This window comes from Dromiciops gliroides, chromosome 2 (genome assembly GCF_019393635.1).
Source record: "Dromiciops gliroides isolate mDroGli1 chromosome 2, mDroGli1.pri, whole genome shotgun sequence".
Taxonomy (NCBI): domain Eukaryota; kingdom Metazoa; phylum Chordata; class Mammalia; order Microbiotheria; family Microbiotheriidae; genus Dromiciops; species Dromiciops gliroides.
In genome coordinates this window covers 396,727,108-396,870,944 of record NC_057862.1, presented here as the reverse complement: position 1 = coordinate 396,870,944, position 143,837 = coordinate 396,727,108, and the positions used below count along the sequence as shown (strand labels likewise).

At 41.4% G+C, this 143,837-nt stretch overlaps 6 protein-coding genes across 14 annotated transcripts in view; 3 read left to right on the top strand and 3 right to left on the bottom strand.

Moving 5' to 3' along the window:
- CCL17 (C-C motif chemokine ligand 17) overlaps positions 1-848 on the top strand; it is a 2,009-nt gene extending 1,161 nt beyond the window's left edge. The window contains exons 2-3 of the mRNA XM_043980845.1: positions 1-83; positions 554-848. The exon at positions 1-83 is cut by the window's left edge and continues 35 nt beyond it. Coding sequence (XP_043836780.1) covers positions 1-83; positions 554-848 — 378 coding nt within the window. The remainder of the gene's footprint in view (positions 84-553) is intronic.
- Positions 849-56,454: 55,606 nt separating this feature from the next.
- On the bottom strand, positions 56,455-76,233 carry CIAPIN1 (cytokine induced apoptosis inhibitor 1). Of its 4 annotated transcripts, XR_006354993.1 has the most exons (11): positions 76,105-76,197; positions 67,820-67,878; positions 63,448-63,629; positions 61,904-62,056; positions 61,566-61,642; positions 60,606-60,774; positions 59,621-59,694; positions 58,727-58,842; positions 58,301-58,382; positions 58,086-58,202; positions 56,455-57,702 (listed from the first exon to the last, which is right to left on the bottom strand). XR_006354993.1 is itself a non-coding variant. In XM_043988477.1 (10 exons), exons 3-10 carry the CDS (start codon positions 63,602-63,604, stop codon positions 57,592-57,594), a joined length of 939 nt encoding a protein of 312 aa, XP_043844412.1. In that variant the 5' UTR covers positions 63,605-63,629; positions 67,820-67,878; positions 76,105-76,197; the 3' UTR covers positions 56,455-57,591. The 4 variants fall into 4 exon arrangements, 3 of the variants coding, with proteins under 3 accessions (XP_043844412.1, XP_043844413.1, XP_043844414.1); XM_043988477.1 differs by lacking the exon at positions 58,086-58,202; XM_043988478.1 differs by lacking the exons at positions 58,086-58,202; positions 67,820-67,878 and having other exon boundaries at positions 76,105-76,233.
- A 240-nt stretch (positions 76,234-76,473) lies between these two features.
- Positions 76,474-89,397, top strand: COQ9 (coenzyme Q9). Its single transcript, XM_043986498.1, is given in 10 exon segments — positions 76,474-76,558; positions 83,338-83,406; positions 83,409-83,505; positions 83,862-83,997; positions 84,394-84,536; positions 84,841-84,925; positions 86,010-86,114; positions 87,413-87,568; positions 88,139-88,192; positions 88,602-89,397. Coding segments are annotated over 10 exon segments (951 nt in total). The 5' UTR covers positions 76,474-76,488; the 3' UTR covers positions 88,638-89,397.
- A 6,450-nt stretch (positions 89,398-95,847) lies between these two features.
- On the top strand, positions 95,848-103,630 carry POLR2C (RNA polymerase II subunit C). Its single transcript, XM_043984509.1, has 9 exons — positions 95,848-95,997; positions 96,177-96,226; positions 98,301-98,369; positions 98,496-98,548; positions 100,148-100,276; positions 100,702-100,753; positions 100,961-101,129; positions 101,798-101,872; positions 102,641-103,630. The coding sequence occupies exons 1-9, from the start codon at positions 95,912-95,914 to the stop codon at positions 102,783-102,785; spliced, it is 828 nt and encodes a 275-aa protein (XP_043840444.1). The 5' UTR covers positions 95,848-95,911; the 3' UTR covers positions 102,786-103,630.
- Positions 103,631-104,162: 532 nt separating this feature from the next.
- Positions 104,163-123,225, bottom strand: DOK4 (docking protein 4). Of its 6 annotated transcripts, none has more exons than XM_043984508.1 (9): positions 123,210-123,225; positions 113,266-113,596; positions 107,701-107,808; positions 107,354-107,468; positions 106,620-106,739; positions 106,317-106,506; positions 105,856-105,994; positions 105,297-105,420; positions 104,163-105,130 (listed from the first exon to the last, which is right to left on the bottom strand). In XM_043984508.1, the coding sequence occupies exons 2-9, from the start codon at positions 113,329-113,331 to the stop codon at positions 105,012-105,014; spliced, it is 981 nt and encodes a 326-aa protein (XP_043840443.1). In that variant the 5' UTR covers positions 113,332-113,596; positions 123,210-123,225; the 3' UTR covers positions 104,163-105,011. The 6 variants fall into 6 exon arrangements, with proteins under 6 accessions (XP_043840443.1, XP_043840439.1, XP_043840438.1 ...); XM_043984504.1 differs by lacking the exon at positions 123,210-123,225 and adding an exon at positions 122,981-122,998; XM_043984503.1 differs by lacking the exon at positions 123,210-123,225 and adding an exon at positions 122,554-122,861.
- A 6,485-nt stretch (positions 123,226-129,710) lies between these two features.
- Positions 129,711-130,381, bottom strand: LOC122738361 (thioredoxin, mitochondrial-like). Its single transcript, XM_043980408.1, has 2 exons — positions 129,956-130,381; positions 129,711-129,794 (listed from the first exon to the last, which is right to left on the bottom strand). Exons 1-2 carry the CDS (start codon positions 130,379-130,381, stop codon positions 129,711-129,713), a joined length of 510 nt encoding a protein of 169 aa, XP_043836343.1.
- Positions 130,382-143,837: the final 13,456 nt, after the last annotated feature.

Sequence of the window (143,837 nt, the reverse complement as noted above, 5' to 3'; positions counted from 1 at the left end):
ACCTACACAAAAGGAGCCATTCCCTTCTCTAAGATAGTGACTTGGTCCAAGACCTCAGCAGCTTGTCGCAAGGAGGCCATTGTGTAAGTCTCTACTCTCCCCTGGACTTCAGCTCCAGGGATGGCAGGGTGGGAGGGGGAGGAAAATGGGGAGGGCAAAACTAGGCATGAACCATCACTCAATATCTGGGTTAGGGAGGAAGCAGAAAAGGCCATTTTCTTGGGGTTTTCTTGGACTTGTGTCTCAGAGGTTCACAGCTGCATCTCTAGTATAAGGAAAAAGAGGTCCTGTCCCTTGGCATTAACTATCAAAACTTTCCTTCTTCTGGGACAGTTTCTATCCCAATCCTGTCACATTGGCCCCAATTCAATTGTAGCCCCCAGGTCACACCTATTCTGGGTTTTAGTTTAGGCTCAGCTACATAACCCTGGAAAATTACTTCCACTCTCTGGACCTCAGTTTCCTCCTCAGTAGAATGGAAGGGTTGAAATAAATGTTCTCTAAGGTCTCTTCCAGCTCAAAATTCTATGGTTCTCTGATCCTCTTCACACAGGTTTGTTACTGTTCTAAACAAATCTATCTGCGCAAACCCCCAGGAAAAGTGGGTGAAGAGGGCAATCAAGTTATTAAGCAGAGACAATCAGAAGGCTGCCTTCAATCCTGAAGTTAACTCAGATCCACAGAATTTGACTTCATTAAGCTCAACTCCACTCAACCCCCAAACACCATTCAATAACTCAACTCAACTCACCTCAAGAACCCAACTCAACCTTTCTCAGCAAACCAATTCAACTCAACATCTCAACTCAACGTCTCCACGCAATACCTCTATTCATCTCAAAAACTAAACTCAACACCAAGTGTTGTATTAAATTAAATTGAGTTTGAGTCTAGGGGGGCAGGAGAGATTTATGGGATGGGGCTGGGTGGGGGGAGATGGGAAAAATCACTGGTACATTTTGTTGTTGTTGTTGTTCTGACCATGGGCCCCTCTCTTCCCTCCCTATTAAAGTTTTGTTTCTATCAACATGTTGCCATGTTTTTGTGTTCAAATGCTTGCCAAACAACCAAAGAACAAGTTTGGCAAATCCTGGGTTTGGAAAAAATGGGGACTGAGGGAGCCCATGGGGCAGGATAGGCATGTAGGAAGGAATTCATGTGTAATACCCAGAGATGCTGAACAGTGAGGAATGCCCATTTTCATGAGCAAATCTCCCCTGCTGAACTTCCCTTTAAAGAGCAACAAAGCAGTGAGTGGTTCTGCCAAGGGCTCTCAGGTGTGGATGGATAGATTCTAAAACCTTTCTTTTCCTCTCACATCTAAATATCCTCATTGGGCCCTCTTCAAGACTTCAGAAGATTCCCTCTTCCTTATACTTGCCCTTCCCTGCCACTGACTTACTTGGAGTGCCTCACTGGCCTTTCAGCCTCTGGTCTCATCTCTTCCTCACCTTTAATCTGTCTGGCTTCACTGGTGACAAATTAGCTTTCCCTAAACATTATTCTATGTAACTGCCCTGTTCAAAAACATTCAGTGGTTCTTCACTATCAGGGTAAGTCTGCCTAGCATTCAAGACTCTCCCTGATCCAGACTCTCCTGATCTTTTCAGCCTCTCCTCTTTAGTAAGTGAGGCAGCTGTATTCATTGTCCCCCTAACTGCAGGGTGAACATACCTCTGCACTGGTTACTCTGAATCTTACCTGGTCCAGCACCCCTCCCCCATCTGAATCTTACCTGGACTTACAAAACCCAGTTTAAGGCTCATTTTCCCATGAATAGTCCTTCATCCACCCCTCCAAATCACAATAATCTCTCCCTTCTCTGATCGTGACCATACACTGTTTTGTATCACTCTCTAATAGTTTAGAGTACATGTGCCCTGAATTGCCAGCTAGATTGCAACTTTCTTTAATTTTTAGGAACCACTTCTCCTCTTCTTCCTCCTCCTCCATCATCTCATGCATCATTATCATCATCATCATCATCAATGATTTCTAAGGAGGGAGAGTCAACTGAAGGAGATTCTGATCAATTTGCTGAGTTCCCAAATCAATTCAATGATACTCCAGAGTGCAACAGTTTTTTTGGGAGGCATTTAAGGGACACTTTCCTGTGGAGGTTAGGCGTGCCCATTAGTGTCTGGCTGTTAGACCACAGGGAACTTGAGATGACTGAAACTCACAAGGTCATATTCTTGTCTGAAGAGCTATCCGTCCCTGGGGTCTATAAAAACAAGCCAAGAGATCATCTCCCTGTGTCTTTCTTAGACTTTGAGAAGACAGACCAGAATTTTCTGGAACAGGGGTAAAAGTTTTCCCATTTGAAATGTCTTTCCTCTAGGAGCTATCGATGGCAATTTGTGACAGAAGTCCATGGTGGAGGTAGACATGGACTTGCATAGAACCTAAGAAGGTAGTTAGTGGATAATATTCCTGAACTCCAACCACCAATGAAGGGGAGGGGACACTTTTTTTAAAGAGCTATTTTCTGCCTGTATTTGTTTCGGTTTTAAAAAATAATTTTTATTTAAAGTTTTGAGTTCCAAATTCTATGCTTCTCTCCCTTTCCCCCCCAGGTGGTAAGCCGTCATAGATTATACATGTGCAATTATGTAAAACATTTCTATAATAATCATTTTGTATGAGAATACTTTCACACAAAAAAGAAAGAAAAGAAAGAAAGTGAAAAGCAGCATGCTTCAGTCTGCATTCAATCAATATCAGTTCTTTCTCTGGAGGTGGGCAGTATGCTTCATCACTAGTCCTTTGGGATTGTCTTGGATCATCATATTGCTGAGAATAGCTGTCATTCATAGTTCTTCATCAAACAATATGGCTGTTACTGCATGCAGCATTCTCCTGGTTCTGTTCACTTCACTATGAAACAGTTCATGTAAGTCTTTCCAGGTTTTTCTGAAATCATCTTGCATGTCATTTCTTATAGCACAATAATATTCCACTACAATCATATACCACAGCTTGTTTAGCCATTCCCCAATTAATGAGCATCCTTTTGATTTCCAATTCTTTGACACCACAAAAAGAGCTGCTATAAATATTTTTGTACAAATAGGTTCTTTTCTCTTTTTTTATGTCTTTGGGATATAAACCTAGCAGTGGTATTGCTGGATCAAAGAGTATGCACAGTTTTATTGTCCTTCGAGCATAGTTCCAAATTGCCCTCCAGAATGGTTGGATGAGTTCACAACTCCACCAACAGTGGATTAGTGTCCTAGTTTTCCCATGGGGAGGGGACATTTTAAATCCTTTGGGTAACATGATCCTGGAAATGAGCCTTCAAAGGAGATTTCCTGGGGAACTAAAGTTTGAGGTTTTAGGGATCAGATATGCAATAGATAGGAAGGGATTTTCTGTTGTATAGTGAGCTCCTTGGGAAAAGTAGAGGATTGTCTCTTCCCTAGGTCTCAGTTTCCTCCTCTGTAAAATGAGGAAAGATGAATTCTGTGCTCCCTTCAAGCTCTAAATTGATGCTATTGCCTGCCTTTTTGATGCCTCATTCTTCTCAAATATAAGAAATAAAATGTGAGTTTCAGACCAACCCCTTCATTTTATAAAAGAGGAAAAGGAGGCCCTGGGAACTTAAGTTGGTTTGTCCAAGGTAGCACAGGCAATGAGTGTCAACGGTGGAATTTGAATCCAAGTCCCTTAATTCTAAGACTGAAGATCTTCCTGTACTGCTTCCTGATGTTGCTGTACCATCTGTGAAATCTTATCCAGTTCTATAATTTTGTAGTACTTTCCAATTGATTGAGGAAGCAATTAGCTTAGGTATTAAGTGGTGACACAGTAATGCAGCAATGGACAGAGCACTAGGTTTACTTTCAGGAAAACCCAAGTTCAAGTCCTGCCTTAGACACTTCCTAGCTGTATCACCCTAAACAAGTCACTTCACCTCTGTCTGCAAAATGAGGATAATAACAGCACCTATCTCACAGGGTTATTGTGAGGATCAAATGAAATAATATTTGTACAGCACCTAGTATATAATAGGCAGTTGAAAAAAGTTTGTTCTCTTCCCTTTCCTATGCTGCATTGTCCTTTGTTTCAAAGGGGACCAATGACCACATGGGATGATGTCGTGAATTGTGTATGAATTGTATTTAATCAAGGCAGAGTTGCACAAAGTCAGCCCCCTCACTCTCTTTCTAAAGTCATCAAAGTCCAGCAGCAGCAGCCTTGGCATCTTCAGTGCCTGACCAAGCTCTAAGGGCTCCACAGTGCCTGCTTCAGCTGCCTTTATGGCCATTAGAACAAACTGTTATCCATCCATTTGGCCAGAGGAAGTCTTCACATGCCTGGGGTAGACAACCCACTAACTCACCAATGGGTTTGAGGCCACTCAGTTACTTTCAACCTAGGTTAACCCATCTGCTAAAGACCACCAGGGTGCGAACACTGTGCATGCTTCACTTTCTTGGAGCCACAGGTGAGAGTTGGGTGACAGGTGGACACCAAAGGTGAAGTAGCCCTGAGAAGGACTCATTAAGCCCTCACATCAGAAGTTCTAGAACTCCCTGAATACCCCATACACCCCTCTGCAGTATACTAAAAATACTTTGCCTTGTGCTGCCACCTGGTGACCAGAATTCTCATCCCATCTACAGCAGGGAAAAGAGCATGATACTCTTTGACCTTTAGGTCCACTTACAGACAATCATTTCCACACTTTTCCATTTCTAAGGACAATGCCATGAAGAGTTTCCAAAAATCCAGAGGAATCTTAATCCTAGCTGATTTTTTCTGGATCTGGGGCACTTATAGTGGTCATATATAATTTAGGCTGATAGAAAGTAAAGAAGCCTAAGTCTACCTCTTTTGCTTTGATCCATTTTGTTCCTAGTTCATTGCTCTGGGGTCAAACAGAACAACTCTAGTTCTTCTTTTTCTTTTTCTTTTTTTTTTTTGCGGGGCAGTGGGGGTTAAGTGGTACCATCTTATCATTTTCTTTCTTTAAAAAAAAGAAACAATTTTCATTGATGACTCCTGTTTTTTTATGTACCCCCAGTTATCCCTCCTTTTCCCCACTCCAGAGAGCCATTCAGATTAACAAATGACATTTTAAACAACAACAAAAAAGAAAAATAAGAAGAGAGAAAAGTCATCAAAAATGATCAATACATCAAAAAAGTCTGGAAAATATATGTCGTATGGACTTCTTATCTTTGCAAATGGGTGAAGTGGTGGTGTCTTCTCACATCTCTCTTTGTAATATTGCAACATTCATTTTAATTGTTTCATGATTGTTCTTTCTATTTACAAAGTACAGTTACTGTATGTATTGTTTTCTTGGCTCTGCTTACTTCACTCTGCATCAATTCATGTAAATATGTCCATGCTTCTCTGTATTAACCATATTCATCATTTGTGGCACAGTAATATCCTTCCAAAACGTAGACAAAGAAGATGAACTTTTCTGATAGAATTAAACCATTCTTTTGTCAAGGGTATATGAGTAACTGCATTTCCTTGCTGGAACAAGTTCTAAGGGTCCATTTTCTTTCTTAATAGAAAGGAGTCAGTCAATAAGTCAATGAACATTTATTAAGCACCTACTATGTGCAAGGCACTGTGCTAAGTGCTGGGAATACAAATACCAAAAAGAAAGACTAGTCCTGTCCCCAAGAAGTTTATAATGTGCAGGAAGGCAAAGTTCAATCAGCCTCTTCAGTGGATTACCAGGAATTCCAAATCAGAGGACTTTGAATCAAAGATGGTACCACCTAACTAGATGTGTTAATGTAGCGTGGTATTTAAGATTAATTTCTATTGGCAGAAGAGTCCCCAGATCCTGTTTTCATGAACCACTGGGAACATCAAGAGTGACCACCCTGAGAAAAGATAAGATCCTCTTCCTTCATTCTAGAAGAGAAGGAAAACCAAAATCTCTAGAGGAGTAAGAAACAAGTGAGGGTGATAGAGAATGGGAAGTGGTGGAGAAAATGAATGGAGATGGGACTAGAGGAGAAGGAAGTAATGAGGCTGGCACACAGTTTGCATGAAGCACCCACTAGGTCTCCATGAGGGCTCCATCACCTCCTTGAAGAGCAGCTGAGCTATTTCTTTGAGGGAACTCATAGATGGTGATTTGTGTCCTTTTCCTCCTTCCCTCCCGCACTCTGTCCTAAAAAGCTTATGTGGGGCAGCTAGGTGGCACAGTGGATAGAGCACTGGCCCTGGATTCAGGAGGACCTGAGTTCAAATCCAACTTCAGACACTTAACACTTACTAGCTATGTGACCCTGGGCAAGTCACTTAACCCCAATTGCCTCACCAAAAATAAATAAATGAATAAAGCTTATGTTAAGTCTAAAGCTTACCTGTTCTTTCAAGTTTGTTTACATTTTTGCTTAAGTAGTATCAACAGCCTTCTTAAATGAAGTTGGGTTAACCATAGTAGCTTTTGGTCTATGTGCTTCATTGGTGTGGATGAGTGCTTCCAAAAGAGAGAGGGACACAAAAACTAGGCATAGACCAACATCTTACAACATATACTAAAATAAGGTCAAAATGGGTACATGCTTTAGACATAAAGGGTGATAAGATAGGTAAATTAGGGAAGGAAAGAATAGTTTGCCTCTCAGATCTATGGAGAGGAGAAGAATTTATGACTAAACAAGAGATAGAGAATATTATGAAATACAAAATGGATGATTTTGATTACATTAAGTTGAAAAGGTTTTGTACAAATAGAAGCAATGCATCTAAAATTAGAAGGGAAGCAGAAACAATTTTTATAGCCAGTATTTCTGATAAAGGCCTCATTTCTTTTTTTTTTTTTTTTTTTGGTTTGTCTCTTTTGTGGGGCAATGGGGGTTAAGTGACTTGCCCAGGGTCACACAGCTAGTAAGTGTCAAGTGTCTGAGGACAGATTTGAACTCAGGTACTCCTGAGTCCAAGGACGGTGCTTTACCATTGTGCCACCTAGCTGCCCCCCTCATTTCTAAAATATATAGGGAACTAAATCAAATTTATAAGAATGTAAGTCATGGGGCAGCTAGGTGGCGCAGTGGATAGAGCACTGGCCCTGGAGTCAGGAGGACCTGAGTTCAAATCCGACCTCAGACACTTAACACTTATTAGCTGTGTGACCCTGGACAAGTCACTTAACCCCAATTGCCTCACTTTAAAAAAAAAAAAAGAATGTAAGTCATTCTCCAATTGAGAAAAGGTCAAAGGATATGAACAGGCAGTTTTTAGATGAAGAAATCAAAGCTACCCATTGCCATATGAAAAAAAAATGCTCTAAATCACTACTGATTAGATAAATGCGAATTAAAACAATTCTGATATACCACCTCACACCTATCAAATTGGCTAATATGACAAAAAAGGAAAATAATAAATGTTGGAGAAGCTGTGGAAAAATTGGAACACTAATGCATTGTTGGTGGAGTTGTGAACTAATCCAACCATTCTGGAGAGCAATTTGGAACTATGCCCAAAGGGCATACCCTTTGACCCAGCAATACCACTATTAGGTCTTTATCCCAAAAAGATCATAAAAAAGGGAAAAGGACGCACATGTACGAAAATATTTATAGCTGCTCTTTTTGTGGTGGCAAAGAATTGGAAATTGAGGGGATGCCCATCAATTGGGGAATGGCTAAACAAGTTATGGTATATGAATGTAATGGAATACTATTGTGCTGTAAGGAACGATAAGCAGGCAGATTTCAGAAAAAAAAAAACCTGGAAAGACTTACATGAATTGATGCTGAGTGAAATGAGCAGAACCAAGAGAACATTGTACACAGTATTAACAACATTTTGTGATGATCCACTCTATGAGACTCTTCTCAGCAATACAATGGTCCAAGATAATTCCAAAGGACTCATGATGGAAAAAGCAGAAGGAGTAGGGTTCAATCTGCATCCAGATTCCACAGTTTTGTTTTTTTCTGGATGTAGATTGAACCATACTCTTTCTACTTTTGGGGTTTTTTTTAAAACTTTTTTCTCTTTTGTTTTGATTCTTCTTTCACAACATGACTAATGCAGAAATATGTTTAATGTGATTGCACATAAATAACCTATATCAGATTACTTGCTGTCTTGGCAGGGGGGAAGGGAAGGAGGGAGAAAAATTTGGAACTAGAAATCTTATAAAAACAAATGTTTATATTTAGAGAGGGGAGTGCCTCACCAGGAGTTCCCATACCACTGTAATTATTAGTCTGGTCAAATTCACACACATGTATATATAACAGCTGCTATATCTATTTAAGCACTGCAACTATTTAAGCCATCAATAAAGGCTATCAAAAATTGAAGTTCCAATGATCACTGTGGATGTTTCTTTACAATTTGCTTAGGTTAGTTAAGAAACATGAACATTTTGCTACATAACCCACAACATTTTTTTTTAATTCTAAATGAATACTCTGTCTATACAGGCTTATATTGACTGGTTTCCTTAAGGTTCTCTGGTTTCTTTGAGCTGAGCTAGACTCAAATCAATCATTTATGAACTTAGACTCTCTAGGGCCATGTAAATAAATATTCTTCCCTATTGCTCCCTCTTAGTAAATGCATTGCTTTTCTAAGTATTTTGAATTCCATGAAATTGACTGATGGAAACTTGAATTCCTTTAGCTTTTGCTTCCAAATCTGTTTTCTAAGTATTTAATGCTTCTTGCTCTCTTTGTTAGCTATCAGAAAAATAGATGATACAATCTAATTCAGCAATATTTATATTGTTGTTGCTGCTACTGTTGCAGCTGTCAATTTATTTTCTCATTATCTAGTCTGTTTCCAACACCTGTGCCAAAAAACAAGTCTTCCAACCTTGACTTGCAACATGTAAAGTAGTTCTTCCTGCCATAGTGGTTTCCCCATAGATCTAAATTAAATCATGGAATTCACCAAAAAAAAAATGTTGAAAAAGAGAGAGAGACAGAGAGAGAGACAGAGATGAAAGGAGATGAAAGGAGATGGAAGACAATAGACTCCTTTTCCCATCAGCAAAGCAGGTTCAATAACAGTTGCTGTCTGGTGGAGGAGGAGAAAGCAGCTGCTTTGATCCCTCTGCCCTTTTCCCAATTGTTCTCTATGAGACCCCAGAAAGGCTTCTTCAGTTAACTCATGGAGCATAACTGAGGATAGTGACTAGAGAAGAGGCTATGCCCATGGGAGGAGAAAGGGAGTGACTAGAAAAGACTGGTGATGTCAACATTCCAAGGGTAGGGGGTCAAAAAGAGGGTTTGGAAGGGTTCCTCTCTCTTTCGGAAGTAAGCTTTTTCTATCAGGTGAGCTTTTGGCTCATACAAATAAACTGTCATACCCATACTATTACATTAGCCACCTAGAGACAAAATGATTAGGATGTGATTGGGAATAATTTAATGAACAAGTCAATAAATAGACTCCAAATCACTCTGGTAGCCCCTGAATATAGCTTATTTGTTTGGGGTTTTTTTTTTTGTTTTTTTTTAGTGAGGCAATTGGGGTTAAGTGACTTGCCTAGGGTCACACAGCTAGTAAGTCTCAAGTGTCTGAGGCTGGATTTGAACTCAGGTCCTCCTGAATCCAGGGCCAGTGCTCTATCCACTATGCCACCTAGCTGCCCCCGAATATAGTTTATAGAGGCTCTGAGTATAGATGTATGTGGTTGCATGTCTCCTTAATGTGCTATGGCTTAATTGGGGTGGAAATCATCTCTGTTTTTTATAGATGAGGAACCTGAGGTTTAGAAAGAGGAAATTACATCACATAGAGAGTTAATGGTGCAGTTATGACCAGAATACAGGTCTCCTGAGTGATAGAGCAATCCATTTTATCTCTACATCAGACTTTAACATCTAACCCTATTCTAGGCTGCAGTGAGTTGTGGTCAGGGTCAGGGAAGTGAGAAAAATAGAAAAGATTCTAGATTGAACACTTGAGAGAAGTCTAGGGAAGATTTAGTCTAATACCCTCATTTTATGTCTAGATAGAGAATGGTTACAGTCCCTAGCCAGAGCAAGATTCAGAAGGGGGAAAACATTTAAAGATCCTACCTCAGATTGGACTTAAATTGGAGGAACTCATTTGTGGGCCATCTGTGCTGCAGTTCACAAACACCCTGAAGAAGAGTTTGGGAGAAGAAAAGGAGAGATGTGACCACATTATGTATTCTTCTCTAGACTTAGCTCTCCAAGGGCCCGTTGCTGTTTGTGACCCCAGGGACCATAGCGTGCCAGGGCCTTCTGTCCTCCACTATCTCCCAAAGTCTGTCTGAGCTCATGTTCCTTGCTTCTATGACACTATCCATCTCATCTTCTGCTGTCCCCTTTTCCTTTTGCCATCAATTCTTCCTGTTCTGTTTTTTTCTTCTATTTCATTGCATTGCATATTTAGGAAAACCTTATCTCTCCTTGCTATTCTCAGGAATTCTGCATTCAGTAGAGTGTTATCTTTTCCTTTTTCCTTTCCCTTTCATTTTCCTTCTTTCTCCAGTTATTTGTAAAGCTTCATCAGAAAGCCATTTTTGCTTTAGTGCTATTCTTTTTCTTTGGAATGTTTTTTTGTTGATGCCTCCTATATAGTTGTGAGCTTCTGTCCATAGGTCTTCATCACTCTATCTACCAGATCTGATCCCTTAAATCTATTTATTGCCTCTACTTCATATTTATAAAGGATGTTATTTAGGCCATATCTATGTGGTCTGGTGGTTTTCCCTACTTTCTTCAATTTAAGTCTGATTTTTGCAAAAAGAAACTCAGGATCTGATCCATAGTCAGTTCCAGGTATTATTATTTGTTTGTTTGTTTATTTACTTATTTTGTAGAGCAATGAGAGTTAAGTGACTTGCCCTGGGTCACACAGCTAGTAAGTGTCAACTGTCTGAGGCAGCATTTGAACTCAGGTCCTCCTGAATCTAGGGCCAGTGCTTTACCCACTACACCACTTAGCTGCTCCCCTCCCCCAATACTATTTTAATTGACTGTATAGAGCTTCTCCACCTTTGACTGCAAAGTATATAGTCCAAGGGTCCATAGCAATGGAAAAGTTCCCTTCAACAGCTTACTGAATTTAGGCCTGTAGATCCTGATATAAGTGGCCTAGAGAGGAGCAAGTCAAGTCATTATAGCTCCCAAAACTTTAGTGGTCAGCTCAGATCCAGAGGCTGCCAAACTTTTGCAGGGAGATCCTAGACCTCGCATGATGATGACTTGTGGGTAGGAGGGAGTGGGGGAGGGGAGAGGGAGGGGGAGAGAGAGAGAGAGAGAGAGAGAGAGAGAGAGAGAGAGAGAGAGAGAGAGAGAGAGAGAGAGAGAGAAGGGGGGGGGTGGAGAAAGAGAGAGAGAGAGGTTTTTGATCATCTGGCTCTCCCCTCCTCACCAGTACTCTTGGTGAGTTCACTCATAGGCTAGAGGAAGCTATGACATAGATGTGCAGGAGAGTGGGGCTTGCCTACTCTCTTACTCCCTTTCACCTTGAGTTTCAGACTTCTTAGTGTCAAGGGGGAAAAGAGCCTCATTGCAATCAGCACCAGATTGATTAACATCCCATATTTATTCTCATACTTAATATCTTGATGCTGTAAGACAAACATCCTCCCAGACTAATATAGTGACACTATGAAGTCAGAGGGAGGGAGCTCTGAGTAATGAATATGTTCTAGTAGCTTTTATACATTCTCAAGAGTAATCTACATGTTCAATTAATTGATCACTCAATAAGGATTTATCAAATACTTCCTTCGTGCCATGTAAAAACACATAATCAATACCAGTCCTTAAGGAGCTTACATCCTAAAAGGGGAAACAACACGTCAATAAAATAGAGACATACAAGATACATATAGAGTAGAAGGAAGGTAGCATTAACAGAAGAGACTGAAGTATCTGGTAGAGACCAGGAAGGCCCCCCTGAAAAAGGTGCCTTTGAAATGCATCTTGAAGGAAGTCAATATTATTTCTGGCTTGGCACCTATAAGTAAAGTATTGCATATCAAGATAGAATTGTCTTGAGGAAATTGTCTTTGAGGAAACTCAAAGATTCAGATGTGTGAACATTTCTGGAATGGGAACAACAACTGAGACCAAGCCCAAGTTATTCAGAATGTTAGCAGAATACATCAGGCAAAACAAAATATAATATATGAATGTAATGGAATATTATTGTGAAATGGACAGTTTCAGAGAAACTTGGGAAGATTGTATGAACAGATGTAGAATGAAGTGAGCAGAATCAGGGGAATAATTTGTGTATTAACAACAACATCATAAAGCAAAATAACTTTGAAAGACTTGAGCACTCTGGTCAATGCAATGTCCAGCTAGATAGCAGAGGACCGATGATGAAGCATGCTACCCATCTCTTGACAGAGAGGTGATAGACTTAAGATCAAGAATAAGACATACATTTTTTAATATGACCAGTGTTGATATTTGTTTTTGCTGGACTTTGCATAATTTGTTACAAGTATTTTATTTTTCTTAATGGGAAAAGGTAGACAGGAGGAAAGGCCATTAGATTTGACAATTAAGAGATCATTAGTAACTTTGGGGAAGCCAGGGGTAGGGTAATGTCAGTAATTAAGTCAATTACATTTTATTAATCACCTACTAGGTGCTGGGCTCCAAACTGAGCTCTAGGGATTGCTATTGCTGTTGTTGTTTGTCCTTCATTTTTGAAGAGGACCAATGACATCCATGGAATGATGTCTTGACATGTATGGGCGGAGCCAAGATGGCAGAGGAAAGACATTAAACGCATAGAGCTCCCAACACAATTACCCCCCAAAACAGCCGTAAGACTTATGTGTGAATTGGATTTAAGTGATGCAGAATTGCACAAAGTCATCAGCCTTAAGGGTAGCCTGGGATGGGGCAGCTAGGTGGCGCAGTGGATAGAGCACCGGCCCTGGAGTCAGGAGGACCTGAGTTCAAATCTGACCTCAGATACTTAACATTTACTAGCTGTATGACTCTGGGCAAGTCACTTAACCCCAATTGCCTCACTAAAAAAGTAGCCTGGGATGCAGTGGATGACCTTGGCTTCTTTGATGTCTGACCAAGCTGTAAGTGGTCCACAGCACCTGCTTCAGCTACTTTCATGGCCGTTGGAACAAATTGTTCTTATCTGCCCATCCCACCAAGGGAAGTTTGAAATTACAGATCTAGGCAAAGAGTGGGTGGTTATATAACGGATACTTCTAAGATTCTAATGCCTTTGTTCTCCCTTCTTCCAGCATAATAACCCTTCTCATTCTTTGTACTACCCTTCTATTCTTCCCATCATTACACATGCCCTTCCCTCAGATGAGACATGTGCAAAGTGCTTAGCACAGAGCTGGCATAGAAAGTGCTTAAAAATACTTGTTTCTTTTTTCTCTTTCCCTTCCCCTTATCTCTGGGATAAAACCCTTCACTGACCTCCCTGCCTCCAATCTCTTCTCTTAAAGTTAACTCCAAATTAGATGATTTTTTAGAAGTCACAAAATTATGAAAATAACAAATTATATTCTCTATATAGTTACCTTACAAACATTTTTTTAAATTCATATCTAAAATATGAAATATATATACAATATGAAACTGATTTAGGGCGTGTTATTGTTATAATACATATAATAAAAGTTTTGATTGAAAATATAATAGTGCTTCTGGCTTTACACTTGATCATCATAAGTCTCTAATGGAAAATGGCATAACTAAAAAATTATTTAAAACTAGTTCTACTTAGAATCCTTTATGTAGTAGTTAATAGTGCAGTAACAAATTTTCCCTGAATTGAAAAGTACTCTTATGCATCACTGCCAGATTAATACTCTCTATACAAGATGTCCTATAACTGCTCTGCTCTAAAGCCTTCAGTGGCTCCTCCCTTCTCTCTGTTGTTTGTTATCATTATCCCATCCACCCTGAATAATGGTTCCATTTCTCCTTTGATTGTCCTCTTTCCCCCATTATAGCCAAAAGAAAAAGCCCACCCCACCCTTTTTGTATTGCCTTGGCTTGTTTCATCATGTTGAGTGCATTCTGAACTAGAGCATATTCATATGACATAGCTTATGTACAACACCCTGCAATTCTTAAAGTTCTAGATGACTGCTGGTTCTTCTCATTATTATCATTATTAATAAGCACTCCTGATGCTGTTTTTAATGATTCTGATATGCTTTTCTATTCTTCTCCACTCCCTTTACTTCCATTTTCTCTACAGCACTAATTCTTTTGGGACGAACTGGATAGGGAAATAAAGGTAAAGAGCTATAGGAATACTGATCAAAAGGAAGGGGGTCTCATTTAGAAGCTCTCTTTTCAGAGATCTTTATGGTCTTTTCTAGAAACCACAAAAATCTTAGCATGTAACCTGAGCCAGATCTTTCCCAAACTTTAATACTAATCTATTCCTGTTCATTCCTCAATTTCTCTTCCCAACCTCAATTTTTTCTACTCTTAGATAAGGGAGGGAGGAGCAGAGCAAAGCAGCATAGTGTGGGGAGTAAGTTGAATGACAGATACAATCTGTGTGGTCCTGACTTTAAATAGGGGACCCCATAGACACATTGCTATCACAATTCATATTGCACACCAAGGAGAAAAATTGTCTTGAATAGAGGGAAGAAGAATAGTTGTATTTATAGTGAGCAAAAGTAGGTTATTTCCTCATTATCTTAATCTTCTCCTTGTGGGAGGTTCATGGAAGGTCTTATCCTAATTTGGACTTTCTGGGGTCCTAAGGCAACCCACGAGGCAGGTACCTTTTTCCTTGGAGGTGTGTTTTTGGGGCTTACATGTCATAAGGTGAACCTAAGGACACATTTGGTCTTTTCTGCGCATGTTCATAAAGACATGCTTAGACTTGTCAGAGCCAGAGAGTCTCTGTTTTTGGTGTCTCTACTTTAAGGTCTGGTTTCTAGGTGTCCTGTCATCTAGGAATATTAATGGCTATTAATGGTCAATGGTCCCTAGTTACTGTTTCTGTTGATGGTGTTGGTTGATAGAGACTTGAACCCTCTTGGTTATAGTACTGTTGATAAGAACACAAACCTTAGTTTCTCTGTTAACCCTTTTGGGTATTATTGATAGGTTATCCATTAACCCTTTTAGCCTCCTCCACCAGTCTAGAAGTGTTTCATTTCATTCCAATCTTAAACTTGAACCATCCTACTTACCTAAGTCAGGCCTGGCCTAAAATATTTGGCGTTAGTAGAATTGGACTAGAATAGAATGACTTCAGGGGCGGCTAGGTGGCGCAGTGGATAAAGCACCGGTCATGGAGTCAGGAGTACCTGAGTTCAAATCCGGCCTCAGACACTTGACACTTACTAGCTGTGTGACCCTGGGCAAGTCACTTAACCCCCATTGCCCTGAAAAAAAAGAAAAACAAACAAACAAAAAAAAAAGAATAGAATGACTTCATGGTTCGCTTCATTGTTGAAGTGGAAAAATGAAAATATAGAGAAAGGAACATTTCAAATGGCCAGATATATCATCCTGCAGCCAGTGTCTACTTATGTGGGGAGTTCTTTCTTTTCTTTTCTTTTTCTTTTTTTAAAATTTTAAAATATTTAAATTTATGTATTTATTTTGGTTTGGGGGGTTTGTTGTTTTGGGGGGTTTTTTTGAGTTTTCAATGGGACAGAAAAGAGGCTCTCACTGATCTGATGGAATTATCCCAGGGTTGAATAAGGATGGTGACAGGGTAAGCATTCCTTGGTTATTATCAACAGGCCTAGAAAAGCTAGATTACCAGCACAAGGAAAAGGAAAGAAACTATTTATGTACATTCAGCAACTAGAGACAGAGACCTTATTTTTGAAGGATGAGGTATGTCCTTAAGGCAGGGCCACACCATATAGACAGTAACAGAACAAATGAAAGAAGGTTTGCAAAAGGGGTGGGGATTGATGAGCTACTGGTGAGAAATATCTCTGACCCAGAGGTCAGACTGGAGAATGTGTTATGTCTCTCTGAAATCAGGGCTATAAGGAAATAAAATTAGAGAGAAAGAGAGAGACAGATGTAAGAAAATATAAACCCTAGCTAGTTTTCCCTATACTTGGGACAGGAATAAGGTGACCACACATTAGATTTTTTTTCCATAAAAGTATTTTATTATTTTCCAGCTACATATAGAGACAGCTTTCAATATTTGTTTTCATAAGATTTCTAGTTTCAAACTGTTCTCCTTCCCTCCCCTCCTTCCCCCTTCCCCGGACAGCAAGCAATCTGATATTGGTTATATATGTACAATCACATTAAACATATTTCCACATTAGTCATGCTATGAAATAAAAATCAGAGCAAAAAGGAAAAACCTCAAAAAAGAAAAAAGTAGAAATAGTATGGTTCAATCTGCATCTAGATTACATAGGTGTTTTTTTTCTGGATTTGGAGAGCATTTTCCATTTATGAGTCCCTTGGAACTATCTTGGACCACTGTATTGCTGAGAAGAGTCAATTATATCACAGTTGATCAACACACAATGTTGTTGATGCTGTGTACAATGTTCTCCTGGTTCTGCTAATCTCACTCAGCATCAGTTCATGTAAGTCCTTCCAGGTTTCTCTGAAATCTGCTTGCTCATTGTTTATTACAGCACAATAGTATTCCATCACATTTATATACCACAACTTGTCCAGCCATTCCCCAATTAATAGGCATCCCCCTCAATCTCCAATTCCTTGCCACCACAAAAAGATCAGCTATAAATATTTTTGTACATGTGTGTCCCTTTCCCTTTTCTATGATCTCCCTAGGAAAAAGACCTAATAGTGGTATTTCTGGGTCAAAGGGTATGCCACATTAGATTTTAAACATCACACAGAAACAGAGACAGACAAAGAGAATTAGGAATGGTCATCAGTGGTAAGAAACATTTTGACTTATCCTATTAGCAAGTCCTAGACTATGAGTTCCTTCACCTAGGGGTCAAACACTTCTGGAGGTACAAGTTCTACTAAGTGGGTACTCATTATGCCACTTTTGAAAAGCAGTTCATCACATGTTACTGGGCCCTGGTTCCTTTTTTTGTTCATGTCAACTCCTCATGATCCTATGGACCATACTGTCTATGAGATTTTTTTGGCAAAGAGATACAAGATTTGCCATTTCCTTTTCCAGTGGATTTAGGCAAACAAAGGTTAAGTGACTTGCCCAGGGTCACAGAGCCAGTGAGTGTCTGAGGCCAAATTTGAAACAAAGTCTTCCTAACTCCAGGCCCAGTGCTTTATCCACCAAGTCATCTAGCTTCCTCTACCCTAGTTTTCTACTAAATGGAAAATACAGGATCATGTCATTGTCCTTCATTCAAAGTTGTCAATTATAATTGGGTGCTGAAAAGGGAAGAGAAAGGAATAAATGTTTATATACTGTCTACTATGTGCCAGGCACTATGTTAAATGCTTTACAAATACTTAATTTGATACTCACAACCTGCAAGATAAAGGCTGGTATTATCTCCATCTTAACAGTTGAAAAAACATGAGGCAGACAGAACTTAAATGACTTGCCTAGGCTCAAAGTTAGTAAGTGTCTGAGGGTAGACTTGACCTCAGGACTTCCTGACTCCAGGCTCAGACCCCTATCCACTGAGTCACCTAGAAACCTTGTAAATAAATAGTTCTTCTAACAAGATGGGTAGCACACAAGAGGCCTCAATTATTAAATGGAAATGGTGCATTCAAGATCATTCTCTCTTGCATCCATCCAGTGTTAGTGTCTCATTAATGTGTTTCAATTATGGCAAAGGATTAAGTCTGCAGTCTTGTCTAGTCCCTAGCCCTATACACCCCTATTTATGAGGACCCTACTTATGTTCCTGAAGTATCTCTTTTAAACAGCTTTATCTTCCGTAAGGAAGGTGATTTGTTTGGGGACTACCACCACTATAGCTGCCCCACTGGGGACCCAACTAGCCAGTTCCAATTGAGCAATGCTCTTCCTTCCTTCCTTCCTCCCTACATTCCTCCCTCCCTCCCACATTGGGAATTATACCTTACCTGTGGGTGTTCTGACCAAAGGAATATAAATTTTGATCACTGAAACCTTGCAAGATATCTTGGGGTTTACAGTCTAGATTTCTTTCTTAAGGACCATGCCTTAAACCCAAATCACCCTGGCCAACAATAGGTCCCAGCCCAAGCCTCACTGCTCATTGTTTGAGCTCTGTTGCCTCAGATAGAGTGAGAGTAAATAGCAATTGTTTATGTTTTGGTCAGAAACCCTGAGGGTCTTCCTCTCCCAGACAGATTTTTTTTTGGGGGGGGGGTCAGGCAATGAGGGTTAAGTGACTTGCCCAGGGTCACACAGCTAGTAAGTGTCAAGTGTCTGAGGCCGGATTTGAACTCAGGTACTCCTGAATCCAAGGCCGGTGCTTTAACCACTGAGCCATCTAGCTGCCCCGACTGATTTTTTTTTTTAACTACATAAAAGAGGCTGTTCTTTACCTAATTTCTTACATAGCCTTAATCACTGAATGGGTTGCCTCAGTCAAACTGAGACCTGGGAAACACCCTAGCTTAGAAAGATCTCCCACTGCTTGCTTTCAGGACCATCTCCATTTGTCCTTATCTATATCTTGTTACTGGACCCAGATGGCTCCAGAGGAGAGAGTGAGGCTGATGACTTTGTACAGCCCTGCCTCAATTAAATCCAGTTTACTTGAAAGTCATGACATCACCCTTCCTGATGTCACTGTCCTCTTTGAGAAGGAAGGACAGAACCACAAATAATGAGAAAGAACCACTACTATAGGCCAAGGAAAACCACCAGATGATGCTGGAGATTAGCCAGCTGACAAATTAGCCTGGCTTGCCAGTAAAAAGGGAGTATAAAGAAAGTACAAAGTAGCGTTTATGTTTCTTTGCTCTTTTAAGAGGTGTGAGGTTCCTTGATCAAATCTTATGGAATTAAAGAGTGAGTAGCTATTGGCCAGCTTGTGCTTCAATTTATATGACCTGATGTAAAGTGAAGTGAGCAGAACCAGGAGAACACTGTACACAGAAACAGCAGCATTGTAACAATGATCAACTGAGAAAGGCTTAACTATTCTGATCAACACTATGATTCAAGATAATCTCCATGATGAAAAATGCTATCTACCTCCAGAGAGAGAACTGATGGGCTCTTCTAAGTAGATTGAAATTATAATTTTTTATTTTCTTCATTTTTCTTGCTTTTCTCGCAACATGGTTAATATGGAAATGTTTTGTATGATTTTATAGTTGATATCAATCATAGCTTGCTTTTTCTATTTTACCCTCTGTTTCTGGAATATCAGGGCAACTTTCCCTGACAATCTCTTGGAAGATGATGTCCAAGCTCTTTCCTTGATCATGGTTTTCAGGTAGTCCAATAATTTTCAAATTATCTCTCCTGGATCTATTTTCCAGGTCAGCTGTTTATCCAAGAAGATATTTCACATTGCCCTCTATTTTTTATTAATTTGGATTTGCTTTATTGTGTTTTGGTTTCTCATAAAGTCACTAGCTTCCATTTATTCAAACCTAATTCTTAGGCAATTATTTTCTTTAGAGAGCTTTTCCATTTGGCTTTTCAACCTGTTGGCTTTTTTTCTCATGACTTTCCTGGATCACTCTCATTTTTCCCTCTACTTCTCTTACTTTATCTTCAAAGTCCTTTTTGAGCACTTCTATGGCCTAAGACCAATTCATATTTTTCTTGGAAGCTTTGGATGTAGGACCCCTGACATTTCTATCCTCTTCTGAGGGTGTGCCTCAATTTTCTTTGTCAATAAAGAAACTTTCTATGGTCCACATCTTTCTCTGCTCATCTTGCCCACCTATTACTTGACTTTTAACTCCTTCTTAAAGTGGGGCACTGTTTCCAGGCTGCACTGTCCCAAGCTTCAAGGGGTCCAAGGTGGTATGATTTAAGGAGGGGCAGGTTCTTCACTCACCTGACCTGTGCTCTGGTGTGTAAATAACCCCAAGCCTTCTTGCTATTCAACCAGGAAACAGAATTTTGTTTTGCTGGGTTAATAGTGAGCCCACACACCTCCCCCACCTGGACCACTGCCACTCAAGATTTCTTCCTGGTTCCCTGCTGGGTTAGAACAACTGAATTCTGCCTCAGCTCTAGCAGAGACCCCTGTATTCTTCCCCTGGCCAGCCACTCAGCTTCTCTCCAGACTGTGAGGTTACTTCCAGAAGACCCTGGCACTGTAGCTGATTCAGAGGCTCCAGGGGTAAATTTCTCTGGCAAGGCCTGACTGGGGCTGGATCTGTATTGGCACAACCATGGGGTTTGGCTCCACTCCCACCCTTCCTCCCGAACTTCTAAGCCATCTTTGGAAAATTATCTCAGCCCATCCTGATCCATTGCTTGCTTTTTCAATGGCTGGGGGAGGGACTAGAGAAAAGGAGAGATTTGGAACTCAATTAAAAAAATAATGTTAAAAGCATATAAATAGTAAATTCATTTTTAAAAATTAAAGATAAAAAGCAAGTTTCTTTTTTTAAATTTGCATTTATTTTATTTTCCATTTACATGTAAGGGTAGTTTTCAACATTCATTTTCATACAATTTAGAGTTCCAAATTTTTCTCCCTCCCTCCCTCCCTTTCTTCCCCCCTCCACAAGATCACAATCAGGTTGTATATGTACAATCCACAAGTGTTCTTTTTATCAGTTCTTTCTATAGAGGTGCATAGTAAGCTTCCTCATTAGTTCCTTGGGATTGTCTTGGATCATTGCACTGCTGAGAGTAGTTAAGTCATTCACAATTACTCACTGAAAAATACTGCTGTCACTACGCACAATGTCCTCTCAGCTCTGCTCACTTCACTATACATTGATGTTCATTAGTCTTTCAAGGTTTTTCAGGGATCATCCTGTTTGTCATTTCCTGTAGCACAAGTCCATTCCACTACAATCATATAACACAGCTTTTTCCATCGTTCCTCAATTGATGGACATTCCCTTGATTCTCAATTCTTAGCCTCCACCAAGAGTTGCTATAAATATTTTTTGTACAATTTTCCCCCTTTTCTCTTTTTCATGATTACTATTGTTAACTGTTTCCCTTCCATCCTATTCCCTTCCCTATGATATTTATTCTATTATCCATCTTCTTTCATCCTATCACTCTTCAAAAGGGATTTGCTTCTGTCTGTCCCCTCCCCCACTCTGCCCTTCCTTCTTTTGCCTCTCTCTTTATCCTCTTCCCCTCCTATTTTCCTGCAGGGTTAGAGAGATTACCCCCACCCAATTGAGTGTGTACATTATTCCCTCCTTGAGCCAATTCTTTTTTTTTTTTTTAGTGAGGCAATTGGGGTTAAGTGACTTGCCCAGGGTCACACAGCTAGTAAGTGTTAAGTGTCTGAGGCCGGATTTGAACTCAGGTACTCCTGACTCCAGGGCTGGTGCTCTATTCACTGTACCACCTAGCTGCCCCTCCTTGAGCCAATTCTAATGAGATTGAGGTCTTTGAGCCAATTCTGATGAGTGTTAGACTCATTTACTGCCCAGATTAAATAGATTACTCCATCCTGTTGGGTGTGTCTGTTAGTCCCTCCTTGAGGCAGCTCTGATGAGTTTAAGATCTTTGAGCCTTTTCTGAAGAGTGTAAAATTCATTTACTGCCCTGCTCCTCTCCGATCTCTTCCCCCACTCCATAAGCCTTTTCCTGTTACTTTCATGTAGGATTTTGCTTCTGCCCTTCCCCCTCCCCCAATGAATTCCCTTCACCCCTCAATTTAACCCTAAATATGTTATCATCTAGCTAAGTGACACAGTGGACAAATCATCACCCCTGGATCCAGGGTGATCCCAGCCAAAACCCAGCCTCAGACACAAGACAGTCGCCCACTGTATGACCCCAGATATGTCCCCCAGCTCCAATTTTTTTATGGTTCTCTAGGGTCTTGTATTTGAAAGTCAAATTTGCCATTCAGTTCAGGTCTTTTCATCACAAACATCTGAAAGTCTTCTTTTTCATTAAAGTCCCATTTTTCCGCTGAAAGATAATGCTGAGTTTTGCTGGGTAGGTGATTCTTGGTTGTAATCCCATTTCCTTTGCCCTTTGGTATATCATATTCCATGCCCTCCAGTCCTTTAATGTAGAAGCTGCTAGATCTTGTGCTATCTTAACTGGGGCTCCACAGTACTTGAATTCTTTCTTTTGGGCAGCTTGCAATATTTCCTCCTTGACCTGAGAGCTCTGGAATTTGGCTATAATATTCCTAGGAGTTTTCCTTTTGGGATCTCTTTCTGGAGGTTATCGGTGAATTCTTTCAATTTCTATTTTAGCTTCTGCTTCTAGAATTTCAGGGCAATTTTCCCTGAGTATATCTTGGAAGATGGTGTCTAAGCTCCTTCCTTGATCATGGTTTTCAGGTAGACCAATAATTTTCAAATTATCTCTCCTGGACCTATTTTCCAGGTCAGCAGTTTTTCCCAGAAGATATTTCACATTGCCCTCTATTTTCTTATTCATTTGGATTTGCTTTATTGTGTCTTGGTTTCTCATAAAGTCACTAGCTTCCATTTGTTCAATCCTAATTCTTAGGCAATTATTTTCATCAGAGAGCTTTTGTACCTCCTTTTCCATTTGACTTTTCAAGCTGTTGACTTTTTTCTCATGTCTTTCCTACATCACCCTCATTTCTCTTTCCATTTTTTCCTCTACCTCTCTAACTTTATCTTCAAAGTTCTTTTTGAGCACCGCTATGGCCTGAGACCAATTCACATTTTTCTTGGAAGCTTTAGATATAGGGGCCCTGATGTTGACATCTTCCTCTGAGGGTGCCCCTTGGTCTTCCTTGTTACTGAAGAAACTTTCTATGGTCCTCACCTTTCTCTGTTGGCTCATCTTACCTTTCTTTTACTAGACTTTTAGCGCCTTAAAGTGGGGCACTGTTTCCAGGCTGCAGTATCGAAAGCTTAAGGTGTCCCAGGTGGTATGATTTAAGGAGAATCAGGTTCTTCCCTTGCCTGGCCTGTTTCCTGGTCCTAGATGACCCCAGACCAACTTGCCAATCAACCAGCTTTGTGTGTTGTGATTGTTAGCTCCAATGAGCCTGTGCCCCTCCCCGACCTGGGCCACTTCTACTCGAGCCTACCACCTGGTTCTCAGTAGGGGTGTAAAATCCAAGTTCTGCCTTAGCACCAGCATAGATCCCTGTAGTCTCTCCCCTGCCCAGGGCTCAGCCCACTCACCAGACTGTGAGCTTAGTTCCAGACAACACTGGTGCTTCAGCTGATTCAGAGGCTCTGGGGGTCTCCTTCTCTAGTGAGGACTTCCTGAGACTGGATCTCTGTCAGGGTGACTGTGGGGTTGGGCCGACTCCTGTATCAGCACAGCAGCTGACCTTCCAAGCCATTCTTGGTTAGAAGATGATTTCAGCACATTCTTCTGTGAGTTTTTCTGCTCTGGGCATTTTCCTATGACCTTATTTGGATGTTTTTTGGAGTGATCGTGTCATGAGTTCTGGAGCTCACTGCCTTTCCTCTGCCATCTTGGCTCCACCAAAAAGCAAGTTTCTTAATTCTGGAACCAGTTGAGGGAGGAGGTCCTTCAGTTCACAGTTATTCCTAGAGGAGACAGCTAGGTGGTGCAGTGGATAAAGCACCTGTCCTGGATTCAGGAGGACCTGAGTTCAAATCCAGCCTCAGACACTTGACACTTGCTAGCTGTGTGACCCTGGGCAAGTCACTTAATCCCCACTGCCCTGCCAAAACAACAAAAACATAAACAAAGTTATTCCTGGGAGTAGAGGATTTGCTATAGTCGATCAAAGATAAAGAAAGGACCACGAAGAAAGAAAGAAAGAAAGAAAGAAAGGACCACGCAGAAACAAACAAAGAAGAAACGAACGAACCAGGTCCAGGGATCCCAGTGGAGTGGCATGTTCAACAGACACTGTACTCAGAGGGAACAGAGTGAGGACACCACTAGAAGGGAAAAGATATCAGGGGCTCTTCAAGATAAATTGCTGTTACCGCCAAATTGGTTCTGAAAATATTCCTCTGTCAAAGAATACATGATCCAATTCAAATTTAAGTAAAACTTTTCATTATTCAGCTCTCAGAGGTATGGCTGGGAGAACTCTAAACTTTAACTCCCCAAACAAAGGAGGTGATAATTTTATAGAGGATAGAAGGGGGTGGGGGGCAGGGTGAGATTTAGGACTGAAAAGTTACAAGTGTTTGGGAAATGAGGATGCTAGTTATTGGGGAGTGGGATACATGAAACAATAAATATGTCATATTCCTAACTTAAGATTATTGTCAGTACCTGGTCCTAATTATGTAGCAAGCACATCTCACCCAATTAGGCTCCCACTATAAATTTCAAGGCGCCCAACTTTCTGGGTGTCCATCATAGTCCACTTCGTTGTCTGTTTGACTAACCACTATCTGGTTAATTTGGTTTTCCCAGGAAAGAGTACCTTCTAACTGACCTCAGCAAGCTGATCAACTGTATTATTTCTCATGGTCAGAGTGAACATTTTAGCCTACTAGGCTGCTACTACAATTGCCTCACATCAACTGGGTGATGCAGTGGATAGAGCGCTGGGCCTGGAGTCAAGAAGACCATAGTTCAAATGCAGCCTAAGGGTCTTATTGGCTGTATGACCCTGGGCAAGTCATTTAACCTCTCTTTGCCTCAATTTCTTTAACTGTAAAATGAGGAAAATAAAAGCATCTCCCTCACAGAATTGTTGAGTGGATCAAATGAGATAATATTTATAAAGTACACAGCCCAGTGCCTGGCATATAGGAGGCACTCTACATTTAAATACTTATCCCATTTTTCCCTTCCCCTTGGCCATGTGTGTTTCTCACAAACTTGCCTCTCCCTAAAAAGTCATTTGGGTTGCCACCTATAAAACTCAAGACCAGAAGGTAGGATGGAGAGAGTCAAGAATACAGAGCTTTCTAGGAGTAGCAAGACTCAGCCACTTAAGAGTTTTCATCTTACACTTTAGATTTCATCCAGTAAATGTTCACTAATGCACATAGGAATGAGCAATCCTTTCTGAGATGGGTATGAACATGAACCAAATAAGTTATAACTCATCGTCAGGAATGCAGTCATATTTTTAGGCCAGATTGCACCTGGGCTACGGAATACAGAGAGAAAAGGCTGATCCTAAAACAGAGCTCTCAAAGGAACTGGAAGGGTTTTGGTTCTTGGGTCTATGAGATCCCGATCTCCCCAATGCAAAGGGAACTGTCTGTAATGGTGTGATCTAGCAGTGCCCTCTGCTGGAGCACAGAGAGATTGCATCCACGCCTTTCAGTACCACCTCAAAGCATATATTCCCCTTTAGGTCACAGACTACTCCTTGTTTTGATTGTTTTTTGTTGGTTTCTTTCTTTCTGTCATTAATTTAGCAGCATCAATATTTAATTTATTTAATTTAAATTAATTAATTTAATTAAAATTAATTTAATTTAATTAATTTAGCAGCATGCTGCTTCTAGTATACAATCAAATCTGGGCTGCTTCTTGAAAAATTTAAGAAAGTTTTCTCCTGTCATAACAGCCAGCAAAGTTTTACAAGACAGCATGCTTTCATTCACAGTGTTTCCAAAGCTTATCCTCTAAATGCCAACAGCTGAGCACAACCTGAAACATCTGTGGATTTGTCCATTTATAGGGCAAAGCAATCACTTTGCTTAATCTTTAAAAGCAACTCATCACAGACATTAATTGCCATACCACTCAGGCACTTCAAACCAGGGGCACTCCACAATGGTCCATAGTTTAATTTCTTTGCTGCATCTAGTTCTTTTACACTGGGTACCATCTCCATTTCTGGAACGCACTTTGCTACTACTATGGGATATAGAAGAAAGTCAATCATATGATAAAATCCTCTTTTTAGTTTAAATCCATCCTGGAACAAAAATCAATCATTAGAAATTAGGGAAATAATCACATTCTGATTACACATAATGAATATGATAGTTCACTCAAAACCCAGAAGAAAACTAGCCACTGTAAGCTTTGAGATTGATAAATATTCATATTTGAGGTCACTCCGAGGCAAAAATCTTTAAATCTGGGACCTGTCTATAATAAAGAAGATATAACTACAAAAAAGAAAAAAAAGAAAGAAGAAAATAGTATGCTTCTACCGATTGACCTAGTAATGTCACTACTAGGTCTATATTCCAAAGAGATCATAAAAAAGGGAAAAGGACCCATGTGTACAAAAATATATTTACAGCAACTCTCTTTATGGTGGTAAGGAATTGGAGATTGAGGAGATGCCCATAAATTGGGGAATGGCTGGGTAGGTGATTCTTGGTTGTAATCCCAATTCCTTTGACCTCTGGAATATCATATTCCACGCCCTCCAGTCCTTTAATGTAGAAGCTGCTAGATCTTGTGCTATCTTAACTGGGGCTCCACAGTACTTGAATTCTTTCTTTTGGGCAGCTTGCAATATTTCCTCCTTGACCTGAGAGCTCTGGAATTTGGTTATAATATTCCTAGGAGTTTTCCTTTTGGGATCTCTTTCTGGAGGTGATCGGTGAATTCTTTCAATTTCTATTTTAGCTTCTGCTTCTAGAATTTCAGGGCAATTTTCCCTGAGTATATCTTGGAAGATGGTGTCTAAGCTCCTTCCTTGATCATGGTTTTCAGGTAGACCAATAATTTTCAAATTATCTCTCCTGGACCTATTTTCCAGGTCAGCAGTTTTTCCCAGAAGATATTTCACATTGCCCTCTATTTTCTTATTCATTTGGATTTGCTTTATTGTGTCTTGGTTTCTCATAAAGTCACTAGCTTCCATTTGTTCAATCCTAATTCTTAGGCAATTATTTTCATCAGAGAGCTTTTGTACCTCCTTTTCCATTTGACTTTTCAAGCTGTTGACTTTTTTCTCATGTCTTTCCTACATCACCCTCATTTCTCTTTCCATTTTTTCCTCTACCTCTCTAACTTTATCTTCAAAGTTCTTTTTGAGCACCGCTATGGCCTGAGACCAATTCACATTTTTCTTGGAAGCTTTAGATATAGGGGCCCTGATGTTGACATCTTCCTCTGAGGGTGCCCCTTGGTCTTCCTTGTTACTGAAGAAACTTTCTATGGTCCTCACCTTTCTCTGTTGGCTCATCTTACCTTTCTTTTACTAGACTTTTAGCTCCTTAAAGTGGGGCACTGTTTCCAGGCTGCAGTATCGAAAGCTTAAGGTGTCCCAGGTGGTATGATTTAAGGAGAACCAGTTTCTTCACTTGCCTGGCCTGTTCCCTGGTCTGTAGATGACCCTAGACCAACTTGCTAATCAACCAGCTTTGTGTGTTGTGATTGTTAGCTCCAATGAGCCTGTGCCCCTCCCCCACCTAGGCCACTGCTACTCAAGCCTACCTCCTGGTTCCCAACAGGGGTGAAAAACCCAAGTTCTGCCTCAGCACCAGCATAGATCCCTGTAGTCTCTCCCCTGCCAAGGGCTCAGCCCATTCACCAGACTGTGAGCTTAGTTCCAGACAACACTGGTGCTTCAGCTGATTCAGAGGCTCTGGGGGTCTCCTTCTCTGGTGAGGCCTTCCTGGGACTGGATCTGTGTCAGGGCTCCACTCCTGTATCAGCAGCTCCCTCTTCTGACCTTCCAAGCCATTCTTGGTTAGAAGATGATTTCAGCACATTCTTCTGTGGGTTTTGCTGCTCCAGGCATTGCCCTATGGCATTATTTAGATTTTTTTTGGAGCATTTGAGAGCTCACTGCCTTTCCTCTGCCACCTTGGCTCCTAACTGTTCTCCTTTCCATAAATCTGAGAGGTAAACTATTTCTTCCTCTACTAATTTATTTACCAAAAAAATTTAAATGAAAAAAAAAAGATTTTAAGGTTTAAAAAAGAAAGAAAGAAGGGCAGCTAGGTGGCACAGTGGAAAGCAATGGCCTTGGATTCAGGAGGACCCGAGTTCAAATCCAGCCTCAGACACTTGACACTTAACTAGCTGTGTGACCCTGGGCAAGTCACTTAACCCTCATTGCCCTACCAAAAAAAAAAAAAAAGAAGAAAGAAAAGAAAAAAGAATGAAAATTGTATGCTCCAGACTCCATAGTTCTTTTTCTGGATGTGGAGAGCATTTTCCATCATGAGTCTTTTGGAATTACCTTGGATCATTGCTGAGAAGAGTTAAGTCCATCGAAGTTCTTATCTCAGAGGCTATAGTTTTTAGGTTTATCAAACAGGAGATTGCTATAATCATTTACCACTGATCCACCACTCTGTTTCCTAGCTAGTACCAAATAGTTTTGATGATTACTGCTTTATAATATAGTTTGAGATCTGATATGGTTAGGCCACCTTCCTCAGCAGTTTTTTTCCATTAATTCCCTTGATATTCTTGACCTTTTGTTCTTCCAGATGAATTGTTATTTTTCCTAATTCTATAAAATAATTTTAGGTAGTCTGATTGGTATAGCACTGAATAAGTAAATTAATTTAGGTGGAATTGTTATTTTTATACTAGCTTATCCTACCCATGATCAATTGGTATTTTTCCTATTGTTTCAATCTGACATTATTTGTGTGAAAAGTGTTTTGTAATTATGCTCATATAGTTCCAGGGTTTGTCTTGGCAGGTAAACTCCCAAATATTTTATATTCTCTACAGTGATTTTAAATGGAATTTCTCTCTTTCTCTTGTTGCTGGGCTTTGTTGAAAATATAAAGAAATATTGATTATTTATAGGGGTTTATTTTATATCCTCCAACTTTGCTAAAGTTAATTATCTCAAGTAGTTTTTTACTTGATTCTCTAAGTATAACATCATATCATCTGTGAAGAGTGATAGCTTTGTTTCTTCTTTGCTTATTCTAATTCCTTCTATTTCTTTTTCTTCTCTTATTCCTAAAGCTAGCACTTCTAGTACAATATTGAATAATGTGGTGATGATGAACATCCTTGTTTCACCCCTGATTTTATTAGGAAGGCTTCTAAATTATCCCCATTACATATAATGCTTGTTAATGATTTTAGATAGATGCTACTTATCATTTTAAGGAAAATTCCATCAATTCTTATGCTCTCTGGTGTTTGTTTTTTAATAGGAATGGGTGTTGTATTTTTTCAAAAGCTTTCTTTGCATCTATTGAGTTAATCATATGATTTTGGTTAGTTTTGTTATTCATGTGGTTATGTCAATAGTTTTCCTAATATTGAACTAGCCCTGCATTCCTGGTGAAAATCCCACCTAGTCATAGTGTCTAATTCTTGTGATGAATTGCTTTAATCTCTTTGCTAATATTTTATTTAAAATTTTGTACCAATATTCATTAAGAAAATTGGTCTATAATTTTCTCTCTCTGTTTTGGCTCTTCCTAGTTTAAGTATCAGCACCATAATTGTCTCACAAAAGGAATTTGGTAGGAATCCTTCACCTCTTTATCCACAGAGTTCATATAGTATTGGAATTAATTTTTCTTTAAATGTTTGGTAGAATTCACTTGTGAATCCATCTGGCCCTGGAGATTTTTTTTTCTTAGGGAGTTCATTGATGGCTTGTTAAATTTCTTTTCCTCAAAGGGACTTAAGGACTTTATTTCTTCTTCTGTTAACCTAGGCAATTTATGTTTTCATACATATTCATCTGTGTGTAATAGATTTTTTTTGTATGTGAGGCAATTGGGGTTAAGTGACTTGCCCAGGGTCACACAGCTAGTAAGTGTTAAGTGTCTGAGGCTGGATTTGAACTCAGGTACTCCTGACTCTGGGGCCGGTGCTCTATCCACTGAGCCACCTAGCTGCCCCTGTGTAATAGATTTTGAAGAAAAAACCTTTAAGAGTAGGGAAATCAGTATGGAAACTGTTGTGATTGGACAAGAAGGAGAAACTAAGGTCCAGAATTAGGAAGGTGGAAGTGGAAGGGAAAGATGCAAGGGGCAAGATGCATTACAAAGGTACAATTAACAATTGATGTACATCTCACATGAAGAGTGAGATGTGGAAGTCAAAGATCCTGTCTCAATCACTTACTAACCTTGTGATACAGGAAAAATCTTGACCTGGTTTCTCATCTGAAAATGATGTTGTTTGGACAAGATGACCTCAAAGTTCTCTCTAACTCAAAACCTATGATCTCTGACTACTTTAACATTTCCATTTTGAATAATTATGAGAATAATTTGGGGGGGGCAGTGAGGGTTAAGTGACTTGCCCAGGGTCACACAGCTAGTAAGTGTCAAGTGTCTGAGGCTGGATTTGAAGTCAGGTACTCCTGAATCCAGGGCCAGTGCTTTGTCCACTGTGCCATTTAGTTGCCCCCTAATTGCAAGAATATTTTTGCCCAGGGACAGACAAGAGGAAAAATACAAATACATCCTCAGATACTTATTAGTTGAGTCTATGTCTGCTTCAGTTACTTCAACCATAAAGTGAGGATAATAATAGCACCTACATCTCAGGGTTGTTCTAAGGATTTAAAAGAAAAATATTTGTAGGGCTTAGCACAGTATATAGTAGGTATATAGTATAATATGGTATACAGTAGATGCTTAATAAGTGCTCATTCCCTTCCTTCTCAAAACTGCCATTTCATCATCTATAAAATAAGGGATGGACTAGATTATGTGTAAGACCACTTTCTGTGATTTCATGAAGGGAACTTAATGTCTTAAATTTTTATCACACAGAGATGTAAGTGGGATATACAAATATAATAATTTATAGTAAATAGCTAAAATATATCAAAACCTCAAGAATGATATCAGGGCTGCAGATTCTTAGATGGAAATGACGGTCGGAATCTTCAAAGTGAATTTAATTGAAGAGTTAAAATAGGCATATGGGGGAAAGAAAAGAGACTTGAGTGCAGACAATTAAGGGACACCAAAATATGAGGAAAAAGAAAAATGAGCCAATAAAAGAACAGAGAGGGAACTATGACATATAAAAAGTTTGAGATATATTTGAGAAATATATATATTCGAGATAATTTCTGGGTAATTATTTTATTAATCATGCTAGGAAATAATTAGTAAAAGGGGTCAGTGGCACTCTCAAATGCCAATGACACATCATGGAACCCACCCAATTCATATATGACTTTTTTTAGAATGGGTGTTCTTGAGTATGACAATCAACTCTGATTGGTTAACAATGAAAAGAATTAATATCATAATGAGAGGTGGACCTATTCTAATGAGGAGATTGGGAACATGGGTCTAATCACTCAGTCCTGGACAAAGAGACATCTCTTGTTACAAAAAGGGGAAGGGGAGGAAAAAAATCAACTTTTTTCCTATTGATTGCATTGAGGAATTGTTTACATAGTATCTTTCATCCATAGCTCTTTATAATGCCTAGGATTGTTGGACTCTGATTCTACCTTAATTTACATCTGGGGAAACTAGCTGGCACAGTCACCAGGTAGAGACTTTTATAGTGTTTTCCCCACTATTCTATAGTAACTTTTTATCTTATGGATTATTTATGACTTCTTTCCATTTCAGTGCCTAGATGTAATTTTTTTTTGGCAGGGAAATTTTGAATAATTATGAGAATAATTTGGGGGGGGGCAATGAGGGTTAAGTGACTTGCCCAGGGTCACACAGCTAGTAAGTGTCAAGTGTCTGAGGCTGGATTTGAACTCAGGTCCTCCAACCGAACTCCAAACTGAACCCAGATAGCTATAAAAGTCTCTACCTGGTGACTTCTTTCCTCAGGATAGTAAGTCCCTATCTTATAGGGAAATCTGGGCGTCCTCATCCTTGCCAAATCCTTTTTTGGAATCCTATAATCTTATCATGATGTTTCTATATTTCCTCCATACTTGTTATAACTGAAATTGTTAAACTGCTCTTGCTTCTGGGTTGATTTTGTATCATACTATTGAAACTGATAACAGTGGACAAAAAAACCTTATATACCCAAAGAGAGAGGGAGTCCCCGAGCTCCCTTCTTACGAGGGAGTCTCCATATGATCATGTTTCTTTCTTCTTGGGACAAAATAAATTGGTATTATGTTTTTCCTGTCTGTCTCTGATCGGGTTTTTCCTGTAGGAGAAATTATGAAAATAATTTCTCTGATTTGATCTGGTCTCCTGTAGGAGACATGTTCTCTGATCTGGTTTTGTGTTGTTGTTGTTGTTGTTGTTGTTGTTTTTGTAGGAGATATTATAAAATTAATTTCTCTGATCTGTTTATTAATTTATTTTTTGTAGGAGACAGGCAGATAAAAACTATATTTAATTTTCAGCAGTTCAAATCTTGTGTCTGTCACTTACCTTATATAGGTCATTTAACCTTTCAGACTCAGTTTCTTCATCTCTAAAATTAGAAGCTTATCCTAGATGGTTTTTCATGCACCTTACAATTCTAAATCTGAGTTATGAAATGATTATAGTATTTTAAAATCATTTTCATGTTAGAATATTTTTAAAAACACAAGCCCAGAACTATGATTTCATTGTTTTAAGAAATCTCTGATGAGAAAATCCCTTTTCTGAATGATTGGATTTTACCATTTATAGTCTTAGATGACATAGTTAATAAACCCGAGAAACAGTACTTAATCCTGGCATCTGACTCTTAGTTCTACTTTTTATCCATTAAATCAGTGGTCTCCAAAGTGGCAACCTTATGCCCTGAATGCCATGAAATAAAGCCAAAGAGTATATGATTAGCTAACCAACCTCCTGTAGGGTTACCATCCCTTCTAAATCCACTCCTGTCTTCACTCATTTTCACCCTACACTTCCCTACTCCATCCCTCCCACTTTTTCCTACTGTCTTAATTTCTTTTCCATTCTTTCTTTATTATATTATTGAGAGTTAGATTATATTATGCTCAAGTTACTCTGAAAAAGCACAATTTTTCAAGATTTTTTAAAGTATTTATCAACTTTTCTTTTTCTTTCTTTGCACATTTGCAATAGTTTTATTCAATATATAATTGACACATGTTTTGTACTTTGGGGATTCAGGTTGAGGTGGGTTTTTTTCCGCGTTTTTAAAAGCTCTCTTAGGGGAAGTGGATAAAGCACTAACCCTGGATTCAGGAGGACCTGAGTTCAAATTCAATCTCAGACACTTGACACGTACTGGCTGTGTGACCCTGGGAAAGTCACTTAACCCTCATTGCCCCGCAAAAAAATAAAAATAAAAGCTCTCATACCCTAAAAATAAAAGAAATATTAATGACACTTTTGTAATTCAAACAGGTAATATAAATGAACACATTAAAAACAACCTGTAAGCAAAATCAAATAATGATGAGCCTATTATCTGTTTAAAAGTGTGGCAAAACTTTAAAAAAATATTACTTATTTTTATACCAGATTTTTTTTTAATGTTCCAAACTGAAAAGAAAGATCTCTATTACCTGAAATGTCATGGTCCTACTAGGTTCTCTAGAAGGCTTTAATCTGACCTGGATTTGGCAATTAGGTGATTACCACAATTCTTGTTTGAAAAGTGCTAGTGTTGGCAGAGGAGAGAGTGGAAGAAAACACATTGCAGTGTGAATTAGGGGAACATTTCAGAAATTTGAATGGGGTCTATCTGTGCAAGTTCTACAAGTTTTAATAATGTGAAGATTTGATCAGTTTCTCCTGCTTATTTCAATTCCTATATTTGACTACAAAGGCCACTCTCTGCAAAGAAATCATCTGGTGGTAAATCAGTATTTTGCCTCAGAGAGGAGGAAAGGAGAAACCTATGCATGATAATTATTTGTTGAAAGGTATTCAATACAGCCATATAGTGGAAGGTCTCAGAATGGACCAGAGACACTAGTTACAAATCTCTGTCTTTGTCTTGAATTGGAATGGTGGAATGGCAGTTCCTCAATAGATGGATTCTCAGCTTTCCTTTTTTTTTTTTTTTTAGTGAGGCAGTTGGGGTTAAGTGACTTGCCCAGGGTCACACAGCTAGTAAGTGTTAAGTGTCTGAGGCTGGATTTGAACTCAGGTACTCCTGACTCCAGGGCCAGTGCTCTATCCACTGCGCCATCTAGCTGCCCCCCCCCCCTTTTTTAAACAGGAAAAATTCCATCTGAAATGAGTTAGGGATGATCACTTATTTTCCAGGGATTCCAGAGTGCCAATTAGTGGGGAAGTAATCTACTTCAGATGCATTTTTCCTCTACTTTCAGAACTATGCTGAAAGAACTCTGAGCATTGTAATTGGTTGAGGAGGAAAAGGAGGGAGAAAGGAAAGAAAGTCCAACATCTCATGCCTGAAATGGCTTCGTTTTTATGGAGATCGAAACCCACTCTTCACATCCTTGGCTAGGTTTCTGAGAAATTCTCTAATGCATGGATAGTCACTAGTTCATAAAAACAACAAAGGTGTCAAAATTTCCCCTCTTCATTTTCCACCTCATCCTGCAATGGCATGAATTTCTGATTTAACTTTCTTATCTCAGAAGCCTAAGCTCTCCTTAAATTTATATACCACCTACATATAGTAGTACCAGAATACAAAACATAGAATCTCACAACTCAAGTGCACTGATTCCCTGAATGTGGTCACAATGAGCACTGGGCTGAGAGAAGGGGGATGGGGTGGTGGGGAGGGAGAGTGGAAGAGATAAAACTATTTTCCATAAAAATTCTGAGTTAGAAGGGACATTAGAGGTCACCTAGCCCCCCCCCCTCACACACACACACACACTTGAACAAAAATTCACCTCAACAATTTTACATATGAGTGCTATTCCAACTTCTAGAAAACCACTAATAAGTAGAAATCCTTTGCCCCTATGTCAAACTGCTTCCATTTTTGTACTAATTTTATTTTATTTTTTTGTTCCGTTTTTTGTTTTTTGCGGGGCAATGGGGGTTAAGTGACTTGCCCAGGGTTACGCAGCTGGTAAGTGTCAAGTGTCTGAGGCTGGATTTGAACTCAGGTACTCCTGAATCCAGGGCTGGTGCTTTATCCACTGTGCCACCTAGCCGCCCCCTGTACTAATTTTATTAAGGTTTTTTTTTTTTTCTTATCCATTAAACCAGATATGCCTTGTTGCAACTTCCACTCAGCTCCAAAATCTGATGTCTGGAGCCAAGCAGGATAGGTCAAGTTTTTGTTCCATATGACAACTCTTCAAAGTCTTGAAAACAGCTATGATGTTCTCCACAAATTACATATTCTCCAGTCTATACATCCTTAGTTTCTGCACCTGATATGCAGTGATTTCTAGTTCCTTTACCATCCTGGTTACCTTTCTTTAGAAATATTTCTACTTGCCAAAGTATTTTATAAACAGTGACACTGAAAGCTGTACACTGTATTCAAGATTTGGTCTGACAAATACATAGCAGGATTATAAGGTCCCATGGTCCTCTTAAAGCAACCTAGCAGGATTATAAGGTCCCATGGTCCTCTTAAAGCAACCTAGATTCGTATTGCCTTCTGTGACTCGCATAGTGTACTATTTTGTTGTTGTTGTTGTTTTAGTGAGGCAATTGGGGTTAAGTGACTTGCCCAGGGTCACACAGCTAGTAAATGTTAAGTGTCTGAGGTCGGATTTGAACTCAGGTACTCCTGACTCCAGGGCTGGTGCTCTATCCACTGTGCCACCTAGCTGCCCATAGTGCAGCTATTGACACATATGAGCTTGTAATACAATAAAATTCCCATTTTTTTGTTTTGTTTTGTTTTTACTAGTGAAGCAATTAAGAGTTGCAGTGGATAGAGTGCCAGGCCTACAGTCAAAAAGACTCATCTTCCTGAGTTCAAATCTGGCTCCAGACACTAATTAGCTATGTGATCCTGGGCAAGTCACTTAGCCTTGTTTGCCTCAGTTTCCTCATATGTAAAATGAGTTGGAGGAGGAAATGGCAAACTACTTTAGTATCTTTGTAAAGAAAACCCCAAATGGGGTTATGAAGAATTGCACACAACTGAAAGGGCTAAACAAAAACACATTTTCACTACTACTCATGCATTTGAATTTTAGTATCCAAACATAGAATTTTTTTTCTTTATTGCAGATAAATTCTATCTTGGTTTGTTTTCCCCATTTCTCTAACTTAATGAGATTTTGGGATCCTAGTACTAGCATGCCACATATTAGCTATCCTCCTAAATTTAATTCATCCTCTGGTTGATTGCCACCTATGCTTTTATCTTAGTCAATAATAAAATGTTGAACAGAACGGGTCCGAAGAAGAATACTATGACACTGCACTTGGAGCCTCCCTAAGGCTCCATTAAATCATTTTTTTGTGCTGGATGGAGTTGTGGAGAGTAAAATGTAATTTCTCACAGTGAAAAGAGCATTGCCTTAAGAGGTGGTCAGGAATTACACTTCTTCCACTTTTACTATCTTTGTGATTTTGGGCCTTTCTAGACCTCAATTTCCTCTCCTGGAAAATAAAGGTTGGTATTGCTTATATAAACTACAAGGTCCTTTGCAGATTTAGATCTATGCCCCCATGATCTTAGGATCTTAGCTTTATCAAAAAGAACATAATCATAATCAAGAAAAAATACTGATTGAGCTTTAACTAGATATAATCTTTTTTTTTTTTAGTTAGGCAATTGGGGTTAAGTGACTTGCCCAGGGTCACACAGCTAGTAAGTGTTAAGTGTCTGAGGCCAGATTTGAACTCAGGTACTACTGACTCCAGGGCTGGGGCTCTATCCACTGTGCCACATAGCTGCCCCTAGATATAATCTTATTAGTAATTTTATCCATACAGGACAGATCGAAGCAGGTTTATCTGCATTGGGGCTTACTGGAAATGCCAACTATGCCAACTGATAGTTATCTATCTATCTATCTATATATATGTATATAGATAGATAGATAGAAAGATATATGATAGAACTTATAGACTGAAAGAAAAAAAAAAGAGAATCAACAATAAAGTAAACCTTGTCCTCAGTGGATATAGGGAGTGAAGCAGTGAAAGAAATTTTAAGAGGTATTTGAACTTCAGTGGGAAGTTGTGAAGAGAAAAAAATTATAGGAAAAAACCCATTTGCTGGTAATTTAATTCCTAGAAGAACACCTGGTATACTTTTTTTTTTTAATTTTTTAAATTTTTTTTAGGCAATGAGGGTTAAATGATTTGCCCTGGGTCACACAGCTAGTAAGTGTCAAGTGTCTGAGGCCAGATTTGAACTCAGGTCCTCCTGAATCCAGGGCCGGTGCTTTAACCACTGCGCCATCTAGCTGCCCACAAGGTATACTTTTTGTTAGCATAAGGACTTAAGAAGAATGTGTTGATGTGTCACTCAAAGGCAACTGAGAAAGATAGCAATGGCAGAGCAAGAAAAGACAGAGCTGAGAATTAATACAGCAATCTTTGTTCAGGTGCTCTTAGAAACTGAGTTCTCAGCACAGTAAGTAGTTGGGGCAAACAGCAGTTTGGCCTTTTCAATGTGGCAATTGCTTTACATTGTTGGTCCATAATATAGAAACATCTATTTTACACTCAGACACCACCTTTGTAGCTAGGAATCTACTTCATGCATCCTCCTTTCTCTTCTGAAGTCCCTCTACTTAATTGTCAGGAGTAGTGAAAACGTCACCTTTATCCCTACAGTCTTCATTTAGTTTCTCACTCATGATGTCATGAGTGAGGTTGGGGAGGGGTACAGGCTCATTGGAGCTAACAATCACAACACACAAAGCTGATTGATTGGCAAGTTGGTCTGGGGTCATCTAGGTCAGGCAAGTGAAGAAACTGATTCTCCTTAAATCATACCACCTGAGACACCTTAAGCTTTCGATACTGCAGCCTGGAAACAGTGCCCCACTTTAAGGAGCTAAAAGTCTAGTAAAAGAAAGGCAACAGAGAAAGGTGAGGACCATAGAAAGTTTCTTCAGTAACAAGGAAGACCAAGGGGCACCCTCAGAGGAAGATGTCAACATCAGGGCCCCTATATCTAAAGCTTCCAAGAAAAATGTGAATTGGTCTCAGGCCATAGTGGTGCTCAAAAAGGACTTTGAAGATAAAGTTAGAGAGGTAGAGGAAAAAATGGAAAGAGAAATGAGGGTGATGCAGGAAAGACATGAGAAAAGTCAACAGCTTGAAAAGTCAAATGGAAAAAGAGGTACAAAAGCTCTCTGATGAAAATAATTGCCTAAGAATTAGGATTGAGCAAACGGAAGCCAGTGACTTTATGAGAAACCAAGACACAATAAAGCAAATCCAAATGAATAAGAAAATAGAGGGCAATGTGAAATATCTTCTGGGAAAAACTGCTGACCTGGAAAATAGGTCCAAGAGAGATAATTTGAAAATTAAAAAAAAAGAATGGGGGGTGGCTAGGTGGCGCAGTGGATAAAGCACCGGCCCTGGATTCAGGAGTACCTGAGTTCAAATCCAGCCTCAGACACTTGACACTTACCAGCTGTGTGACCCTAGGCAAGTCACTTAACCCCCATTGCCCCGCGCAAAAAAAAAAAAAAAAAAAGAATGAAGACAACCAAATTACCAATATCAAAAGTCAAAAAGGTAAATGTAGACACCAATGAAGATTAAATTAAAGCAATTATTAGGAGATATTTTATGCACTTTTATGCCAGTAAAACTGACAACTTAAGTGAAGTTGACAAAATGTACAAAATTTTGAATTGCACAGAATAACAGAAGAGGAAATAGAATACTTAAATAGTCTTAACTTTAAAAAGAATAATCCATAAATTAGCTCCCTAAGAAAAAAAATCCCTGGGACTAGATGGATTCACAAGTTAATTCTACCAAACATTTAAGAAACAATGTATCCCAAGACTATACAAACTATTCAAAAACTAGATAAAGGAATCCTACCAAATTCATTTTTATTACACAAATATAATTTTGATGCTTAAACCAAGGGGAGCAAAAACAGTGGGGAAAAAAATATAGACCAATTTCCTTAATGAAAATATCATTACTAAAATTTAAAATAAAATTCTAGCTAGGAGATTACAACAATATATCACAGACATCATTCACTATGGTCAGGTGGGATTTATACCAGAAATATAGGACTGCTTAATATTAGGAAAACTATAAGCATAACTGACTATGTCAATAATAATAACAAAAATAACATAATTACGTCAATAGATACAGGAAAAGCCTTTGGCAAAATACATTCATTCCTATTAAAAACACTAGAAAGCATAAGAATCAATGGAACCTTTCTTACAATAAGTACTACTTATCTAAAACCTGAAGCAGATATTATCTGAAATGGGGATGAACTTGAAAGCCTTCCAGTTAGATCAGTAGTGAAGCAAGTATGTTCATTATCACCACCTTTATTGAATATTGTACAAAGAATGTTAGCTATAGAAATAAGAAAAGGAAATTGAAGGAATAAAAATAGGCAATGAGAAAATAAAAGTATCACTCTTTGTAGATGATATGATGGTATTCTTAGAGAACCCTAGGGAATTGAGTAAAAAAAAAAAACTAGTTAAATCAAAAACTTCAGCAAAGTTGCAGGATATAAAACAAACCCACACAAATCACCAACATTTCCATATACTACCAAGAAAACCCAGCAGGAAGAGGTAGAAAGAGAAATTCCATTTAAAATAACTGCAGACAGTATAAAATACTTTGGAGTCTACCTGCCAAGACAAACCCAGGGATTATCTGAACATAATTATAAAATACTTTTCACACAAATAAAGACAGATCTAAGCAATTTGAGAATTATTAATTGCTCATGGGTAGGCTGAGCCAATATAATAAAAATGATAATTTTACCAAATTTACTTATTCACTGCCATTCCAATCAAACTACTAAATAATTATTTTCTACAGATAGAAAAACAACAGTAATAAAATTCATTTAGAAGAATAAAAAATCAAAAATATCAAGTGAATCAATGAAAAACAAATGAAGGAAAATGGCCTAAAAGTTCCAGAATTCAAACTATTTTACAAAGCAGTAATCATCAAAACACAATCTGGTACTGGCTAAGAAATGAGTGGTGGATCACTAAAATAGATTAGGTATATAAAATATAGTAGTAAATGCCCATAATAATCTAGTGTTTGATAAACCCAGGGTTCCAAGTTTGGGGGGTAAGAACTCAACATATGACAAAAATTGCTGCAAAAACTGGGAAAGCAGTTTCACAGAAACTACACCAGTATCTCACACTGTATACTAAGGTAAAGTCAACGATAATAAATGATCTAAAGATCAAAGGTGATATAAGTAAATAAGGTAAGCATGGAAAACTATACCTTTCAGCTTTATGGATAAGGTAAGAGTTTATGACCAAACAATAGACAGAAAAGATTACTGGAAATAAAATAAGTAATTTTGATTATATGAAATTAAGAAAACTTTTGTACAAAAAAAATTGTGTTCAGTCATTTCAGTCATTTTCAACTCTTTGTGATCCCATTTGGGCTTTTCTCAACAAAGATATTGGAGTGGTTTGTCATTTCCTTTTCCAGATCATTTTACAGATGAGGAAACTGAAGAAAACAGGGTTAAGTGTCTTGTCCAAGGTCAAACAACTAGTAAGTGGCTGAAGCCAGAGTTGAACTCATGAAGATGAGTCTTCCTGACTCCAGGCCCAGCACTTTATCTGCTGTCCACACAAACAAAACTAATGTAGTCAAAATTAGAAGGAAAGGGGCTGGGGTGGCTAGGTGGCGCAGTGGATAAAGAACCGGCCTTGGATTCAGGAGTACCTGAGTTCAAATCCGGCCTCAGACACTTGACTTAGTAGCTGTGTGACCCTGGGCAAGTCACTTAACCCCCATTGCCCAGCAAAAAAAAAAAAAAAAAGAAGAAGGAAAGGGGCAGCTAGGTGGCACAGTGGATAGAGCACCGGCCCTGGATTCCAGAGGACCTGAGTTCAAATCTGGCCTCAGACACTTAACACTTACTAGCTGTGTGACCCTGGGCAAGTCACTTAACCCCAATTGCCCCACAAAAAAAAATTAGAAGGAAAATAGGAAGAAGGGAAATTTTTGCAACAAGTTTCTCTGATAAAGGTCTCATTTCTCAAATGGAACTGAGCCAAATTTATAAAAATAAGAGCTATTCCCAAGTTGATAAATGGTCAAAGAATATGAACAGGCAATTTTCAGAAGAAGAAATAAAAATCAATGTTCATATAAAAATGATCTAAATCACTAATGATTAGAGAAATGCACATTAAAACAACTCTAATATTCTACCTCATCCCTATCAGATAGCTTAAATGACAGCAAAAGAAAATGACAAATGCTGGAGGAAATATGAAAAAAACTAGACACTAAAGCACAGTTGGAGGAGTTATAAATTAGTCCAATGATATCAGAGAACAGGTTGGAACTGCTATAAAACCTTGCATACCCTTTGACCCTGGAATACAGACCTTTGGCCTGTATCCTAATGAGATCAGAAGAAAGGTAAAATGACTTATTTCTAATACAAATATTTATAGCAGCTCTTTTTGTGGTGGCAAAGAATTGGAATTGAGGGGATGCCCATCAATTGGAAAATGGCTGAATAAGTTGCGGTATATCATTGTGATGGACTACTATTTTGCTGCAAGAAATGAAGAGCAGGATGTTTCAGGAAAACCTGGAAAGACTTATATGAACTGATGCAAACTAGAGTAGAAAAAGGAGAACATTTTACATTCTAACAGCAATGTTGTAAAGATGATCAACTGTGAAAGTCTTAGGTACTCTGATCAAGACTATGATCCAAGACAATTTCAAAGGTCCCATGATGAAAAATGCTATCCACCTCCAGAGAGATATCTGATGAACTATGAATGAAGGTGGAAGCATACCTTTTAAACTTTATTTTGTTTGTATTTTCTTTTGCAATATGGTATATATGTAACTATGTTTGGCATGACCTCATACATATAATTAAAACCAGAGTGCTTGCCTTCTTAAGGTGGGGAAGAAATCAGGAAGGAGAGAGAAAATTTAGAACTCAAAAGTTTGAAAAAAAATGCTACTTTTTACATGCAATTGGGAAATATTTAATGAAATAAATAAAAATAATTTAAAAGAATTCATTTAGAATGTTGCCTGGGACAACATAACTCTTATTAGCCTAGAGTTTATAGATTCATTTCTCTTCACTTTTTTGAATACTAGACCATCTTCTTCCTCTAATTCTGTGGTACCATACCTCTTGGGTATAATCTTGCATAAATCAATGACTATCTCAACTTTCCTTTTAGTACATCAGGGTGTTGTTCATTTGGGCTTAGTGACTTAATCCCATCAAAGGTACTTACGTGAGATAGATAGATAGATAGATATAATATGTGGTTTTGTATATATTATATATTTATATATATGCTGGTTTTGTTTTGAATTTTTTTGTTTATTTAGAATTTTATTTTTCCAAATTACATGTTAAAACGAATTTTGACATCAGTTTTTTAAAACTGTGTTCCAACTTCTCTTCCTCTCTCCCTCCCCCCTCCCAAGCAAAACATCTCCACATTAGCCAGGTTGTGAAAGAAAACAGACAAAAACAAAACTTCAGATTAAGGAACTATCAAAAAACTATGCTTCAATCTGTTTTCTTCTGAATTTTGTAGCTAACATTTATGTATCACCTTAAGGTCTGAAAAGTGGTGTTATCTTACTTGAATTTTCCATCCAAAGATTATTCTTATAGAGAAAAAAAACTGAAGCAAAAATGAAAGTCAAATATTTTGGTCTACTGTCAGGTTTCCTTTGAGCATCTTCTTTTGCTCAATATGGCTTAAAAACATATACACATAAAACAACCAAAAATCAAACCCTGAGTAGTTCTTAACCTGGGGTCCTCAGACTCCAAAGGGGAGCACAGATTGATTTCAGGGGTTCTATATATTAGGATGGTAAAAATATATTTTATTTTTGATAACCACTAACTGGAATTTGGTACTTCCTTCAATTATCTATAAACATTAATCTGATTAGGGGTACAAAAACTTTTCCAGATTGCCAAAGTGATCCATGACACAAAGGTTAAGAATCCTTGTTCCAGATGGTGACTATGGAATGAGGAGAAAACTTTCTCTAGTTCCTAGGAGCCAGTGATCCACCCACAGATGGAAGACCCCCAATTACATATACTGATCATTTGCATGCTAAACTTAGTCCTCCCTAAAATTTCTGTATAACCTAGGTCAAGACATTTTTCCTTTCCAGGCAGAATTGCTTAATCTTTACTACTTAGATTTAACTCCACCATCATCATGCTCCCAAGAAAAGCTTATCACCAGGAAACTCATGCTGGAGACTGAATCAGCTTTGGTATTCCCCATCAGTATCCTCAATAGTTTCTGCTTCCATGATTGGAGGACTGGTGAATGGCGCTGAAACTCCTCCCAAAGCTTCCACTTTAAGAGGACTAACATTTTCTATCAGCTGCACTCCCTGTATTCAACTTCACCATCATCATACCCCGCTAGTACCTTTCCCTTCCCATCTCTTTTCTAGTTTCCTTTTGCGTGTTGTCTTTTGCCATTAGATTGCAAGCTTGTTGATGGTAGGGACCGTCTTGATTTTTTTCTCATTTGTATACCCATAACTTAGCACAGTGCCTAGCACACAGTAGATGTTTAATAAATATTTGTTGAAATGTAATTTATTTGAATCCATAAAATGAGAGGATTATAATAATCTCCAAAGTCCCTTCTAGCTCTATCATTCTATGACAATCTAAGTACCACCCTTCTTCTCTCATCCTCCGTTCCATACATTCCCTATACCAAATTAACCATGATTAAGCAAAAGTCTTTTTTTAATAAACAGCCTAAAGTCACTAGATGTGCATACCCTGCCTCTGTTTGTACCTGGAACCATCCTTAAAGACAGAGTCCTTATTGGACCATAATCCCTTGTTCATGTCTTCTTTTTTTTTTTTTTCAGTGAGGCAATTGGGGTTAAGTGACTTGCCCAGGGTCACACAGCTAGTAAGTGTTAAGTGTCTGAGGCCGGATTTGAACTCAGGTACTCCTGACTCCAGGGCCGGTGCTCTATCCACTGCGCCAATCTAGCTGCCCCCTGTTCATATCTTCTTAAAGTATTATGTAAAAAGGGCACCTCCATTTATCCTGGAGAGTTCCCACCTCTGGGGAAAGTAAGTCCCTGTCCACTGAGGTAGCTCCAGCCCTAAATCAGTAAAGGATACGAATCTATTAGAAAAGAAACCACAACAACACCCCCAACCCCCTACTACCATGGCCATCTCCCCACTACCACCACCATTACAACCCCAACTCACCAAACCCACATGTCTTATTCTCCAAAATCTCTGGCTCAAAAATAATTGCAGCATACAATAATTGAGGGGAAGCAGGAAAGCAGCTGGTACAAGAGCAGCCTAGTGCAATTTGGGGAGATTTGTTAGGCTTAGCTCACTTCTATCAATTTCAGCAGCTCAGCTGCTGATGACCTGTTGCTCAGGTTATTGTGAAAGCGGCTTTTATTTACTGCACTTCCATTAAAAGATGAAACCCATGCATAGGGGCTCACAGGCCAGAAAATCATAGCTAACGTCCTGACTTATCTCTCGTCAGCGGCCGAGAACCTCAGCTCTGTGTTTCCCGTAACCAACCAGGCTGCCAGCATTCAAGCCATCCCCAGACAGACAGGGAGTGAGCTCTATCCGACCAAATGGTAAGGGCAAATTTCAGGACTGAGCCCTTCCTAAGTGGAAGTTGAAGGACTTCTGCTGCCCTGAAGGAACCCCCAAAGTGTTAGGAACAAAGAATATGAAGTTATATTATTATAGACATTCGACATTTATAGCATCTAATTGAAATCCCCACCCCTCTCTCCTAATACCCATTTTATAAGTGAAGAAGCTGAGGACCAGAGGGTTTAAGCATCTTACTCCAAGAAGGAAACCCAAACCACAAATGCAAATATGGAGGTCTTAATCCACCCATATTTATCTGGTCCTTGGGAATAACTCATAGAAGAAGCTATGATGGAGTCACTGGGACTCAGAGGACCTTCTGAAAAAGCCAAAGGAGGCACTGAGAATGCAAGAGATAACAGATCTAGAGCTGGGACTTTAGAGTTCATGTTGACCAGCCTCCCACATCTTACAGATAAAGAAAATGAGACTCAGGGAGGTCAAATGGCATTCCCAGGGTGACATAGTTATTAAGCAGAGGTTGGACTTGAACTTTTACTTGAGTCAGTGTTCTTTTCATTATAACTTTTTTAGACTTCTCCACACTGAAAATACCATTACATTGTAAGGGCACCATAGTGGAAACAAGTAGAATGGGAAATGTAATCAAATTACAGGGTGATTTATATCCTAAGATCGTGGATTTAGTGCTGGAAAGTACCTTAAATTTAGATTTTAAAGGAATTTAGTTCTTTAGTCTGATCTTCTCATTATATGGATGAGACAACTGAGGTCTAGAGAGGTTAAATATCTTGACCAAGGTTAAAGAGGTCGTAAGTGCTAGAATCAGGTTTTGGTTTTTTGGGGGGCGGGGGGGCAATGAGGGTTAGGTGACTGGCCCAGGGTCACATAGCTAGTATCAAGTGTCTGAGGTCGGATTTGAACTCGGATCCTTCTGAATCCAGGGCCAGTGCTTTATCCACTGCATCACCTAGTTGCCCCTAGAATCAGGATTTTAATCGAGCCCCTAACTACTAATTGTTTTTGTTGTTGTTGAGTCATTTCAGTCATATCCTATTCTTCGTGACCCCATCTCAGCAGAGATAGAGTGGTTTACCATTTCTTTCCTCAGCTCATTTTATAGATGAGGAAATTGAAGCAAATAGGGTTAAATGACTTGCCCAAAGTCACACAGCTAGTAAGTGTCTGAGGCCAGATTTGAACTCACAAGTTTTCCTGACTCTAGGACCACCACTCTATCCACTGCTGCCCAAACTCCATATACAGTGCTCTTTCTACTGCAGAATAGTTTTCTCCTTAAGTATTGGCTTTGCACAGCAAGTCACTGTCAGAGCCTGGATAAGGAATGTGTGAGATCCAGGCAAAATTAGAAAAGTATGCCTAATAAGTAGCCTAAGCAATCTTTGAGACTTCGTTGTGGCATATGTTACTTGACTTATCAAAATGAATACCTCTGGGCAGTGGAGAGCAGGATTTAAAGAGCCTAAAGACATGAATTTATTTCAAAGTTATTCCTCATTTCAGTCCTCCATGCAGCAACCTCTAGGTCACTTCCTAACTTGCTGATCTCTGGCTCTTTTGTAATATGATCTGAGCAAATTAATTCCAATCTCTGGAACTCAGTTTTCTTATTGGTAAAATGGCTGGACTAGAGACAAATAGGTACAAAATTGTCTCTTTAGTGATCAGCTCTGATTGCTATGAAGGAAACGAGGGCTAAATTAACCCTAGATCAAAGTTGGTCCCAAGGAGCAAGGATGGCAGATGGCCAAGGCAAGGAGAGGGGGAAGTGAATAATGAAGGGAGAAAGATGCTCAGTCCAAGGATTGTCCTATGTCCAGAAGAGACAAGAAAATGTCACCTAGGTATATGAGAGCGACTGGAACTTGGTGTCTGTAGAGCTGTTGCCTGCTCTGAGTTGCTACGGTTACCTTTTCAGCTGCCTAATTAGAGAATCTGTCATTCTCCAACATAGATTAGGAGGGGAAGAAACTACAGCAGACGATTTGTATGCTGAGACGAGGGGAAAAAAAATAAAGCTCATCCCCCGTGATGGAGAAGATGCCTGCAATTAGTTGTGATTCTTACTTTTACTGATAGCACTCTCTGTCACAAGCTTATGCCGGGAAATGAGAAAAGTTCAAGGACTGAATTATTATAGAGTTGTAAAAAACCATTGGTCTATGAGAGGAGTGCAGGCCAGGGAAGTTAGAAAGAACAGGATCCAAAGATTCAGAACAGGAAGGGACTTTAAAGGCTTTTGAGTACAATTCTATTCATTTTACAGATAAGGAAACTGAGACATAGAAAAGTTACACATACAATACTACATTGTTGCCAATGTCTGAAAACTGGCATGGGCTGAGAACTTCATCGTTCTTTGCATGGGAGAAGTCATGAAAAGCATTAGTTTATAAAAGGGTCTTCTTAATCCTGTCTTTACTGATCATTAGCCATGTGATCTTGGGGAAAACACAGCCTCCCTCAGCCTCAGTTTCTTGATCTAGAAATTTGGCATGCCTCAACTAATGTCTTACTCTGATATCTCATTGAGGCACAGATGTGATCCTTGATTCTTGAAAGCTATAGTAGTTTATATTAGGAATGCAAGGTCTAGCAGTTCCTACTAAAATGAAAAATATTTAAGCATGGGACCTGTAATGAATGACAGATACCCAGTTTGAGTATCTGCCATACTAAATTCAAAGAGGTTCATCAGTAGACAAGTGGTCACTAGGCAATGATTTCTTGTCTCATATCCCAATATAGGAACTGACAAGGATTGTATATGAAAACATGGAAGGATTAGGATTCATTCCAATGGAAAGAAAGTCTACACTCACAGAATCATTGGAACCTGAAGTGAATCAGGTATAAACTAGGTACAATACTACCTGTCTAGTCCACCTTGAAGGGGTGTCACATGGCTCAAATGCAGTTAAAAAAAATTCACAATCCAAGACAATTCCAAAGGACTCATGATGGTAAATGCTCTCCATGCCCAGAAAAAATACCTGAGATGTGAATGCAGATTGAACCATACCATTTCTATTTTTTTCTTTTTTGAGGTTTTTTTCCCCCTTTTGTTCTGATTTTTCTTTCACAACATGACTAATGTGGAAATATGTTTAATGTGATTGTATATAACCTCTATCAGATTTATTTCTGTCTTGGGGAGGGAGAGAGAAAAATTGGGACTCAAAATGTTATAAAAACAAATGTTGAAAACTATCTTTAGATGTAACTGGAAAAATAAAATACTATTAAGATTGGAAAAAAAAATGAAAGATTTCATATGCTTAAAGTTTTTGAAAATTTATCTCACAAAATTTTGACTTTTTTTTGTCATGACAGGCAGGGGAATGGGCTAAGCTGACTCACAGCTTGCATGAACTTATTTTCTTGCTCATGAAGGCCCATCTCTCTTGCTCCTCCTTTGGTAATGGTTGTTCCCATTCCAGGAATGTATTCTCTTTATCTCTGTCCCTTGGACCCCTTGGCCTCTTTCGACACTCAGCTCAAGTAACTCTTTCTTCATGAAATCTTTCCAGATGCCAGAACATTCCCTCCCCAAACTACCTGGTTCTCATTTTAGAGCTTATGTGTGTGGGTATTGTCTCAGTTCCTTGGGGCTAGAGTATTTTACTTTTGTTTTTTTTGTAACCCCAGAACTTATCACTGAGCATTAATGCTTACATTTAATAAACACTAGATTGTTGATTGGTGAATCAGAAAATCAGCTAGGTAGGCCTGGAATCAGGAAGGCTGAGTTTTAATCTGTTATAGGGTTAGGTAAACTGGCCAGCTGACAGGTGTCTTCTCCTTGAGAAGACACACTTTGAAGCAAGAGAGAGAAACCCATTAAGCGGGGCTGCTGCCTTTGTGGTGCCAGGGGGACAGAGATGGGAGCCGCCTCTTGCCCAACTTTCCCCAGACACTACCAGTGGGGGAAAGTCCTCCCTCGGGTGATCACCCCCAATAAGGGAACTTTCCACAGTCAGATGATCATCCCATCGGTCACCTATAAAAATATTTGCCTTTCTCGTGCTCAAGGAGATAGATATCTCAGAGAACCATATGTCTGGATTTAGCTCCCCTTGAGACTTGTCTCAAGGTTTCCTTTCTCTAGCACCCAAATAAAATATTATTTTATGCTAATTGTATTTGCGTGAGAGAGGGTGTAATTCTTAAAGAGCAATAACTAAGAACCCCAAACCCCACACCAATTTCCCCTGTTAACAGAATCCAACCTCAGACACTTCCTAATTATGTGACCCTGGACAAGTCATTTAAGCTGTTTCAGTCTTTTTGTTTACAAAATGGATGTCAAATAATATAATAATTGTAAAGTGCTGAGCACAGTGCTAGGCAAATAGTAAGCACTATACAAATGTTAGCTATTATTATTATTATTATTATTATTATTATTATTATTCACTACTTAACCTCAGTCTGCCTCACTTTCCTCCATAAAATAGAAATAATAGTAGTACCTATCAGAGTTAAGACTTTTCTTTCCCATAAAGCACACAGAGGTAATAAGGGCTCCAAGAGATCTTAAATATAAATTCGTGCATCAGTCACTCCTCATATTCCATTAAATAAATTAATTTATAGTACTACATAAGAACAAAGACTAGTACCATATCAGTTGAAGAGGTCTACACCAATCTACTACTTCTGCCAATTTACAATAACAACCAACTATGAGTTAGAGTGTCTTTGGGGGTCAGATGGAGAATCATCACCTTGTACCCAACTATTCAATTCAATAAACATTTATCAAGTGCTTACTATATGCTGGGCACCATGCTAAGCCTTGAGGACACAAACAGAGGCAAAGAATGTTCACGCCTCCAAGGAGCTTACAGTCTAATGGGTGAGACAATATGCAAACAGATAAATATGAAGCAAGCTATATAGAGGGTTAAATAGGAAATAATTAAGAGAAGGAAAGCACTAGAATTGAGGTTTTAAAGACAAGTTCCAGGCAGCTAGGTGGCGCAGTGGATAGAGCACCGGCCCTGGATTCAGGAGGACCTGAGTTCAAATTTGACCTCAGACACTTAACACTTACTAGCTGTGTGACCCTGGGCAAGTCACTTAACCCCAATTGCCTCACCAAAAAACAAAAAACAAACAAACAAAAAATAAATAAATAAATAAAGACGAGTTCCAACTGAAGGTGGGATTTTAGCTGGGACTTAAAGCTAGGGAAGTCAATAGTTAGAGAGGAGGAGGGAGAACATTCCAGGCATGGGGGACAGACAGAGAAAATGCCTGGAGCTGAGGGATGGAAAATCTTCTTTATAAAGACCAGCCCAGGAGGCCAGTGTCACTGGATCAAAGAATAAGTGTTGGGAATAAGGAGAAAGAAGGCTGGAAAGGTTATGAATGGCTTTGAATGTCAAACAGCCTTTTGTATTTATTCCTGGAGGCAATAGGAAGCCACTGGTGTTTAGGTGATGAACCTTTCTGAATGCCACTAGGCTAATCTCTCCTCAAAACAGATATACCTCTTCAATTGCTTGTATACAAAACTTTTCTACCTTGGTAGGACCTTCTTGAGCTCATGCTTGCTGCCAAAGTCAACTAGAACCCAGGATCCCCTCCACATCAAAATGAGGCATTACAGCTATTTTAGAGGATATAACCAGGAAGCAATACAAAAAGTGGAAGTGATTGTTTTTTATTAATAATTGTAATTATAAATGGGTGTGGATTTTACCTCACATGACAGGGCAGGTGGAGGCTCAAGTTCACCGTCATGCCGTTTTTTTAAATAGGAGCAGAAATTGTTCCTAATGCTTTTAGAAAATGGAAACACCTAAGGACAATTGTTTTATTCTGCCTTTTGAGCAATCATGGTGAATGTTATTGTAGAGAAAGGGGAAAAAAACAAGTGACAGACAAGTGTAACAACTGCTCTAATTACTTTTTTTGATGCTCAGATCTACATCACCTTTTCTCTTCTCAACCTCCACACAATTTAGCTGAAGAAAGGGGAAGAGAGTTAGGAATAATGCAGAACTGACCCCATCAGGGATGCTGAAGGAAATGGTATGTAACACAATTTTATCTGAATTCAAGGTCAGGGAATTGGTACAAATCAACCTTCTACAAAGCGCAGTTGTCCTGCTCTCTTATTGGGAAAACTAGGTATTGGACTTAAGGGTCTAGTTCAACACAAGAGACTGAATTTAGCTCCAGATGAAACACACACGTACCCTTATGTATAGAGACAAAAATCACCATACCGCTAGACTAGTCTAACAGCCTACCTTTTATCTGAGGGAACGGCACTACCTGTAAGGCCTCCTGCAAGGTTACCTGATTATGATGTTTATCATAGCTCCATAGGCATACATCTCTAGGGCCTAATTTAACACATTTCTATCATTGATATAGAGGGGGCAAAACTGGGAGGGGGAAAGAAGAGTAGAGAAATTTGTATCATCTCAAATTTGTAGCTCTGTTTATTTATAACTGAATTTTATTCTTTTGCTAGTGACCTTTCCTTAGAGATGTTGAAAAATTTTCTTCAGAAATTTACTACCAGATGTTGTCAAATACTCTGGGGAAGATTCCTATTTGACAATTATTTGATAATATTATTTTAGATAAATAGGGAGGGAGCAACAAGGGAATTAGTGAAAGAATTTAATCAGAATTGTGTGGCAGGTCCTTTGGCAAAAGGAGGAAAAGGCGTAGTAAGGGGTTTTGCTTCTTTTTCTCCCTATAATTTCATTTCACATCTATCAAACACAGAAGTTTCACCAAGGTCTTAAGTATTCAGCTTTGTGCTTAATAGGATGAAATTTATAGAAAACATTAACAGAGCCCTAGATTAAATGTCAGCGGCTAAGAAACAGGCCAAATTCCAATTCTGCTATTTATTATTGGTATGACCTTGAACAAGTCATTTAACTTCCTTAAAACTCAGTTTCCTCATCTGCAAAATAAATTAATTGGACTAAATTATCTAAGATCTCTTATAGTTCTAAGTCCTACGTTTTTAATGTTCTTTTCTGACCAGAAGCTTATGTTCTAATTGGGAAAGGAGAAAAAGATGGGAGGGAGGAAAGGAGGAAGGAAGGAAGGGACATAGGATGGGAATATTAAGCACAAACTATGTGCCAAGCATTGTATTAAATGTTTCATAAATTTATCATTTGATCCTCATAAAAACCCTAGGAAGTAGGTGCTATTAGTATCCCCATTTTACTGTTGAGGAAACTGAGGAAGATAGAAGGAAAATGCCTTATCCAGAATTACACAACCACTAAACATTTGAGGCAGTGTTAGAAGTTAGTTTTTCCTGACTGCAAACGTAACACTAGTCATTAAGCCGCCTAGCTACATATGGAAATTATTAGAGAAGTTAGTTTCTACCCTGACCATGTTTAAATGATGGAGTTGCAAGTCAGAGCAAATCACGGTGGCCGGTATAGGGATTGAACCCTTTATGGAGGAGATAGGATTTGAGTTGGATCATAAAAGGCAGAGGAGATCACCCAAACTCAAGTGAGAAGTCATTCTCCATAGGAGGTATGGAAAGAAGAGAAATAGACCAAGTAAAACAGACCAGAGAGGGAAGAAGCAAATCTGTCACCTGAAATGAGGATTATCTATTTCCCCAGAGACAGCCTCAAAGAGGTAATGAGCAAGAAGTCCCTTGCCCAGTTTAGCCCCCAACACTCACCTCAATTTCTTCTCTTCCCTTCACCAAAACACCCAGTGACCACTGGGATGGGAATCCCCTAGGGGCTGTGTTCCATAAGGCTATGGGGACTACCTTGCCAGCCCCTAAAAGACATGTCACTGGCTTATTTATGCTTAGTTCACCCAGAGGGCCAAACAGGGAAGTAACCGTTAGAGCCCATGGCCATGACTCCAGGAGGGGAATAGTAGAGAAACCCAGCCGGTCTCATAAATTCTATACAAATTTCATCACTCACAGCGGAGAGGTTTCAGGAGTTTTCTCTCAAAGAAACACTAATAAATCTTCCATGAAACAAGCAGGGAAGCCCGGGCCCCATGCATTCCTGTCAGGTGTATTCCTATCAGACAGCTCCATCTGCACCTGTCTCCCAGAACGAAAGCCAGCAGCCACATGCTCTCTGCTCTGTGCTGTCCTAGGCAGAGCCAGCCCTTAGAGAAGGGGGCTTAATAGGCACCTGCAGAAGACTCAGTGACTCCAAGTATCTGCAATCCTTATCATTCCTTACAAATCTTTTCACTAAGGCACCTTAAGATGGGTCTACCATCTCCCAAAGGGTCCATGGACAGATTTCAAGGGGTCCATGAACTTGAATGGGAGAAAAAAATCACATCATTATTCTCGCTTTATTTTAAATGAAACTTAGCATTTCCTTCTATGAATGTAAGTTACAATATGTAGGGATCCCATAGGCTTCCCAAGACTGCCAAAGGTGTCTGACCCAAAAAAGGTTAAGAATCTATGAACTGGGGGGCGGCTAGGTGGCGCAGTGGATAAAGCACTGGCCCTGGATTCAGGAGTACCTGAGTTCAAATCCGGCCTCAGACACTTGACACTTACTAGCTGTGTGACCCTGGGCAAGTCACTTAACCCCCAATACCCTGCAAAAAAAAAAAAAAAAAAGAATCTATGAACTGAGGCAGCTAGGTGGTGCAGTAGATAGAGCACTGGCCCCGGAGTCGGGAGTACCTGAGTTCAAATCCAGCCTCAGACACTTAACACTTACTAGCTGTGTGACCTTGGGCAAGTCACTTAACCTCAATTGCCTCACTTAAAAAAAAAAAAAGAATCTATGGACTAAAGATACATGCATTTTAACTGAGTATTGTGTAGCCCAGATAGATAACACTTGAGCTAACAGTCAAGGTCCTGATTTATCTAAATTATCCCAGTAACATCTTTTGTGGCCTAGTAATTAGACCAGCCTAAGCAAGAGCCAGCAGAGAATCATCAGATGTTGCCATTGCCCTTCCAATATAATTATCGAGGTCAAAACTTTCTTTAACCCCTGGGGGTGGCTAGGTGGCGCAGTGGATAAAGCACCAGCCCTGTATTCAGGAGTACCCGAGTTCAAATTCGACCCTTTACCCACTGATAGACTCATGGACTTAGCAATCAGTAGTGTCCCTGAGTACTACGAAAAGGAAAGGAGGGAGGGAGGGACCAATGAGATATTTTTAAAATAGCACCCATTTAGTCAAAACAAATTTCCAATTGTTCCCACTGATGGAAACTTTATAAGGCGAGACGTCCTTAAAAAAGGAGTTTTGAATTATACTCTGCACCTCATAAACCACTAGGACACTTGGCAAATTGCTTAGATATACTCCCTACTCTCCAACTCCCACCAATAGGTATGGAAGCTAGAGAATTGAAGGTAGACAAAGTAGTGCAGGGAGGGACTCTGACTACAGAAGGGACCCAGCTGATTGGTCTCGGTAAAAGTTCTGATTTGCCTAAAAGATGAGTGATTCAAAATCTCTTTCTGGAAAACAGGTCATCTCTTACTGATTTCTCCCCCTCTCTGATATAAAATAGTTTTAGTTTTAAAGCATGGACTAGGGATAAGAGCCTAGGGCTCTAGTCAAGACTGTGTTACAGGAATTGCTCAGTTACCTTGAGGGAAAAATTCACCTTTCTGAGCCTCAGACTTCCCACCTATAAAAAGGGAAAATAGCTGCCCTGTATGCCCACAGGCTTATTTGTGAAATAAGTGGTGAAAAAGATGTTATCACTAAAGTATGTAAATAAAAGATTTGGAGTAATCTGGCAGGATCATTAATTTACAACCCAAATCATCTAGTCCAGAGATGTCAATCACTGGAGCCAGATTAAAAAGAATTGGGTAGGGGCAGCTAGGTGGCGCAGTGGATAGAGGGCCCTGGAATCAGGAGTACCTGAGTTCAAATCCGGCCTCAGAGACTTATACTTACTAGCTGTATGACCCTGGGCAAGTCACTTAACCCCAATTGCCTCACTAAAAAAAAAAAAATTGGGGTAATATTTAACAAAATAAAGTAAAATAAATAAAGTGGAAATAAATGAAAATATAATAAAACAAATATAATGCTATTATATGGTTTTCTAAGTCAATTATGCCTCCTGCATAGATTCTAATGTAAGGTTCAATTACCCCCTCTGCTTTATATTTGAGTTTGACACCACTAGTCTACCCCCATCCTCTAATTTTACAGAGAAGGAAACTGAGTTCTTGCCCAAGATCACATAGGCAGAAGTAAAATTCCAAAGCAAATTTTTTTTACTCCAAATCCATTGCCCTTTCCCTGGGAATAAGCTGAGGAACCTTAGGCCCTAAGAAATTAAAATCCCAGAACAAGTTAGTGACAGAAGTGATACCAGAATCCAGTTCTTTTGATTATTGGTCTGGTGTCCTAACTCAAAGAACCTCCTGGCAGCAGGAGGCCTGGGTGACTTTTCTCAGACTCAGTAGTCCTTTCATGTGCAAAGTAAGAGAGGAAGACTAGGTGTTCTTTAAGCTCCTTCCTAGCTATACCTTTTTATGCTCCAAATTTTCACATTCTCAATTTTCTTTAAACTCTTAACAAATAGGGATTCCTATTTGGGGAGGGGCCAGGATAAGGAAGGGGATGAGATTGTCTGGGTCCTTCCTCCCAGTGAAGAGCTCCTTTTTCCCAATAGAGACTTGCACCAGAGAGCTGCCAAAGACCCCTGAGTAGCTAAATGACAAGCCCAGGGTCATGTAGTCTATGTCTGGTGGCAGAACTTGAACCTGGCTCTTCCTGTCTCAGAGGCTAGCTCTCTTTCCACTATTCCATGCTACAAAGGCTCTTAAACACAATAAAACCTGCAAAATACAAATCCAACCTAGATTTCAGGAGATTCTTCCCAGCACAATGACATTCTGCCTCATTTGCTGAAAGATATCTTTGGGGAGAATTGCTTTATCAATCATGTCAAATCATATGAGAACAAAAGAAACAACCGCCCCCAATTCATTTTTATAATTGACCTACCCCCTTCCCACCTTTCTTACCATTGTCAAAGGGTTGTTTCTTCTTTTAGTTCCTTTATCAAATACACATATGTGTGTATGCACATTTTTAGAGACAGAGCCAGACAGAGACAGAGAACAATTCCAATTGTTCTCTTTTGAAGGCCTCCAAGCAAAGGTAGCCATTTATCAATTATGCGGCAGAAGTTATTTTTCAGGTATGGAATTAGATTGCCATGAAGGTTATTTCCAACAGTGAAATTCTGTTTCCTATTATATTGATTAGATCAGAGTTCCATCTAGCATCTGTCTACCACCCTAAAGGCCATCCATTGCAACTCTAAGGTTTCTTCCTTTACTGACAAGATTCTATTCAACGAAACCATTTTAAGTTCCATAAGAGAGTTGGGAGGTAGGGAGGGGAGGAAGCAACAATAGGGGAAGTACTAGGAGATGAAGATAAAAAATGTACCTTCTTTCCAGCATCACATGGTTGGGGAGATTAAGGATTCAGAATGGGGAAGCATTCAATTGAAGTTGCTTCCTAGGTTTTGAAGTTTAATGAACATCCTACTTTTTTTCCAGATGCTTACCGTCTGCTAGAGATGTAGCAAACTCCCAGGCCACAATAGCACTCCCAAATTTGGCTGGCTTTCTCCTGAACCCTACAGTGTGACAGGGTAGTTCTTCTTGAGATACCCATAAGGATTCCAACTGCAGAAGAAAGCAACCTGTTTGGTTCCTAACTGGCAAGAAGCAAAGTAAAGAGCAGGTCAGCAAGTAGTGGTCCAAAGACCTGTTGAATATAATGGGCTCCTCAGCACAAGTGGAATGACAAACATTCTGCTCTCAACCTTATCAAAAGGAATTCAATCACTGGAAGACAATGAATATACAGCATTACATAACTATCTGCTGATGCTAAGGCACTGATTTGGACTATACATTAATTTCTTTAGAGCTTAACAAAGCACCATTTTCAGGGACCAGAATATTGGAATGCAAGCAAGAGAATCAGTACACATTTCAAAGATTTAAGATCATTTAAAACACTTTATTTATCAGTCACAGTGCTGAAATTCCAGTTCCCCTAAATCCACAATTTGTCAACATTTGGCAAAATCGGATCCTAGTCCTTACAGCAAGAAAGACAGAAGTAAATACAGCTGGTTTGAGCCCTGATCTTCAGGTCCCCAGAGAGAACAGTTCTGGGCAGATGAAGAAAGGTCACTCCATTCCATAACTGAAGGATTATTTGCTTATGACACTGACTCCCTGATGTGCCACCAGATATGATAATAAATATGAATGTGTTATCTAAAGTCAGATGTGAGCTCAGGTCCCTCACTTAGGTGAAAGCGTTTTTATGGTTACTGCAGAGTCAGTTCTTTCTCTTCACACACACACGCACACACGCACATGCACACACATGTGCCCCTGGAGCTGGTATACAGGAGTGCATTTTTCTAACACTGACAAATTCAGATATGGAAAAAGGACACAGCTCCAATTCTAATTCACCAATGTCCAGATGACAATAATAATGGTTTGAGACAGTGAGGAGGAGTTTGATTCAAAATATGAATGGTTCAAAAGGTTTCAGAAATCCATCTGGACAGGAAGTTAGTTACTCTAAGGAGTCTGTACAACACTTGGCTATCTTTTCCAATAACTACAGACTGAAAAATATGCTTGCTCATGTAACAAGTAATTGGTTATTGATAAATTTAGGAGACAGATTTGTGATCTGGAGATTCATCACATAAGTTTAACACTAAAGGATAACTATGTTCAAGGGCGGTATGATCCAAGATGACAGGTTGGGCTCTGGTCCCAAATAGAGTGTGATCAGGTTACCAAATTCTAACATGGAAAGGGTGACTTTTCCCATGTATTAATTAGATGGAAATTCCCTATACCTTCAATTCAAGTTCCAGTGAAGAATCAGATAGCCCAAAGCAAATTAATCTGGCTGATTACAGCTCAGTCCTTAGGTTCATAGCAGCATATATACCCAAATTTCTGCATGTCTACCAAGCCAACCCCATCTAGAATTCCAACACAGAGGGAGGCATGAGACAAACAGGTGGGGCATGAAGGGTTGCTGAAATGAGTTCTGGAGTCAGTTTCTGGAATGGAATAACCCTTATAAGTCCCAGTGATTTTGCTTTTAGGCATCATGAAGATTTTTTTCACTCAAAAGGATTTTCTCCCCAGGCTTAAAAGCTGGCATCCCAAGATAGGGGCAGCTGGCACAGCGGAAGGCATCACCCAAATAACACTGTTGAGAGAAAGAGAAGTAGAAATTAAAGGTGTCTACTAACCAAAGAAATACAAACTCAAAGACCAAGAGGAAATAATCCCTGACCTTGTTGCTTTCTCTCCACCCAGTAGTCCTGAAGTAACACAGGTAGCTGAGATTTCATGCTCAGTAGGGCATATATTTAGTAGCAAATACTAAAGCTTTATAGACTCCTGTGATAAGTCAGACCTATCTAATGCCATGGCAACCAATGAGTTCAGGACCTGATAGTTTTTAGAAAGTCAAGGCAGATTCAAAGAATTCAAATAATGAAATGAAAATAAGCAACAAAATACAAATGTGAAATACTAAATCTATGTAAAAATGAAAAGAAAAAAGGTAGAGGCAGGAGAAATTCCTACCATAAAACAGCTATAGGGTCTCTGAGAATGCTTAATGTCCTCAAGAGGTAGGGGACTTCTCTTCTCCAATAGAGGTCTGCTTCACTTTGTCTTACTTGTAATCTTTTGGCTCATAAGCTATTTAGAGGTAGAAATAGTATATGTGCAATTTTAGGATAAAGCCTAAATATAACCTGGATGTTTTCTGAATTTTGAAAATCTACCAAAATACTTACATTTCCACAAGCTGACTTGGGTTGGGATCTCCTCTGCTCCTTCGCTTTCTCCTGCTCCAGTTCTTCTGCTAGGCCACACGTGCTAAACAGGAGATAAAATACTGTAAGAAACTCACAAATCCTGAAAAATGGCTTCTACCAGTTTATGGTAAGTACAAGGCCCCTTGCTTTTCATCAGCCTTCCAGCCATTCTTCACTTACAACAACAACACTTTCAACTTACAACAGAACTACTTTCTTTGTGACCTTCTAAGTAATAATACCAGAGGAGCGAGATAGAACAAATGGAACCAATAAGGTGGACCAAAGGCCAAGATGTTGTTTCCCTCTGCCCATATCATATGCAGGTACTTCCAAGAATAAAGTTCTTCTCTGCTTTATTAGACATTCCTTGAAAGAAAGTAATGAACCTTCCCTAACACTCACCAATTTTTACATGCCTTCCTTTTTGCCCCTTCTCCACATGAAGCAGTCCGTAGGGAAGATGGATCTGGCTTCTTCAAATCTTCTGGATCCAAGAGTTCATCAGAGTCAATGAGATCCTGGAAAGTGTTCAGATTAGTCCAATGATTAAAGCTACCTGAGTTAAGAAGCTCTCATAAAAGAGGAAAGCAGTAGCATAGATAATACAATGTAAAAATAATTTTTGGGATTTGCCTTCCTAGTTATATAGTTCAGCTTAAGATGAAAATTATTATGTACTTCCTGATACCCACCAGCTGATAAAAGAGGAAGGATGCCCAGAAGGCTCCCACAAGGATGTCACAAAATGGCTAATCATGAACTGCCCGAAAATAACAAGGAACACTTTATAAACCCTAGCTAAAATCATTAGCACATAACACGTACTAGATACATTCATCTCGTGGATGGGGAAAAACAAAAAGCAGGTGGATGAAAAAAACATGAGAAAAATCAAACAGTCAGAGAAGAGTTAAGACAAGAATTTCTCTAGGTGTGGAGCCAGATATAGATAGTGTCAGCTGTTTTGTTTTGTTACAAAGGGGTGTAGAGAGAGAAAAAGTAACTTTTTGCCACAATTCAGACATTTTCCCCTTGAAAAATGAGTCCAAGAGACAAAAAGCCTATTCATATTCATTTTGTCTTAGATCTATTATGCCAAATAACAGGAAGGAATTCTTTAAGTTGAGCAGAAACTAACTGAAAATTTCACTGCTGAAATTCCACCTGAAAGCATGACAAACACAACTAGCAGGCATGGTTCTAATATATGACTGTTCATACCCAGCACGGAAACCCTGAAAAGTTTGCTGGAGGCAAATCAGTCTACCACTTGGCTCAGCATTGGGCCCAACTCACCATGCCATCATCATTCATATCACTGGCTGAAAGTGTCCACAGCTTGGCAGCATTAGGGTCCACAGCAGGTTTTTCTAAAACCAGCCAACAAAAGAAATATCAAGAAAAGCCAGATATAAGCTATGTGACACCAAAAAGTTCTTTCTTTCTAGAGGTACAATGACTTTATAAATATCAACTAGCAGCCTCATACCATCCAGTGTTAGTAAGAGAGGCTTCATTCCCCTTTTACAGATGGAAAAATATGAACCAAAAAATGCAGATCTACCCCCAAGATAAAGGATGCATGGCAAGTAAATGGCAGAGCTGGAAAAAGATCTCAGGGTTTTTGTTTCTGAATCTATCAGAAGATAATGCCTTGGCACAGGCCACAATATATATCAGGAGGAGCTGAGTGAACCAAGTTCATTCTGGGGCAGATTTTCAAATAGGTCAGTTCAGACCTATTTTAAATTAGCCCAAGCACAACTGCATGATCAAATCCTCCAAACAGGACAGCATGTTTGTTTACACTGCTCCTGCTCATTTTGTGACCTTGAACACAAAGGTTTCCAAAACATTGCTAGAGGATCTTGAGGAAGTCAGAATAATAATAAGTGAAGACAGCATCAAGTATCTGAAAACTTAACTGCATACTTCAATTTAGCCAGTTTTCTTTGTTAAGATCACAAGAATACTAATGATGCGAGAGGGCAAAATAAGGAAACATTTTCTGGGTACAATCTTACAAGTGACATAATCTTAAGGGAAATCCCATTCAAGGAAAATTAACTTTCTTAACCTATATAAAGAACACTAAGAAACTGAACGAACCCAGTACACTAGTGCATCATCAGGCCTCTTTTCACTGAAAAATGAAACCCTTCTAAGTATTAGAAAGGTTAATTTACTGGCAGTTTTACCTCTCCATTCAGACTCCTCTTGGCCCAGTAAGGAATTAAAATGTATAATATAAATGGTATAATCATGGGTTGATTACCCTTACCTGACAGAGCAGACTTCCTGGGAAAGGAAAGCTTAAGCTGGGTAGAAGAGCCTACTTCAAAGTTGGGTTTTTTGCCTGTGACCTGAATGGAGACTAAGCTGTCACTCTGATAACCCAGGTGCTCCTGTACTGACTGCACCTCCTCCGGAGTTAAGGACTCTTTCTGTAACTGAAATTCAAGCACAAAAAAAGTTTTGTCTCTGTTGAAAGCAGAATTCATTCATGCTATAATGTTATAGTATCACTTTTTGGCATACCTAAGGCCCAAAGAATAGAATATACAGATAATAATGAGATACCCTCTACAGATAGTACCTCTTTATTTATGCTTCATATTTAATTTCTCTCTGATAAGGGTCATGACTAAGTATTCAACTTTTCTCTCTCTGAATAATGCCTATCTTTACAAAATTTAGAGTGCTTTGCAAACATTACCTCTTTTCTTACTGTTTCTCCTTTCCATGTAGGCAGAAAACAGAATTACATTTTAAAGGGGGGGGAAAAGACAGGCACCAACCACCAAAAACCTCAAGCACTCCTAGCAGAGAGGAAATCAGTGACCTAGTCAGAAATCAAGGTGTTTAAGGTACAGTGCTAGTCATATAATCCCAAAGAGAAATCTAACAAAAAGAAATAAACATCCCTTTTAAAGAATAGACATTCTGGTGACACACTTTGGGGACTTTTTGTTATTCGGGCAGGAACAATATGAAGGCACAAGGGTGAGTTCTAAAACATGGATTCCTTTATACCATGTTTCAGTAAAGTGAGCTGTAGCTCACTTTTTTGGGAGGGGGAGGGTGTTGGGGAGGGGAGGGACAATGAGGGTTAAGTGACTTGCCCAGGGTCAAGTGTGTCAAGTGTCTGAGGCCAAATTTGAATTTGAACCCAGGTCCTCCTGAATCCAGGGCTGATGCGCCACCTAGCTAGCCCCAAGTTGCAGCTCACTTGTAAACATACCTCCTTCACTTCCACAAGGCCAGAAAGTGTCAGGGTTGAGCATAATTTAGCTGCTGTCTTCACCTTGCTTTCGTGAACTATCAAAAAGAAAAAGAATAATCACAATAAAATTAGAGGAGGACCATGAAAAGCCACACCCTCTGTAGACGGGACAAAAATTAAAATAGTACTTTATGTTTGTCTAATGCTTTTAAATTTTCCAAGTGCTTTCAGAACTCATCTCAAGGTCCACAGCTCTATACCATTTTAAGTAGCAGTAAATACCTTAAGCTCATCTCATAAACCCTGGCTTAGTGCTTCCAGTGAAGATTCAAGGGACAGGGACACAGTTTCCTTACCTGAGGTTGTCTCCACTGGCTCTTTCAAAAGGACTTGCCCACCTGGTCGAAGGATCCTGGCAATTTCTGCCAAAATTTCAGTGTTATGCAGTGTTGTACTTCCTGGAACCAGACCCGACAAAACAACATCGAAGCTGGATTCTTTGTGAGCAGCTGAGAAGAGAAAATGAAGACTAAAACAGGCATCGCTCAGAATGCCTGAGCAGCACCCTCCTCAACATGCTAGGAGTGTTAGAAATGCCCCACCCTTTGACCCAGCAATACCACTTTTGGGTCTTTTTCCCAAAAAGGACCCACATGTACAAAAATAGTTATAGCTGCTCTTTTTGTGGTGGCAAGGAATTGGAAGTTGAGGGGCTGCCCATCAATTGGGGAATGGCCGAACAAGTTGTGGTATATGAATGTAAAACGGAAACAATGAGCAGGAGGAGTTCAGAGAAACCTAGGAGGACTTGCATGGGCTGATGATGAGTGAGATGAGCAGAACCAGAAGAACATTGTACACAGTATCATCAACATTATGTGTTGATCAATTGTGATGGACTAGATTCTTCTCACCAATGCAACGGTACAGAAGGGTTCCAGGGAATTCATGATGGAAGGGGATCTCCAAATCCAGAAAAAAAAAAAAAAGAACTGTGGAGTATGGATGCTGATTGAACCACACTATTTCTTTTGTTTTTAGTGCTGTTGTTTTTCTATTTTGAGGTTTTTCCTCATTGTTCTGATTCTTCTCTTATAACATGACTAATACAGAAATATGTTTAATGTTATTTTATATATATATATATATAAACCTTTATCAGATTACCTGCTGTCTAGGGGAGGGGGGAGGGAGGGAGAAAAATCTGAAATTGGAAAGCTTGTATAAACAAATGTTGAGAACTATCTTTACATGTAACTGGAAAAAATAAAATACTTTTACCAGAAAAAAGAAAAAAAGAAATGCCCCAGATGGGAGGAAACATGGATCCTCCCCAGTTTAATGGTGATTCAATGGACCTTACTCTCTATAGCTATTACCCTATTCTCCCTTCCATACATGTTCCCCCTGCCATTATTCTCACCAATGCACCTAGATCCATCTATGTGCTCAGCTACAGTATAGATTAGAAACCATAGTTAAGTGAGTTTTTTTCCTTTTTTTTATTATACTCTTCTATCTCAACAGGAAAGGAACAAAACCACCTGACAGCACACCAGTTTTTTGTCAGTCAAAGCAGAAACCAAGGGATCAAGATAATAGAGATGTACTTCCATCAGATAGCTAGATGGAGCAGATAAAGTGCTGGGCTTGAAGTCTGTAAGACTCATCTTTCTGAGTTCAAATCTAGTCTCAGACACTTACTGGCTGTGTGACCCTGGGCAAGTCACTTAACCCTGTTTACCTCAGTTTCCTCACCTATAAAATGAGCTGGAGAAGGCAATGGCAAACCACTCCAGTATCTTGGCCAAGAAAACCCCAAAGGGGACATGAAGAGTCGGACATGACTGAAATGGCTAAATGACAAACAACAAGCAGTTCATCCAGGACAAGTTCTTACATTGTAACAGCTGGTCGATGTTTTCCACAGACACGTGACTCTCATCACCAGCCAGTTCCTGTAGTTTATCCACGAGACTTTTCAGAGCCTCTACTGGAGATGACCTATCCCATATCACCGCCACACGTTGCCCAGTTGAGATTCCATACTCTGCCATTGCTGCAATGTCACTAGCCTGAAAACTAATAAGCAAAGAATTTGATTAATCTGCTGAGCAGAGGTATGAAGAACCTGAACCCAGTTTAACCCAAGAAATATAATAAACACAATTAGCCTTTTGGCAATCTAGACAAGCCACCCAGAGATGCTGACACCAGAAAAATCATACTGTTGATGAGAGGGCCTAAATAAATAATCCTATTATTTTAAATTTCCATAATCCCAAATTCCTAAACTAAGCATTAATTTCTCTAGGGAGATCCCTAGCCTTCTCAGAAGAGAAAAAGCCAAGAAAATACAACTGGATTGATATGAAGAGGTAAAGACAGAAGATTAATTCCCTTTTGGATCAGACCTAGCCAAAGCACAGAACATAAAACAAGCACAAATGCTATTGTGTACTGAGTAGAAGTCATCAGTGACTCAACAAGGAAGGGAATTTGGCAGACTTCCTTTGACCACGAATAATTTTTTAAGTTGAAATGTTTAATAAAATAATATTTTTCCTTTCACCAAAATAAATACCAAAAAAATCAGTTTTACCTAGTTTTGTAGGGTTTGAAAAGTTCTTTTGCACGAAAGTCAAGTTTCTACTGTCCCTTGAGATTTTGTGTGAGTATAGTAAATACATTAAAAAAGAATGGGGTGGGGGACAGCTAGGTGGCGTAGTAGATAAAGCATTGGCCCTGGATTCAGGAGTACCTGAGTTCAAATCCGGCCTCAGACACTTGACACTTACTAGCTGTGTGACCCTGGGCAAGTCACTTAACCCTCATTGCTTGGGGGGGGGGGGAACGACAACACAGCAAGGCCAGGGTCTGTTTGAGACAGACAAGGTCAGAGGCTACATGTGATTTTCCACATCACTAGGTGATGGGTTTGACCTACAATAGGGCCAAATATTATTATAAACAACTTGCAATTCATTTGTAGTATATTTTTTGAATTAAAAAAATTTCTCACAAAAATTCTCTAAAGAAAATAGTACAAAATTTACCTCAGAAACAATGTTAAATTAAGTCTCTCAACAGATTAGCTCATCAAGCTAGTGGCTCAGCAGGCCAGTTGAGGGGCCTTCCAACCCCAATGCTGCTGAGGCCTCAGAGCAGAAAGCTGGTAACTTGGCCCCCAGCTCCCAAGAAAAGAAGCTCTGGAAAGTGCATGCTGTATCCCAGGAGCAGAACTCAATCTTAAAAGGCATAAAAGAGGCTAAAATAAAAATAAAAGAACCCTCACCACTGACAGTTACTATGGTGACAGGGAGGATCAAAACATAAACTAAGTGGAAGACAACAATGATAACATCCCTACATGTGAAGCCTTAAAGGGGAAGAAGAATTGATCTTAAGACAAAAAAACCCTCTTGGAAGAGCTCAAAAAGGATTATATAAACCAAATAAGAGTGACAGAAGAAAAATTGGGAAAAGAAATGAGAGTTATGCAAGAGAAAGTCAATAGCTTCAAAAAAGAAAATAATGACTTGAAAAAATACAATTGGAAAATTGGAAAAGGAATTGCAAAAGCTGACTGGGAAAAATAATTCCCTAAGAATCAGAATTGAGCAGATGGAAGCTAATGATTCAATGAGATAACAGGAAGAAGTAAAGCAGAATCAAAAGAATATAAAAGTAGTAAACATAAGCTACCTCTTCAGAAAAACAACACACCTGGATAATAGATCCAGGAGGGACAATAAGAATAATCAGACTACCTGAGGACCATGATTAAAAAAAAAAAAGCCTAGACAGCATATTTCAGGACCTTATTAAGGAGAACTGCCCCAATGTCTTACAATCAGAGGGGAAAATTAATCATTGAAAGAATCCACCAATTACCTCCTAAAAGAGACCCCCAAAAGAAAATTCCAAGGAATATCATAGCTAAATTCCAGAATTATCAAGTAAAGGAGAAAATACTGCAAGGAGCCAGAAAGAAACAATTTAAATATCAAGGAACAACAATAAGAATTATAGAGGACTTGGAGGGCTTAGAATATGATATTCCAGAAGGCAAAGCAACTGGGATTACAACCAAGAATGTACTACCCAACAAAATTAAGCATAATCTTTCAGGGGAAAAGATGGACATTCAATGAAATAGAAGACTTTAAAACTTTCCTAATGAAAAGTCCAGAATTGAACAGAAAATTCAATCTACAAATACAAGACTCAAGAGATACATGAAAAGGTAAAAGTGGGGGGGGGGGAGGGCCTTGGGAAGGACATGTTATTCAATAAGGTTAAAATGTTTGTATCCCTACATGGGAAAGAAGATACTTGTAACTCTTAACAACTGTATCTTTATTAAGGCAGAGAGAAGGAGTACACACAGACAGAAAGTGTGGGTATAAGATAAGTGGATTCTTGGGGGCAGCTAGGTGGCACCCTGGATAAAGCACCGACCCTAGATTCAGGAGTAACTGAGTTCAAATCCGGCCTCAGACACTTGACACTTACTAGCTGTGTGACCCTGGGCAAGTCACTTAACCCCCATTGCCCCACCAAAAAAAAAAAAAAAAGATAAGTGGATTCTTTATTTAAAGTTTTGAGTTCCAAATTCTATCCCTCTCTCTTTTCCTCACTCCCTACCCTCCCCCCTCTCTGAGGTGGTGAGCAATCAGATATAGGTTATACATGTGCAATTATGTAAAACATTACCGTATAAGTGGATTCTAATGTGATATTAAAAAAAACTTAAGGGGAAACAAAAAGGAATAGAAAGGGAAGGACAGAATGGGATCACATGAAGAGGCACAAAAGCCCTATCATAATAGAGGGGAAAGAAGGTAGGGGTGAGCATTGCTTTTGATGATACTTTCATCTGATTTGGCTCAAAGAGGGAATAACATACACACTTAATTGGGTATAGAATTCTATCTTACCCTATAGGGAAGTAAAAGGGGAAAGAAAAGGGTAGGGTGCTAATAGAAGGGAGAGTAAAACTAGGAATTGAAAAGGGAAAGGACAAAAGGGAGGTGGGGCTGATAGAAAGGAGGGTAGACTGAGGTGGCCAGAAACAAACACTAGTGAGAAGGAACAGGGAAAAAGGAAAGAGAAAAACATAAACAAGGGAAAAAATAGGATGCAAGGAAATACAAAGTAATCATAACTATGAATGTAAATGGGATGAACTCTCCTATAAAATTGAAAGCATATAGTGTGGATTAAAAACCAGAATCCTACAATATGGTTTTTCAATTTTAAATAGATTTTATTCTCCAGGACAAGAATTGCATTTCCATTTGTTTACAGTATTGATAAAGTGAGATGTTGTTCACTTCTTTCCCTCTGCACACATTCAAGTATTCAGAATGCCCAGATTTATGCAGTAACTTAAATGTTAACTTTTAAACTACTACTCCCCTACAATATGTTTTTACAAGAAACGTATGTGAAGCATATATACACATACATATACACATACACACAGAGTAAAGGTAAAAGGCTGGAGCAGAATATATTATGCTTTAGCTGAAGTAAAAAAAGAAGGGTGGCAATCCTTATCTCAGACAAAGCAAAAGCAAAAACTGAAATAATTAAAAGAGAGAAGGAAGGAAACTACATCTTGCTAAAAGGTAAAATGAAGTGATATTTATTATTATTATTATTATTAATTTTTGCGGGGCAATGAGGCATATCTCAGGGTCACACAGCTAGTGAGTGTCAAGTGTCTGAATCCAGATTTGAACTCAGGTCCTCCTGAATACAGGGCCAGTGCTTTATCCACTGCACCACCTAGCCGACTAAACATGTATGCTGTAAGTGGTACAGCTTCCAAATTCCTAGAGAAGCTAAGTGAGTTACAGGAAGAAATAGATACCAAAACCATATTAGTGGAGGGCCTCAACCTCTCCCCTCTCAGAACTAGATAAATCCAACCACAAAATTAATAAGAATGAGGTTAAGGAGGTGAATAGAATTTTAGAAAAATTAAATATGATAGACCTCTGGAGAAAAATTAATGGAGATAGAAAAGAATATATCTTTTTCTCAGTGGTACATGGCACATACACAAAAATTGACCATGTATTAGGGCATAAAAACCTTACAGTCAAATGCTGAAATGTAAATGCATTTTTTCAGATTATGATGCAATAAAAATTATGTGTAATAAAGGGCCATGGAAAGATAAAAAATTAATTGCAAACTAAATGAGTGGGTCAAACAGACAATTCATAGAAACAATAACTTCATCCAATAATGAGACAACATACCAAAACTTATGGGATGCAGCCAAAGCAGTTCTTAGGGAAATTTTTATATCTCTAAATACCTACATGAATAAAATAGAGAAAGAGGAGATCAATGAATTGTGCATGCAACTAAAAAAGCTAGAAAAAGAACAAATTAAAAACCCCCAATTAAATACCAAACTGGAAATTCTGAAAATTAAAAGAGATTAATAAAATTGAAAGAAAATTATAGAATTAATAAATAAAACTAAGAGCTAGTTCTATGAAAAAACAATAAAATAGATAAACCTTTGGTTAATTTGATTTTTAAAAAAGAAAGAAAAAAATTACCAGCAAAAATAAAAAGGGCAAACTCACCACCGATGAAGAAGAAAGTAAAGCAATAATTAGGAGCTATTTTGCCCAACTATATGCCAATAAATTTAACAATCTAAATGAAATGGATAAATATTTACAAAACTGCCCAGATTAACAGACAAGGAAATAAAATCCTTAAATAAGCCCATTTTTTAAATAAAGTATTTTTTTCCTGTTACATGTAAAGATAGTTCTCAACTTTTGTTTATACAAACTTTCCAATTTCAGATTTTTCTCCCTCCCTCCCCTCCTCCCCCCTCCCCTAGACAGCAAGTAATCTGATATAGGTGTTACATATATATATATATATATATATATATATATATATATATATATATATATATACACACACACACACACACACACATAATAACATTAAACATATTTCTGCATTAGTCATGTTATAAGAGAAAAATCAGAGCAACGATGAAAAACCTCAAAATAGAAAAATAACAGCACCAAAACCAAAAGAAATAGTATGGTTCATTCAGCATCTATACTCCACAGAGATCCTCTTGCATCATGAGTTCCCTGGAACTCTTCCGTACCACTGCATTGGTGAGAAGAATATAGTCCATTGCAGTAGATCGACACACAATGTTGATGATACTGTGTACAATGTTCTTCTGGTCCTGCTCATCTCACTCATCATCAGCCCATGCAAGACCCTCCAGGTTTCTCTGAACTCCTCCTGTTCATTGTTTCTTACAGCACAATAGTATTCCATTACATTCATATACCACAAATTGTCCAGCCATTCCCCAATTGATGGGCATCCCCTCAACTTCCAATTCCTTGCCACCACATAAAGAGCAGTAAATAAGCCCATTTTAGAAAAAGAAATTGAACAAACCATCAATGAACTCCCTAAGAAAAAAATCTCCAGGGCCAGATGGGTTTACAAATGAATTCTACCAAATATTTAAAGAACAGTTAATTTCCAATACTATACAAACTATATGGAAAAATAGGTGAAGAAGGAATCCTACCAAATTCCTTCTATGAAACAAATATGGTGTTGATACCTATACCAGGAAGAACAAAAACAGAGAAAGAAAACTAGAAACCAATCTCCCTAATGAATAGTAATGCAAAAATTCTAAATAGAATATTAGCAAAGAGATTACAGCAACTTATTACCAAGATGATACACTGTGACCAGGTAGGATTTATACCAGTAATGCAGGGCTGGTTCAATATTAGGAAAACTATCAACATAATCGATCGCATCAATAACAAAACTAACCAAAATCATATGATTATCTCAACAGATGCAGAGAAATCTTTTGACAAAATACAGCACCCATTCCTATTAAAAACACTAGATAGCATAAGAATAAATGGAGCTTTCCTTAAGATGATAAACAGTATCTATTTTAAACCATCAGCAAGCATTATATGCAATGGGGATAAGTTAGAGGCATTCCCACTAAGATCAGGGACGAAACAAGGACGTCCATTATCACCACTATTATTCAATATTGTACTAAAAATGTTAGCCTTAGCAATAAGAAATTGAAGGAATTAGAACATACAAGGAAGAAACAAAACTATCACTCTTTGCAGATGATATGATACTATACTTAGAGAATCCTAAAGAACCAACTAAAAAGCTACTTGAAACAATAAACAACTTTAGCAAAGTTTCAGGATATAAAATAGACCCATATAAATCATTAGCATTTCTATATATGACCAACAAAGTCAAGCAGCAAGAGATAGAGAAATTCCATTTAAAATAACTGTAGACAATAAAAAATACTTGGGAGTCTACCTGCCAAAGTAAACCCAGAACTATATGAACACAATTACAAAACACTATTCACATAAATAAAATCAGACCTACAAAAATAGAAAAATATAAATTGCTCATGGGTAGGCCTAATATAATAAAAACGATAATTCTACCTAAATTAATTTACTTATTCAGTGCCATAAGAAACTACCAAAAGAGTATTTCATAGAGCTAGAAAAAACAATAACAAAATTCATATGGAAGAAAAAAAGGTCAAGAATATCAAGGGAATTAATGAAAAAATGCAAAGGAAGGTGGCTTAGCCCTACCAAATCTAAAATTATATTATAAAACAGCAATTATCAAAACTATTTGGTACTGGCTAAAAAATAGAAAGGAGGATCAGTGCAATAGGTTAGGCACACAAAACACAACAGTAAATGAATATAGCAATCTTCTGTTTGATAAACCCAAAGACTCTAGCCTCCAGGATAAGAACTCACTATTTGACAAAAACTGCTGGAAAACTGGAAAATAGTATGGCAGAAACTAGGCATGGCCAACATCTTACAGCACACACCAAAGTAAAGTCAAAATGGGTACAAGATCTAGACATAAAGGGTGATACCATAGGTAAATTAGAAAAGGAATAGTTTACTTGTCAGAACTGTAGAAAGGGAAGAATTTATGACCATACTTGAGATAGAGAACATTATGAAATGCAGAGTGGATCACTTTGACATTAAATTAAAAAGTTTTTATACAAATAAAACCAATGCAAACAAGATTAGAAGGAAAGCAGAAAGCTGGGAAACAATTTTTACAGTGTTTCTGATAAAGGCCTCATATCCAAAATACATAGAGAACTGAATCAAATATATAAGAATACAAGTCATTCCCCAATTGAGAAATGGTCAAAGGATATGAATAGGCAGTTTTCAGATGATGAAATTAAAACTATCTACAGCTATATGAAAAAATGTTCTCAATCACTACTGATTAGAGAAATGCAAATTAAAACTACTCTGAGGTACCACCTCACACCTATCCAATTGACTAATGTGACAAAAAAGGAGAATGATAAATGTTGGAGAAGATGTGGGAAAATTGGAACACTAATGCACTGTTTGTGGAGCTGTGAACTGATCCAACCATTCTGGAGAGCAATTTGGAATCATGCCCAAAATTTATGCTGTAAGAAGTGATAAGCAGATGGATTTCAGAAAAACCTGGAAAGACTTACATGAATTGATGCTAAGTGAAATGAGCAGATCCATTTGTACACAGTATCAACAACACTGAGGGATGATCAACTGTGAAAGACTTAACTCTTTTCAGCAATACAATGATCCAAGACGATGCCAGAAGACTTGGGGGTGGGGGGGCAGCTAGGTGGCACAGTAGATAAAGTAATGGCCGTGGATTCAGGAGGACCTGAGTTCAAATCTGGCCTCAGACACTTGACACTTACTAGCTGTGTGACCCTGGACAAGTCACTTAACCCTCATTGCCCAGAAAAAAAAAAAGGAACAAAAAACAAACAAACAAAAAAGACTTATGGTGGAAAAAAGAACTATGGAGTCTAAATGCAGACTAAGCATACTATTTTCACTTTTGCTGCTTTTTTTGTTATTGTTCTTGCTTATTCTTTCTTGTGTTTATTTTTCCTTTTGTTCTGATTACTGTGGAAATGTTTAACATGATTGTAATGTATAACCTATATCAAATTGCTTACTGGCCTCAGGAGGGGAGAAGGGAGAGTGGGAGAAAAATTTGGAACTCAAAAAATATCTTTACATGTAATTGAGAAAAATTAAAATTTTTAATTAAAATTTTAAAAAGAAAATAGTATAGGTGAGGAGGAAAAAAAACTCAGAGGCTAAGAAGTTTCCCATTATATAACCAATAAGTAGCAAACACAGGGTTTAATCATAGGTCTTCTGATACCAGGTCTATATAGTTCTTTTCCCTGAGCAACATTGCCTCTTAATGAATATACTACTAACCCTAGCTAGTTTCCTTACCTATAGATGTCACTGGTCACAAGGGTCATGGATCCCCCCCTTGGCAGTCTAGTGAAGCCTATGGAGACCTCCTCACAATGTTTTAAATGCATAACACTTAAAGATTATAAAAGAAACCAATTATGTTCAAATACGATTATCAAAATATTAAAAACAAAAAAACAAGTTTACAGACCCCTGGTTAAAAACCTCTGGGTTGGGGGGGAGGGGAAGGGGATAAAATTAGTGTATGGATTAGATCAACACAAAATGACCACTACTGCAAATACACCTCAAATTCACCTGCTCTCCTGATGCTGGGTTGGAAACAGCATGGTTAGAAAACTATCTAGATTCCTACCCCAACACCATTTGCCAGTTCTGTGAATCAGCTTGATGTAATAGGAAGTGCACTGGACTTGGAGTCATATATATCTGTGTTCAAATTCTGCCACTTACTAGCTATGTGATATTGGGCAAGTCACTTCACTTCTCTTGGGGTTGGACATAATGGCCTCTAAGGTCCCTTCCTGTTTTAAATTTATGACTTTATGATCCCAAGTCACTAAACTTCTCCAAACCTATTTCCTCATCTACAAGATGTAGATAATAGTATACTATATCACAGAGTTGTGAGGATTTTGCAAAGCAATAAATGAATGAGAGATATTTTTTTTTGCTGGGCAATGAGGGTTAAGTGACTTGCCCAGGGTCACACAGCTAGTAAGTGTCAAGTTTCTGAGGCCGGATTTGAACTCAGGTCCTCCTGACTCCAGGGCCAGTGCTTTATCCACTGCGCTACCTAGCCGCCCCCAGGAGGTATTAATATAGTAGGTACTACCCCCCCAAAAAAAAACCCCTACGTACCCACATTTTTAAAACAGCAGAATAACTAAATTATATGCAGCAAAAGGATACTCTCAGCCAAACCACCACTATTTTTTTTAATTCCTAAAAGAATATATTCAATAACTGAAATTTTAAGCCACATGTTCCTGACCAAGAATAAATAGAGAGGGGCAGCTAGGTGGCACAGTGGATAGAGCACTGGCCCTGGAGTCAGGAGGACCTGAGTTCAAATCTGGCCTCAGACACTTAACACTTACTAGCTGTGTGACCCTAGGCAAGTCACTTAACCCCAACTGCCTCACTAAAAAAAAAAAAAAACAAAGAATAAATAGAGATCAATCAAGAGCTTAGAAGCACTGAACTGCTACATGGAGATGGGAAAGAATGTTAAGAGTAAAGTACTAAATTGCTAGAAATAAATACCAATTTCTTCAGGGATACCAAAAATGCTTCATTGCCTTGAAGGACAGTGGAAAATGTTGTTCAGTAAAACAGGAAACAGACTTTTCTCCTAGTTAAAAACTGCCCTTAAAAAGAAAAAAATTTAAATTTAAAAATTTTTAATTAAAAAACAACTGCCCTTTACCTGATAACAGAGTATTTTTTACTGACTACACTCCAATGCAATTTTCTCTAAAAAACCAAACAAACAAAATAGGAGATCTAGGTAAGTCTGCTCTGTTCTGTTGTATATACCGTATCTTGATTTTTAGGTAGAGACAAAATGCCATGCCTTTTTCAGCATGGCATCACAGAAGCAGAAAATTCTAAGAGTGTCATTGCTCATCCCCCTTTCTCAGTTCAGTTTATTTGCCTCTACTTCAAACAGGCACACAAAATCTTTGTTCTTAACATCTAGTGTTGCCTAGTGGGAAGCTTCCCTAGAGAGATGAATAGAGCTGGCTTTGAAGCTTCCTTTTCCACTGCGAGGATCTGAGAGTATTAGATCTGCACTTTACAATATCTCAGTGTTCCAATGGGAACAGGTCACTAATTTAGAAGATATTAAAAATGCTTTGTGTTCCTACTTCCCAAATTAATATCTAATAGCAAGAGGATGGCAATAAAATGCCTGTTAAATATCAACCCTAGGAAATAAGGGCACAGGCTCAGCTTTCTTGGTAACAGAGAAGACACTGCAGGAAATGTTTAAAAGTTCAAATATGAAAACAGGATATCTTCAATCAAAAAGTTTTGAGTTTGGTCCAAAAAGCACAAAAAACCCCACTCCCACAATAGAGGCAAAAAATCAAGTAACTAGGTAAGCTTTCTTAGGAACTTTGACTGGAGATAGTTTAGTAATTACAGGAGTTGGAAGTACTGACCTTGGATGTTAAAAAAACAAAACAAAAACCTCTCTTCCAACTCTGATTCTCTACCTAGATCACTCCTACAAGGTTGCTGGTGTCATCCCAAGACATGTGCTCCCTGCTATAAATTTATCTTTTTGTGGACAGCAAATCCTGAACAATTGGAATCCTCTTGTCAGTGAGGATATCAAGAAACAAAAGTAAAAGCTGAAGGCTTTCAATTACAACCTAAGGCCTAATTCTGTAACTGCCGTATTACAGCAGTTACATTTTGGAAAGGAAATTTTTAAAAATGGGACATGACAGAAATAATTTGCTAGAGAAAGGAATCAACAGAGAAAGAGAAAACTCTAAGGAATGAAAATCAAAACCTCTACTTCTAGAGGTAATTAGGTGAATTCAGGACTAGCTTGATGGTGTGAGTAAAAAGTTTCTGTAATAATATCCATGTGGTATAGTTTCCATCTAGTCTTCTCATGTGACAGTGAGGGCAGAATTCGAGCTCTCTCACTTCAAAGATCAGTAGGAGCTGGGATGATGCCTCATCTTGACGAGAAACAAATAATTCAAGAATACTGTTCTCTCAAATTGCTATTTTTTTTTTTGGTCTGACAGTTGGAAGATTTGTTATTGTTTCCAGTCATAAAAATACCATACGACTCTTGGCACTAAATAACTGAAAAGCATAGAACAATTGTTTCACAGAGATTGGGGGGGGGGGCAGAGGGAAAGAGGTTCTAGTTTTCTTAGAGGAAATCACCCTTAGGCACAAACAAACTCATCTTATCAAAAGTCAAGTCCTAGCTGTTGCGTCCAGAATTCAAACAGTACAACAACTCACCTTTTGTAGGTGGTAGAGGAGTAAGCTGCCTGGGCCTCAAAAGATGCCCAGCAAGGGGCAGCTAGATGGTGCAGTGGATAGAGCACCGGCCCTGGAGTCAGGAGTACCTGAGTTCAAATCCGGCCTCAGACACTTAACACTTACTAGCTGTGTGACCCTGGGCAAGTCACTTAACCCCAATTGCCTCACTAAAAAAAAAAAAAAAGATGCCCAGCAGATCGTCATTATCCCTAGGGTGTGGTAACTATGGAACTCATCTGACCAACCTCCATGTTTAACCTTACAGGCGTCAGACAGAATACTAGGTGTGTAAAATTGTGTTCCATTAGGGCACAGACACACCAAGATGTAAGAGCCTGGGAAAGAGAAACTCCTTTGCTCAATGAAGCCTCCTGATTATACCTCACTTGTCTCCTGAATTAGATATCTCAGCCAAACTGGCCTACTTACTGTACCTCCCAGCTTTTGTATAGGCTGGAATGCTTTCCTTACCCCCCCCCACCCCCAGGCTTCTTTCGAAGCTCAGCTCAGGAGCCACCATCCTCAGGAGGCCCCTCCTGATCCCTCCAATTGTTAGGGCGCCACCCCAGCCAAGATGATGGTTAGTGTGTATGTGTTTCTCTATTCTGCTTCCCTCCACCCCGGCCCAACCGAAGCTTCCTGGGCACAGGGCTAGACTCATACACTCATGGAGCAGGGACAGACCCCAGAGGATGCAAGAATCCAACCTCCTCTTTTTACAGATAAGGGCACAGAGGCTCAGAGAGGTCAAATAGCTTCTCTAAGGTCAGGCAAGATTAGAAACCAGGGAAGGAAAGAGAGGAGGAGGGGGAGGCCAAGGGAAGAAGAGGTGGGAGGGAGGATAAGGGGGAGGGGAAAAAGGAAGGGGAAGGGAGGAGGTCAGGGGAGGGGGGAGAAGGAGCAAGGGGAGGGAAAAGGAAAGAAGGGAGGTGAGATAAAGGAGGGAAGAAAGGAAAAAGAGGAGGGAGAGAGAAAGAAAGGAGAAGGGAGAGAGCGAAGGAAGATGAAGACGCTGGCAGGGGGAGGGGAAACTATAGGAGATCCCAGAGTTCTTCTGAGAAGGAACTGGGGTCCCAAAGTGTGGTAACGCAATTGGATAAGAGGAAGCGGCGGAACCGCACAGAGGCACGGCCAACGCTCACCCAAGGTTCCCGCACACCCGGTAGCCACCCCGGCACCCCAGTACCTACTCTTCAGCAGCCGGCACCGCGCCGTCCGGACTCTCGCGAGAAGACGGACGATTGACTTCGCGGGGATTCAGAAGAGACTCTTAGATGGGGAGGAGAAATGGGGAGGAGAAATGGGGAGGGGAGGGGAGGGGAGGGGAGGGGAGGGGAAGGCGGAGGGGGAGGGAAGAAGGGAGAGAGGGGAAAGGGAATGGAGCCCGCGTGCGCACTCGCGCTTCTATGCCGGAGGAGAGGCGGGATTTCACCGCCCTTCGGCGTCCTCCACTCTTCGCCCCGCCTCCCCTAACACCATTCGCGCGCGCGCGCGTGCGCACACACACGTACACACACTCTCGCTTCGGGTGGTGTCACGTGGAGACTACTCGAGAGCCACTGCCCACTTCCGAGATGGCGGCGGCGGTGGCTGGGTTCCTCCGTCGGACAGGCTGGAGGTTCCTGCGGCTGCAGTGCCGGCCCGGTGAGGGGGCGGCCGGGCGGGGCACCCCTGGGGCATGGGAGGGGTGCTGGGACGGTGACTGGAGGGGACCTGTGTGATTGTGGCAGAGGGGAACCAGGTTCTGGGCTGCTGACAAGGTGAAGTGAAGGGCACTGTACGGTCTGGGCCAGGCCGGTCTCCCGGGGGGCCTTGCCTTGCTGCTTGGCTGTCCTCCAACAACAGGTGTGAGCCTGGATTCCTCGGGCTTGACTAACGGGCCAACATCTAACCTTGCTCTCCAACCCTGACTTTGGCCCTCACTGTTGTATGCTCTGTCCCAAACATGGACTTTAATCCTGACTTAAACCTTTTTTCGGACTGAGACCTCTGACATATGTTGCATTCGAGACCAAGACCTGGTCCCCAACTCCTGACCCGGCACCCCGACTCCCAGTTCCAAATCTAGCCTAAACCCTGACCCTACTAGAACCCTAACACTGGGCCTTGATTCAACCAACCCCACTTTGACTAGAGGCTCCGAGTGTACATAGGGGCTGTTTGGGATCCTCTGTTTCTATTCCAAAGATGCATCAATGTAGGTAATCCTACCAAGGTCACAAATCACAAACTGTCCACACTCTTCCTCCACAGGAGAGCCTATTGAAGGCCTTTCTAGCTCCCTTGACCTTGCAAAGATACTATGTCCTGGAGTATATCTGCTGTCCCTTTTTTATCTAACTTTCCCACTACTCGATCACCCCACCCGCTAACATTCTACATCTTTCCTATGAAGCCTTTATGAGCTTCTGTTACATGGTTCTTTGTTGGTAAAATGCTCCAGATTCTTTATACCCATCATTTATCACTATCACCATTTCTCTGGAATTTTAATTCATCTAAGACTTAAAATCCATTATTTACCTCCATATATCATCAGAAGAAAAATGTTCTTATTAAAAATACACCTTTTTTTTCCCCCCAAGTAGAAGCTTAGGGTTTTAAAACCATTTCCTTCTCTTTCCAGGGCAGCTGTAGCAGATAGGAAGACTCGTCCAAATCTGTCCTCAGACCCTACCTGTTTGACCCTGGGCAAATCACTTAATCCTGTTTGCTTCTGTTTCCTCATCTGTAAAATGAGCTAGAGAAGGATATGGCAAATCACTCTAGTATCTTTGCTAAGAAAACCCCCAAATGGGGTCAAAAATGCCTGAACAACAAATTTTTCTTTCCAGGTTCTTTATATTGATGAAAGAGGTCTATTTTCAACTTTTTATCATAAATTAGACAAAAGACATTCTTCATCCACTTGATTTTTCCTGTGTAGTTGGAACACTTTTACATGACCCTTCATCTTATTATTTAAAATGTTCTGCAATGTTCTAAAACTTGATGCAAGCAGCATAAAGTCATTTACAAATAGGATATGGAGAACCCCTCTATAGGGAATCTTCCTTTTAGATTTTGTACTGGATATCCTTCATGATGATGGCAAACGTCTTTGTCGGGCACATTCCTTCATGTTTTATACCTCACATGATAATAATCAGAGGGTTGTCAAATAGTTACATCTTTCAAGGAATTGTTAAATGATTTGAGGCATTTGTGAAAGAACAACTTTCTTACTGATGTCTTTTGTTTTTATATCACATTCATTTACAAATATACACCTTCCACCATCACCCCATCAAACCTTCTTTTGGGGGGTTTTTTGTTTGTTTTTGTTTTTGGTGGGGCAATGAGGGTTAAGTGACTTGCCCAGGGTCACATAGCTAATAAGTGTCAAGTGTCTGAGACCAGATTTGAACTCAGGTTCTCCTGAATCCAGGGTCAGTGCTTTATCCACAATGCCACCTAGCTGCCCCCATGTCTTTTTATAGTCAGTAAACAATAAGCAAGTTGTTCTTAAGTTCTCTGCACCTTTCAGTTTTGTGATTCAGGTGTAGGCTTCTGTAGAATATCTTTTGGAAAAGCCTGTTTCCTTCTCATACCTTCAAGGATGCTCTTGGTATATATGTAAGCTTTTTCATAAAGATTTTGTATAAGGGAAGCAGAAACCTGGGAAAGAATTTTTGAAACAAATATTTCTGATAAAGGTCTCATTTCTCAATTATATAGAGAACCAAGTCAAATTTAGAAAAATACATTATTCCCTAATTGACAAATGGTCAAAGGATAGGAAGAGGCAGTTTTCAGACAAATAAAAGCTATCTATAATCATATGAAAAAATGCTCTAGATCACTATCAGAGAAATGCAAATTAAAACAACTCTGAGGTATCACCTCACACCTATCAGAGTGGTAAATATAACAAAAACAGAAAATATTGGCTGTTGGAGGGGATGTGGGAAAGCTGGGATGCTAATCCACTGTTGGTGGAGTTGTGAAAAGATTCAGCCATTCTGGAGAGCAATTTGGAACTATGTCCAAAGAACTATAGAACTGTGCATCCCCTTAGATCCAGCAATAACACTGCTAGGTTTATATCCCAAAGACATCGCCAAAAAGAGAAAAAGACCTACTTGTACAAAAAATATTTATAGCAGCTCTTTTTGTGTTGGCTAAGAATTGGAAATCTAAGGAATGCTCATCAATTGGGGAATGGCTAAACAAATTGTGATATATGATGGTGATGGAATATTATTGTGCAATATGACAAGCAGGATGATTTCAGAAAGGCCTGGAAAGACTTGTATGAACTGATGTATAGTGAAGTGAGCAGAACCAAGAGAATGTTGTGCAGTGACAGCAATATTGTTTGATGAAGAACTGTGAATGACTTAACTATTATCAGTAATACAATGATCCAAGACAATCCCAAAGGATTAATGATAAAGCATACTGTCCACCTCCAAAGAAAGAATTGATCTTGATTGAACAGACTGTGAAGCATACTATTTTTCACTTTCTTTCATTTTTCTTTTATTCAGGTTTTCTTGTACAAAATGTCTAATATGGTAATGTTTTACATAATTGCACATGCATATCCCATATCTGATTGCTTGCTGCCTCAGGGAAGGGGGAGGGAAGGAGGGATTAAAAACTGGAAACTCAAAACTAAAAATAAATATGTTTATTTTTTTTTAAAGATTTTGTATAGTTAAGAGTTAGTAGTTATATTTTCTCAAAGACCCTCTTTTAGGTCATGATAAATCGCTGCTGTTTTTTTTCCAAATGTTTGGTATCTTTTCTTCTAGATATCTTCATAATCCATGAAATTGTGTTGCCCTTTGCCATACTCTTTAGTGTATAATTGGCCTGGCCTAGCTGTTCTTCCCATCCTTGTTTTCCTAAATACCATTTCTACTTCATAAAGTACATCTGGGACTTTATGTTTAAATATGGTTGCTCTGTTCTTATTGGTAGAGAAAATAATGTGTTATAAAAGCCTTGAGAGATATTTTCCATTTTTCATCTGTTGTCCTTCCAGTTTTATCCTTTAAAGCCCCTGGGATGATCCGACTTAACTAGGTCTCTCTCAATAAGCCTTCTATAAACGTTTTTTTTCTTCCATTGTTTCTTCATGCTTTATAAGGCAATAACAGTCATAATCTTCCACTATCCTCCTCTGGAAGGTTTAACAAATAACTTTTTTGTTATAAAATGATACCACCTTTAGCTTAGATCTATCTCTACTTAGAAAGGAAACAAAGACAGTTTTGAGGTTCTTTTTAGCCCTTTGTAATAGTGATGGATTAACAAGAGTTAAATTTCCTTAGAAAATGGCAATATCTATTCATCTCTGTTCTTTTTTATTAATTTCCCATTTGGGGACATCAATTTTGTTTGGTTTTTAAATTTAAACCTGAAGTTTCATTGGCTTAGGGAATTCCCTGTGAAACAGCTACCTTTACTTTATAGGCTGGCAATTCATCTTTAACTTATCATTTGAGAGATTTGTCTGGTGCACTGAGAGGTTAAGTAAATTACTCATAATCACACAGCTAATATGTGTCAGGTGGTATCAATAGCTTGTTTAAATAGGTCATACCTCATCCAATGGCAGTCACAGTCACAGCAAAAATGGAATGGAGCTGTGTAGGACTGAGAATAATTTTACATTTCTATTTTCTTGTTTGTCATGGCCATAGAATTCATCACCAAATGGCCAGCCTATTTGGCGAAAGCCTTTTCAAGATGGTAGAGCATAATGGAGCCTTTAAGAACCCAGGGTCACTTCCATGCTATGATAAAGGCATCCAAGTACTTTTACAGAGGAGAAAATCATAGCTGACACTGAAATAATCTTCTGAGGTTTATAAAATGCATTCAGTTGCTGTCTCATTTGATTCTCACAATCAACCCTGTTAAGTAGGGGAGTATAAACATTATCCATAGACTTCATAGACACCAAAGCTGGAAGGAACCTTAAAAACTGCCTAGTCTAACCCCATCATTTTTCAGATTAGGAAAATGAAGCCCAGAAACATTAAGGGCAAATACTTTATACAAAGTCACATAAATATTAAAAGATCCAGAATTCAATTTTAGATTCCCTGGCTCTTTTCACCAAACTATGTTCCTTATCATTTTATAGATAGGATTCTGAAGTCCAGATCGAAAAAGTAATTTGTCTTGTTTCAGTTGTATCAAACTCTTTATAACTCCTTTTGGGGTTTTCTTGGCAGAGATATGGAGTGGTTTGCCATTTCCTTCTCCAGATATTTTTACAGATGAGGAAACTGAGGCAAACAGGGTGAAGTGATTTATCCAAGTTCACACAGCTAGTAAGTTTCTGAGATGGGATTTGATCTCAGGAATCCTGACTTTAGGTCCAGTGCTCTTTCTACTACTCACAGCTAATAAATGGCAGTGCTAAATACAATCCATACTATTTGACCTTTTTTTTTACATTAATATTCTAGCACTTCATAGAATCATTTCTGTTACCATCGCCCCTTTCTCTTTTACTTTTTTTGAGCAGCCCTCCTCTAATTTGTCTTTTGCCTCATTATACCCTGGTTTATTTAATGGGTTCTTTTGGATATCTGATATTTTGATAGGGATCTCAAGGAGGATCTTCAATGTAATTTTTCTGGGAATAATTATTCTTAACCCCCTATTTAATATTTTTTAAAAATATTTTTCACTTAGCATTAAATCCAATAATAATAATTTTATGATTCAGATTCTTATTCTGCCAAAAGGTTTCTGATTTTCTTTATTTCTTTTTTTAAAAATCACTATTCTGGGGCAGCTAGGTGGCATGGTGGATAGAGCACCGGCCCTGGATTCAGGAGGACCTGAGTTCAAATCCTGCCTCGGACACTTAACAATTACTAGCTGTGTGACCCTAGGCAAGTCACTTAACCCCAATTGCCTCACCCCCCAAAAAAAATCATTGTTCTGATGTTGAGGCAGGTTGGAATCTGGAAAAGTTAGAATATGGACAACAGCAGACTTATAATCAACTGTATTATAAACTCCTCTAAGGCAGGACACATGATTCCTACTTTTTTAATATGCCCCATAATACCTAACTTGCACATAGCAGATTATTAATGTTGAATGAACAAATGAAATACATTATCTTTAATGTCAGGTTCTCTTTTGTCAATTCAAACAACATTAGGACAGAAAATCTATAATGATTTTCTAGAAAGGAAGTTATTTCTCTACTCAGTAGTAGCAATATCCCATAATCTTAAATGCTATTTCTTGTATTTAGAATGTCTTGCAAAAGTTAACTAAAGATTGGCTGAACAAGTAATCCTACCTGGCCAACACTTGTAATCATTACGTATCTATTAAGATATATTAATTTTGATAAATATATTTTATTAGTGTTTTAACTTCTTTATTCAAATTTTAAACTTGTATTTTTTAATTATTCTTTGCCGTTGTTGTTATTATTGTTCTGATAATGTCTGATTTTTCATGACCCCATTTGGGATTTTCTTGTCAAAGATACTGGAGTGGTTTGCCCAGGGTCACACACTAGTAAATGTCTGAGGCCAGATTTGAATTCAGAAAGATGAGTCTTCCTGACTTCAGGCCCACACTCTATCTGCTGTACCACCTAGATGCCCTAAAATTTCTCTTCATTCTGTATTTTATTGAAGTAAATATATATGTATGATATGGGAAAAACCCTGAACTTGGAATCCAAAGAACTGGATTCAAGTCTGGGCTGTGACACTTGCTGCTTGGGTGGCTTTGGTCAAATGATTTTACTTCATCTCACAAAAATTAAGGTTTCATACTAAATAAATCCTTCAAGATGTAACATTCTATGGTGCTAGAATAGCTTGTCATATAGCAGTTTTTTTTCTTCAGAGTATATAGATCCATGATCTCACTTGATTCTCAGCCCTATAAGGTAGGGCAGGCATTAACATTCCCACTATCCAGATGATGATATAGACATAGAAGAAGTAATGATTTGCCCATCATCTCAAAATGGGTAGAAGTTGAATCCTAGCTCAGTCTTTCAGTGATAACTATAACAACAACAACACTCTGATTGTATAAAACTTAACAGTTTTCCCAAGTACTTTCACATATGTCATATCATCTGTTCTTTATAACACACAAGATAGATGGGTCAGGATGATGATCCCCATTTGACAGGTAAAGAAACTGGGTTCAGAAATGTTAAGTGATGCCCACAGTCACACAGCCATGAAGTGGCACAGCCAGAACTAGAACTCAGCCATGCTGTCAGGGCTATTCGTTGCCTGAGGTCTTCATCCCAAACTCCTAAAATATGGATTGCTGTAGTATCCTGTTAATCTCATGATATAACATAAGCTCTCTTGTGCCACCTTTGATCTTGAGTATCTTATGAAGATGTCTGTGACTGACCATTCTACCTCCTATTTCAGTGACCAGGTGTCAGCTCTCCCCAATGCCACGTGCCTTCCATGCTTCAGCTTTAGCAATGAAATTTTCAGATGACAAAAGTACCAGCCCCCACCCTCTTCCTCTCAGCAGCACTCTGAGTCACAGGGAACAGAGGAGCCCAATTCAGAGTCTTCACGCTCGTACCCCCGGTAAGCACCAGCAACTCAGTCATCTGATTTCTAGTCTCCCTGAGTGCTTATATTTTTTATTGATGTCACTACTCCAAAAAGTTACAGTTTTTCAGTGTGGTGCCCAAGGGACACATCTGGGTCAAGCAGATCCTTTTGTTTATTGAGTAACAACTTTGGTATATACTAGATGCCCTTGCTTTTTAATAACAGTAGTGGGAAAAGAGAATGGAGATCTTTTTAATCCTATTGGCATTGAAACAGCTATGGCATCAACAAAAAGGAAAACAAAATTGATGTGCTTCTCAACCCTATAAGAAAACAGCATTTGGGACTCAGTTTCGGCACTGGGCTTGTTTTCCTGAATTGGGCTTCAGGTACACAGATCAGGGCGGTGAGGAGGATGAGGACTATGAAAGCGAGGAGCAGCTGCAGCATCGGATCCTGACTGCAGCTTTGGAGTTTGTGCCTGCTCATGGGTGGACCCCAGAAGCCATTGCAGAAGGAGCTCAGGTATATATGTATGTAGGGAATCTGTCAATAACCAAGAAGTTAGTAGAGAGTCAAAACTGCTGGGCATCATGGAGATTCTTAGGTCTCCTTCCCTTCTCCCACATGTGTATACCCAAAGATCCTTGTCTGTCTTTCTTTATTGTGGTAGCGTATCACGATCACTGAACCTAGAGTTAAGAGTCCTGAGTTCAAATTTTGGTTCTAATACTTATTAGCTATGTGACCACTAGAAAGATTCTAAATGTCTATGAGATTCCTCTGTATAATGCAAGTAACACTTCTCCTACCTACCTCAGGGTTGTTGTGAGCAAAGTTTTTTATAAACCTCAAAGAACCATTAAAATGTGAGTTATCATTTTAGAGGCTCCACTGGTCTCTCTCTTTTCTCTTTCACAGTCCTTGGGTCTCTCTAGTGCAGCAGCTGGCATGTTTGGAAATGATGGCAGTGAACTGATCCTGCATTTTGTGACACAGTGCAATGCTAAGCTCAATCATGTGATGGAAGAGGAACAAAAGCTTGTGCAGTTGGGCCAGGCTGAGTGAGTATCCTGTAGTATCAACACTGAAGAGTATAGGGACACATTTGCCAGGGCCCAGCTCTCCCAGCCTATCTCTAATTACAAGGCTTTCCACAGAACAAGGAGAAAAAAATAGATCCTGCAGTCCAGCTCTTTTAGGCAAAAAATCCCCACTGACCAGCTGCTCTCATGGCCCAAGTACAGATGGCTTTGGCCAGGTCAGAGTAATGAGCCAGAAAAAGCCACTTCCTACCCTAGGACTGAGGGTAGCACCAAGCCATCTACTCTGACACAAAAACACACTGTTTTCTTTTCCCTCTTCTAGGAAGAGGAAGACAGACCAGTTCCTGAGAGATGCAGTGGAAACCAGACTGAGAATGCTGATCCCATATATTGAACATTGGCCCCGGGTACAAAGTTCATATATAGTCCCCTTATCATTATTAATGACAATAATAACAATAATACTCAGCACCAACTCAGCCCTAAGCATTGTACCAAAGTTAACTCATTAATCTTCACAGCAAATGAAAAGCCTAGGAATACAGAGTGTGATAGGGCCAGGATTCAAACCCGCATCTATTAAATAATTTAGTGACTGTTAATCCAGGCCCTCTTTTTTGGAGCATGAGGAAGGGGGATGAGGACAGTCTGGCAATATGAATGGCCTTGGGCCCTGGCTTACAGAATAAGCTGAGTCCTACCAGCCTAAAGCAAGCCTCACTGCCCAAAGGTGGTAGGCGTCCATGAAGGGAGTTGTAGAAAAGCAGGTGGCTTTATCGCTGCATCCCTAACATAGAGCACTTTGATAACAGCCACCGCATGATAGTAGAGGAATTGTGGGAATTAATAATAAAAGAATAGATAGATTGAGGCCATATTATGGATGGTATTGAATGCCATCCTATAAGGAATTTAAGCTTAGGCTTTGGCCTTATAGATGATACCAAGTCTGTGAAAATTTTTGAGCAGGTATGGGATATAGTTAGAGCTGTAATTTGAGGAAGATTAATCAGGCATTAGTGTGCAGAAGATTTCTGAAGGTGGGAAGGCCAGTTAGGAGGTTATCGTAGTGTGTGGTGAAAGGTCACGAAGCCCTGAACTAGAATGTCCACATTGAGAATGGAAAGAAGGGAAGCCATTGATCACTGGAATATTTATGCTGCTGCCAAGGCTCAGCCTGGGTACTACACTGTGAATCAAGCACTGGTTTTCCTTGCTTATTGCCAAGGGAAGTATCTCTATGTAATCAAGGAAATTGATGAACAGCTCAGGCAAGCAGGATTCAGATTTGGGGACTGTCAAAGCTTCATGCTTCTGGACTAAAATTGGACTATCAGCCAGTGAAGAAAAGTCTTAGTTCTTTTATTGCTTGTTTTGTTTTTGCACGTGTGAGTTCAAACTACAAAGTAAATTGTTTCTTATTAACTGTACGTGTCAAACAGTGCCATTATGGGATGATGCCATACTTGCTTCTGTTTGTTTCCTTTTTAGGCCCTCAGCATCCTTGTGCTTCCCCATAATATCCCGGCCAGCCTAAACCTCCTCACCAGCATGGTAGATGATATGTGGCACTATGCCGGAGACCAGTCCACTGATGTAAGTGCTTCCTACAGGTCCTGCCCATTTGTACTTTTTTTTTTTTTAGTGAGACAATTGGGGCTAAGTGACTTGCCCAGGGTCACACAGCTAGTAAGTGTCAAGTGTCTGAGGCTGGATTTGAACTCAGGTCCTCCTGACTCCAGGGCCAGTGCTCTATCCACTGCGCCACCTAGCTGCCCCCCATTTGTACTTTTGCCTAGAACAATTGTGGGGTAATCTGCTGTAGTCACCAAGGTACTTAGGAGTCTTAGAACACAGGAATCTGATGTTCTGATTTAAGTCCCAGTTAACTCTAAAACTTAAAATGAAGATTCATTATAGAAATTTATGAAAGTTCTCTAACCATAAAAAAAAAGTTCTCTAACCATGAGCCTCCTTCATGGGGCTTACAGTATCATCATCTCGGAAAAAAAGACAAATTGAAACAATAAAGAGAGACAGGCATGTTCTTCAATGACAATTCCCACAGAGCTAACTCAAGGCTTTAATTTTTAGTTTAAAGTTAAGTGTCCTGGCCACATAACCAAAAGTTGTTAGAGCATTTTTCTTACCTACAGTAATGATGCAAATCACAAGAGATTGTTTTTATTTAGAACTGCTTTTTTTATAACTATTTCCCAGCAACCTCTCAAGATTTAAATCCTGCAGCAGAATCTCTTGGAGTTGTGTGGTTTTTTTTAAAAACTCAGGCTGATTTCATTAACACTGCTCTCAAAAAAGAATACCATCGAGACACCCATCTCTTTAAAAAGAAACTCCCTTCCCCTAGCCCACTTCTTCCTCCACTGAGAGATCAATAAACTCATTTAAAGCATCCTCCAACAAAGAATCTGCTTTGTTAAAAAGCATCATCTTTTTGGCAGGAAATAAAAGAAGTAACTTATACCTTCATAAAAACAATTAATAAGTGATGGTATTTTGTGGAACCTAGGTAGGGGAGGCAGAGAAAGGCTCCCACCACAGTTGTAATAAACTGCTTTAATAAACTTCTTCCATGTGGGAATACACCACCGACTGAGATAGTAGGAAAATGAAATTGGAAAGGAAAGAAATTAAAGGAATAAAACACTAAGCAGCTGAGTGGTGCTTTAAGGAGGGGTTTACCAAGACAAGCTGCTCCCTTGCACAGTTACAAGTTGCTGAGGGCTTCTTCTAACTCTGGAGAACTAAGGGCAAGGGAAGCAGTGTAGCAAAGAAAGATCTTGCCTATGTCAGGCCTGACTTTGGCCCAAGCTTTTTCTCTCCCAGGGTCAGTACCAACTCTGATTTGTTTTCTTGGCTTGCTTATGATGCAGATTAACTGGTACACACGTCGGGCAGTACTGGCTGGCATCTACAACACTACAGAGCTAGTGATGATGCAGGACTCTTCTCCTGACTTTGAAGACACTTGGCACTTCCTTGAAAACAGAATCAGTGATGCTATGAACATGGGACACACAGCCAAACAGGTTACCTAAAATTGACTTTGTTAGAACAGCATGGGAGCTGTTCTACCATAATTCTACCACTGGTAATCTTCTAAAATTTTGTGAATAAAAACATGTCACCTGCAACTCTTCATTAGGATACTCCATTCCATCCCTCATGCTCAAAATGGGTGACATATACCTAGACACTTAACAAAGAATCTAACTTCTTCTGCCCCGTCACTGTACATTAGTAGCTATATGCCTCCATTGCTCCAGTGAATCATTTGACCTCTACATGGGCAATTAAACCATCTTTTAGTATAGAGGTATCAAACACTCGACCTACAGCACTCCCTAATTTGACCCAAGCCAAATTAACAGGTAATTGGGAAATATTTAATAAAATAAATATACAATAAAACCTAGATATTTTTAATTTATGGTTTTCTAAGTCAATATGCAGCCCACAGAGATCCCATTTCTAGTTGTTTGACACCACTGTTCTAGTAAATAGACTCCATCTGGGCTACACTTGCTTGTTTTTTAATACCTGCTTTGTCTTTAATTACCTACTACAGCACTTGAGAGTTTTCATTCTGTTTTTCCTAGGTCAAATCTACTGGGGAAGCACTTGTCCAGGGAATGATGGGAGCAGCTGTGACTGTGAGTATCACTGCGGATTATTGAGTTTCAAACTTGAGTTTGCATCAGCCTTAAACCTTACATGCTAGGCAATTCAAGTAATTTTAATTCTTGAAGTGAAAAGTTAAAAAAGGCTAACACTAGTTTAACCTCACGTGCCCCCTAGTTGCAGTCATCTCATCTCTTCACTCTTCCGTTGTCCCTGGGGAAACTAATCAGAGCCTGGAGTCAATGGTGTTTTGTATAATAACTAGCATTTATATGAAGCTTTAAGGTTTACACAATGCTTTTCATACATTATCTCATTCAGTGTGGTATCACATCACTGCTACCCCTCCAGTCTCTGTTATTCCCACTGGCTGCTACCTGATTTATAGTCAGGACCAGGCTGTGACCTTTCCTTCCGTCTGTTTTGGTTTGTCTTCATTAGCTCAAGAACTTGACAGGTCTAAACCAGCGTCGATGATGAGGAAGGAGAGTAAGCCGAGTGCCCAGAAGAAAATGAGAGTGTTTTGACAGCTCTTTGAAAAACATAAAGTGCTTTACCAATGTAAAGTATCATTCAGAACAAATAAGAATTTGTCCCAAACATTACCCTGTGCAATGAACCATCTATGTGCTGTTTTCTTTGCTGACTATTCCTGACCAGAAATTGGGTCAGTTCTTCAGTTCCTAATGCCACATCAGATCTCCTGTCTTCAGCAGCCTCACACCTCTGTGTAGCAACTGTGTTGTTGGAAAATCAAAAACCTCACCCAGCTATTCTGGCAGTGATACCTTACTCTTACCATCCCAGCACACTATGCGCTCCAGGAATATATTGCTCATGTCTTAACCCTCTCCTAAGCACTTCTTAGGGCTATAATTTGGTGCGTGAACACCATTGTGGTTCTGCTATTAGTGTTTACTGTTACATTGCCATTCCATCCCAGCTGAGCTGTATGAAAGAACAGCATAGTTTATGTGTATCGCACATGATCTTCTTCAAGTGGTCCCACACTGACATCTTCTCTGTTGTTCCAGCTAAGGTCCTTCTAGGATATCTATGGAGAGGGAACAGGTGGGACATCATCTTTGATTCAGGTGTCTGCCAGATAGTTGTGCCCATCTATGCCTTGCATATGGTCCTAGGCCCTGTTCCTTGAGGAGCCTTATACCTACTCTGTTATGGAATTGTTAGTAAATTTAGATTCTGTGGAGATGATAATAAAAGTGTTTGGAACAATTCTAGTTGTTAATGTGTTCTTAAAAGGGCAGAAGGGTAGGACTAAAAGGGGACTTTCGCCTTCAACCTTGTTCTTGATTTGGTTTCTTCCCATAATTTAGATGACCTTGTTCTGTCTACCTGCCTCCCACACTATTGTAAGGGCCAAAAAGGGCCAAATTTATTATGGGGAGAGTTAATTGGGTAGCTCGCCGTAATACTGGGATTGTGAGAATAACTCCCAAATTGTTAGCTCCAGATTTGTATTTTCAACTGCCAGCTAGACAACTCTACCTGTGTACCTTAGGAACCTTAAACTCAAACTATGTGACATTAGACAAGTTACTTCCCTACTCTGGGCCTGTTCTGTCTATAAAATGAGGGGATTGGAATAGATGATCTCTAAGGGCCCTTTCGACACTAAAACCTCAATGATCCTATATGTCAAACCAAATTCTCCCTCTTTCCTCAGCCTTTCAGCATGCATTGTGTATAGTGTTGAATTTGGAGTCAGAAAGACCTGGGTCCCCAATAAGATCACGGGTGAAACAGGGATGTCCATTATCAACTCTATTATTTAATATTGTACTAGAAATGTTAGCTTTAGCAATAAGAGGAGAAAAAAGGAATTAAAGGAATTAGAATAGGCAAGGAAGAAAGAAAACTATCACTCTTTGAAGATGATATGATGCTATACTTAGAGAATCCTAGAGAATCAACTAAAAAAGTACTTGAAACAATTAACAACTTTAGCAAAGTTGCAGGATATAAAATAAATCCACACAAATCATCAGCAATTCTATACATGACCAACAAAGTCCAGCAGCAAGAGGTAGAGAAGTTCCATTTAAATTAAATTAATTTATTTATTTTGGTGAGGCAATTGGGGTTAAGTGACTTGCCCAGGGTCACACAGCTAGTAAGTGTTAAGTGTCTGAGGCTGGATTTGAACTCAGGTACTCCTGAATCCAGGGCTGGTGCTCTATCCACTACGCCACCTAGCTGCCCCTGAGAAATTCCATTTAAAGTATCGGTAGGTAATATAAAATACTTGGGAGTCTACTTGCCAAGACAAACCCAGGAACTCTATGAACACAATTACAAAACACTTTTCACACAAATAAAATCAGATCTAAATAATTAGAAAAATATCAGTTGCTCATGGATAGGCCAAGCTAATATAATAAAAATGACAATTCTACCTAAATTAATTTACCTATTTAGTGCCATACCAATCAGACTGCCTAAAAATTATTTTATGAAGCTAGAACAAATAATAACAAAATTCATTTGGAAGAACAAAAGGCCAAGAATATCAAGGGAACTATTGAAAAAAAAATGCACAGGTAGGTGGACTAGCTGTACCAAATCTGAAGCTTTACTATTAAGCAGCAGTCATCAAAACTGGTACTGGCTAAGAAATAGAGTGGTGGATCAATGGAATAGATTAGGCACAGGAGACTCAGTAGTAAATGACTTTAGTAATGTACTGTTTGATAAATCCAAAGACTTCAGCTTCTGGGATAGGAATTCAGTATTTGACAAAAACTTCTGGGGAAACTGGAAGATAGTATGGCAGAAACTAGGCATAGACCAACATCTTACACCTTATACTAAAATAAAGTCAAAATGGGTACATGATTTAGACATAAAAGATGATACCATAGGTAAATTAGGAGAGGAAGGAATAGTTTACCTCTCAGATTTATGGAAAGGAGAACAGTTTGTGACCAAACAAGAGATAGAGAATATTATGAAATGAAAAATGTATGATTTTGATTACATTAAATTAAAAGGTTTTTATACAAATAGAATTAATGCATCCAAAATTAAAAGGGAGGCAGAAAGCTGGGAAACAATTTTTATAGCCAGTATTTCTGATAAAGACCTCATTTCTAAAATATATCAGGAACTAAATCGAATTTATAAGAATCCAATTCATTCCCCAATTGATAAATGGTCAAAGGATATGAACAGGCAGTTTTCTGATGAAGAAATCAAAGCTACCCATTGCCATATGAAAAAAAAAATGCTCTAAATCACTATTGATTAGAGAAATGCAAATTAATACAACTCTGAGGTACCACCTCACACCTATCAGATTGGTTAATATGCCCAAAACGGAAAATAATCAATGTTAGAGAAGCTGTGGAAAATTTGGAATACTAATGCATTGTTGGTGGAGCTGTGAACTGATCCAACCATTCTGGAGAGCAATTTGGAACTATGCCCAAAGGGCTATGAAGCTGTGTATACCCTTTGACCCAGCAATACCACTATTAGGTCTTTTTCCCAAAGAGATCATAAAAAAGGGAAAAGGACCCACATGTACAAAAATATTTATAGCTGCTCTTTTTGTGGTGGCAAGGAATTGGAAATTGAGGGGTTGTCCATCAACTGGGGAATGGCTAAACAAGTTGTGGTATATGAATGTAATGGAATACTATTGTGCTGTAAAAAACGATGAGCAGGCAGATTTCAGAGAAACCTGGAAGGACTTACATGAACTGATGCTGAGTGAGATGAGCAGAACCAGAACATCGTACACGGTATCAACAACATTGTGTGTTGATCATCTGTGATGGACTTGACTCTTCTCAGCAATACAACCGTCCAAGATAGTTCCAAAAGACTCATGATGGAAAATGCCCTCCAAATCCAGAAAAAAGGAACTGTGGCATCTAGATGCAAATTGACCCATACTATTTCTATTTTTTTTGTTTTTCTTTTTAAAGATGTTTCCCTTTTGCTCTAATTTTTCTTTCACAGCATGACTAATGCAGAAATATGTTTAATGTGATTGTACATATATAACCTATATCAGATTGCTTGCTGTCTTGGGGAGGGGTGAGGGAGGGAAGGGAGGGAGAAAAATTTAAAACTAGAAATCTTATAAAAACAAATGTTGAAAACTATCTCTACAAATAACTAGCAAATAATAAAATACTTTTATGATTAAAAAAAAGAAAAAGAAAGAAACACCTGTGTACTGATCTCACCTATGTTTACTGCCTCTGTGTTTATGGACAAATCACTTAACCTCACTTGGCCTGAGTTTTAACATATGTAAAATGAAGGAGTTGGACCAAATAAATGATTTCGAAGGTCCTTTTGAGCTCTAAATCTCTGATGTTCTTCCGGACTATTATTGACAGTATCTTCCCCATCACTAAAGTTTAAAACCAGATTAAAACCATTGTATGTTTCTTTGTACATCCTCACAGTATGGGCCTGGGTCCAAGGCCTTGCACATAGCATAAAGAACAACATATGTGTGTTAATTGAAAAAATAAAATGAGGTGTGTGAAAAAGGAACTGTTATGGGAAAGAAGTTATTTCTGTCAGCCTATGGGACATTTGAGAGCTCCCAGTGACCTTGGGTGATTAACCATGGGATCAAATACATGGTTGGTACTATAGCTGCCAGTGGGACCCCAGCTGTTTCATGGTTCCTAATTCAAATATTTATTAATCACCTATGTACAGAGCACTGAAAAAAATAATCGGTTTGTATGCCCAAAGGGCTATAGAACTGTGCATACTCTTTGATTCAGCAATACCACTGCAAGGTTTCTACATCAAAGACATACCAAAAAGAAAAAACCTATTTGTACAAAAATATTTATGGCAGCTCTTTTGGTGGTGGCTGAGAACTGGAAATCAAAGGAATGCTCATCAATTGGGGAATGGCTAAACAAGCTGTGGTATATGATGGCGATGGAATATTATGGTGCTATAAGAAATGACAAGCAGGATGATTTCAGAAAGGCCTGGAAAGACTTATATGAACTAATGTATAGTGGGGAGAACAGAACCAGGAGAACTTTGTATACAGTGACAGCATTATTGTTTGATGAAGAACTGTGAATGACTTGACTATTCTCAGCAATACAATGAATGCTTGAGGATAAACCCAAAGGAGTATTGATGAAACCTACTATCCACCTCCAAAGAAAGAACTGATCTTGATTGAACACAGACTGAAGCATACTATTTTTCACTTTCATTTTTTCTTTTATTCAGGTTTTCTTATACAAAATGGCAAATATGATCATGTTTTACATAATTGCTTACTGAATGCTTACTGCTTCAGGGAAGGAGGAGGGGAGGGAGGGAAGGAGGGATAAAATTGGGAATTCAGAACTTTAAATAAAAATGTTTATTATTTTTAAAAAAGAAACAAAAGCGCTCTCTCTCTCAAAAAAAAAAGATAACCAGTTTGGATAAGATATAGTCCTGCTCACATGGCAGTCACAGGGCAGTGGGGTTCATATATGTAAATATAGCACAAGATAATGTAAATTGAATTCATTAGAAGTACAAACTAGTACCCCACCCCGCCAAAGATGTTGTCAAGACTGGAGAACTCAAGGGAGGCTTCAAAGAAGAGGTGACATTTGATTTGGGCTGCAGAACTAGCTGGTCAACTAGTTGGATTCTGCAAGTGAATCCTAGAGAAAGTAGGATGGAAACTGTGAACGGAAGTTAAAGAGGCAGATTTTAGCTGACTATAAGGACACACTTGAGTATTAGGACTGTTTAAAAGTTGAAAGGACTGCCATGAAAAATTACTCCATCACCAGCGATTTTACAGAAGAGGCTGAACAACACTTGAAGGGGATATGAAGGGAATTCTGCCCAGTAAGAATCAAGAAGCATCTATTAAGTACCTATTTCCTCTGCCCTCACTACACACAGAGATGGTCATACCTTGGTCTTGGCCTTCACTCAGAATTATTCCATATCCATGTTCATGAACTCTAAATGAAATTCTATTATCTAATCACAATTTGTTGTCATTCTGTCTCTGCAACTCCAAACTCAACGTTCTTTGTCCTTATAGTGACCTCCAGTTCCTCCATCCTTTAGTTCTTTCCCAGGTCATGACCCCTGCACCTGCTATACCTTTGCCATCTTGCCTCCTTGGCAAACCACTTCAATTCTATGCTGTCTTCTTCTCTCAAGTCCCTTGCACCCTTATCCTCTCATCCACTTGCCCTGCCAAGCCTCATCCTTGAATTACTCCCACTATCCACTGCCTTTGCTCTTATTCACATGCTGCTGAACAAGGCTGGAGAAAATCATGAAACCACTTTTACTGTATCCACTACAAGTTTATGCTACATAATCTCAAACTCAATCTCAAGCAAGACAATCTTTTTATACCTCCCACTATCTACTATCCCACCCAACACTGGCTTTTCCAAACATTTTTCTCCTTTCTCTAACCTCACTCTCATTTGAAAACTTTGCTTCATATTTCACTGAAAAAATTGAGACCATTTTCAAAAAGTTCCCCTTTCTCCTCTTATTTCACGTAATTCAAATGCCTTCTGCCACTATCTCCTCCCTTATTCCTATTTTACATGAAGTAGCCATTCTTGCCAAAGCAAACTCCACTACATGCACAAGTGATCACATTCTATACCATCTTCCCCAGCAGATTGCCCCCTCTTATCATCCCTACTCTCACTTACATTCATTTGCCCCTTTTCTGCTGATTGATTCCCTTTTGCCTACATTCCCATATCTCCTTCGTTCTCAAAACGCTCACTTGATGCATCCATCCTCAGAATCTCTCCTCTTTTTGTCAACTCCTTGAGAAGGCCATTTTGACATTGTCAGTCACTCTCTTCGTGATTTTCATTTCTCTCCTGATTTTCATTACCCCACTCTCTCCTTGTTCTTCTCCTATCTATCTGACCACTCCTTCTCAGTCTTCTTTGCTGGATCTTCTCCCAGGTCACAACCCTGTGGATGTTCCACAGGGCTTTTTCCCTGGGCTCTCTTCTTTACTATTTTACCCGCGTGATCCCCTTAAACTATCATGGTTTCAATTATCTCTATGCAGATGACCACTCAGATCTAGTTATCTAGCTCTATAATTCTCCTCCCAAACTCCAGTCTCATATCTCCAACTGCCTATTATATATTTTGAACTAGATATCCCATAGACATCTTTTTTTGGGGGGTGGGGCAAGGGATAAATGACTTGCCCAGGGTCACACAGCTAGTAAGTGTCAAATGTCTGAGGCTGGATTTGAACTCAGGTACTTCTGACTCAGGGCCAGTGCTCTATCCTCATAGACATCTTAAACTCGAAATGCCCAAGTATCCCAACTCATTATCTCACTCTCTCATGCCCAAACTTCGCTTTAGAGTCTAGGCACACAACCATCCGTAACTCAGGCTCAAAACCTAGGTGTCATCTTCAACTCCTCAATATCCTCCATATCCAATCAGCTGTCAAGTCCTGTTGTTTCTATCTTTGTAACATATTTTGTATACCTTCTCTCTTCTAACACTGCAGCCACCAGCGGCTAAACTGGGTTCTCACCTCTCAGGCCCACCCTTTCTGAGCCTTCTGTAGTTGCTCCTCCTAGGGCGAGGGGGCGCTGTGTGAAGAAGCACGAGAGAAGGGAAGGGCGGAGCCGCTCTAGTTGGCATCCGGTGACGTCATTGGCGGCGCGCAGTTGGTTGGGTGAACTACAGAGCCGAGGGTCAAGCGTGCAGGCTGGGGGCCGTTTTCGGTCGAGATGCCTTACGCTAACCAGCCCACGGTGCGGATCACCGAACTCACGGACGAGAACGTCAAGTTCATCATTGAGAATACGGACCTGGCGTAAGGAGCTAGCGGCTTGGGGCCCCCAGAGAGTCGCGGGAGAGCGCGGGGGCTTTTTCCGCGCTTTGAGATCTCTGCGGGAGGGGCTTCGGTTAGGAAGCCCCCGGGGTGGCGGGGATGAGGGAGGAGCGGGCTTAGGGTTCCTCTCTCATTAGCTTCTGGTTCCCTCCTGCCCGCAGAGTGGCCAATTCCATCCGCAGAGTCTTCATCGCCGAGGTGCCCATCATAGGTAAGTCTCCCGGCCTGGCTGCCATGGTAACCGCCCTCCCCTCCCGTGCCCCTCGGTCATTTAATAATAAATAGCTCCTCACGTTTCCCTGAGGTTTTAGGGGCTGCAAAACCGCATTCCCCAAGATAACCCTAGGTGGGTAGTGTCTTCATTTTTGACCCCTATTTTGCTGCTGGGTAAACTGAGGCACGGAGAGGCGAAATGAGTTGCGCAGGGTCACAGGTGTGGAAGCTGGGGAACAGGTGGCGTTGGGGACTTCACTCATTAACCTATTGAACTATTTCGTGTCCTCATACTTCTCAGCCTGCCCTTCTCCCTACTTTGTTCATGAGGTTCCTTGCCTAAAGGGCACTCTTCCTCCCACCCCCACCCCCTTTCTCTTTGTTAAAATTCCCTCTTTCTTCAAGGGTCGTCTTGGAACTCAGATACTACCTTCTCTATGACATTTTCTGATTCTTTATGCTCCTTTCCAGCTGAGAGTGATATCACCCTTGTCAAAATCCTTATAGCCCTTTCTTCATGTTCTTAAGAGTTATTTGTGTGTGTTTTCTCCCCCCCCCCCCCCAGGAAAACAGGGTCTGTTATAGAATTATCTCATAGCATGATACCATATGCATATGGTAGAGTAAATAAGATAATGTATGTAAAGTGCTCTGTAAACCTAAAACTTCTATATAACTGTCAGCTAACATAGCTATTATTAGACTCATAAACTAGAACGGACCTTTGAAGTTACCAAGTTGGGGGGGGGGGCCGGGGAAAATGAGGATACTACAGAAATAACCAATACAAATTTCAGTGTGGTTAGGAGCTGTAAAAACAGGGGTGAGAGATTGCAGTGAGAAGCATCAAATCAGGCTGGAAGTATCCAAAAAAGCCATATCAATGTCCAAATCATTGAGACTGTTTTTATTCCTTTGTTCCCACAATTCCTAAGAACAAAGGAAACCCAGGAAAGTAGGATAATTTTGAAAATTACTTATCGTACTTATTATATTTTTAAAAGGAAAAAGCAAGTTGTACATATTAGAGATTTACCTGTCCTCTTTTCTGCCCTGTTTTGAATTTAGAAACATTCATTTTATGTAGTATTAAGTAGAAAATTAAAAAATGAAATGGAGTTGAACTAGTTGATTTTTGTTGTGTTTTTTTTTTTTTAGTGAGGCAATTGGGGTTAAGTGACTTGCCTAGGGTCACACAGCTAGTAAGTGTTAAGTGTCTGAGGCCAGATTTGAACTCAGGTACTCCTGACTCCAGGGCCATTGCTCCATCCACTGTGCCATCTAGCTGCCCCTGAACTAGTTGATTTTTAAGGTTGTTTCCCAGCTTTAATGATCTATGACTCTGCAGTGGGATTATCTACAGTCTTCACCTCTCTTCCCTGCCAACCAAATCTTGTCCTTTCAGGATCTGGATAAACCTTAACCCCTCCATCAAGTATTCCCCAGTCACTATAGTCCACAATGATAGCCTTTTCCTTTTAACTTTCAAAATTTAATATACATATTTATTTGACAGTTAAAGCTTATAGTGCTTAGTATGTCTGACATATAATAGGCACTTAATAAATGCTTGTTAACATATTGATCTAAAAAGTACCAAAATGTGTGATGCAGGCTGTAAGTGAAATATAGTTTGGGTAAAGGAGGTCATTATAGGTCAGAGTTTTCAGGAAGTGGGACTTGAACTGGATCTTTTAATATGAACAAAATAAAACAAAGACACATTGAGCATGCATTGTGAAGGTCACAATGAGACCACTCTAGCTAGAGTAAAGGGAGTATATTTGAGAAGTGTGAATAAGTTTGGCTGGGTGTTCTGTGCATAGCATGGGTAAAGATTCTAGAGAGCTTTGAAAGAAAGGCAGCCTCCAGTTTATTTCAGTGCTCCTCGACTTGCAAATTACAGTAGGTTATATATTGGTGTAATGAGCAAGCATTGATCTTCCTTCCTGAAGGGTCAGCACAAAGGCCTAACTACAACCTGCTCAATTCCCTATCTCTTCAGTGTGAGCTCTGTGACTCAACTGCATTTCTGCTTCTATTTTTATTTTTTTATTTTTTTTGGTTTTTAGCCATAGACTGGGTCCAAATTGATGCCAACTCTTCAGTGCTACATGATGAGTTCATTGCCCACAGGCTCGGTAAGTGTCAAGTTCAGGAGTAGGGGAGAAAGGGCTCCTAGTCTGTGTCTTAGAGAGATATGAGAGCAGGCCACCTGACTTCTGAAAAGGTTTTGACCTACTTGAAATACTACTTTGTTTTTCCAGGATTAATCCCTCTTACAAGCGACGACATTGTAGACAAGCTTCAATACTCCAGGGTAAGATTATAACTTGTTCAGTTTGATTACTGAAGAGTCTTCTTTTTATTTATTTATTTTTAAAATAAAAGTATTTTATTATTTTCCAGTTACATGTAGAGATAGCTTTCAGCATTTGTTTACATAAGATTTCCAATTTCAAATTTTTCTCCTCCCTTTCCCCAGACAGCAGGCAATCCAGTATAGGTTTTATACACACACACACACACACACACACACACACACGCATACGCATAACAACATTAAACATATTTCTGCATCAGTCATGCTATAAGAGAAGAATCACAGCAAGAAGGAAAAACCTCAAACTAGAAAAACAACAGCACCAAAAACAAAAGAAATAGTACGGTTCAATCAGCATCCATATTCCATAGTTCTTTTTTTTTTTTCTGGATTTGGAGAGCCTTTTCCATCATGAGTCCCCTGGAACTCTCTTGTACCATTGTATTGGTGAGAAGAATCCAGTCCATCACAGTTGATCAACACACAATGTTGATGATACTGTGTATAATGTTCTGGTTCTGCTCATCTCACTCATCATCAGTTCATGCAGGTCTGAAGAGTATTCTTGATAACATACTTTCAAGCTGTTAGACTGCATTCAGTTGTCCAATTTTACTTTATAGTAATTCTCAACCTTTTTCATTCCAATATCCCCATCTCCCCTCAATCACCTCATGTTCTTGACTTCCAGATTATTGTGAAAAAGGGAATGGTATTAATATCTTGTCTTGTTTATCCTTATAGGAAGAGATAGGTTTGTCTTTGTAAGGTTGGCTAGGTATATGGGAAGACATCTGTGCGTAATGATTGAGGAATGTGCTGAGGACAAAGTGAAGGACTGAAGTGTAGAGGAAAACGGTATTGACGGAGAAGTTGTGCTAATATAAATAAAAGACTTCTGTACTAGTTCTGGTTTGAAAAACTTCAGAAGGTTACTGTTACCTTGATTTTCAGGCTAAATGGAATGTGAAAGTTAAGTGGCCAATAAGGGAGTGAGTGGTGTGTGTTCATGTAGGGTTAGGACCCTTAAGGAAATTTTCCAATTTAGATTTTCTCCATTTGGCAAGTGACTGCAGTTTATATATAGATTGCATTAAATCATTTGGTTGGAGCATAGAATTAACTTTTCCATAGAAACCGTGTTGTAAATAAATGATGGTTGGATATCCAGGCTACCCTAGAAAAGCCTTTTGCACACATAATAGAGATGAAATAGTACCATGGAGCCTAGTTCCCATTTATAACATTGTTTTTATGGGAAAATAAATATTTGAAGTTCTGTCTTAGGCTATAACCAGTGATTCTTGTGTATCCACGATGGTACCTATACTGGTAGGTGGGAGGAGTGGGACATGGTAAAGGTGAGGGGGAAGAATTGCCATTCCTGTATACTTATCATTTTTAAGTCAGAGACTGCTATCAGCTCAAAAGAATAACATCAGATCAAAGCTGGCCCCCCAAAATGTCTTTGAGATTCTATGATTATACTATTTTATGAATGTAAAAACATAAGGGAATTAGTGTTGGATATAGGATGCAAAATCCAGACTTAGCTGTTTTGCTTCAGACTTATTTCTATTCTTTGTCCTCTCCTAGGACTGTACATGTGAAGAATTTTGTCCTGAGTGCTCCGTAGAGTTTACACTTGATGTCCGTTGCAATGAAGACCAGACTCGCCATGTCACATCTCGGGATCTCATTTCTAATACCCCTCGAGTCATTCCAGTCAGTGTCTAGTGACCTTTTTTCCTTCACAAAGGCTTCCTCTACCATCTAAGCTCCCACTCAGAAGTTGTGATAAATTCTTCATTTCTTGTAACACTGGAATTCCAAGCATTACCTTTTCACTTAGCTGATAACTGAGTTGCTGATCTCAGACCTTTGTTAATGCCAGGCAGGAACTGTCTGGATACCAATTTTTGGTCCAATTGCACTATGCTGCTACTACTGGGAGAGGCTTAGCAAATTAAGACTAGAATTGTTCTCTCTGTCACTAACACGAGTACTTCATTCTAGCTATTACTGCCATGCCACTTTTAGGTTAGTTCTCTGTAATCATCAATTAGCCAATTAAAACTTTTAAGGCATTTAAGTTTAACAAGTTGAAAATAAGAGACTAGCAGCTAATCTCTACCTTGGATCCATTGTAGGTGACATCCCGGAGTAGAGACAATGACCCCAATGACTATGTGGAACAGGATGGTAAGTGGCTTGTGTAAGAGCTCAGATCCCCATTCTTGCCTGTCTTGGTAGGGTAAATGGAAACAGAACAAACACCTTTATTGCTTGCTTTCAAGGTAAACTTGCTTTCAGGTTTTTATGCTCCTTAAACTACAAGTCTGTTCCAACCTCTGTTGGAAGCCTGCATCTCCAGTTGCTTTTCTTGACCTAGGTTTTTATTCTCCTTAGACATCCTCATTGTCAAACTCCGGAAAGGCCAGGAGCTGAGACTACGAGCCTATGCTAAAAAGGGCTTTGGCAAGGAGCATGCCAAATGGAATCCTACAGCAGGAGTGGCATTTGAGTATGACCCAGATAATGCCTTGAGGCATACAGTCTACCCAAAGCCTGAAGAATGGTATGTTCTACTTCTGGGGGAAGGTAGAGAGCTTACAAGGACAAGGATAGGAGGACTCTCAGATCTGCTCTGATCCTTCTTGGATCAGTTCTTATTTAGATGTCAGATATAACAACCATGAAGGCCCATAGACTGGTCTCACTTAGAATCTTCTAGCCTCCGCTGTTATATCCCCAACCATTCTATGTATACTCAGGGTCTACTTTTTTAGGCCCACAAAACATGATCAAGAGACCCAGGGAGTCCCCAAGACCCTTTTAGGAGGACCGCAAAGTCAAAACTATTTTATGACACTTATGACATTTTAATTTCTAATACAGTAAATATTGGTAGGTATAATTAAAGTAAACAAAAGCACTTTGGGGTCCTCAATAATTTTAAAGAGTTATAAAGAGGTCCTGAGAACAAGACATTTTGAGAACCACTGGTCGGTCTCCTTGATTCCACATTAGTTTGAAAGTAAAACACATTTGCCTTGCCACACTGAATAAGCTTATTCAGCAGGGCTACATAATTTAGCTAGGCTCAAAGGGAAGGATCCATGTTAAAACACTTGGATTTAATTTGCCATGTTAAAAATGCCCCTCTGACCCTGTATTTCACACACACATTAGCTGTCTTATAAAGCATTTACGTTCATTTTGTGCTGTTTTCTTTGACCATCCCAGGCCAAAGAGTGAGTATTCTGAGATTGATGAGGATGAAGCCCAGGCTCCCTATGACCCCAATGGCAAACCAGAGAGGTAAGATGTGCTGGACACTCAGGGTTATTCCTTTTTTTTTTCCTTTTTTTTTTTTTTTTTTTTTGCAGGGCAATGGGGTTTAAGTGACTTGCCCAGGGTCACACAGCTAGTAAGTGTCTGAGGCTGGGTTTGAACTCAGGTCCTCTTGAATCCAAGGCTAGTGGCTTATCCATCGCGTCACCTAGCTGCCCCACTCAGGGTTATTTCTAACAATACTGGCCAATCTTTATGACCTTGCGTTTTGGTGGCTTCTGTAGGCAGTAGGGATATAGAGTTTTGCATATAAGGGTAAGCACTAAAGGAGAAAATTATTTCATTGTATCACCACCTGGTGACCCAGACCTAAATCTGTAGGAAGTTGAATTATCAATGATCAGAACTCTTACAGATTTGGGGCAAAGAAAGTCCCATAGCCTTCCCAGGTTGCTTAATTCATGTCCGCAATGAGTTGCCTTCTTAAGCAGGACTTAGAAGGTAATAATTTTATGATGTCCTTTCCCCTCCAAAAATTTTAAATGGTGTTGTTTTGTTGTGAGGTTTTTCAGTCCATACTGAAGTGCAACAGAATATGCTCTGTGATGTAGAAAGTTTTGGGAATAACTATCTAGAGATTCTCTCTTCCTGAGGTTATTAGATTTGGAGGATTGACCCTGACTTTAGTGGTTAGTTGGCGATGGAGTAGAGTAGGGATAAGCCCCCAACTCAAGAACTTAAGTCAGCACAAATGGGCCTTTACAGTCTCTGCCTTTCCTTTGGCCCCCATTCCAGGTTCTACTACAACGTGGAGTCCTGTGGCTCTCTTCGCCCTGAAACCATTGTCCTCTCTGCTTTGTCTGGTTTGAAGAAGAAGTTGAGTGACCTCCAGACCCAGCTAACGCATGAGATCCAGAGTGATGTCCTGACTATAAACTAGCGGCAGTCATTTCTATCAGGAATGGGACTCGAGGATAATGGATGCACTTCTGGCCTGAGCTCTTTCTTGCTCCTGGGAAGTGGACTAAAATTTAGCCTGTTCAGAGTCCTGGCTAGCACATTGCAGCTTTGAAGCCTCTTGCCAGTTTGGGATGTAATTAGCCTAGGAAGATATCACAAAGGAGAGATGGGAGGTTTCACTCCCCACAAGGGTTCATCCTTTTTTCCTTGGGTTGGTCTATTCCTTTAGTATGAACTGGGCCGGGGGGGGGGGGGGGGGGGGGGAGCCTTTTCTCCCTAGTAATCAGCAGAGATTTTGGAGGATGAGGTGAGTAAGTGTACCTTTATTAAGTCCTTATCCCAAACAACCTTAGGGCTATGCTGGGCCTTTGGTACATCTCTCCTGTTGCACCTTTGTTAGCAGCAGAGAAAACTCTCTTCCCCAGATTGTAGGCCCAGTCTTCCAGTGAGTTCTACTTGGGTGGTGCTTCTTGCAGGCACGGGATTGAGCATTATTTATTGAGTAGTGTTTTTTCCCAGGCTTGCTTTGGAGTGTTTCATTACTTCTTGCCAGACCCCAGGTTAGGTGCACTGCCTTCTGCACCCTCAACTACTCTAACTAGAGCTTGATCACTTAGCTGAGAACAGAAAGCAAGCATCCTTCAATGTTTTCTAGCTGAGGGTGGGTTAGCTCTGAGCCCCACACCACTGGCTCCAAAGGAAAGTACATCATCAGGGTAATTGGGTGACAAATCAGAAAAGCAAATCAGATAGTAAGGGTCCTTTATTGATGAGCAGGTTTTTTTTTTTAAATCATTTTTGGCAATAAACAGCACATAATTTTTTGTCCTACTTCCTCCATGCATCATTCTGCCCTGGCCCAATCCAGGTAGCTCTGCTCCCTCAGACCATTCCAAGGCCTTTAGACTGAGCATTCTCCCCATCCCCACCCCCCATCTTCACAAGCAATATCTGACTTGTTCCTCAAAGAGAAGAGAAATTGAATGAAACCAAGGAGGAAAGTTGGGCCAGTGGCTACCTCCCTTGCTCCTGGATTTGGATGGGAGGGTCTTCTCCTTCAGCCTGCCTTTTGCCTCAACTGAAATAAATATTTACAAGAAGCTCAACTCCCCAAATCAGGACCACAAACATTAAAAAAAAAAAAAGTTCGATGTGAATAGAAAGATAGCCCTTCTGCACGGTAGTCAATAAATACCAGCACTAGAAAATCAATTGCTTTAATTGCATTTCAGCAGCATTGGCCCCATGTCAAGTGGGAGGCCTCCTGTCCTGTGAAAGAAAAGGACAAGTGATAGAGGTACTCCCCAAGGAGGTGTTGGGGCAGGGGAGAGGGCCCTAGGGGTGCTACTCTGCCTGCTTACTGTGTCATCATCTGACTTGGAGGACATGGAGCATCCTTTATAAACCTGGTTTTCGGGCAGTATACTGGGTCAGAACCAATTGGGGTCCTTCCCCACCCCCCCAACAGTCTCCTTGAGGGGTAAGATAATGATCAGTGACCCCTCCAGTCCCAATAGACAGGAAGGGATTTGTGCAGAAATTGCAGTTTAGAGAGAAAGATGTCACCAGATGTGTCACAGTATAAAATTTGCTGCTGGCACAACCGAGATGCCATCTTCCTGTGCCATACTACTAGGACCCAGGATGGGACTTCTAGGGCTAGCTGCTTCTCCCTGGCCTCTGCCTGGGCCTGCTCAGAGACAGCCAGGCTCCTGGCTGCCTGCTTTTGCTTGGGTTCAAATCCTCATTCCAGAGTCCTTCCGGATTCTGGGATGTGAGGGGCTTTTCCACAGACAACAGGAGAGCAGCTGCTCCAAAGACACCAACCACTGGTCACCAGATTTCAAAATTGCATTTGTGGGTGGGGAGGGCAAAGATAAAGGGGGGGAAATCCCATTAATATAGAATTATGTAACAATATATATTAAAATCATAACCATATACAGTCCCTTGGTTGCTCTAGCCCCTCATGCATGCTCTGGTGAAGTGAATGGGCCCTCTCCTTGGGCCATGCCTGTCCCTCAGCTGAGGAAAGGGCATCTATCCCACTTGCTTTCTCCAGGCTCTCCTTCTATAGGGTAGGGTCCTGGGTCATCTGCCCCTTTGGGGAGAAATGTGAGAGGAGAGGGGTCAGGAAGGAAGGCGCCTCCAGTGTGCTGCCAATCCCTCCCTGGGGATGACGTGAGTTATTTCAGCATCGCCAACATCACTGGGAAGCAGTTTTGGCCTCCTTGCTCTCTCCTGTCCCAGCCTTTGGCTTCAGCAGGATAAATCTGTTGAGAAGGTCAGTCTCTGAGCTTGCCTGAGCAGCCCCATATGCTTCACCTGTGGACAGAAAGGTAGAGGGTACTTTCTGTGATTACACCTAAGTTGAGGTCACAGGGGGCTATAGGACCTAAAGTTGCTTCTACTTCCTGGGAAAGCATGGGCATCACCAAAAATAATCTGTCAGGGAATGCTTCAGATTGGCAGGGCAGGGAAAGTCACTCACCAGCATAGCCGGAAGTCTCAGCAATGTTCTGGGACCCAGTGATGTGATGCCAGTAGGCACTCCGGGGCAACATGGTAGTCGGTGTGCACGGATAGGAGTAGTGCTCAGTACCTTTGTTTAGCAGCTGGGACAGAGAGAAGAGGAAGGCCGTTAACCTAACACAATGGAGCCGGGAGGACAAGACAATGCAGAAGTGGCCTGGGGATGTGGCCTGGCATCTGCACAGGATTGAGCAGCAGAGGGGGAAGAGCTCAAAGAATCACAGAATGTCAGAACTAGAAGTGACCTTATGGGATTTAGTTCAACCCCCTCATTTTACGAGTGAGGAAACTAAGGCCTAGAAAGGTTAGGATTTGTTCAAGATCATATTAGTAAGCGGCAAAGAGTCCTCGAACCCAAATTGACTCCAAGCCTAATGCTTTTCCCATTGCACTAGCACAGGAGTCTGTGCCCCAGTGAGACAGAAAATTGTCCCAAAGGGATTTGGGGACATTGTGGTCTCCTTTGCCTGTCAACTCAATCCCCTTCTGCTTCACCGGCCTCCAACCCTGGGCCTTACCCTCACGTTCTTCTCCATCTCCAGCAGAACCCGTTTGTGCTGCTCAGCAATTGCCAGGGTGGCGCTATGGACCCGTTGGTAGATCTGCTCCCCCTCTTGTGTCTGGAATGTGTAGAGCCCTTCACCTGCATCACACATCCTGTTGGACAGCACTAGAGCTATGGGCAGGGTGGTGGGGACCAGAAGTGTACACATATATAATGTATAAACACATGCTAATATGCATCACCTATGGCACAGGCTTCCTTTCTACCAAATTAATGCTGCTCCACCCCTTCCCCCATATCATTAATCCACAGGCCCCCTGAAAAATACAGCAGAGCCCAGCCCCTCAAAGTATCTCCTTGGCTCTGGAACCAAACTGCTTCTGGCAGGATGCTGGTCGTAGCTGTAAGGAGGTGGAGCATAAAAGGATGGTCTCTTGGTTCCCCTCGGTGGGGTTGGAAGATCTGAAGCCCTACCTGCCAGCCTCAAACGTGAAACGCGTAGCGTCCCGGCCGTAGCGGCGCAGAGAGCAGAGTGGCCACGAGATGAGCTTTACGCGGGGGTTGTGCATGTCCCAGAGGTAGATATTCTCATGGGTGATCTGTAGTTTGCATTCACCATAGACGTCCAGGTTGGGGCAGGGCAACAGGAAGACATTAAATCGATCTAGTGAGGAGGGATGGAAGGAGAAAGATAAACTGTAGTTGTGTGGAAAAGTCACCTCTCTCAGACACTTTCCTTGAACTTCAAAGTCATGTATCCCAGGCCCCATACCTTACCTGTCTGTTCACATTGTACTCCTGGGGCCAAGAGGTCTGGCTCTCCCAGACTGATGTCATTGAGCCGGGCACCTAAGCATTCCACAGACAGCGTCTTATACCACTCCTCAGCTTCCAGCTCTGAAACAGGTACTTCTGTCACTTCCCAAGCATATCCATCTGTACCTCCTACCCCTGTGCGCTGCTGTGAACTCCCCACCACCCAAAAAATCAGCCATTGAGAAGGCATTTCAGATCTCTCAAAAGGGACCTGCTCTTCCTTACTACCATCCTGCCAAATGGAGGGAGAGAGGACTCCTTATTTCAATGACTACAATAATGAAATTAACAGTACCACTCCATATCCACCCACTAACAGTAAGCCCTATGTTGTATAAGATGGTTGCCTGCCTCTTCTCAGAAATCTGGTCCTTATAGTCAGGAGCAAAAGACTACATCCTCTTCAGGATTCCATTCTTCTTCTTCTTCTTCTTTTGGGTGAGGCAATTGGGGTTAAGTGGCTTGCCCAGGGTCACACAGCTAGTAAGTGTTAAGTGTCTGAGGCTGGATTTGAACTCAGGTACTCCTGAATCCAGGGCCAGTGCTTTATCCACTGCGCCATCTAGCTGCCCTGGGATTCCATTATTCTGAAGACTCTTAAAGATCGTCAACTCTAGGCCCAACTAAAGCTAACCTTGTTTAAGCTCCAAACCTTTCCATGGCCTCTGCCTCATGTCCCTCTCTCAGACACTCACCGGAGTCACAGGTGAAGGTTCGAGCTGAGTCATCAGTAAAGATAATGGCCACAGCCTGCCTCTTTGTTTCCTTAGGTAGCCTTGTGACACATTTCACATTGCTGATCTCAGTCACCTGTATGGAAACCATGTGAAACTTAGTCCCAGGATCTGTGTTTCTCTCCAGGGCAAAAAGGTGGCCAGAACACCCCAGGTTCCAGATAGGTAAGGAGGAACATTTCCACATTGTCCAGCCTGCCCCTAGGTGGGAGCCTCTGGGAGAGCCACAAAACCAGACTTTGGGAGTAGGTATGTTAAAGATTAAAAATCCAGAGCTATGAGGTAAGGGAGGTTAGTGACCAACTCACCTTGGGGCAACCTCGGAGACACACTGACTTCTCATCAGGATACTTCTCCAACCTCTGAGGTCCTTTGCTGGAAGACTTTCGGAAAACCAGCCAGCACCTTCGATAGATCTGTCAGGTAGATCATTTTAAGTTCAGACTCAGGACAGTCCCCTAATCTAGCCCCAAGCTTCTTCTTTTTTTTTTTTTAGTGAGGCAATTGGGGTTAAGTGACTTGCCCAAGGTCACACAGCTAGTAAGTGTTAAGTGTCTGAGGCCGGATTTGAACTCAGGTACTCCTGATTCCAGGGCCGGTGCTCTATCCACTGTGCCATCTACCTGCCCCAGCCCCTAGCTTCTTAAACTAGGTTTAAGACCCATATGAAGTAGAGCAACTGAATGTGGCTGTTGTGAAAAATTTGGCACCAGTAAAAGGTTATGTATGCCTATTTTATATACCTATATGCTTGGAGTCACGTGAAAATGTCTCGGGAGAAAAGGCATCATGAGTGGGAAAAGTTTAAGAAGCCCTGAACTAGCCTATCCCATTAGTCCAACCTGTAGAGTGACCTAGCTATTTTCAGACCCAACTACAGGGGGCAGCACTTGAACTCAATGAATAAAGAGAAAACTAGTGTAGGTAATGAGAAAACATTGGCTTTTCAAACTAAACACTAAAACCTGGCACAAAATACAAATGGTTTAAGTGCCCTTGTCCCCAGTGTAAAGAACAAGTAAGAAGCAAACCCTCTACTGAGCTCAAAAGTCAAGACAAAAGTAAGAGCCAAAGACACGAGCAACATCTTAAAGGGCCCCTACACAAAAGGGCTCTATAAAGTATCCTCAAAACATGGATGTGGTCTCGGGCCCCATATTTTATTGATGCCTCCTGTTTTTTATATCGCCTTGATTTCCCAATACATCTTTCCTCCCTACCTCAACTCCTAAGAAAAAAGTCCCGGAAAGCAATCTCATAACAAAGAATAAAAAGGGGGGGGGGGACAATAAAAGCAACACATCAATCAATTAAAGTGTTTTACAACCATAGTTCTCTGCTGCAGATAAAAATCTTAGTTCATCAATGTTATAATCCTAGTACCTTAACTCAGGAGTAGCAACACAAGGAGACCCTAAAAATTCATCCATAAGATTATTTAAAAAGCTGAAATGTCTGTGATTATATTGGCTTTGTCTATCAAGTTCAACTGAACCAGACTAACAGGAGTTCAGACACCACTTTTGCATCCTCTGCTTTATACAGTGCCTGCAAACCTTAGTATTTGATGACTACAATACCACCCCACATCTCTGCAATGCTTTTGTCTTTAAATGGCTTTCACGTGTCTCTCATTTAAGCTTCTCAGCAGCCCTCTGGAATAAACTAAGCAAGGATTTTTCATACCGTTATGGAAATAGGGAAACTGAGGTTCAGAGAGACCAAGTGTTTTTTCTAGATCTTTTGGATCCTAGTCCAGTATCTTTCCATTCTATCAAGCCAACCCCCATTCAACACCTTTACTCTAAGTCCTAACTGCCTCTAGAATTGAGACTGGGGGAGGTGGAGCAGCTGGCAGAGCCAAGATGGTGGAGGAAAGGCAGTGACTTGCCTGAGATCTCCCTAAAACCCTTCCAAATGCCTTCAAATAATGCCATAAGACAATTCCTAGAGCAGCAGAACCCACAAAAGGACAGGGTGAAATTATTTTCTGGCCAAAGACAACTTAGAAGGTTGGCAGGAAAGGTCTATTGCACCGAGATGAGAGTGGAGTTCAGTCCAGCACAGGCAGAACCCGTGCAGACGCAGACCCAGCCCCAGCAAACTAGGAGCAAGCCTTGGGAGCCACTGATTCAGCAGCCACAGCAACTGCTTTCTAGAACTCAACCAACAGAGAGTAAGAGGGTCGAACAATTGGCCAGAAGATTACAGGGGTCTTTTTGCTAGCACTGAGGCAGGACTCTGTTGTTTTGCCCATACTCAGATCCAGGTCACAGTCTTGGGTGGCGGTCCCAAGCCAAGAAGGAGAACCAGCACACCAGAGCTTGCAGCCACAGTGGAGCAAGGACACTCCTCATAGTACCAGGGCAGAAAAGCAGGCTTGTGGTTGCTTGCAGACCAGAGCACAGGCCAGGAGAGTAGTAGAATTGAGAGTACCCTAATAGTCTGGAGAGCCAGGGAGAGGAAACAGGGTTTTTCCTCATGATAAGATAGAATTTGAGGAATACAGAGAGAGAAAATGACCAAGACACATGGCTGGATCAGTGGAAGTCCTGGAAATAAAATTCCTAAATCTTAACTCCCAAAACATGTGATTCCCCCCCCCCATCCTTCCTCCACTAGTCAAATTCTCCTTACTGATGAACATACCAAATCCTCCTTTCACCTAGAGCTTTAGTCACCTAGAAAATCTTATGGCACCAATTCTCCCTTTGGGGGTAGTAAAAAGTTAACTGCTATGCTTCCTATCTAACTGAGGGGTAAACAGACATAGGTATAGGGAGACTGAAGAAGACTCCATCCCAGCTCTACCCACTGTGGCCATGTGTGCTGGGAGTTTCTATGTCATCTGTGCCACTCCCTAGCCAGGGCTAGATCCTAGGTGGGGTATTTTTCAGGGCTCCTGGCAGGCAAGCTGAAGACGATAGCCCTATGCTCAGCTAAGTGAAGACTAGAAGAGATAAGCTCCCCCAACTCAGGTCCTTCCCTTTCCCTGGGGGACAGCTTAGAAGCCCACACCTGTCACATTTTGATTTCCTATCTTGGCGACCATCAGAACAGAAGTCTATTCCCTGAGCTACCTGTCTTAGTCCATTCTCTCTCTCTCTCTCTCTCTCTCTCTCTCTCTCTCTCTCTCTCTCTCTCTCTCTCGGGGGGGGGGGGGAAGGCAGGGCAATGAGGGTTAAGTGACTTGCCCAGGGTCATATAGCTAGTAAGTGTCAAGTGTCTGAGGCCAGATTTGAACTCAGGTCCTCCTGAATACAGAGCTGGTGCTTTATCCACTGTGCCACCTAGCTGCCCTCAGTCCATTCTTTTTTTTTTTTTTTTTTTTGCTGGGCAATTGGGGTTAAGTGACTTCCCCAGGGTCACACAGCTAGAAAGTGTTAAGTGTCTGAGGTCGGATTTGAACTCAGGTACTCCTGAATCCAGGGCCGGTGCTCTATCCACCGAGCCACCTAGCTGCCCCCCTCGGTCCATTCTTCAAGAAGAAAACCAACTATGCCAAAAGCCAAAGCTGGTATTGGTGACCCAGATGGGCAGTCTGTCATAGTAGAAAAGAGCATCAGCTTGGAAGTCAGAAGAACTCAGTTACAATAAACCTGGCTCTGCAGCTAATGTGTGTGACCTATAAGCATCACTTCTCTGTCTCTCAGTTCCTTTACCTATAAAATGAAGGGACTCCTGCCCAGCCCTAATATTCTATCATTCATTTATATCCTCCCACTTGCCTAGCTTCTAGGTTCTGTCCTCTATTCCTTGGTCTCCATCTAATGATTGGAGGGAGTACCAACACTCTATGATCCAAGCAGGTTCAGTTATCATATAATTCATCGAAGCACCTAGATCAAGGACATCTCCCTCTTCAGGGGTCCAGTATCCAAAACTCAGAGATCTAGTTGGCTGTTGGGAGGAAGTCAAGAATGGGAGGGCCCCCACTCTAGCTTTGCCTCGGAGGCCACACAGCATGTTCAGCCATGGAATCAGCTAACCAAGGCTGCCAATGTACAGACATTATGCTCATGAAGAAAAAGGAGTTGGTTTTTGTTGAGTATCTAGCATTTGAGGGTTAGAGTCAGGGGTAAGTGTGCAAACCAGCTTGGCCAAGATCACAGGGAATCACAGAATTTCAGAGGTGGACTCTTGTTGGCCTTGCTTGTACACTCCACCTCTAACCTTTGGATGTCTTACCAATACTTCTCCCCATTCCGGGCTCCTCATTATTTATGATGCAGACTTCTTAGCCCAGGCTGCTATTCCCATTGCCTGATCCTCATATTCCCAAGCCCTACTGGGGCCAAGTAACATGTTTGGAAAGGCTCATTTGTGAGTCTGAGAAACCAGAGGCACCAGGTCCTTAAAATCTGGTTTACTTAAGCTTCTCTTACTTCAAAAGGGGAATGTTAAGACATGGGGTCCCAACTCTGCCTCTAGGATGACCATGGCCTGCTTCATTGTTCCTAACTTCAATAGCTTTGAGAGAAGACATAGTCATATTGTAGGTCAATGAGTTAAATGCTCCCTCCCTCCCTTGGGATGGGAGTGAGGGGCTGGAGGTTGGTAGGGCTAGCTAGTCCTATTTGAGGGCTCAAGATGTTCTACATATTCATAAACCGAAGATTTAAAATGTAACCCATCATGCATGGAATCAAATCCTAACCAGATTCCAGCTGTCTGTAGTCACAAAATACAGCTGTCTATTGACTAGTAAGCGGGGCAATAAAGCAGCCTTTTCCCCGCCTTTTGCCTCTCTACCAAGCATCCTTTGCACTTCAGCATACTGCCCCAAGGAGCCATTAAGATGCCACAAGACTACCAAAAATGTTAACTCTTCACCTAAAGAAAACTGCTCTGGAACATCTACCTAGAGTAGGGGGGAGGGCATCTTGTTCTACCAAAGCAGATATACTACACTGTATCTACCTACTTCCTAACCTAGGTAGATTCATGAACAAAATAAGGCTTAATCTCCCTTGGTTTCTCCAACTGTGCAGGTAATACAGGAAGGTGGGGGGGAACAGTCAAGTAGAAGTTAAATGCCAGGGCCTGAACCCAATGGAGCTTTTGGAAATGCTATTGCTTTTATCCTGTTACACAAACTCCCCTTGAAATGTGTAGGGTACACAGGGGAGGCATAAACTATGGGGCTGGATTATTAAGTCAGTCCAGGAGCTTTCATCCGCCCAGGTTTAGGAATCCCAGTTAGTGAGAACAGGTTCCTGTCTGTCCAAATTTATCCAGGACTTGTTGAGCACATTGTTGGGAGGGAGGAAAGGACTATTTGAACAAGAGATAGGAGACCTGCTCCCCAAGGACACTGTTCATTTCATGGAATTCTCATTTACATATAAATCAAATCAATAAGCAAAAGTATCTGCTTTTCCTCACCTCCCCCATCTCCCTTCTCTAGCTTTAAAAATACACACATACACACAAGCAATCTGATTTGTGGGAGATAATGTACTTAAAAGAAAGAAAGAGTCCCCAGGGCCAGACCAATTTCTGCCAGATCCCTCTAGATAGCTGTTTTATAGCTCAGTGGCAGCCCTGGATTTCCAGGGCAAATGCCTCAGGGACAACTTTAACAACAGTTGGGGGAGAGCCGGCCCCCTGGTTCTAGTCTTCCCACCCACCCACCAAGGAATAACTCCAGATCTGAGCCCCAGCCTGGGGCTGACAGCAGAGCTTCCCCAAAGGAGGACGGTGGGAGAAAGATCCAGGAACAAAGTCCTAAACCAGCCCTAACCAAAAGGCTGGGACCCTTTTGACAACGAATGCAGCCCAGTTTCCATATTCCTAGATTTCTTCTTTAGTATATTTAAAAGCCAGGCTCCTCCCCATGGTCATGTCAGTGCTCCAGCACCTGGCTCACTCACCCCGAGTTTCCTGCTCTTCATCTTCACATAGCCTTGCTTGACAATGTCATTAAAATTGGTCGCCATGGTGCTGGTACTCCCTTAGCCCCTCCCTACGTCCGGATCTGAAGTGCCTTCCCTCAAGGCTCGGATGGGCTTCGTTAAATCCGTGGGATACCAGGGGCAGACTCTTCTTCGCTGTCTGTCTGCCTGCCTGCCTATCTCCTCCGGATCAGCTCCTCCAATCACCTGTTCTCAGCCGCTCCCTCAGGCTTCACACCGGCTCCTCCTCACCTCCTCAGCCTCAGCATTGTTCTAGCGAGTCCTTTTCTGTAAGCTTTCTTTGCGCTGGCTGGAAAATACAAAATACGGATAGATGAGAGATCGTGACATCTTTCCCCTTTCCTCTCTCTTTTCCCCTTCTTCCCACACTCCTCCCCACAAGCCCTTCCCCTAGCCCCTTCTTTTCTCCCCACCCCTGTTCCCATGATGATGACTGAACCATTCAGGAAAAACGAGGTAGACACTAGAGAAGAAAATGGAACAGCCCAGTTTCCTCAGCTGATGTTTAACCCTTTCCTTTGAGGGGTAGTTCCTGAAGCTCGGAGTTGGGGACCTGTGGAAAGCAGACAGGGGAGCAGGAAAGAAAGAAGCACTCCAAAGGAGGTGCCTTGGATGAGTCACAATCAGTTAACCATTAGCCCTGCAAAAATGTTAGCTAGCAGAGCAGTCAGGATGTTTGTGTGGTGAAACTCCTTGCTTCCTCTGCCTAAACCCCCAGTGGCTCCCTCTCGGAGGATGTTTTGGCCTGAGCCCTTCCAGTTCAGTATCCCTGGAACAGATCTAGGTCAGGCTTCTACCAATCCTAGAACAAGAGCCCCTTGCCCAAAGTTTCCTTGTAGATTCACTGAACCTATTTCTCAGGCCTTGGCCTAGACACCGAATCTACAAAGGTAAGCTGGGCAAACAGCTAAAATGCAAGTGTGACTTGGATGTTCCCCACACCACACTTCCCAAAAACCAGGTAGAGAACTGGAAGTGGGTAGTGACACCTAGAACATGCTCCTGGTGCTTTGAGGTAAAATGCCATCTGTACCTTCTACCCCCAAAGATGCCTTCCTGCCTCTTCCTCACCCAACTGGAGTGAATCAATCCCCTCCCCCAACACACACACACTCCTCCTCCAGCATTCAAAAATGGGGATAGCACAGTAACAGCCTACATTGCACCCCACGCCACACCTTACTACTAGTCAAGCCAAGCCCTGGACATCTGCCAGGGGCTCCTTCAGTATACTTGTTTTGGGGAAGAAGGAAAGGAAGCACCAGCATAAGGGCAAAGTCCAACCAAAAAGGGGATGTTCACATCATCTACACATCAGTCTAGGGGCCTGGGGGGAGTGACTAACAACATCAATAATAATAACACATATCATGATTTAATGTTTACAGAGTGCATTACAGATGTAATCTCATTTGATCCTCAAAACAACCCTGGGAAGTAAAGGCTTCTATTCTCATTTTACAGATGAGGGAACTAAGGCGGACTGAGGCTGTGACTTGCCCACGGTCACACTGCTAGTAAGCGTCTAAGGTAGCATTTTAATTCAGGTCTTCCTGACTCTAGGTCCAACATTCTACATGCTAGCAACCTGCCTAAAAAGGGATCCGGCCCTAGAGAAAGCCATTTATCCCAAGTTAGAATTCCAGAATGCAAGTGATATGTTCACTGATATTAGAACAAGATCCCAGACCTGGAAACAAATTATTAGGGACTGTGAGGATAAATGTGAGATACCTGTATCCTCTCACAGAAGCTAGATTTATACAATTCTCTCTATGTCCTAATATCATAATACTTGGGGACCCTGAGTAAGCATCCACTTCCCACTCTCAAGGCAGGAAGATTCTGTTCTAATTTCCCTAGGGGCAAATAACCTTGCTCCCTGTGCTATTGAAGAGGTCATGGCTAGAATTTGGGGACCTGAAAGAGGAATTATCAAAACCAGGGAATAGGGCCAGAGCCCACAGACTAAGTCTTAGAACCAGACGGTTCACCAGATAATCTCAGAATCCCCTCATTTTATACATGAGAAAAGTAAAGTGACCTGCCCAAGGTCACACGGTGAGTTAGCAGAAGAGTCAGGGGTAAAACCTTGGTGGTTCAGGGGTTGAATGTCTCAGGTTAAGCTCCTGGCTCCGGGATCAAGATAGTAGAACTGCTCACTCCTTAGAGATTTCTAGCTCCTGGAACCCACTGGAGAACAGAATGGTGCCAAAAGCAAAGTCCCATATACCTCAGGGATCACTCAGTAGTAACTGAATGACACTTACGGGGTCAGCTAAGAGTTGCTGCTACCAGGCATGGGGTCCCTAGGGCCTGGCCCCACAGCCAGACCTGCCAGCAGCTTGGCATTAATTAATCTCTTGGAGCCCTGTCTGTCAAGTCTCTAACAAGGAACAGATGGGGAGGCCCCATTGGGCACACTGAAACAATGGGAGCAGAGCCAGTGAAAGAGATCGTCTCTCCCCCTTCACCTTCCATCCAGGCCTCACTCCCTAGAGTCCCCATAGCCTTCACCTTCCTCTTCCCCACGCACCTTCCTAGCCTCTCATGGCTTCTACCATTTCCCAGTTAATGCTTTTGGGAATCACCCCCACCTAAGCCACTTTTTTCCACCTGGTATCTGATAGGAACGGATCCTGGATTCTCCTTTGCTCTGACCCTGTCAGGGCTGTTTTAGGGGAGGATTTCATTAGACCTGATACTTTCTCCTATGTAGGGAGGGTTATTGCTGTTTCCACCCTAGCATTTCTATATGCTGACTCTCACAGTAAGAGGAAGCAGATGCCTGGAAAGTTCTCTCCGGTGCGGGGGAGGGGGGCAGACATTAGGACACCATCCACCTGACAAAAAAGGCCAGAGTTCTGAACCTTATCCAGCATAAACCTCCCCACTGGGGGAATAGCAAGATTACAGATTCGTTGAGCTTCCCAAACATACAACATTCTGTTCAGAACCTAAATACAGAGACATTCCTCTTAAAAAAAAAGGATTGGCTGGGCAGTGATTCTGAGAGTGGGTTTGTGTGTGTGTGTGTGTGTGGGGGGGGTTGTTGTTGTTTTTTTAAAGAGCTTTTGTCCAGACTCCAATTGGTAAGACCATGATAATTCCTTCCACCAGCCTAATGCAGACATTCTTCTTCCCTATCCCCCCTCACCTCCAGCCCCTCCACAGAAAACCAAAAAAGTATCAGCAGACCAACCCTCAGGAGCAATTCTGTACCATCACCACACACGACCCAGCTTTTATGAAGCAGTCCTGTGGGCACAGCCCTGACTCTAGGAGAAACCCTACAATAATAAGCGACTACAAAATACTAGTTTTATCCTGGGGTACAACATAATTCTTGGCCCAGACCCACCCAGATCCAAAGAGAATTAATCTAAGAATCTGGAATCCTAAGGACTGAAAGGAAAAAGGGCATAAATAAAGATGGAAACCCAGAATGGTAGAAGGAGGAAATGAAGATAAAGCCAGCAATTATCACTGAACAAAAGAATGAAAGACAAAACAACAACATTGGGAGAAAAGAAGGAAACCTTTAGGAAAAACCTCAAAATGAAGGAAAGGATGGGGGCAGCTAGGTGGTGCAGTGGATAAAGCACCCGTCCTGGATTCAAGAGGACCTGAATTCAAATCCGACCTCAGACACTAGACACTAGACACTTTACTAGCTGTGTGACCCAGGGCAAGTCACTTAACCCTCACTGCCCTGGCCAAAAAAAAAAAAATACAATAAAGGAAAGAAAAAGAGAAGTCCTGATATGTGCATTAAAAAAGGGAGAAAGAGGTCAAGAGACTAATGCTGTAGAAAGTAACAGAAAAAAAAAAAAGCAGAAGGTTCAGATCCTCAAGGGCCTAAAATCAGAAGCCCAGGAGAAAAATCAGCTCTGATGTGTGTACTTGGCTGGTCACTTTTCCTTTCTTAAGCATGGTTTCCCCATCTATTAAATGACAACTTACAAATTAAATATGTATTGAATCGGGGTAGCTAGGTGGTGCAGTGGATAAAGCACAGGCCCTGGATTCAGGAGTAAGTGAGTTCAAATCCAGCCTCAGACACTTGACACTTACTAGCTGTGTGACTCTGGGCAAGTCACTTAACCCCCATTGCCCCATCAAAAAAAAATGTACTGAATCCCTGCTGCCCTCTCCTAGGTAAACAAAGATCACCAGATCATGGATTCAGAGCTGAAAGGGGTCTTCTAGTTCACCCCTCTCTTTTTTAAGATGAGGAAATGGAGGCCCAAAGCCTTCACCCAGGTAGAATGTGGCAAAGGCAGGGTCCAATGGACCATAGTGCCCTCCAAAGGGCATAGATCACAGCTACAAAGTGCTTTGAACACTTTTCAGAAAGGATATTAGATATTACCAAATCTGTTACCAAGCGCCGCTCTTCCTACTTCTCATGCCCCATTTTTATTTTCCAGTAGCATCTTGAAGTCTTAAAGCACCTTTAATCACCATCCAAACTAAGCAGTTGTGATTTCTAGTTTGAGCATCTATCTGTACAGAACCATCATGTCATATAGGAAGTAACTAATGATCAAACCAGATCAATAATTTATCCAAAGCCTACTAGCTGTGTGACCACTGGCAAGTCACTTAACCCCCATTGCCCTGCCCCTCCCCCCCAAAAAAAAAGAAAAGAAAAGAAAGAATAATTTATCCAAAGCCACACAGGGGCCTAACTCCCAACTGGAAAATCAAAGTAGGAAACTCCAACAGCAGCAAAAACTGCAGATGCCTGCTGCCTTGGGTCACAGTTGCCCTCTCCCCTTTCCCTCTGCTAATGTGTCCCAAGGACTATGGGGCTGAAATTTTCACTCTCCAAAAAGTTCCCTCTTGCCAGGGAAGAGCAGGTGCCTTAGTTGGGGGTTGGGGAGTAGAAAGAACTCACCTGCTAACAAATCTTTTTAGCTGTCCAGCACTGAAGAGGGTAGGAGGAGACCTCTCAGCCCCACCTGCCAGACATAAGCTCAGCTACCGTAGGGTGCCCCCCCCCCCCCACCTGGATTCTGCCTGGAAACTTGGAAGCTTTGTCTCCTGAACAAACGCCAGTGGCTCAGGAGCCAATAAGAGAGCAAGCTGAGCCGCAGGCCTCTCTCCCCACCCCCACCAGCTGGTCAGAACCGATCTTATCAGGACTTTATGAAAAGCACCACCTAGCTCTCCCCAGCAGATCCCCACCCCAGACCAGAGATCTTCTCAGCAGATTTTCTCCAGCATCAGGAAAGTTAAATCACCTATCCAGTTATCTGCTAGTCTGGTCCTCTCTGGGAGTGTGATTCTTATCAGGGTCTGCAGCTAAGTCTGAGCAACCTTAAAATAATGGGAAACAACACAGTTAAGATCAAATGCCCAAGGGAGCGCCAATCAACAGGAGAGTAGAGAACACAGAAGGGAGCTGGAGAATGAGAAAACCAGAGGAATCAACCCAAGTCCCCCATGATCCCAGCCTACATAAGCCAGAAATGCTTTGGGGACGGTCAAGCCTTCCTCCTAAGAACTGTTCCCCATCTTTAATTCTATCCCTTCCTAACTTATTTTCTTCACATATTTCTTTGCCTTTCAGAAACTCCTGTCAGGCCACTAGGTGTCTTAGTGGATACCTGGAAGCAAGGAAGTCAGATGCTGGCTCAGATGCGATGACCCTGGGCAAGTCATTTAACCTCTGTCAGCTCCTTTTTTTCCTCATCTGCAAAATGGGCATAATAAGAGCACCTACTTCAAGGCGTTGTTATGAGGATCAAATGAGATAATATGTATCTCACAGATAATGCATAGCCCAAAGTAAAGCGCTATATAAATATTAGTTACTACTACTGGTAGAAATCAGACCCTCAAGTCTTTTTGTTGCCCCCATATCTAGAAGCGTACCTCGATTTATTACCTGGATTCCTACCTGGTTCAGTGCCTTACTTAGAGCTCCTAGATTTCCTGGTAGGCCATAAATTCCAGCCTGCACTAAAATTGGCAAACTTGTGACTCAAATACCACTCAGTCCAAGTAATCATGGGTTCAAAGCTGCCTCTGGTGCCCTCCACCTGGCAAGATCTCTGCTTAAGCAGAGTCCGGGCCTTGTTCTGCTCCCAGCCGCACCTCAGCCTGGGGTCTGTTTCGGTGAAGTCATACCCAATCCAGTTTGCTGGGGCTAGAAAGGCTGGGACAAAAGGAAAAATGAATTTTTGGCCAGATCTTCTGCCAATGGAGGGTGCCAGTGAAGGAGGAGGGTGGGCTCTTACAAAAAGTCTCCCAGCAGAGGGATAGGGTAGGCAATTGTAGACTGCCTGAAAATCAGTAAGGAAGATTTTTAACCTGAGAAGATGTCATTGTGTTGCATTCTCAGGCAAGAAAAGAGAAACAAATTATATGGAGGAGCTGAGGAAAGTACAGAGGATGCTATTGGCCCTGGCTGGGGTTTGTTTTGAAAGGGAAGCTAAATTTACCCTTTGGTCTTTACTCCCAGACCTGATGATTCCTCTGGCCCTCTCTGGAGAGAGCCTAGTCCTTCTTAATCACCGCAGTGAGCTCCTGTTTGAGCTCAAAGGGCCCTGAATCTGCCAGGCCACTCCAATCAGGAACTGGGGAACTCAACCAGTTCATCGAATTGTTCTCCCAGTGTCTGTCAGATCTAAACACCCCAAGTCTCACTGTCAGATTAACATTCTAGCAAGCACAACTCTATAAATGAACCCATTGCTTTCCAACACATGGAAAAGTCATTCTTCCTTAGGGCCCCCAAATTCGAACAGAAATTTGATATTTCTGTCATGACCTGGATTTCTGCCAAAAAGCCTATGCAACTATCATCTCTAAGCACCTCAGTTAAGGCTAAGGAAGAATACTAAAAATCCAGAAAGGGAGTGGGTCTCGGATCCCTCAAGTACCTAGGACCTGCACCTCGACCTGAACCCAACAAATATTTTCTGGGGTTTCTTCCCAATACGAATCACTAAAAAACAAGGGTTGCCAAATGGGAAGAGAAAAATTGAGGAGGAAAAGGGGAGGGAATCACACTACAGGGGAATTGACAAGTTAATTGATGTTCCTTTGAGGAGGGGGAACAAATCTGGAAGGAAGAGTCTGTTTCAGAAAACACCTTCATTTTTAGATCTATTTTTTGGGAAGAGGGGGTCCATGAGGAGAAGTTAGTCATTGGGAGCAATGTTAATTGGAGAATGGGGGCAAATAAAAGGAGCACAATGATAGAAACTTACTTTATGGGGAGGGGGGGAGGGAGCTTCTAGGGATGACCAACAAGCGAAGAGCTGGAGGCAGGAAAACCTGGAAGTGGCAGGTTAGCTCTTGTTCCTTTCGGGTGGGGCACTAATTGGGGTGTCAGGGTCAAAGAAAATAGCAAGTAAAGGGTGGGGGTTGGAGGATGGGAGAGATGGCAGCGTCCTCCAAGCCTCAGTCCAGAAGAGAAGACAGGGTTATAATAGAGGGAAGGGAGGGGGAAGGCAGCTGACAAGTTAGCTCAAGTGCTCCTAGGAGGTCTGACTGGAGGGGTTAGGGGGAGGAGCTAAAAAAAAAAATCAAGTTTGGGTGATTCATACATCTAGACCTGGAAGGATCCTCAGAGACCATCTACTAGTCTAACCTTATTTTACAAAAGAGGAGACTGAGTCCCAGGGAGGTTACATGAATTGTCTAAAGTAAATTGGTAGGGGGGCAGCTAGGTTCGAAGTGGATAAAGCACCTGCCCTGGATTCAGGAGGACCTGGGCCTCAAACACTTGACATTTACTAACTGTGTGACCCCGGGCAAGTCACTTAACCCTCATTGCCCCGGCAAAAAAATAAAATAAATTGGTAGCAAGTAGCAGAGTCAGTATTTGAACTAGGGTCCTCTGACTCCTCCCACAATTCCACAAAGAATCTGGGGGGAGAGAGATGGAAGGGTCGGCTGTACTCTGCCCCAGCAGATAAACGGCAGTGGATTGCTGCCAAGGATAGTGGGGGTCCCCAAGGCCCAAGCCAAGCGGGTTTGAAGTGAGCATAGCACCGGGGCTGAGGGCAGCTGTCAGGTTAAGCGCCTGCCCCTTTGGGGTATGAGAGGCAATAAATAGGGTAAAGATCAGAGGAAACCTCAAAGTGCGTGGGTGGGGGGTGGAAGAAGGCACGAGGGCAGGGTCCCCATCATTCCAGTCCTGCAGAGGGGGACAGTCTGATGGTGGCTACCTGAGGCCAAGGCCGGGGGCGGGGGGCATAGCAACAGATTCCTTGAGGAATGGAGGGAGCACTAGGGAAGAAGGGGGCTGGGGGAAAGGGTTTGAAGAGAAGGGGCTTAGGAGAGGGCCGCTCTAGGAAGGGAGAAGAGGGAACAGGACTTAAGAGGAGAGGGCGTGGAGAAACTGGGCTTATGGGAGGGGGCTCGAGAGGGTTCCAGGAGAGGAGCTCAAGGAGAGAATCATTCATGGATTGGGGTTCGTGGAGAGAAGGATGGGGGGAGGGAGCCTGAAAGGGAGGCTCGTGGGGAGAGGGCACACAGGGAGGAAATTCAGGGGAGGGGGTTCGTGAAGAGGTTTAGCGGATAGTACGCATAGGGAGGGGATTCAGGAGAGGGAGTGCACAGAGAGGAAGCTCAGGGGAGGGGGTTCAGGAGGGGGAGAACACAGAGATGGGCTCAGGGGAGGGGATTCACGGGAAGAGAGTCCGGGGAGGGGCGCAGAGGGAGGGGGCTCAGGAGAGGGAGAGCCTCAAGGGGGGGATAGGTTCTCGAGATTCAGGGGAAGGGGCGCAAAGGGAAGATTCAGGAGAGTGGTCTCAAGGGAGGGGGTTCGAAAGAGAAGCGCACAGTGAGGGGACTCAAAGGAAGGGGTTCTCGAGGAAGAGGTTCAGGGGAGGGGCACACAGGAAGGGGCTTCAGGGAAGAGAGCGCAAGATCTGGGGCTGAGAGGAGGGGGTTCTGAGAAGGTCCCCAGGAGGGGAAGCACAGGAAAGAGATTCAGTGGAGGTCTCTCAAGGGACGGGGTCCTGGAGGAAAGCACAGAGGAGGGGGCTCCCGAGAAGGATCGGGGAGGGGCTCTCAAGGGAAGATCAGGAGAGGGAGCACACAGAGAGAGGGCTCGGAGGAGGGGGCGCACGGGAAGGAGGTTCAGGGGAGGGGACTCAGGGGAGAGCGGACTCCAAGGAGGGGGCTCGTGGCTGGCAGCTGGCAGGATGCCCCCTTCTCTCTGCCCCCCCCCCCCCGCCCCCGGGGTTTCCCCCTCTCTCTCTCCCCTCTCCCTCTCCCTACTACAACCTCCGCGCTGCTCCCGCCCCGGCTCCCGCCCCGGCTCGCTGGGGCCGCAGTCCAGGCACATGCCCGCTTCATGGCGCTGCCCGCGGGCCCATCTGGGTAGCGGCGGGGGTGGCGGCGCCGGGCTGGGACTGGGAGGCGGCCGCTTGTCCCTCAGCCCGTCTGCCTCCCTGCCTCCCTGCCTGCCCCGGCTCCCTCCTTCCCCAGACGCCGCCGCCGCCGCCGCCGCCGCCGCGGCTCCCTAGGAAGCGGCCCGCCCCGGCCTGAGCGCCGTATTTCTCCGAGCTGACGGGCCGCCTCTTTCCCTGCCGGCTCTGCCTCTTTCCTTCCTCCTCCCCAATTCCCCTACGTATCGCCTCCTCAGCGTCCCCAGGTCCCCTCCTCGCCGCCGCCGCCGCCCCGGCTTCCCACTCTGAGCCCCTGCTCTTACCCAGCGGTCTCCTCTGTCCGCCCCCGGCTCCCTCAGCTCCCCCTGCATATTCCAACCCCGCACGCCCTCCCCAGCACAAACACCCGCCTCCTGGCCCCTCCGCTGCTCCATCACCTTCACCTCCCACCCAGGTCTTCCATCACCTCTTCTGGCACCCCCCGCCTCCAACATCTTCCAAGGCGCTCCCAATAATTCACACACTAATACTTATCTATCCTCAGTTAAGCACCTAGCTCTTCCACGCCGACTTGCCAAATCGAGTCCTCAGCCCCTCTCCATTGTTTCACTCCGCCTCAAACTTCCTCATTTCATTCATTGCCACTGAATTTACTAGTACTCCGACCTCATTCTTTCACCATCAACACTCCCCATTCCAAGATTCTCAAGTAGAGCAGCCAGTCTAATTCAGCCTCTCACATTTTAACCTCTGCCCCTAATGCTCAGATTCACAACAACAACAAAAAAAGGCCACTTTCTGGGTCCAACTTCCCACCCATTTAGTTTTCTGGGGTGAGAAGATTCCTCGTTTATTTTGAATTTCATACATGTCATCATTTGCATGACTCACCATAGACATAACCCATACAACACACTACCCCCAAACCCCATGTGAAATTAGATACGAATTTTCCAATACTGTTCAAAGATGCAACTTCCTTCTTTTAGGTTTAGGACATTTTCACCTACCTTGTCCTATCTGTAAGACTGCGTGAGGAGCTTTCCAGCTTCTTAGATTTCTGCAGCCTTGGGTCTTAACATTCCCCAGGTTATAGGGTATTCTGTGATGGTCATTCCCACTAGAGAAGAGGCAGGATCCAACCAGGAACCTTGGTCGTTTAGCACTGGGCTTTCCTAACAGAGCTAACCAGTCAGAAACCTGGCAGCCAAGTTAGATAAGGGCCGGATCGTAATAGGTTACTTTGTCTCCTCACCCACACTATTAGTTTGAAAGCCCCAGATGCAGCCCCCAGATCTGAACTCAGTTTCAACCTTTTGACTTTCCCATATATCTCCTATCTAAACTTGAACCCACCTACTCTTCTTTAGACCTCAATGTCCAATCGGTAGAACTCCCACAGAATTGGCCTATTTTGGGAAAGTGTTTAAGCAAACCAGAAAGCACATTTTGACCAACAAGAAAAAATAGGCTTTCAGAATTTTTTTAAAAGGCATAATCTCTAGAAAATGCAATCTAGCCAATTCAATAATCATGAACTAGGCTCTGTCCAAGACTGTGCAGCCACTGTGACATTCCCTACCCTCAAAGAGCTTACAATCTGCTATGAACATGACTGAAAGAAGAAGAAAAAAACAAACACAAAACAGTACCAAGTAAGGAATTATAGGGGCAAATGAAGAGATCTGAAGGGATTCCAGGAAATTATTAAGAAGGAATAAAGGAAATCTTTCCAGACCCTTTTCTGGTTCAGTTTTGCCATTCCTGAATACAAAAGTTCTCAAAGTGTGGTCTTGGGACTTGAGACCCTTTCAGGGGATCCTAAAAGTCAAAACTATTTTCATCATAATACTAAGAAGTAGTATTGTCTAATATAGTAAATCTCAATAGATATGAGAGCACATAAACAAAAGTTCTTTGGGATTCTTAATCATTTTTAAGAGTATAAAGGGGTCCTGAGACCAAAAAGTTTGAGAACCATCTCCATAGAACCTCACTCAGGGCAAGACACATATGAGATGGGCTTTTGAGAAAATTTGGATAAAAGGGACTGATAACTCGGGATAGTTTTTTTGTTTTTGTTTTTGTTTTTTTGTTTGTTTTTAGTGAGGCAATTGGGGTTAAGTGACTTGCCCAGGGTCACACAGCTAGTAAGTATTAAGTGTCTGAGGCCGGATTTGAACTTAGGTACTCCTGACTCCATGGCCAGTGCTCTATCCACTGCACCACCTAGCTGCCCCTGGGATAGTTTTTATTTTTAAAGCACTGGCTCAATAGTCCATGGAAGTGTATTGTATTCCCAATTCTATTTCTAACTTGGAGTGTGACTTTTAGAAATCATTTCACCTCTGGAGCCACAGTTTCCCCATTATATATTAGGTGGAGGTTACACTAGGTGTTCTCTAAGGTCTATTTCAGCTCTAAAATTTATGAATGACTAATCAGTCTTCTAGCCCCACTCCTGATCTTCCTTTCCATCTTATCATCCCCACCTCCCTTGGAGCTTACCCCACAATCCCCAGTAAGGGAAGGTTAAATCCAGGCAATCTTTAATTGACTTCCAGTTTGGGGTCCAGAACAAGCCCGGCCCAGCTTTTCAAGCTATTACCAATGTCGAAGATCTCAGCCACCATTCAGCTCTGATCTGCCTGTACCCAGAGGGAATTTGGGGGAGAAAAAACCAGGCCATCAACGCCACACCACCCTGACAGCAGCCCAGCTCTGGCATCCTGGCTCCCCATCTGTATGTACTTTATTAAATCCTTTAAGGATCCAAGCTTGTTTTAGTTAAGAAGGCTGCTGTCTCACTGGGGGGAGGGGCAACTCACTGGAAAAAGCAGAGTACTACTCAGCCAGGGAAACTGCCCCTGGGCTAGAATCATCCCACTGGAGCCTTTCTGCTCCGCAGGTCATTTTGGTTGAATTTTATTAAATTTTGGTTCATTGGTTTATTGCTCTTTCTGGATCAGGGGATGCTGTTTTGTTTTTCTCTCCTGAATAGTTTGGGGGCTTTCTGCTGTGTTTCGTTAACCAGCAAACAGCTTAATTTCATTGGAAGGGAAATGAAATCCTGAAGCAATAGTGAGTGATGGGTAATGATGGATCTGGCACTAAGAAGTGGCAGCTGATGGAACTCAGTACTTTCATAACTTATAACACAGATAGGGAATCAAATCCAATGGTACCCTCTTATACTTTCATGCCACCTTTCAGGAATTCCAAAACACTGCAGGCAATCCGCTGCTTGGTATATTTTGTCTCTGCATTTTACAGAAGGGAAACACAATATCTGGTAATACCTCCCAGTTTTGGCAATCCCTATGGCAACTAAGAGGTCCACCAGAGAAATGATATGGTCTGATGAAATAAAGCGTTTGAGACCTGCTTCTTCCACTAACTAGTTATATGCTTTTCACTCCACTGCTCTGGGTCTCAGTTTCTTCATCTAGAAGCATATCAGCCCCACAACTTTTGAAGGGGATGAGATAATAGATAAGAAAGTGCTTTGAGAAGTTGAAATTGCTGTGCAGATAATAATATGCAATCATTAAGGGGTGACTGGTAGTAATTTCTTTGGAATTGATTGGATGGAGAAAACTGCTCAGTAAATGGGTCCCATGGCTCCTTTGTACATCTGTGTCTATTGAGGTAAACAACTCCTTCACCAAGTGATCTGGGTGGGACACTGCAGCACTGTCCTGAACTAACCAGGGACCAGAAATTACTTTAACTGCATTGACTAGGGGCAGGGTTGGAGGAGGAGAAAGTGTAAGAAAAAAGGAACACATGTCCCCCACAGAATGTGAACTCCTCAAAGACAGGGACTGTTTCATTTTGTCTTTTTAGCTGCAGCTCCTGGCACAGTGCCTCCCACATAGTAGGCACTTAATAAGTGTGTGTTGATTGATTGGTTGAAATAAGAAACTGACAATAAGCCATGAACAGATATTAACTAATAGCAAAGATAGCTTTAGAGGTTTAGCCAAAGTGTTTGTTCCAGGAATCACAAAGCATTTTAGACACAATAATTCCATTCAATAAGCATAACAGATAGCCTGCAGGACTTGAAGTCAGGAAAGCCTATGTTCAGATTCCACTTCTGACACTCACTGTGTGACCCTGGACAAGTGGAAACACTCGTGAATCTTGGGCAATTCCATAGGATTTAGCTAAATCATAGATGGGTGATAATCCCAGTGTACTCTGCCTTACTCAGACCACGCATAGAGTATTGTGTTCCATTCTAGGTGCCATAGTTTAAGAAGGATATTGAAAAGCAAGAGAGGCAAGTTTTGGTCATCAAAGGAAGGACAACCAGAACTGTGAAGGGCCTTGTCTGTCATAGGAGGAACCTTTTGGCAAAGAATTGAAAATTGATGGGGTGTTCATCAATTGGGGAATGGCTGAACAAGTTATGGTATATGATTAAATTAGAATATTACTGTGCTATAAGAAATGATGAGCTGGCAGATTTCAGAGAAACCTGGAAAGACTTACATGAATTGATGCAAAGTAAAATGAGTAGAACCAGGAGAACAGCAATATTGTTCAATGATCAACTGTGAATGACAGCTGTTCTCAGTAATACAATGATTGAGGACAATTCCAAAGGACTCATGATGAAAAATGCTATCTACCTCCAGAGAAAGAACTGATGGTGTCTCAATGCAGATCAAAGAATACTATTTTTCACTTTCTGTATTTTTTTCATGTTTTTTCCCTTTGGGGTTGTGTCTTCTTTTACAACATGACAATTACAATTAAAAACATTACAATATGTTTTGCATGATTAAACATGTATAACCTATAACAAATTGCTTATTATCTCAGGGAGGGTGGGTGAGGGAGAAAGAAAATTCGGAACTCATAATAAAAAAATAAATGTTAACAATTGTCTTTACTTGTTACTGGGGTGGAAATAAAATACTATTTTTTTTAAAAAAGGAAACTTTGTTAATACGAGGTATATTTAACTTGGAGGAGAGAGACTTTCAAGTAGCCATGATAACTGTCTTCAAATATTTGAAGGGCTGATGTGTGGAAGAGAGAAGAGACTTCTATTTGGCCCCAAAGGTCAGAACCAGGAGTGATGAATAGAAGTTTTAAAGAAGCAACTTTAGGCTCGATGTCAGCATATACTTCCTTACAGTTAGAACTGGCCACATGTAGAATGGATTGCCTCTAGAGGCAGTGAGATTTCTCCCAGTGGAGGTCTTCAAGCAGAGGCTATCAGATTTATTACGCAAGGGATATTTTTTTAGGGAATGGGCTGGATTGGATGGCTACTGACATCCCTTTCAACTCTAAATTCTGTGATTCTGAGATTGGGATCTGCTTTGTAGAGTCCACATGCCACTGGCTTAATCACAGGTTCTTTAGCATATTCATTGAAATACAAGGCATTGCATGAAGTGAAAAAGGCATAGGAAGGTGAAAAATGACAAAGTACCTGCTCTGCGGGACCTTGCAATATAAGGGGAAGGAGAAGAATACACCATGTAGCCATACACTTTTGTCACAGGAGGGTAGCACATATAGAGTCCAGACTTTCATCTCCATGGTCCCATCACTGTCAGCTCAGGTCCCCAGAACCAGGTTACTTCTTCTCTCCCTCTTTAGGATGCTAGAGGTAACTCCAGGACTCGCAAAGGTTCTCTTTCCACTACTATATTGTTCATGAGTGCCCAACCAGTGAATTCCTCTCAATATCCATTGCCAGTTACCATTTCCCCAATATCATTCAGCTGGTGATTACTATCCCCAATATCAATCAACCAGTTATCCCTTTAATATCACTGAAGACCAGTTAATATTAACTTTTTTTTTTGCAGGGCAATGAGGGTTAAGTGACTTGCCCAGGGTCACATAGCTAGTAAGTGTCAAGTGTCTGAGGCTGGATTTGAACTCAGGTCCTCCTGACTCTAAGGTCAGTGCTCTATCCACTGTGCCACCTAGCTGCCCCAATATTACCTTTTACAAAGGAATATTTACTGACAAGAGATAGCAAGACCTAAAGAATAAAAACTCCTGAAACTGGGAGCCCATTCTCCTTTACCACTTTGGTCTTTAGGAAGAGTAGACTCAAACTTAAAATGGTAACTCTAGGGGGCAGCTAGGTGGCGCAGTGGATAAAGCACTGGTCTTGGACTCAGGAAGACCTGAGTTCAAATTCAGCCTCAGACACTTGACACTTACTAGCTGTGTGACCCTGGGCAAGTCACTTAACCCTCATTGCCCTGCCAAAAAAAAAAAAAAAAGTGGTAACTTCCAGACATTCACTCTACTGTGTTCACTTCCTGGTACAGCATAGCTGATAGATGAGTCATTCCTTTGTTTACAGCACATGGTATCTTGGCTGCCAGGTGGGCTGGGTTAAGCAGATCTGTCTTTATGGCTGGCTCCTCCTAGGGCTTGGCTACCCTGGCTGTTGGCAGACTCTTTGTGGACTCCTAGACCTCTGGTGACTCTTTTTTTTTTTTTATCAGTAAAGCTCTCTTTATTATTACAGACCTACAAAAAATGAGAGAATTATATATATGCACACATAGATAATTTGCTCTCTTTTCTTTTACAAAACAGCATCAGAGGAGAAAATGTGGCCAGTAGGTCAGTCATAGGGTCATGGAGCCTGTGATAAAGCACAGATATCAAAGGACAAGAATAAAAACTTCACAGTCAAGATAGGGTGACCCCACTATAAAGTAATCTTGCTGCAACAGGCCCCTCTCCAAACTTCTCTGGAGACAGTTACGACTGGGGCCTAGATGAGGGTGGGCCTGGGGGTGGTAATGGTAGGGGTTGGGCTTGGTGGTGGGACAGGGAGGATCAAGCATAGGAGGGTGAGAAGCCCTCCAAGCCCCCAGCCTCAGGCTTCCCTCCCCAGGTGAGCAGTAGCGCCCCTCCCCTAAGGATGAGTCTTCTGCAGTCAGACAACTGGGAGATGAAGAGCCCTGCCCCAGGACACAGGAGGGGCCAATGGGGGCCAGACAGGTGGGGGCTGGAAAGGATGAGAGTCCCTAGGGGGGCCCTGGGGAAAACAAAAGTGGGCCTAGCTCAGCAGCCAATTAGCTTCTTGAGGAAAGCCTCCATCGGGTCTTCGTCTTTGATGCCCACAAATTTGTCCACCACGTCCCCATTCTTTTTTTTTTTTTTTTTTTTTGCGGGGCAATGGGGGTTGAGTGACTTGCCCCAGGGTCACACAGCTAGTAAGTGTCAAGTGTCTGAGGCTGGATTTGAACTCAGGTACTCCTGAATCCAGGGCCAGTGCTCTATCCACTGCGCCACCTAGCTGCCCCTACGTCCCCATTCTTGATGGCCAGCACAGTTGGCACAGCAGAAACCTCATACTCGATGGCGAGGTCTGTGTTGTCGTCAATGTCCACCTTGGCCATCAGCACCTTCCCCTCCTGCTTTGCCACCATTTTCTCTAACCAGGGCCCCAAGATCTTGCAGGGGCCACACCACTGCGCATGGAAATCCACAACTACTGGCGTCTCACTGTTGACGACTCTGTCCTGAAAGTCAGGCCCATCCTGGACGTTAAACATAACATTGGAGATCTTGGTAGTGGAGAACGTCCGGGCTAAACTGGGTGTAGCAGTAGTGGGTCTGCTGGAGCTGCCCTGGGCCAGAACCTCAGGAATGAGAGGCACCGGGCGACACTGAGGGAGCTTCCTAGAGAAGATGGGTGCCAACAATCTCCTAAGGACCACACGCTGAGCCATCTCCCTGTGGCACGAGCATGGCCACGAGACTGAGGAGCAGAGGCACCCGGGCCACCTGACCTCTGCTGCTGCCTCCGCCTCCGCCCCCCTGCGGGCCCGGCCCAGCCTGGCCCTGCCCGCCCATCAAGGGCACAGCGAGCCTCTGGTGACCTCTTTAGACACCTTAAAGCTCAGGAAATCATGAGACCTGGGCAGTATTGACCTAGTCCTTGAACATGCTCAGTGTGCCCTGCCTGCTGCTAACCTGCATGGAGGCTTATTGAGCAGGCCTCAGGAAATGCCTAATGGAGGGGTCCTACTCCTCACTTCAGAGCATGTACAAGTATTCTCTATGATTGTTTCCTTCTGGCCTACTGTGTGGTGACAAAAAAACCTCGTAATTGGTTGCCTTAGTGGGAATTTTAGTGCGCACACAAAAGGCTCAAAAAGATGAGACCTCTCTTTCTTCCTGCCCGCCTGTCTCTTTCTCTGTCTCTCTGCTACTCTGTCTTTCACTCTGTCTCTCTCTCCTCTTAGGCCCTCTCCCTTGCAACGGTTGCCATGTAACCATGGAGTACTTATCACTGCTGTTTTTTTCATCTCTTTTGGGTTTTATTCTTTCACGCTCTTAGGTGAATGGGTATTGGAGGATGGAAAGGACCAAACTATGACATTGTGAGCTTCAAAAGTGATGGCCCCCCTCCTCCTCCCTCCCCCCCTCCCCCTCCCCCCCCCCCCCCCCCCCCCCCGGCACAGCTAGGTGGCGCAGTGGTTAAAGCACCGTCCCTGGATTCAGGAGTACCTGAGTTCAAATTTGACCTCAGATACTTGACACTTACTAGCTGTGTGACCCTGGGCAAGTCACTTAACCCTCATTGCCCCACCAAAAAAAAAAAAAAAGTGATCAGGGAATAGAAAAACAAAAGCCTTACATGTCCTACAGTGGGGATACCTGGAGTGGGACAAGTGCTTTATTTTATTGAGTAATGGGAGTCTTGTCTAAACAAAATAGCAATTCCTGATTGATCACCAGTGACAGCGATTGTGCCAGAGCTGTTTGGCTATGGGGTAGAGAGGAGCTATTCATTCAACAGACTATAAGAGAAATCGAAGAAATCCAGTTCTACCCCCTCCTTTAGGATATTTCCAGCATGTTGTCTCCATTGGACTTCTAGAAAGGAAGGGAATTTCTCTTTCCTCCCTCTCCCTACTACCATCAATCAAGTCTGCAAGCACATAGCAATGAACCTGAAAACTTGGCCACCTTCTTCTATTTTCTGCTTTCTTCCCTGAGCACATGCTAACAAGCAGTGGTACTCAGAAACGGACATTTCCAGTGCTGGTGGCTACCTCATGAGTTTGAGAGGTGGAAGGCGTGTGCAGGCTTCTCAGTGGGAGAGGATTCTTGAAACAGCACCAAGCCTTACAAGAGGAAAGGCTGCTACTACTCTGGAAAGAATTTCGTGGTGGGGGGGTAGCTAGGTGGCGCAGTGGCCCTGGATTCAGGAAGACCTGAGTTCAAATCTGACCTCAAATACTTGACACTAGCTGTATGACCCTGGGCAAGTCACTTAACTCTCATTGCCCCCCCCCCAAAAAGAATTAAAGGAAGAAATGAGGTAGAAAAGACTAAGAAAATAGTACCATAGTATATACCCTGGCTGGCTCAGAAGTTCTGAAGCCTATGAATTACTCAGATAATAGAGGTCTGAGTGAAAGCAAAGCATCCTAAATAACTGTTCAGCAGTTTCATAAAGTTGTCTTTACCTTTTAGTAGAGTATAATGTGCATGATGGGTTTTTGTTTTGTGTTTCTGAATTTTTAATGAGTGCTTATGAGTCCCTTGTTTTTTAAGGGTTTTCTGGGATGGAAGAAATAAAGTCCTGTCTTCTACCTGATACCCATACTGCATACTGAATACCTTTTCTAGAAGTGATTCTATTAACCACTTATTGGGGAGACCCTAGACATGAGCCATCCCTAAACTTTGTTTTAGAGATTTCCTTGGAAGTAGAATCTGGAGATGGGGACAATGAGCTAGAGAGATAGAAGTTTCACTCCTTTGAGAACAAAACTCTTCCCCTGTCCTCCACCTCCCATGAACCTGGTCCATATGCACCTACAGCCAAAGCCGTTTGTGGAAGGGAGTCCCTGGGACCTTGGCTCATACCTTAAGGGATTAAACAGGACCTGAGGGGTTGATCGCCAACAACACCAAGTTCTTCATCTTTGGAGTTCATCTGAGTTTCTTTTTGTGCTAATTCGCTTGTTCTTGGGCTATCAGGGATCCTTTCTCCCTCATGGGGCTCTAGTTTGGGATTCTGTCTTAGTTCCTTTAGCTGCAGAGTCCTCCTAGTAGTGGTGATATTTCTCTTTCAAGAAATTCTACTGTTGCAGAGATCTCTTCCATCTGGGCAGTTGGCCCCCTACTCAAAAGCCCTTGATCTCACGAGCTCACAGGATAGCCACCAGGGCTAGAAATGACCATTTCTCAAGAGCTCAGAATTCCTGGCCAATGCTCAGGAAAGAAAACTGAAAGAAGGGGGCCAAGGCCTCCATTTAGGGAAGCACTTGTTCACACTATTGTGTTTGAAGCCTTTATTTCCAATAGGGAGAGCTGTGGGGAAGGGAGGGAGAAGACATTCCTACCAGCAGCACCCCCTTGCTGGAAGTCAAAGGAAGAATAGATAGAACTAGCTTTCCTCCACTTCTGTTATATCTCCTCCTGACCTATAGTCAAACCCTTCTGACACAAACTCTATAACTTGGGACTAGTCATGAGAGTCTATGTCATCTTGCCAAGCCACATGCCACTCAGTGAAAGAACTAGAGCAAATGTTGCACTACAAGGTCCTTCCTATTACATTTTTAATACAAATCCCCAAATGCTACAAAAATTTGAGGAAGGAGTGATAATCTTTTCTATCCTCTTCATCCCCTCTCCTAACTAGGTCAAATGTATCATTTTATCAGGATACAGGCTGACCCCAAAGCTTTAAGCTTAAACTTTAGCTCAAACTGCACTAAGACTTTTGGGACACTCTGTCTAGATGAGCAAACTAAGGCCAGGAATGATTAAGTAACACCTAGCATTCACACTACAGTTCCCTGGGAGATCCAGACTTAGAAATGGATTCAGTCCTTCAGAACATTCTCCCGACTCAATAGACTATCACTCCCATAAGCTGGACTCTTTAAAAGGGAAAAGAGCTGACAGAGACTTTTCAAACATAATGACTTGTTCCTACTTTCCCATTCATTCACATCCATAGTTATGGAGGGATGGGAGGACATTCTATGACAAGTGAAAAGAACTGACAGCAAGATGAGATCAAATCTGGGGTTATGTGGATTTCCTCAGAATTGTTGCCTGTTTGAACGGAAGCCCATTGATTAGTAAGAATTATTTGTGTGTTGTGTACCTATTTTTAAAACTGTGCTTATGGGGCAGCTAGGTGGCGCAGTGGATAAAGCACAGGTCCTGGATTTAGGAGGACCTGAGTTCAAATCTGGCCTAAAAACACTTGACACTTACTAGCTATGTGACCCTGGGCAAATCATTTAACTCCCATTGCCCCGCAAACCCCCCCCCCAAAAAACAAAACCAAAACCAAACAAAAAAGCTGTGCTTATACTTATTTCAAATATGGGGTTGTTTCACTCTTCCTACAATTACCATCAGATCCTAGCATTGTACCTGGCACATAAATTCCTCATAAATACCTGTTGATTGAAAAATAAAATAAAAATAAAACAAAATTGTGCTTGTAGGAATTACCTCTACTGAGACCAGGCAGGGTAAAATCACTGGGACCTTTCTCTGGTCACCCTCCAAGGTGGGGTCGAGGTGGGGATTACAAATATTTTGAAGAAAACTTAGTTAAAACAATAGTTCACATTTATATGGTGGTTGATGGTTTACATAGTGCTTTCCTCACAAAAAACATGAGGTCTGTATAATATGTATTGTTATTCCCATTTTTTTTTTCAGATGAAGAAGGAAACTGAGGTGCAGAGAAGAGAAATCACTTTCCTATGGCTGTGTGGCTAGTAAGTGTCAGGGCCAGTGTTAAACCTTTAAGTCCTGTGATCTTTCCGCTACACTAACCAGAATATTCTACCTTCCTTTCCTCCCTCAGTTTAGACTATGACAGAAACTCATTGATTTTGGAAGAATGTGAAAGGAGAAAAGTTGAGAGGTCTCTGGCTCACTCTCTTTTCCCTTTGGATGAGGGCCCTGGGATTACATTCTCAATGGTTTATAGCCCATGTGTACGTGTCATTCTCCTCTCTTCTGTTCTGCTGAGCCTGTCTCACTAGGTATTGTGTCTAACATAAGAATAACATATCTGACCAGGACAGGCAGACCAACACTTAGGAGTCAAAAATGGCCAACCCTGGCCTGGAAGGAGTTCACATTCCTGCTGCCTGTTCCTTCTCTTTTCCTTTCACTTTCACATCATAGACTTTTCTTTAAGCAGGACAAACCAGGCTGTGGAGGCTGAGAGGTTGGATCCCTGGATCTGATGATTGTGGGACATCCCTAAAGGGTCTCCCTTGCATTTCCCCTCCTTCACCTGCTCCTCCTGTCCTTGGCCTTAGAATTCTCTGTCTGGGGGAGATGGCAGAGAGGATAGTTGGGAATCCCCAAATTTACCCACTTTCATTGACAGCCTAAATCGTCCTTGCTCTCAGCTCCCTCAGGCAAAACCAAACAGTTACATTTTTCCCCAGGGTTCAAAGGTAGAATAATGGAGCATTTGCCCAGAGAGTCATGGGTTAACTTGCACTTCTAGCATTGCTAGTGATTGTGTATGTGTGTACTTATGTACTTTTTATATTCTTGATGATTTTATTGGGCTGTGGGTTAGAGCAATAGAAACAGCATTTTGTAGGGGAAAGATGGGATTCAAATTCTATAAATTCCTTTGGCAAGTCATGAAGCCTTTATGGAGGCCAGGCAGGTGGTGAAGTGGATAGAGCACTGGCCATGAAGTTGGGAGGACCTGAGTTTAAATGTCACCTCAAACACTTATTAGCTGTGTAACCCTGGGCAAGTCATTTAACCCCAATTGCCTTAAACATTTGGGGCCATCTCTAGGTGTCGATCTATCTATCTATCTATACATATACACACGCATATATACATATATACACATATATATACACAACATATATATTATACATTCTATGTCTACATATACATGCATATGCATACATACGCAGTACATAATGCACATGTGCACACACATGCACACATACATACAACATACATACATATCTAACCACTGGACCCAGATGGTTCTGGAGGAGAGGGTGAGGTTGATGACTTTGCACACCCCTCCCTCACTTAAATCCAATTCAGTGTAAGTCATGACATCCCCCTCCCCTCATGTCCTGGTCTTCTTCAAGACTGAAGGACAAACATCAACAATAAACCTCTATGGCCAGGGGCAGCTAGGTGGTGAAGTGGATAGAGCACTGGCCCTGGAGTCAGGAGTACCTGAGTTCAAATCCAGCCTCAGACACTTAACACTTACTAGCTGTGTGACCCTGGGCAAGTCACTTAACCCAATTGCCTCACTAAAAAACCAAAAACAAACAAACAAAAAAAACCTCTATGGCCCTCAGTTTTCTCACCTGGAAAAAGGCAGTAGGGCTAGTTGATTTTAAAGATATCCTTTAGCTATAAATCTATGTTCCTATGGCCCGTGACCTCCTAAAAAAATCTGCCCAGTGGCCTCACATTAAGAAATAACCCTGTTTGGGGTGAGGTGTCAGGGGTGTGCAGGAGCTGGCTCTTGAGCTGTTAAATTTTCAGTGCAAGCTCTTATACCTAAAACAAACAAAAAAAAACCAGATGCTACAAATCAGGACTTGATTGTTTTCTTAATTGTCTAGACTTAAGAAAGTGATGGATAAAGTGTCAATAAGTCAGATTAAACTTAAAAGTATATTGTACTTTTCAAAGAGCTGGTTGTTAAACATTTATCAACACATCCCTGGGCGTATTGTAGGAAATTAATCTTACCATCATAGAATTTGGAGGCCAAAGGATCTTCAGAAAATCTAAATCTTTGTTTTCCAGAGGAGAAAACTATGCTTCTCTCTCCAATCTGTAGTCCACTCAACTACCAAAATGATCTTCCTAAAAGCCTAGGCCTGTCCCTACCCTATTCACATACTTCTAGTTCCCTTTTTGCTTAGAGCTTTAATTACCAACTCCTGAGCCTGGCATTAAAGGCCCATTGTCATCCGGCTCCTGCTTAGCTTCCCAGTCTTATTTCATACTGCTTTCCTTCTTGATCCTGCCCATCTAGCCAAATTAGACTACTAGCTATGTCCTGACCCCTGCACTGCATCCCCTGCCTCGTGGGCTTACATGAGCCACTGCCCACACCTGGAATGCTTGCTCCTGTCATCTCTGCCTCTCGGAAGCATCAGTCATCTTCCTTTTTTTTCTTCCAAGCTCAGTTCAAGTGCCACCTCTTCCCTCAAAGGCTTACCCATTCCCCCCCAGTCAGTAATGCTATGTAAGAAGATTTTCCCAGTCTTCCTGAATCTTAGCATCTTCTTTCTGAGACTGCCCCCAATTCATCCTCTATACCTCTTGTCTGTTCACAGTGATGTTTGTCTTGTTTCTCCCATTAGACTGTGGTTTCTTGGAGAGAATGGACTGGGGGTTTCTTTGCGGGGGGGGGGGGGGGGGGGGCTTGTCTTGCTTCATATTCCCAGAGATGAGCACAATTCCTGACACATAGCAGGTGCTTAAGAAATGGTTATTGATGGATCATTGTCTTTCTCCCTCCTTAGGTTAATAACTGTGGTAGAGTTATTTGTATATATCTTGTGTCCCTCTCTCTTCTGTTTAATGTAAACTCCCTGAGAACAGAGACCTCTTTTGTTTTTGTATCTCCAGTGTCTAGAACAGTGCCTTGGACATACTTATTGGGCACTGAATTGAAAGTATTTGCCTAAGGTCACTCCAAGTTAGCTAGGTAGTGGCTACAAGGAGGATTTGAATGCAATTCCTCTGATTCTAAATCCAGGGCTCTCCCATCATACTTCATTGCTTCCTGGCCAGTCCAATACTAGCCATCCTTCAAGGCCTATTTGCTTTGTGATGTCTTCCCTAATACCCCTAGTCCATAGTGATCTCTTCCCTCCTTTGAATTTGGATAGCACTCCCTGTCTATACTACTCATTTGACACTTATGTTGGGATGCCTGGTATCAAAAGATGACATTAACTTTTTGTGTGTGCACTTGTCTTATTTCTTCAAGTAGACTATAAGCTGTCTGAGGGCAGGTACCCATCTTACACTTTATTATACCCTCTCAGGAGATCTTTTACAATATTGGGTACAAAGTAATCACCACATAAATATTTGTTACTTATCTGGGGGAGCAGGAAGTGGTATAGGCCTTTCATTTATATATTAAGTGAATATTCTTTCCACCCTTTTTTGACTCATTCTTTCAACAGACATTTATTGCCTACTGTGTGTGCCCAGAACCATGCTAGGCACTGCAAATTGTGTGTATGCAAATAAGCATTTTAGTATGCACCAATAATTTGCTAGGACTGAAATACTGTCTCTGACATTAGATAAAGGCCTCTGGTCCATTGTTTTCCCATGGCACCTCCCTGCTGATGCCAATGCTAATGCCAGAATTCTCTTAATTACAGTAGTCTCCTTGATCCTGTTCAGTAATCTCCTTCTTCTGACAGCTGTGTCCTCTTTCATCCCAGGCAATGCCACCATCCTGGCGGCTAACTTCACTCCCACTTCCCTTTCCCCTCCTCCTCTTCCCTCACTCCAGGAATCTTGTCCTTGGCCTGTGCCATCCTCCTCTGACATTTTCATCCCAGCTATACCAGCTCTGCCAGGATCTTCTGGCTACCTTTCTCTAGGCTAATCACTTGGGTCATAGCTGCTAGCACTAATCTGCCAAACTGCAGGGCTCCTCGTGATTCCTATGGGGGTGGGGGAGTGCATACCTGCAATCCCAATTCAAATCCCACGCTTGCCTCCATATACGCCCTACCCCCCTCCACTGAATGCATTCCAAGCATCAGCTTCTAATGTAGGGTGTGATGGATCTGACTGGCATCTGGCCAAATCACTCCCCATATGCTCCCTGATTCCTTTGCTCTTGCAGGTTACTGCCATGACAGCTAGAACAAGGTGTGGGGGGGGGGCTGCTGTTCACCCTAGAGTAAGTCACCATTATCAGGGGAGTTGTGGAGCCAGGGAGGTAAGAGAGGGACTAGGAGTCTGGAGCAGAGGCTGAACAGTGAGTTAAGGTGCTGAATTGGTCATAAGTAATACTTGTGAATTTGCTCCATCCTTCCAAGGAAAGCTGTCCCACTGAGCAAAGGGGCTTAATTCCTTTTCAAGAATGTGCCAAGTAGTGGCAGGAGAAAGAAGGAAAGCTAGAGGGAAAGGAAGATCAGGAACGAAAGATGGATGGAGGGTGAGTGAGGGGTTAGGGAGGGGGCATGGGGTCAGCTCAACCTCTCCCACTGGACCCATTGGGTTGCTGCTGGCTCGGACACTCCTGGGGCCTCTGTTTAGGCAGCCTGTCATGCTAATAGAGATGGATGAGGCGGCAGAGGGAAAAGAAACAGATACGGACTATTCTTCCTCCAGTGGATTGTCTGACGGGCATTCGTTCACAGCATGGTGCCTGCCCTCATGCCTGCTTCCCTCCCCCGGCCCCCACTTCCTGGTAAAGCAGGACATCCTTGGGAGGTGTCCCCTCAGGAAACGGGGCCATGCCCCAGACTTCTGCTTAATTCCTTTCAGCTATCCCTGGTACTCTCAGAATTGTTCGGTCCCAGCCTGGAAACCCCAAAGCTTCCATTAGTAGGTTACACAGGGTGAGGATTTCTAAACCTCTGGAGCCTCTTCTGTACCGATTGCAATTTGGAACATGTAGGAAGCAGACTTATTTATTCAAGATCGTTCAGAGATTGTACAAATGGTCATCGACTGTCAGAGCTGGAAAGGACTTAAGAGATCATCTAGTCCAAGGTCCTCATTTTACAGCGGAGGTAACAGGCCCAGAAAGGGGCAGTGACTTGCTCAAGGTTATCCAGGGAAAGCTATGCTTTGAATGAAAGTCTTATGACTTCCATTCAAGTCCTTTTTCCAGGATACCATGCTGTTCTTCTAGAACCAAAGAGTTATTAACATGCCCTAGCTGAAAATCCTTCCTATTGTCCTTCCCATCAAACTCAGAGAAATGGTTTCTATGATCTTGGGCAGGTGCCAGGAAATCATTCCCTTTACCAAAAAGGGAGAGCCCCACCCCATCTTGGTGTCCTGAAAATTGGTGCAAGGTTTAAGTTCAGTGAAAATGTCACCTACCCCCTATACATACAACCATCTCCCCTCACTCTGATGTTTACAACTAGCCCCCTTGCTTTTATGGTCATCAGATTCATTGTGTGGCCAATTCCTCTCCTTCATCCGGATTTGATCAACCATAAAAAAATTAATGTTCTCTGCAAATTAAAAAAAAAACACACACAACTGAGGAAGGCTTTTTAGGCAATCAATTAAAAGCCTGAGAGAGAGAGAGATTATCTCATTGAAATATCAATTTTTAATAACGCTGCATCTTTGAGCTCCTCCAGAAAAACTTTTCCCATTTTATTTCTCTGGTTTATAGCCCTTCTTCGCCCCATGTACTATATAACTATCAGAGACATTCCCCAGGATAGCTCTTGGCCGAATCTAGGGCAAGAGTCAAATAAATGGTTTTCTTGACCAGGACAGTTCAGTTCTCTTCCCTTCTGCCTTATGGTCTGGTGGCCCAGGCTGAGGACTGAAACCTTTTTCTTGGGTTCAATATGTCCTTGGGCAAATCACTTCCACTTGTCTTTGCCTATTTCTGTACTTACCAGGGAAATGTGGGGAAGCTGGAGACAGTCCAGGGAAGGATGAAATTGATCAGAGGTTGGAGAAAAGGACCCTGGAGGAGAGGTGAAAGGAATTGAGATGATTTATACTAGAGAAGGAAAAACTCAATGTTACCTAAAAGCAATCTTCAGATTCTCTCCATTAATAACTACTAAGCTCCTACTATGTGCAATCAAGTGTTATATATGAGTTGTAGAGTTTACAAATAATAGCTCCCTTCCCAGTGGAATATAAGCAGGAACTGTTTCAATTATCCCAAGCACCCAACAGGCAGGTATCTGACACAGAGGAGACACTTAATAAGAACTTGTGGATTCATGGATTGATCAACTATGTACAGCCCTTAATGGGAAACTCGGCAACCTTTCTACTTTCTCTTGTCATTGAGGAGCAAAGAAAAAATGATCCTAGAATGAAGCTTGGGGCCTCATAAGTGATAAGGAAATGATTCAAAGACTCTCCTTATTCACCCTCTTTTCTGCAATAACTATTGGAAAAGACGAATTTCTTTTGCAGGAGTCATTTAAAGTAAGATAGCCTCTTCTTATCGAGAAGACAGAATGGCTTAGGAGATAGAGGGATGTACTCTGACCCAGGCAGAGGATTCTGTGATTAAGGGTAAGAGTGCTATTGACCAAACTCACAAACATGGTCTGCCTGCGAATTAAATTTAGCTTTTTTTGAGTGCCATAGTATCATACACAGGAAAAGAGGAAGTTGTGAGGTTTGTTCCAAGCATTTGCCAGTGTATTCCTGATAATCAAGAATAGCCCAAGCCTTAGATGTGTTTCACAGATGGTAGCTCTACCTTCTCCAGTGAGAGAAACATTCCTACCATCAGCTGCCACCCAGAACAGGAACCTCCAATTCTCTGGGGCCAGGAAGCTTAGGGTTCTGTTTCTGTTACTGTCTCAATCTTTATCTTCTAGGGACTTGAGGAAGAAGAGCCTGGGACAATTAAGATAGATGTTCCAGTGAATCTTTGGATAGAAGTTTCTCTGTTTCTACCCCCTTACCACAACTCCACCACCTCCAACAAACTCAGAGACATGGGGGAAACCCAAGGGCAGAGCCCTGGATGGCAGACCTTGACTCCTAATTGTGTATCTCAGGATTTGACCTGACTGACTCTGCATATAACCTTGGACCTTAGTTTGCCCACTTTGGGGATGGGGTCAGAGTGGTGGGAACGAAAATCTGGCTCATCTCTAAATTTATAAGATTTTTAAAAAATAAAATTCATGAGTTCTTGTCTGTTGAGACCCAAATGATCCACAAACCTAGATATTTTGATCTATCCCTTCTCCAGTTCCATTGTCCTCAGGGCCATCTGAGTAGTAGCTGCGTTTCAGGCTGGAAGAATGATTTCTGAGGGTGTTTTGCTGTGGAGCTGTCAGAAAGCTCCCAACTCAACATCTTTTTCTCTAGGGAAGAGTTTGGTATCAGTGCAGAGACGCTAGTGAGAATCCTTGCCACGTGCACGTCTCCACATCTCTTCTCTTTCTTTCTCCCACTCTTGTATTTCTCATCTCTTCTTTCAACCCTTCCCTTTCTGATCGATTCCTTTACTTTTCCCTTTTCACCCCTTCTCCCCTGCCTATAAACCGAGCTAGCTAGAGACCTGGTATACAGCCTCGTTTGGTCTCAGATATGCATCTCAGTCAGAGGAGTAGAAAGGTTGCAGCTCCCTGCTTTGGGGGCCCAATGAGGGGCTACAGCCACTTCCCCCACAGAACAGTTCAGGACTGGGTAGAATATTGGGAAAGGCTGTTCTGGAAGGAGACCCAAGACCAGCCCCAGGGGATGGCTGGGGGAATGGGGGGAAGGGGGGTTGTTCAGGGAGTCAAGAGGAGGAACCAGCAGAACAAGTAGGTTTGGTTCAACTCAGCAACTTTCCCGTCTTCTCTCCACGCTGCACCCCCCCCCCCCACTACACACACACCCCAGGGTGGTGGGAGGAGCCCATAGACGTGTTGTCTAAGCATCTAATGTCCTGTTTCCTAGGGGGTGATAGCTTTGGAGGAGGAAAACCCTTTAAGGGATTTCCTTCTCCCCACTCCCTACCCCAAGTGTACAAAGCCCCCAGTCTTGAAGGGTGACGGGTAGAGCTGGGGGAGGGGAAGCAGCTGGCATCTCGCAACCTTGCAATTAGCAGCCAGCAAGGAGCCAGCCTGGCTTGAGAACGGCAGCTGGTTCCCTGGGCCCTGTTGGCCTCACTACCCCATGTGCTTACCCCTTCTTCAAACATGGAATCCTCTCTCCTCCACATACTTAGAAGGCCTCTAAGCCAGATGGGTAGTTAATTCACCTCAACGATAGACTAGGGGTAAGTCTCAGAACCCCTAAGGGAGACTGGAGTGAGGGATGGCACTGAGGACAGGCAGCCCAGGTTATCACAAAACAACATCATCTCCTGGGTCAGTGCTGGATTTGGAGCAGAAGCAATATTTTGATATAGGGAGGAGAACACCTTAATTAGGTCCCCTGTAATGGAGACCTCTGGGCAAGCCATCTCCTAAGCTCCCTAATGCAGGCAGTTTTGTTTGCAGGCCCTGTGATTCGTACTTCACCTATGAGATCTTGGGCTTGGCGGACTAAGAGCTTCAAGTTTGGAGGGGAAAGAGGGAGGGGCTGGAAGCATAGACTAACTGGGTTAGAGCTGAAAGAGACTTTCATTCTCGAGTTCAGCCACCTGATTTTACAGATGAGCAGTTAAGTGCCTTCCACAGGTAATGAAATCTAGCCTCAGCCCAACAAGTTCCCTTACTCCCTATGCCATGAACTGCCCACCACACACACCACTGCCTCTCCTGGCTCTTTGCCTCCATCACCCACCTCCTAAGCCAACCCTGATCACTCCACTCCCCTTCTCCTCACCAGAAGACCGGATAAGGAAGCAAACGGAGAAATAAACACAATGGGAAGTAGGGCAGAAGGGCAGGACTACTGGAGAAGTCTTATGAGGTGAAAGTCCCCCCTTAAAATTAATAATAATAGCAATAATAATAATAACAAACCTTTAAATAATACCTACTATGTGCCAGGCACTGCTAAGTGCTTTACAAATACTATCTCATTTGACCCTCACAACAACTCTGGGAGGAGGGTGCTATTATTATTCCCATTTTATAGTTGATGAAACTGAGGCTGATGGAAGTTAGGTGACTTACTTTGTCCAGGGTCACATAGCTAGGATCTGACCATGGATTTGAACTTGGGTCTTTCTGTCTTCAAGCCCAAAACTCTATCTCCTTTGCCACCTAGCCACCCTCTCATCTCTAGCCCTGAGGATACTCTGCCCTTGATTCTCAAGATCTAAGGAATTGTGGGATCTCTATAGGACTTCAAGCTCCTGGATGACAGGGACTGTTGACTTTCTTTGTGCTTAGCACATGCCTGGCACAGAAAAGTCAGTTGACTGACTGACTCTAAGTGGCAAAGCATTCTGGAAGAACAACTTAGCGAAGAATTTATTCAAGCCTTTCAGAAAGCTGTGCATCTAGTTTGAGGGGAGGGGAGGGCCGGGGAGGGCAGACAGAGCTCTTCTTT

Bases quoted from the DNA above. Each gene is read 5' to 3' on its own strand.
- CIAPIN1 (XM_043988478.1), bottom strand. From the start codon at position 63,604: ATGGCAGAGTATGGAATCTCAACTGGGCAACGTGTGGCGGTGATATGG. The intron at 58,383-58,726 runs GTGAGTGTTAGG...TCTCCTGTTTAG, and splicing joins AGGAAGGCATGTAAAAATTG to CACGTGTGGCCTAGCAGAAG. The intron at 57,703-58,300 runs GTAAGTATTTTG...TTCTCTCAACAG, and splicing joins CCAAGTCAGCTTGTGGAAAT to TGTTATTTGGGTGATGCCTT.
- POLR2C (XM_043984509.1), top strand. From the start codon at position 95,912: ATGCCTTACGCTAACCAGCCCACGGTGCGGATCACCGAACTCACGGAC. The intron at 98,370-98,495 runs GTAAGTGTCAAG...TTGTTTTTCCAG, and splicing joins GTTCATTGCCCACAGGCTCG to GATTAATCCCTCTTACAAGC. The intron at 100,277-100,701 runs GTCAGTGTCTAG...GATCCATTGTAG, and splicing joins ATACCCCTCGAGTCATTCCA to GTGACATCCCGGAGTAGAGA.
- DOK4 (XM_043984508.1), bottom strand. From the start codon at position 113,331: ATGGCGACCAATTTTAATGACATTGTCAAGCAAGGCTATGTGAAGATG. The intron at 105,995-106,316 runs GTAGGGCTTCAG...GCTGTCCAACAG, and splicing joins TTCACGTTTGAGGCTGGCAG to GATGTGTGATGCAGGTGAAG. The intron at 105,131-105,296 runs GTGAGTGACTTT...TTCTGTCCACAG, and splicing joins TGAGACTTCCGGCTATGCTG to GTGAAGCATATGGGGCTGCT.
- LOC122738361 (XM_043980408.1), bottom strand. From the start codon at position 130,381: ATGGCTCAGCGTGTGGTCCTTAGGAGATTGTTGGCACCCATCTTCTCT. The intron at 129,795-129,955 runs GTAGGGGCAGCT...AAAAAAAAAAAG, and splicing joins TGGCCATCAAGAATGGGGAC to AATGGGGACGTGGTGGACAA.